The sequence below is a fragment of the Tachypleus tridentatus genome, chromosome 10 (genome assembly GCF_004210375.1).
Source record: "Tachypleus tridentatus isolate NWPU-2018 chromosome 10, ASM421037v1, whole genome shotgun sequence".
Classification (NCBI taxonomy): domain Eukaryota; kingdom Metazoa; phylum Arthropoda; class Merostomata; order Xiphosura; family Limulidae; genus Tachypleus; species Tachypleus tridentatus.
Window position 1 is genome coordinate 10629266 of NC_134834.1, and position 141266 is coordinate 10770531.

Sequence of the window (141266 nt, forward strand, 5' to 3'; positions counted from 1 at the left end):
ATTCTAACGCAACCGCAGTTAAAAGGGTGAGCATGTTTGTTGCGACGGGGATTCGAACCCGCGGTCATCAGATTACGGGCCAGATTTATTGGGTCTACGTGTTTTAGAACATCATGAATATAGTCATAACACTTTAGCCAATAATATTTCTTGTCATAATACTTTAGGCAACAGTATTTCTCTTTATAATACTTTAGTGAAAAATATTTTTTAATGAAGGTTTATATTCTTAAAATAATATTTTCAGTCACATAACTAAGAAATATAATAGCAGTTCTGATACTGAAATGGATACGTACCTAGATAACTGTCATGCAGCTCCGCGTGAGATAGTGTAAGGAAATATGTTAGTTATTTTTTATAAATCCATTACGAATAATTATTTTACCAGAATTTATCTCATTAAAATACTTTTACTTTTAATATCCTTGTCCATTAACAGACAAATGCGTTTATCTAAATTAAATATCCGACAAATATTTATTTTATTTTTTTTAAGAATATAAAATACTTTTCCAATTTAAGGGTCACCTAAAGCGAACTGTTACAGCGTCCTTCATTGGAGGTTCTTCTTTCTCACGTGTATGATAACAACCTGTCATATTTCGTTCAACGGTTGTTTTATCGGAATTTTCGAAGAGACTGCTGTTGCTTGTCAGCCGTCACGAGATGACAAGAAACATTATAGCTAATTAATTAAATGTAGCAGTTAAGGTTTAGTTGTAAGTTAAGGATTACTGAGATTTTGTAAGATAGATATTGTACTTTAAAAATAGTTTGGTTTCTTTAGAATTTCGCGCAAAGCTACTCGAGGGCTATCTGCGCTAGCCGTCCCTAATTTAGCAGTGTAAGATTAGAGGGAAGGCAGCTAGTCATCACAACCCACCGCCAACTCTTGGGTTACTCTTTTACCAACGAATAGTGAGATTCTGTCACATTATAACGCCCCCACGGCTGAAAGGGCGAGCATGTGTGGTGCGACCGGGATGCGAACCCGCAACCCTCATATTACGGGTCAAAAACCTTAACCTACCTGGCCATGCCAGGCCACTTTAGAAATAAAATCTATAATACGAGCGGTAAAATGAACACCGTACTTTACAATAAGAGAGGTAAAATGGACACCGTACTTTACAATACGAGTGGTAAGATGGACACCGTACTTTACAATACGAGCGGTAAAATGGACACCGTACTTTACAATAAGAGAGGTAAAATGGACACCGTACTTTACAATACGAGTGGTAAGATGGACACCGTACTTTACAATACGAGTGGTAAGATGGACACCGTACTTTACAATACGAGTGGTAAGATGGACACCGTACTTTACAATACGAGCGGTAAGATGGACACCGTACTTTACAATACGAGCGGTAAGATGGACACCGTACTTTACAATACTGCTTAAATATCTCATTCTACATTAGCTGAAAAATATAATAATATTTAGTAATAAAATAACAGCTGGTATTTTTGCTAAATATTTCTATAGTAACCGCATGACAACGTAGGCCAGGCATGGCTTGGTGACTAGTACTCTCGAATCGTAATCTTAGGGTCACAAGTTCGAATACCCGTCACACCAGACATACTCGCTCTATCAGCTATGGGGGGTTATAATGTGACAGTCAATCCAACTATTCGTTGGCAAAAGAGTAGTTGGCGGTGGGTGGTGATGACTAGCTGCCTTCCCTCTAGTCTTACACTGCTAAATTAGGTACGGCTAACACAGATATCCCTCATGTTCCTTGGCGCGAATATCAAAAAACGAACAAACAAACAAACTGTTCCGATAATTCATTCTCTATATATTTTAGTTTATTTTTTTAAAGCTTAATAGTTGCTATATTTTATAACGACTCTTCCAGAGGAAAGATGAAGCTCTGATTTAATGTACTCAAAGGAAGCTGATGTTACGGATACAACGTTTGATTTCTAAGTCTTAACCAAAGATCTGTTAACGGAACTCTAGTTAGTTGTATTAAGTAAGGCACAGATCAACAAAGAATTATACTTTTAGAACACTCCAAAATAAAACACTGCTTCAACCAGTACAAAACAAAAAGAACTTAATAAACTGTGAAAATAACAGAAATCCACAATTAAAGTCTAAAACACGTGCTATAGAAGATTATCTACAAGACCAACTAGGTTACTAAATCCACGTCTTACGAGGACTTTATCGAAACGTTACTAAACAATACAACGTATCTATCAAACAATACAGCAAAACTATCAAACAATACAACACAACTATCAAACAATACAGCAGAACTATCAAACAATACAGCAGAACTATCAAACAATACAGCAGAACTATCGAACAATACAGCAGAACTATCACACAATACAACATAACTATCAAACAATACAGCATAACTATCAAACAATACAGCATAACTATCAAACAATACAGCAGAACTATCAAACAATACAGCAGAACTATCGAACAATAAGCAGAACTATCGAACAATACAGCATAACTATCAAACAATACAGCAGAACTATCGAACAATACAGCATAACTATCAAACAATACAGCAGAACTATCACACAATACAGCATAACTATCCAACAATACAGCATAACTATCGAACAATACAGCATAACTATCCAACAATACAGCATAACTATCGAACAATACAGCATAACTATCGAACAATAAGCAGAACTATCGAACAATACAGCAGAACTATCACACAATACAACATAACTATCTCACAATACAGCACAACTATCAAACAATAAGCAGAACTATCAAACAATACAGCAGAGCTATCAAACAATACAGCAGAGCTATCAAACAATACAGCAGAGCTATCAAACAATACAGCAGAACTATCAAACAATACAGCATAACTATCAAACAATACAGCATAACTATCAAACAATACAGCATAACTATCAAACAATACAGCACAACTATCACACAATACAGCACAACTATCACACAATACAGCACAACTATCACACAATACAGCACAACTATCACAGAATACAGCATAACTATCAAACAATACAGCAGAGCTATCAAACAATACAGCATAACTATCAAACAATACAGCAGAGCTATCAAACAATACAACATAACTATCAAACAATACAGCATAACTATCAAACAATACAGCAGAGCTATCAAACAATACAGCAGAGCTATCAAACAATACAGCAGAGCTATCAAACAATACAACATAACTATCAAACAATACAACATAACTATCAAACAATACAGCATAACTATCAAACAATACAGCAGAGCTATCAAACAATACAACATAACTATCAAACAATACAGCATAACTATCAAACAATACAACACAACTATCACACAATACAGCATAACTATCAAACAATACAGCAGAGCTATCAAACAATACAACATAACTATCACACAATACAGCAGAACTATCACACAATACAACATAAATATCAAACAATACAGCATAACTATCAAACAATACAGCAGAGCTATCAAACAATACAGCACAACTATCAAACAATACAACATAACTATCAAACAATACAGCAGAACTATCAAACAATACAGCAGAACTATCGAACAATACAGCAGAACTATCAAACAATACAGCACAACTATCAAACAATACAACACAACTATCAAACAATACAACACAACTATCAAACAATACAACACAACTATCAAACAATACAACACAACTATCACACAATACAGCATAACTATCAAACAATACAGCAGAGCTATCAAACAATACAACATAACTATCACACAATACAGCAGAACTATCACACAATACAACATAACTATCAAACAATACAGCATAACTATCAAACAATACAGCAGAGCTATCAAACAATACAGCACAACTATCAAACAATACAGCACAACTATCAAACAATACAACATAACTATCAAACAATACAGCAGAACTATCAAACAATACAGCAGAACTATCGAACAATACAGCAGAACTATCAAACAATACAGCACAACTATCAAACAATACAGCACAACTATCAAACAATAAGCAGAACTATCAAACAATACAGCAGAACTATCAAACAATACAGCAGAGCTATCAAACAATACAGCAGAGCTATCAAACAATACAGCAGAACTATCAAACAATACAACATAACTATCAAACAATACAGCAGAACTATCAAACAATACAACATAACTATCAAACAATACAACATAACTATCAAACAATACAGCATAACTATCAAACAATACAGCATAACTATCAAACAATACAGCATAACTATCGAACAATAAGCAGAACTATCAAACAATACAACACAACTATCAAACAATACAGCAGAACTATCAAACAATACAGCAGAGCTATCAAACAATACAGCAGAGCTATCAAACAATACAGCAGAACTATCAAACAATACAACATAACTATCAAACAATACAGCATAACTATCAAACAATACAGCATAACTATCAAACAATACAGCATAACTATCGAACAATAAGCAGAACTATCAAACAATACAACACAACTATCAAACAATACAGCATAACTATCAAACAATACAGCATAACTATCAAAGTTATTAACTCCAGTAATTAAAAAAATTAGGGAGAAAACGTCATTCCAAAAAACCAATATTCCATAATTAAACCGTTATTGATATCAATAACAATATCGAAACACAATATTCCATAATTAAACCAATATTAATATCAATAACAATATCGAAACACAATATTCCATAATTAAACCAATATTAATATCAATAACAATATCGAAACACAATATTCCATAATTAAACCATTATTAATATCAATAACAATATCGAAACACAATATTCCATAATTAAACCAATATTAATATCAATAACAATATCGAAACACAATATTCCATAATTAAACCATTATTAATATCAATAACAATATCGAAACACAATATTCCATAATTAAACCACTATCAAACAATACAGCAGAACTATCAAACAATACAACATAACTATCAAACAATACAGCAGAACTATCACACAATACAGCACAACTATCACACAATACAACACAACTATCAAACAATACAGCAGAACTATCACACAATACAGCAGAACTATCACACAATACAGCACAACTATCACACAATACAGCAGAACTATCACACAATACAGCACAACTATCACACAATACAGCACAACTATCACACAATACAGCACAACTATCACAGAATACAGCATAACTATCAAACAATACAGCAGAGCTATCAAACAATACAGCATAACTATCAAACAATACAGCAGAGCTATCAAACAATACAGCATAACTATCAAACAATACAGCATAACTATCAAACAATACAGCAGAGCTATCAAACAATACAGCAGAGCTATCAAACAATACAGCAGAGCTATCAAACAATACAACATAACTATCAAACAATACAACATAACTATCAAACAATACAGCATAACTATCAAACAATACAGCAGAGCTATCAAACAATACAACATAACTATCAAACAATACAGCATAACTATCAAACAATACAACACAACTATCAAACAATACAACACAACTATCAAACAATACAACACAACTATCAAACAATACAACATAACTATCACACAATACAGCAGAACTATCACACAATACAACATAACTATCAAACAATACAACATAACTATCAAACAATACAGCATAACTATCAAACAATACAGCAGAGCTATCAAACAATACAGCAGAACTATCAAACAATACAGCAGAACTATCAAACAATACAGCAGAACTATCAAACAATACAGCAGAACTATCGAACAATACAGCAGAACTATCAAACAATACAGCACAACTATCAAACAATACAGCACAACTATCAAACAATAAGCAGAACTATCAAACAATACAGCAGAACTATCAAACAATACAGCAGAGCTATCAAACAATACAGCAGAGCTATCAAACAATACAGCAGAACTATCAAACAATACAACATAACTATCAAACAATACAGCAGAACTATCAAACAATACAACATAACTATCAAACAATACAACATAACTACCAAACAATACAGCATAACTATCAAACAATACAGCATAACTATCAAACAATACAGCATAACTATCGAACAATAAGCAGAACTATCAAACAATACAACACAACTATCAAACAATACAGCAGAACTATCAAACAATACAGCAGAGCTATCAAACAATACAGCAGAGCTATCAAACAATACAGCAGAACTATCAAACAATACAACATAACTATCAAACAATACAGCATAACTATCAAACAATACACCATAACTATCAAACAATACAGCATAACTATCGAACAATAAGCAGAACTATCAAACAATACAACACAACTATCAAACAATACAGCATAACTATCAAACAATACAGCATAACTATCAAACAATACAGCATAACTATCAAAGTTATTAACTCCAGTAATTAAAAAAATTAGGGAGAAAACGTCATTCCAAAAAACCAATATTCCATAATTAAACCGTTATTGATATCAATAACAATATCGAAACACAATATTCCATAATTAAACCAATATTAATATCAATAACAATATCGAAACACAATATTCCATAATTAAACCAATATTAATATCAATAACAATATCGAAACACAATATTCCATAATTAAACCATTATTAATATCAATAACAATATCGAAACACAATATTCCATAATTAAACCAATATTAATATCAATAACAATATCGAAACACAATATTCCATAATTAAACCATTATTAATATCAATAACAATATCGAAACACAATATTCCATAATTAAACCACTATCAAACAATACAGCAGAACTATCAAACAATACAACATAACTATCAAACAATACAGCAGAACTATCACACAATACAGCACAACTATCACACAATACAACACAACTATCAAACAATACAGCAGAACTATCACACAATACAGCAGAACTATCACACAATACAGCACAACTATCACACAATACAGCAGAACTATCACACAATACAGCACAACTATCACACAATACAGCACAACTATCACACAATACAGCACAACTATCACAGAATACAGCATAACTATCAAACAATACAGCAGAGCTATCAAACAATACAGCATAACTATCAAACAATACAGCAGAGCTATCAAACAATACAACATAACTATCAAACAATACAGCAGAGCTATCAAACAATACAGCAGAGCTATCAAACAATACAGCAGAGCTATCAAACAATACAACATAACTATCAAACAATACAACATAACTATCAAACAATACAGCATAACTATCAAACAATACAGCAGAGCTATCAAACAATACAACATAACTATCAAACAATACAGCATAACTATCAAACAATACAACACAACTATCAAACAATACAACACAACTATCAAACAATACAACACAACTATCAAACAATACAACATAACTATCACACAATACAGCAGAACTATCACACAATACAACATAACTATCAAACAATACAACATAACTATCAAACAATACAGCATAACTATCAAACAATACAGCAGAGCTATCAAACAATACAGCACAACTATCAAACAATACAACATAACTATCAAACAATACAGCAGAACTATCAAACAATACAGCAGAACTATCGAACAATACAGCAGAACTATCAAACAATACAGCACAACTATCAAACAATACAGCACAACTATCAAACAATAAGCAGAACTATCAAACAATACAGCAGAACTATCAAACAATACAGCAGAGCTATCAAACAATACAGCAGAGCTATCAAACAATACAGCAGAACTATCAAACAATACAACATAACTATCAAACAATACAGCATAACTATCAAACAATTTAGCATAACTATCAAACAATACAGCATAACTATCGAACAATAAGCAGAACTATCAAACAATACAACACAACTATCAAACAATACAGCATAACTATCAAACAATACAGCATAACTATCAAAGTTATTAACTCCAGTAATTAAAAAAATTAGGGAGAAAACGTCATTCCAAAAAACCAATATTCCATAATTAAACCGTTATTGATATCAATAACAATATCGAAACACAATATTCCATAACTAAACCGTTATTGATATCAATAACAATATCGAAACACAATATTCCATAACTAAACCGTTATTGATATCAATAAAAATATCGAAACACAATATTCCATAATTAAACCAATATTAATATCTATAACAATATCGAAACACAATATTCCATAATTAAACCATTATTAATATCAATAACAATATCGAAACACAATATTCCATAATTAAACCAATATTAATATCAATAACAATATCGAAACACAATATTCCATAATTAAACCATTATTAATATCAATAACAATATCCAAACACAATATTCCATAATTAAACCAATATTAATATCAATAACAATATCGAAACACAATATTCCATAATTAAACCAATATTAATATCAATAACAATATCGAAACACAATATTCCATAACTAAACCAATATTAATATGAATAACAATATCGAAACACAATATTCCATAATTAAACCAATATTAATATCAATAACAATATCGAAACACAATATTCCATAATTAAACCAATATTAATATCAATAACAATATCGAAACACAATATTCCATAACTAAACCATTATTAATATCAATAACAATATCGAAACACAATATTCCATAATTAAACCAATATTAATATCAATAACAATATCGAAACACAATATTCCATAATTAAACCAATAAATATCAATAACAATATCGAAACACAATATTCCATAATTAAACCAATATTAATATCAATAACAATATCGAAACACAATATTCCATAATTAAACCAATATTAATATCAATAACAATATCGAAACACAATATTCCATAATTAAACCAATATTAATATCAATAACAATATCGAAACACAATATTCCATAATTAAACCAATATTAATATCAATAACAATATCGAAACACAATATTCCATAATTAAACCATTATTAATATCAATAACAATATCCAAACACAATATTCCATAACTAAACCATTATTAATATCAATAACAATATCGAAACACAATATTCCATAATTAAACCAATATTAATATCAATAACAATATCGAAACACAATATTCCATAATTAAACCATTATTAATATCAACAACAATATCGAAACACAATATTCCATAATTAAACCATTATTAATATCAATAACAATATCGAAACACAATATTCCATAACTAAACCATTATTAATATCAATAACAATATCGAAACACAATATTCCATAACTAAACCGTTATTGATATCAATAACAATATCGAAACACAATATTCCATAATTAAACCATTATTAATATCAATAACAATATCCAAACACAATATTCCATAACTAAACCATTATTAATATCAACAACAATATCGAAACACAATATTCCATAATTAAACCATTATTAATATCAATAACAATATCCAAACACAATGTTCCATAATTAAACCATTATTAATATCAATAACAATATCGAAACACAATATTCCATAATTAAACCAATATTAATATCAATAACAATATCGAAACACAATATTCCATAACTAAACCGTTATTGATATCAATAACAATATCGAAACACAATATTCCATAATTAAACCATTATTAATATCAATAACAATATCCAAACACAGTATTCCATAACTAAACCATTATTAATATCAACAACAATATCGAAACGCAATATTCCATAATTAAACCAATATTAATATCAATAACAATATCGAAATACAATATTCCATAACTAAACCATTATTAATATCAATAACAATATTCAAACACAATATTCCATAATTAAACCAATATTAATATCAATGACAATATCGAAACACAATATTCCATAACTAAACCGTTATTGATATCAATAACAATATCGAAACACAATATTCCATAACTAAACCATCATTAATATCAATAACAATATCCAAACACAATATTCCATAACTAAACCATTATTAATATCAATAACAATATCCAAACACAATATTCCATAATTAAACCATTATTAATATCAATAATAACGCGCATGTAGACGCGTTTTTCGTTCACATTCACATGGTTATGACTTTAACTCTTGTTACACTAAAGAATTTGAAGGTATAATTAGAAGTATTCATATTACCTGTTGTTTATATTTCGATACAAATGTGGGTTACACGTGACAAGTAACAGACTATTGAAACAGACACAAGTTCGTCACTATAAGTGAGTTAATCTTGTCTTTTTTCGTTTTAGTCACAGAGCAAGTAAGACGTGCAGATAATTCCTCTAACATGCTTTTCAAGACGAAAGGACCAACTACGCCAGTTATATCATCGGTAATAGTCGACGGTCGCACTTAACGCCACTACAAGCACCACGTTCATCGCCCAAGCCAAGCCAGGAGCAACCATCGAACCTTCCAGGACCCGAATCCTACGCCGGGGCGGAATTCTCATCCAGCCCGCCACTACCTCAGACCAAGTTTATCTGTACCAGCCATGGAACACCAAATTTAATGTAAGTTATTCACCAACCAAAAGTCCTGTTAGGCTTTACTCAGTATTCCTCAGGGGCGTCGACCCATCCATACAAACAGAAGAAATGAAACAAGCCATAGAATCTCAAATTCAGGCCAAGATATATGCTGTACATCGAATTTTTTCCAGAAACACCAATCTATCTACGTACTTCATAATGATAGTGACAACACTGAAGAACAATGCTGACTGTATTTTACGTGACGGATGTTACTATCGCATATTTCACTATAGAGCCGAACGCCCGCATCGCCGACCCTTCAACTCGTGGTCAAACAAAGTGCCCAGACAGTATAGACAACCAACGGACTACTTCCAACGAGAAACTGTGGAAATACCGCCGAGTCCAGAACCAGCTTAAAAGAACACGAAAGCAGATACACACAACTGGACCCAGAAGACGACAACTCTCACTGGTATCAACACGCCAAGATTTAGCAGTACAAGGAAAAAAATTCACAGATCATGCCAGACTTCAGTTCCAGTTTCACAGAATTCAACAACCAGCCAGACTCAGACCATTAACAAGATAGCTGTCAACGCGTCAGTTCAAACAGAAAAACAGACAACCATCACTCAGAAAACACAACTCATAATTACAAGAAGAAACAAATCATCTCAGGCCAGTGAAGAAGAACAGTCAGTCGTTTCACCACCAAGACCACGTTTTGCTCTATCACCAATGGGCTTCAGGTGTCAACACAATTTCAACACGAAGTTCCTACCTGATCTACAAGACCGCAGCTAACAGTTTCCTCGTCACCTAACATCCAGCCACATGTATACCATAATCCATCAGTTTTCTTTTTATTCCTGTGTTTCTTCCCAGCTACTTCCGGGCACGTGAAGTGGGTTTTCTCAGGGTACTCCCGTTTCCCCTCACAGTTAAAACTCTGGCATTGGATCTGTAGATCCCAGCCAAGGCAACATTATGGCCTAGTCCTGAAAAGAGCCAAACCTCTGGCATTGGATCTGTAGATCCCAGCCAAGACAACACTATGGCCTAGTCCTGAAAAGAGCTGGAACTCTGGCATTGGATCTGTAGATCCCAGCCAAGACAACATTATGGCCTAGTCCTGAAAAGAGCCGGAACTCTGGCATTGGATCTGTAGATCCCAGCCAAGGCAACATTATGCCCTAGTCCTGACAAGAGCCAAAACTCTGGCATTGGATCTGTAGATCCCAGCCAAGGCAACATTATAGCCTATTCCTGAAAAAAGCCGGAACTCTGGCATTGGATCTGTAGATCCCAGCCAAGGCAACATTATGGCCTAGTCCTGAAAAGAGCCAAACCTCTGGCATTGGATCTATAGATCCCAGCCAAGGCAACATTATGGCCTAGTCCTGAAAAGAGCCGAAACTCTGGCATTTGATCTGTAGATCCCAGCCAAGGCAACATTATGGCCTAGTCCTGAAAAGAGCCAAAACTCTGGCATTGGATCTGTAGATCCCAGCCAAGGCAACATTATAGCCTATTCCTGAAAAAAGCCGGAACTCTGGCATTGGATCTGTAGATCCCAGCCAAGGCAACATTATGGCCTAGTCCTGAAAAGAGCCAAACCTCTGGCATTGGATCTGTAGATCCCAGCCAAGGCAACATTATGGCCTAGTCCTGAAAAGAGCCGAAACTCTGGCATTGGATCTGTAGATCCCAGCTAAGGCAACATTATGGCCTAGTCCTGAAAAGAGCCGAAACTCTGGCATTGGATCTGTAGATCCCAGCCAAGGCAACATTATGGCCTAGTCCTGAAAAGAGCCGAAACTCTGGCATTGGATCTGTAGATCCCAGCCAAGGCAACATTATAGCCTATTCCTGAAAAAAGCCGGAACTCTGGCATTGGATCTGTAGATCCCAGCCAAGGCAACATTATAGCCTATTCCTGAAAAAAGCCGGAACTCTGGCATTGGATCTGTAGATCCCAGCCAAGGCAACATTATAGCCTATTCCTGAAAAAAGCCGGAACTCTGGCATTGGATCTGTAAATCCCACCCAAGGCAACATTATGGCCTAGTCCTGAAAAGAGCCAAACCTCTGGCATTGGATCTGTAGATCCCAGCCAAGACAACATTATGGCCTAGACCTGAAAAGAGCCGGAACTCTGACATTGGATCAGTAGATCCCAGCCAAGGCAACATTATGGCCTATTCCTGAAAAGAGCCAAAACTCTGGCATTGGATCTGTAGATCCCAGCCAAGGCAACATTATGGCCTAGTCCTGAATAGAGACAAACCTCTGGCATTGGATCTGTAGATCCCAGCCAAGGCAACATTATGGCCCAGTCCTGAAAAGAGCCGAAACTCTGGCATTGGATCTGTAGATCCCAGCCAAGGCAACATTATGGCCTAGTCCTGAAAAGAGCCGAAACTCTGGCATTGGATCTGTAGATCCCAGCCAAGGCAACATTATGGCCTAGTCCTGAAAAGAGCCAAAACTCTGGCATTGGATCTGTAGATCCCAGCCAAGGCAACATTATGGCCTAGTCCTGAAAAGAGCCAAACCTCTGGCATTGGATCTGTAGATCCCAGCCAAGACAACACTATGGCCTAGTCCTGAAAAGAGCTGGAACTCTGGCATTGGATCTGTAGATCCCAGCCAAGACAACATTATGGCCTAGTCCTGAAAAGAGCCGGAACTCTGGCATTGGATCTGTAGATCCCAGCCAAGGCAACATTATGCCCTAGTCCTGACAAGAGCCAAAACTCTGGCATTGGATCTGTAGATCCCAGCCAAGGCAACATTATAGCCTATTCCTGAAAAAAGCCGGAACTCTGGCATTGGATCTGTAGATCCCAGCCAAGGCAACATTATGGCCTAGTCCTGAAAAGAGCCAAACCTCTGGCATTGGATCTATAGATCCCAGCCAAGGCAACATTATGGCCTAGTCCTGAAAAGAGCCGAAACTCTGGCATTTGATCTGTAGATCCCAGCCAAGGCAACATTATGGCCTAGTCCTGAAAAGAGCCAAAACTCTGGCATTGGATCTGTAGATCCCAGCCAAGGCAACATTATAGCCTATTCCTGAAAAAAGCCGGAACTCTGGCATTGGATCTGTAGATCCCAGCCAAGGCAACATTATGGCCTAGTCCTGAAAAGAGCCAAACCTCTGGCATTGGATCTGTAGATCCCAGCCAAGGCAACATTATGGCCTAGTCCTGAAAAGAGCCGAAACTCTGGCATTGGATCTGTAGATCCCAGCTAAGGCAACATTATGGCCTAGTCCTGAAAAGAGCCAAAACTCTGGCATTGGATCTGTAGATCCCAGCCAAGGCAACATTATGGCCTAGTCCTGAAAAGAGCCAAACCTCTGGCATTGGATCTGTAGATCCCAGCCAAGGCAACATTATGGCCTAGTCCTGAAAAGAGCCGAAACTCTGGCATTGGATCTGTAGATCCCAGCCAAAGCAACATTATGGCCTAGTCCTGAAAAGAGCCGAAACTCTGGCATTGGACCTGTAGATCCCAGCCAAGGCAACATTATGGCCTAGTCCTGAAAAGAGCCAAAACTCTGGCATTGGATCTGTAGATCCCAGCCAAGGCAACATTATAGCCTATTCCTGAAAAAAGCCGGAACTCTGGCATTGGATCTGTAGATCCCAGCCAAGGCAACATTATGGCCTAGTCCTGAAAAGAGCCAAACCTCTGGCATTGGATCTGTAGATCCCAGCCAAGACAACATTATGGCCTAGTCCTGAAAAGAGCCGGAACTCTGACATTGGATCTGTAGATCCCAGCCAAGGCAATATTATGGCCTATTCCTGAAAAGAGCCAAAACTCTGGCATTGGATCTGTAGATCCCAGCCAAGGCAACATTATGGCCTAGTCCTGAAAAGAGCCAAACCTCTGGCATTGGATCTGTAGATCCCAGCCAAGGCAACATTATGGCCTAGTCCTGAAAAGAGCCGAAACTCTGGCATTGGATCTGTAGATCCCAGCCAAAGCAACATTATGGCCTAGTCCTGAAAAGAGCCGGAACTCTGGCATTGCATCTATAAATCCCAGCCAAGACACCATTACGGCCTAGTACTGAAAAGAGCCGTTTTAGTCAGGTATGGTTAATTCTAAATCAACTCGCCAGCCGCCAAGTTATTCTGATCATAGGCCAAAATCTGGCTCATTCGTCCGGTTCTCCTTTGTTTCGTGATACTCTCACACCTCAGTTCTTCACCTTAATAAAGTCAAAATAAATTAAAGGCAAAAAGCCCCATGTAAATCTGAATAATTTTTCACGTGAGGGGACGAAGAGGAACCACAACGTTCCTGACCACCCCAGCTGGAGAAAGAATTCTTCAGATTTCTCTCTCTCTAAACGAAACCCCTGCCACGTTCGTTTGCGTTTCGTTTGACTTTTCCCGTCATCATATTATTGTCTTCAGTTTAAATCTAACGTCTCAGTTGATCCCAGAAAAACAAGAATCCTTCGCTGAGGATGTATATTACTGCAGCCTTCAACACTCCAGAACCACACTCATCTATGTAAACCATGCAATGCCAATATCAACGTTCAGTGCTCTCCCAACAAAAGTTCCAGTAGCTTATACTCGGTATTTATTAAGAACGTTCATTTGTCTATAATACAACATTCTCTGGAAACTCCATGCAGCCCACAGAATTCATCCCAAGACCACAAGATTACCAACTAACTTTGTGACATAAACAGATAGCTGGCTATATACTTAACCACGGATGTACCCTACAGTATTTTCATCTTAGTGCCGAACACCAATCAGAGTACCCCTCGTCCAGTAAGCACATGTATGTCCATTATCTCTCAACAGCATTTCTACACTATGCAGAAAGGCAAGGATACTCTGACGAAGGTTGGCGACACCCTTCAGCAGCGGCCCAAACCTAAAACACAGCTTCATACCAGACTCAAACCATGCACGTTAAGACTCAAGACATATCACCCGCTACAGACAACAACATCACGTTCAGCAAGAAGACCCAAACCAGATTCATAAGGAAACACCAATCGTCCCACACAGACAAGAAACAACTCCTCGATACAGAGAGAATTGATCAATCTGTTTTATATCCACGAACAGCCTATCTTTATCCTCCTGGTGCCTTAGGCCGGTCTTTTGACCCATCGTTGACTTAACTCGTGTTTTACCGTTGTGCATGTTCTTGTGTAATTTTTTAAAAAGCTTTACTTACCATGAGTTCCTTTCAAGCAACTTCCGGACACGGTCAGGGTAAATTTTTCGGGGCCCAGCATAGCCAGGTGGGCTAAGGCGTTCGACTCGTAATTTGAGGATCGCGGGTTCGAATCTCGGTCGCACCAAACATGCTCGCACTTTCAGCCGTGGGGGCGTTATAATGTGACGATAAATCCTACTATTCGTTGGTAAATGAGCAGCCCAAGAGTTGGCGGTGTGTGGTGATAACTAGCTGCCTTTCCTCTAGTTTTATACTACTAAATTAAGGACGGCTAGCACAGTTAGCCCTCGAGTGGCTTTGTGCAAAATTAAAAACAAACAAATATTTTTCAGCGCCATGATCGTGAAAGTGGGTTTCCTCGTGGTACTCCCTCTGACCCCCACAGCAAATTCTGGGGTCTTTGGATATACAGATCCCTATACTCTTGTGGGTTTTTTTTTATAAAATCAATGTTCGGCCTCTCGCAAACTACCAACGAACCTTTGCCACCAGATTGCAGCATAATCTCGTTAACTTCACATCTTGTCGGTTTAGCCATTAACCACTAATCACCAGCCCAGTTAAATATAACTTCACGAATAGGGCAAAGAAAAGGTCTCTTCTGAGCGCCCTCGATTGCTTTGCATCTCTTCTTGAGATGCTAAGTGTTAAATCGGGATATCTGCCACGATTTGTAGTTTTAGTTTCGTAACTATCCTTACCTATGAATCCGTTTCAAAGTCACGTTCTTTAATAATTTTATTGTTCACGGATAGTTTTTACTTTCTGAATAACGGATCTGTGTCCACTGCTGTGTCCCTCGCGTGATCGATCAGTTTCAAATTTTTTTATTAGTATCTGACCATCCAGAGTTTCATACATTTGGATACTTTATCCAGCCGAATATAGACGGCGCTGCTGGTCCACCAATTTCTTTTCTGAAAGTATAATGAAATGACAAACAAAAAAATAGTGTATCCTTAACAAGTCTAACAATACGGGTAAGATTTTCCTAAACTTGTCTAATTTTTAACAAGTCTAACAATACGGGTAAGATTTTCCAAAACTTGTCTAATTTTTAACAAGTCTAACAATACGGGTAAGATGTTCCTAAACTTGTCTAATTTTTAACAAGTCTAACAATACGGGTAAGATGTTCCTAAACTTGTCTAATTTTTAACAAGTCTAACAATACGGGTAAGATGTTCCTAAACTTGTCTAATTTTTAACAAGTCTAATAATACGGGTAAGATTTTCCCAAACTTGTCTAATTTTTAACAAGTCTAACAATACGTGTAAGATGTTCCTAAACTTGTCTAATTTTTAACAAGTCTAACAATACGGGTAAGATGTTCCTAAACTTGTCTAATTTTAACACGTCTAATAACACGGGTAAGATGTTCCTAAACTTGTCTAATTTTTAACAAGTCTAATAATACGGGTAAGATTTTCCCAAACTTGTCTAATTTTTAACAAGTCTAACAATACGTGTAAGATGTTCCTAAACTTGTCTAATTTTTAACAAGTCTAACAATACGGGTAAGATGTTCCTAAACTTATCTAATTTTTAACAAGTCTAACAATACGGGTAAGATGTTCCTAAACTTGTCTAATTTTTAACAAGTCTAACAATACGGGTAAGATGTTCCTAAACTTATCTAATTTTTAACAAGTCTAACAATACGTGTAAGATGTTCCTAAACTTGTCTAATTTTTAACAAGTCTAACAATACGGGTAAGATGTTCCTAAACTTATCTAATTTTTAACAAGTCTAACAATACGGGTAAGATTTTCCCAAACTTGTCTAATTTTTAACAAGTCTAATAATACGGGTAAGATGTTCCTAAACTTGTCTAATTTTTAACAAGTCTAACAATACGGGTAAGATGTTCCTAAACTTCTCTAATTTTTAACAAGTCTAACAATACGGGTAAGATTTTCCAAAACTTGTCTAATTTTTAACAAGTCTAACAATACGGGTAAGATGTTCCTAAACTTGTCTAATTTAATGACAATAAAAACAATTACCGTTCTATAATATTTTGTCATTTTACACCTCGGTACACAATGTTCGATTTCTTTAAATCCGGATTTCCTTGTTTGAATGTAACATTAAAAATGTCCACGTGTCACAAAACAGGCACGTGTCACTGTCCTACTTAACGACGTAATCATTACAATATTTATTTATTTAAGTTTTAATTAAAAATTATTATCTTAAAAGTTCAAGTTTTCTTACTGACTTACACCTTTCTTATTCATTTAGTTTTTTTTTGCAGCTCTGAACTTCATCCAACAACAAAACAAGCCTTCGGTAATTTGTGTTCGGGTGTGTGTAGGCGTCTTTGACAGTCCTAGTGTCCATGTTTACATCTTTAGCGTAAGTAATCTAATTTTTTGCTCTTTAGAGGCTTACGTTCGACGTTAATTTCTCCCAAGTTTGTTTTATTTTTTCGTCAAACATTTGTTTTTTTCAGGATATGTTACATGAACAGTAGGTTTTTATATTTAAATAGACTAGCTTTTAATAACGTCAATATATTCATTTAGTTCAAAACTAAATCTACTTATAAACAATCGCCGACAAAACTATTGCACAGTATAAGTGTTAATAACAGTGTTAACGTACTCGACTCGTAATCTGAGGGTCGCGGGTTCGCATCTCCGTCGCACCAAACATGCTCGCCTTTTCAACCCTGGGGGCGTTTGAATGGTGCGGTCAATCCCACTATTCGATGGTAAAAGAGTAGCCTAAGAGTTGGCGGTAGGTGGTGATGACTAGCTGCCTTCCCTCAAGTCTTACATTGCTAAATTAGGGACGGCTAGCACAGATAGCCCTCGTGTAGCTTTGCGCGAAATTAAAAAACAAACAAACTTCTGACGTGGTGGGTAGGGCACCATTTTGTGTTTCTTTTTTTAAATTAATATATTATTACGACGCAACATTAGGGTTAACTGGTTTAAAAACAATATAAATATATATTGGTTCGACCGTGTACAATGTTACGTATGTGAAGTAATATTACTCTAGGATGAGATACCTTTTTGTAAAACGAAAACCCTAGTGACAGATGGAGCTGGTGAAATCTAAAATTCTGATAACAAATTAAGTAGAATATTATTTCAGAAAAATTAATCGTCTATTTTAATAATAGTTTTAAAAAATTTCTCTCTTTTTATAACATAAGTATAAAGTTGTTCAGGTCTAGTTTATTATACCCACATAGGCTTAGACAATACCTGGTCGTTGGGGCACTCAACTCGCGATCTGAGGATGGAGAGTTCGAATCTCGTCACCCCACAAGTTCGCCCTTTCAGTCGGGGGGGATGTTATAATGTGACGATCAATTCCATATCCATTGGTAGAGAACAGCCAGAGATTTGGGGTTTGATGGTGTTGATCAAATGCCTTCCCTTTAGTCTATTACTTTAAAATTAGGAACGACTGACACAGATAACCCTGGAGCAGCCGCGCTCAATCTAACAAACCTACAAACTTACTGGTCTGTAAACCTAATACTGTTGCAGATAGAAACAAGGCACGATCCACTCACTACTCGTTAATGAGTTTTTTAATTCGTAAGTTTCACCATAATTTAGACCTTGTCTCTGGTTACCAAATTTATACTTCAAATATTTATTTTTGGTTACCGCGTAAAACTATACAATGAGAATTTGTGGACTGTTTTACTCTCGTTGATGGATCATTTTATGCACGTGCGTGCATGGAATTGATTAGGATGATAAACAGGAACTGGTCACGTGGTTAATAAATTATATTTCTAGTAATAAAAGAAAACATAGCTCAGTAAGCAAAAAAAACAATATTACAAGAGCATGTGTTTTCAATCTCCGATGTCTTCAATCACATCCTAACCAAACCTGGCCATTATGAGAACGTAAATTGAGATGTTCTAAATTAAATATTAGCTCTTCGAGATTCTAAGTTAAATATTAGCTCTTCGACTTTCTTAGTTAAATATTAGCTTTTCGAAGTTCCAAATTAAATATTAGCTCTTCGACGTTCTAAGTTAAATATTAGCTCTTCGACGTTCTAAATTAAATATTAGCTCTTCGACGTTCTAAGTTAAATATTAGCTCTTCGACGTTCTAAATTAAATATCAGCTCTTCGATGTTCTAAATTAAATATCAGCTCTTCGATGTTCTAAATTAAATATCAGCTCTTCGACGTTCTAAATTGAATATTAGCTCTTCGATGGATCCGGCTCTCACTGTTTGATTATATTTTTTTCATTAAAAAAAATTAAAAGAACAGGTTTTAATAGTCTTCGAAAAAAATATTTTAATTATATTCAACATGGACACCTGGTGTATTTGGAGAAATAATAGAATCAATGTATACGTTACAATGTAACCTGCAAGTAGACGTTACGGTTAGCGAGTGCTTGATGGAATATTTAGAAAATTATTTTAACATGTCTACAGAATTCGCAACTTACCTTTTAATGTCACTTACTTTTGTGGTATTGTTGAATAAAGATGAACACATAGACTATTGTAAATAGAAAATTTGGGGATTTAACATGATATATCGATACTTAGATTATCTCAGTAATAGCTGAAGATTTGGGGATTTAACATGAGATATCGATACTTAGATTATCTCAGAAATAGCTGAATATTTGGGGATTTAGCAAGAAATTTTGACATTTAGATTATCTCGGAAATAACTGAAGATTTGGAGATTTAACATGAGATATGGACACTTATATTATTTCTTAAATAACTGAAGATTTGAGGGTTTAATAAGCAGATGATGTCACGATCTCACTGTCTAATCAGACCAATCAGAGACCAGGTACAAATTAATTATTGGTCAGTATTTTCGAGTGAAATTTCTGCCTGAAGAACAAAGATGGACAACGTCTGATATGAATTATTTTACCAATGAGAACACACAGCCAGTCCAAAATGCATACCTACAGAAAAGTGTACCATTCCGATGGTACTGGTTCGAAGCAGTTTATATTAAGAATATAATAAATATTGAAATGGTATCAGGTCCTCATTCTCCATTAACCTGTAACTGTTGATGAGAAAGTCTTAACCCTAACTTAATCGACACAAAGCGAGTATTTCTAACACTAAAACCTAACTTCTACGTGTTACTGAGTTGTTGTTGTTTTAAATACAAGAACCTCATTTAAATTCAGGCAGCTCCCTTACCAACTGGAAGGTTGTTTGAAAGTCCTCTAATTGTCCTCGTCAGAGCAAAGTCTTCAGATTAGCAGGCATTACGAGACTGATTGAGTCCTGGATAGGGTTCGGTCATTACTAAACTGAATGTAATGGCGTCTGTTGTACGAAGATAAAGAAATGTGAGAATATAAGCCCAGGCAGCGTCGCGTGAAATACGTTCGAGAATGATTGATGGCCTCCTATTGCTTTTGAAGCAAAATGTACCTCAGGACCGAACGAGAGATGGCGGCTTAATTATGTACCGTACAACTAGGGTTAATTATTCATAAAAGTTTTAGCCTACTTTATCATCGTGTGTAATCTTACTGTTTACGAGCTCAACTTTGTAAGTGTAGAAATGTCTCTAATACCTGCATCGTAAATCACATTTTCCATGTTTTAAATTACTTTTTACAAACTTTAGTATTTTAAAGTTTATTAATCGAACTTCGTATTTAAACATAAAACAATTTAAAATGAATATTTTTAAGTATTCCGAGAGAAGATTCGTGTTTGTAACTCCATAAGTTTTAAGCCTTACCTCTTGTTGTTTTCAACATCTTGTTTGACAATTTTTTAACTAATGTTTTAACAAGTCAGTTGCATAACGTTTACGGTTTACTTTTAAGTACGTTTTAACGTTAAACTTCGAACGATAACAGATAAAACTTAACTCTAACAAACAAGAAGGTAAGAAATGAGTTAGGACTAAGTGATTTTCTGGCAGCAATACAATAAATGTGTGAATGCTAATGACAAGTCTAGATCCAGGTCTGAACCTAACTGTATTACGTGGCAAGTCCAGATCAAGGTCATAATCTAACTGTACTACGTGGCAAGTACAGATACACAATAGAACCTAAATGTTCCTCCTGACAAGTCCAGATCCAGGTCTGAACCTAACTGTACTACGTGGCAAGTCCAGATCAAGGTCAAAATCTAACTGTACTACGTGACAAGTCCAGATCCACAATAGAACCTAAATGTTCCTCCTAACAAGTCCAGATGCAGGTCTGAATCTAAGTGTACTACCTGACGTGTTTGAATTCAGGTCAAAACCTAATTATACTACGCATAGTCCAGATCCAATTCAGAACCTAACTATACTACCTGGCATGTCCAGATTCAAGTCTGAACCTAATTCTACAACGTGACAAGTCCAGATCCATGTATGATCCTAACTATACTATGTGACAAGTCCAGATCCATGTATGATCCTAACTATACTACGTGACAAGTCCAGATCCATGTATGATCCTAGCTATACTACGTGACAAGTCCAGATCCATGTATGATCCTAACTATACTACGTGACAAGTCCAGATCCATGTATGATCCTAACTATACTACGTGACAAGTCCAGATCCAGGTCTGATCCTAACTATACTGCGTGACAAGTCCAGATCCAGGTTTGGTCCTAACTATACTGCGTGACAAGTCCAGATCCAGGTCTGATCCTAACTGAATCCTGACTATTCTCAACATTAAAATCTCAACAGGAACTGCTTGGCAGATGAAGCGTTTTTTATTACCATAGATGTTTTATCACATTACCACAAAGTTCATACTATTACCATAGATGTCTTATCACAGTACCGAAAAGTCCAAGTTATTACCATAGATGTTTTATGTCATTACCACAAAGTTCATGTTATTACCATAGATATTTTATGACATTACCACAAAGTCCAAGTTATTACCATAGATGTTTTATGTCATTACCACAAAGTTCATGTTATTACCATAGATATTTTATCACATTACCACAAAATTCATGTTATTACCATTGATGTTGTATCACATTACCACAAAATTCATGTTATTACCATAGATATTTTATGACATTACCACAAAGTCCAAGTTATTACCATAGATGTTTTATCACATTACCACAAAGTTCATGTTATTACCATAGATGTTTTATGACATTACCACAAAATTCATGTTATTACCATAGATATTTTATGACATTACCACAAAGTCCAAGTTATTACCATAGATGTTTTATCACAGTACCACAAAGTTCATGTTATTACCATAGATGTTTTATCACATTACCACAAAATTCATGTTATTACCATTGATGTTGTATCACATTACCACAAAATTTACGTTATTACCATAGATGTTTTATCACAGTACCACAAAGTTCATGTTATTACCATAGATGTTTTATCACAGTACCACAAAGTTCATGTTATTACCATAGATGTTTTATCACAGTACCACAAAGTTCATGTTATTACCATATATGTTTTATCACATTACCACAAAATTCATGTTATTACCATTGATGTTGTATCACATTACCACAAAATTCATGTTATTACCATAGATGTTTTATCACAGTACCACAAAGTTCATGTTATTACCATAGATGTTTTATCACATTACCACAAAGTTCATGTTATTACCATAGATGTGTTATTACATTAACACAAAGTTCATGTTATTACCATAGATGTTGTATCACATTACCACAAAGTTCATGTTATTACCATAGATATTTTATCACAATACCACAAGGTTCATGTTGGTGTCTAGACGTGTTACCACGGGGTTCATGTTGGTGTCTAGACGTGTTACCACAGGGTTCATGTTGGTGTCTAGACGTGTTAACACATTTGATGTAATCTATGCTGAACAAAGTTTATGCTTAAAGTATTAAAATAAAGTATTGTTCATTTTAATAAAAGATGAGAAAGTCTGAACAGTTTTTATCTAATAAAAGTATTCACGATTTAGTTTCTTTTTATGATTTTTTTCTCTGCGTGTAAGGGAACGCCATGTTTACATTTCTTTCCACTTTCACTAATGAAAATCAATACGTTGGCTTTTCATTAGTGTCTGACACGGTCGGTGTTTAGAGAACGAATGAACTGTCGTGTTTTGTGTTATGTCGCATTGACGATTATATTAATCTAAATCTAAACCAAAACCGGCAATTCAGCAGGTGGGGGGAAAACAAGAGATTGTATTTCTTCACCGTGTTTAGTTACATTCAAGTTCCTTTGAGAGTTTGGTATTAATAGTGCGCATGCTCGTAAATCCGAATTGAAACTTACTTACGCTCAGACAGAAACGTATTATCAGTGGAAGACTTAAGATTACACTTTCCTGGAAAGACCTGGAACAAGGTTTTTATGTGTTTATAAACTACACACACACAGTGTTTGTTTGTAACCGTAAAGCGTCAAACAAAACATGGGATATTTCTACTTTGTTAACTACAAGCAACAAAATCCAATTTTTTAGTGACGGGCCCGGCATGGCCAGGTGGTTAAAGCACTCCACTCGTAATCTGGGGGTCGCGCGTTCGAATCCCCGTCACACCAAAAATGTTCGTTCTTTCAGCCGTGGGGGCATTATAACGTAAGGGTCAATCCTACTATCCATTGATAAAAGAGTAACCCAAGAGTTGTCGGTGGATGGTGATGAATATCTGCCTTCCCTCTAGTCTTACGCTGCTAACTTAGGGACGGCTAGCGAAGATAGTCCTCGTGTAGCTTTGCGCGAAATTCAAAAACAAACGAACAAACCAGTTTTTAGCGCCAGATTTTCTACTGAGCCACGGCAGAGACAGAATGATATAAATAAGTTATAATCAGATTATTAAGCACAGTGAAACAGAGTGGACTATCTAAGTGCTACTTAGCGCTCCGTATCGAAACCCGAATTTCAGCGTTGTAAGTTGCGAGACTTGCTATCGGTGAGGAGGATAATGGGAAACATTGCCAGATATCCCTGCACGAGAAAGATTGGTGAAGCAGAAAAGCTAATACAAGAAAAACGTTTTAACAGAAATACGGTTTTAATCAAATGTCCAAAACAAATAAACGGATGTTATTCGAATATGGTGACAAATTTTGAAGTAGATGTATTCTATTCGAAACTGTTTAATCGATTTCTTATCAAACCAATAACAAAAACGACTGTTGCTTTTCGAGTATCCACATCTGCAACCCGCCTCCTAACGAGATAAAGATAAGAGTAGAACATCTCGCACGCGCTATTTTTTTTTGTCTTTCTCTTGCCAAGGTGTGTACCCAATAGTTCTGTCATTGAAAGAACAAGGGACGGTTGAAATACCTCCTGCAACTTAAAGCCACGTGGATAGAAGAGTTAAACTGAAATAGACCACTGTTCTTCCTTGCCCATACTGTGAGATCTATATAACAAGAATTATGGTAAGTGAAACCGAGGGACAGTTTTAGTGGTTTATGTAGATTTTGCTGTATAGTTACAGCGACTATAGAATGCAATTTTTACGACCCTGAATTGTAAACTGACACTTCTGTTTAGTTGCAATCTACAAGAGTTTCTCAAACGAATAAAATGTGAATACTCCAAATTAGTTTGCTCTGAATGAGTCCACTAAAATTGCCTTAAGATGTTGATCCAAATAATTCGTAACGATCACACAGAATTTATGTGTGTGAGTGAATGAATGACAAAGAGCAGAGCCTACTTATGTAGTGCGTATCCTAAAACATTTATGTATTTGGTTTTACAGTATATGTGTTAACATACGTTGTTTGACAGTGTGTGTGAATGTTTCTACACAGCTCTTACAATCCGCTATTTGATAGTGTGTGTAAATATACTTTATCTGTAGGCCACTGACATCAACGAGAGGAAAAGAATTGTGCTTAGCGCGCCATCTATTGAAAGGTTATCATTCTTCTGTAGATGGATCATTGAAACAGAATTTTGTTTGTTGTCATGAGTTATGGGTTATCGCCCCCCACTCTGACAGCACAGCTTAGTGTTTAATTCCAAACAAACACACAAACTCACCTCTGTACCGCTGGGTGTTAGGGTGCGAGACAGAATGTTTCTGACAGACAAACAAAAGCGGAACAGCCATTAAGTGTCTAGTTCAAAGTAACAACTGTAGAGGGAGTCCTTCTGACTAATTTGCCTGAGTTACTTTCGTAAGTTAGTCCTCAAAGACTAATATTTTAACATATTTATCTGGTTTATTACCGAAGCTTGACAAACGATGGAGAGTACAAACACGTGCAAGATTCCATGAAACTGTATGATTATTTCTCAAATAAACCACTAGGGAGATATGTTTTAAGAAAGGACTAAACTGTATGGTAATAAACGTTCTCAACGGTACAATCATATATATGTATAAATTAAGGACAACAAGGGACCTGTTGGTCCGTGTAAGACGTCCCATCCGATAAACATTAAATGTTATATATTACACAAATATTTATCAAATAACGTCCATCATTTCAAAGGTCAATCACCCTGTTAGAAAATTCTGCTTAAAATGTGTTCTTTAGTCCTAAGGTCCGGCAGGGCCAGGTGGGTTAAGGCGTTCAACTCGTAATCGAAAAGTCATGGGTTCTAATCCCTGTCGTACCAAACATGCTCGTCCTTTCAGCCGTGGGGACGTTATAATGTAAGGGTTAATCCCACTATTAGTTGGTTAAAGAGCAGCCCAAGAGTTGGCGGTGGGTAGTAATGACTAGTTGCCTTCCCTCTAGTCTTACACTACTAAATTAGGAAAGGCTAGCGCAGGTAACCCTCTAGTAGCTTTGCGCAAAATTCAAAAACAGACAAACAAATCTTTAGTCCTAAGGTTTTTAGTATTAAGTATGAAAAACAAAAAAAATATAACGATACTATAAAAATGATTTTAAAAAAAATTATAACCCTAGCGCTTTCGAAAGATGGACCTTTGTTTGTTTGTTTGTTTTCGAAATTCGCACAAAGCTACTCGAGAGCTATCTGTGCTAGCCGTCCCTAATTTAGCAGTGTAAGACTAGAGGGAAGGCAGCTAGTCATCACCACCCACCACCAACTCTTGGGCTACTCTTTTACCAACGAATAGTGGGATTGACCCTCACATTATAACGTCCCCACGGCTGAAAAGGCGAGCATGTTTGGCGCGACGGGGATACGAACCCGCGACCCTGAGATTACGAGTCGCACGCCTTAACACGCTTGGCCATGCCGGGCCATCAGATGGATATTTTTTCTTCAAGGGCAAACTGAGAACCATCATTATAAGTTCTCTAACTATCTTAAACATCTCGGTCCCCTACAACACTTCTCAAGATTTCATTTGATGTTTTCCAGTTGTCCTTCTTCGAAATGTTATTTCAGTGGATCATTAAGCAGAGGAAACGCAGCAGGTCTGAGAACTCTCGCGAAACGCCTGATGAAAAAAAACGATACAACATTTCTTGTTCTGTACTGCCGTATCTTTTCTCTGAACCATCTTGAACAATGTAGTGCCCTTTGTAGGGTGAGAATTTTTGTTTGTTTTGGAATTTCGTGCAAAGCTACACGAGGGCTATCTACGTTAGCCGTCCATAATTTAGCAGTGTAAGACTAGAGGGAAAGGCAGCTAGTGATCACCACCAACCGCCAACTCTTGGGCTACTCTTTTACCAACGAATAGTAGGATTGACCGTTAAATTATAACGCTCCCACGGCTGAAAGTGTGAGCATGTTTGGTGTGACAGGGATTCGAACCCGCGCCCCTCGGATTATGAGTCGAGTGCCTTAACCATCTGGTCATGTCGGGCCCAAAGATGAAACGGTCAAACTCACTATGCTCACATGCTAACACTTATCCGTATGGCGAAACGTTGCTGAGGAAAATGAAACGACAGTGACCTAAGATGACAAACTTGACCTGTAGGTGTTATTAATTCTCAAGTGTTATAAAATTTGTGTTAAGAAATGTCTAACCACACTTCAGAAAAAAATATTTTATCCAAACCCGCATTTCTTGAGTGTTACAGCGCTACCTACAATTAAAAACTTATAACTGAAACGACAACAATCGACAACTGCATTTATTATCGAGTGTTGTAGTGTGTGTTTTTTACGATACGTAGTGATCTAGGTGGACATATGTATATTAATTATTTCTTGCTAATAATTCAAACACACCTTAATTTTAATAAACTGCTTGATTTGTTCTCAATCTGAATCATTTTATATGTACAATTGGAAAATATATTTACCATATGAAACTCATTCTGCACTTATTGGCAAATAAAAATTTATTGCTTTCATTATTGGTCACTAGATGGCAAGACTATATCTCATAGCAACAATTTTTGTTGACGTTTTCGTATCTTTCTTTTTCTAATCAGTATTCATGATACTATCATTTCACGTAAATTTATTGTAGCTATTTAATAACAATATTCTGTTATAGAAGTTTACCAAGTGACAGTTTTATTGTATTTTTTGCAGTTAATTTATTTTTAACTTTTTAAATGCGTTCGCTGCCACCAGTCGTATTAATAACTCCTACCATGGAGGCAACCATCTCTTTTCTTTTACTTAACCCAGGTGTCTATTATACATAGTGGTTACTATACTATATGTGATTAGCTAATTGAAACTAATTGTGGTATGTGAGTCATAGGTGTGTCACGTGGTTCATGACGTCCGTTGTGACCCACCGGTGGAAGACATGGCAGCCGACGTGTTAATGCACATTTGTGAACAGATAGGTGTTGACAACAGAGTTTTTACAATACAGTAAACGAAACCTATTATTCTATATGAATGACTTCAGACTACAATTTTAAGAAGAAATCAAAGAGTTTGCTTTCCATTACACGGACGTCATGTCTAAAGTTACTTAAGTGAAACAACAGTAATAAAACAAAAATACAACTCTAAAATCCAGAGTTCGATTCCGGGTTGTGAACACAACAGATAGCTTAATGTGGATTTTCTTTATAACAAATCCGTATTTTTCTACACTTCTTTCATTTTTTAATAAATTTATTTAATAAAATAACATCTTTCTAGCAATATACGAACAGAGGCTAGTTATTTAATAACATTTGATTTGTATCTCAGACTACGTCCTGGACAGTTTGTTCTGTGGTGTTGGTGGCAATTTCAAAGTACTTCTGTCTGTTCCAGACCCCAACTCCTATTCCCCAAAATATATATATATATAACACAACATTCTGTAAACATAAGTTGACTGTTTTTTATGTTTACAATAATTATATGAACTCTGTATATTGTTTCTGATTTTTTCCAAAAGTATTAACCTATTTTATTATTTGTTTTATACGGGAATACTTATATTTTATAGTATATTATAATAATATAAATTCTCCGACGTCAATAAAATAACTTCACTTCAAAGGTTTTCTGCCTTTTTTTTTTTTGGACTGTAATATCTGAAAATCGTCACAGAATGTTACAAAGTAATGTTACCCTCTTCCTAATTGGTTGGTGGAGGGAGTTGTATTTTTCAAATTACTGCTTTACAAGACTCGGCGTCGCCCAGAAGTTAAGATACTCGAATCGACATCTGAGCGTCGCGGGTTCGAATCCTCGTCACACCAAACATGCCCTTTCAGCCGTGGGGGCTTTATAATGTTACGGGCAATCCCACTATTCGTTGGTGAAAAGAGTATCCTAAAAGATGACGGGAGGTGGTGATGACTAGCTGCCTTTCCTCTAGTCTTACACTGATAAATTACGGACGGCTAGCGCAGATAGCCCTCAAGCAGGGCTTGTAATTTTGAGGTTAAGAAATGATATTTGATTGCTTCCTTCCTGTTCACATGTGAAGTTAATGTTGGGATGTATAGAGTTAATGTGATTGAAAAAATTAAGTATGTGTTCTGTAGATTTAAATCCCGCAACCGTGTCATCTACATATCTGTACCAGTATAGTAATGCTGTGTTAATTGCTTGTGTTTCAACTTGTGTCATAAAAATATTGGCTAGAACTGGTGATACTGGGTTGCCCATGCTTAGGCCATTTGTTTGTATATAGTTGTGGTTGTTGAACATGAAGTTTGTCTTTATCGTGGTGAATTCTATGAAGGTTGCTAACTGGTCGTTGGGAATGTCTATAGTATGGGCAACCCAGTATCACCAGTTTCAGCCAATATTTTTATGACACAAGTTGAAACACAAGCAATTAACACAGCATTACATCCACCACTATACTGGTACAGATATGTAGATGACACGGTTGCGGGATTCAAATCTACATAACACATACTTAATTTTTTTCAATCACATTAACTCTATACATCCCAACATTAACTTCACATGTGAACAGGAAGAAAGCAATCAAATATCATTTCTTAACCTCAAAATTACAAGAACCGACACACAATTCAAAACAGAAATCCACCGAAAAATCACCCATACTGGACTATACATTCCTTGGGACTCAGCACATGAAACAAAACAAAAACTCAACATACTAAGAAACCAAATAAACACAGCCATAAAACTATGCTCACCAGATAAAATTAACGATGAATTAGACAAAATAAAACAATACTTCACCAACATCAATAAGTTTCCTCCACAAACCGTAGAAAACATTATACGCACACACCTACACAGAAAGCAAAATCAACCAACTAAAGTAAATACAGCTCACGAATCAAAAAACCACGAAACCATATACTGCTGTATACCATATATTCCCAACATCAGCAAACAAATAACCAGCATTTGGCAAAAAATTAGTAACAAAATATGACATTCCAATTAATACCAAATTTATTCAAAAACCCGGCACAAAACTGAGGTCTATACTATGTAAAAACTACACTGACAAACACCACACCAACATTATTTATAAAATACAATGTGATAACTGCCACGACTTCTATATTGGAGAAACAAGTAGAAAAATAGAAACCAGATTCAAAGAACATAAAAAGTCACCTTCACACGTTTTCGAACACTGCAAGTCAAATAAACACAACATAACCATAGAAAACACTCAAATACTAAATAAAGAAACAAACATAAACAAACGCAAAATTAAAGAAGCCTTACTTATACAACAACTTAAACCCAAAATAAACCAATATAAAGGAACACCTTTATACCTGTATTAAAAATAATATGATAAATAATAATAATATAATAAATAATATAAAATTATATATTCAAACATCTAAGCACGCCCTCTACATTCCGAAACTCAGCTACACAACCCATTTCAAACATGTGGTCATCTTCCGGTCAGTTGGCTCTTCCTTTCTTTGTGAACGTGACGATGACCGAAGAAGGTCGAAACGTTGTTCGCTCCTCTACGTAAAAAACTTTCTCAACCCAAACGAGCCGTTTTTACATATATATATTTTTACATACATATTTGTACATATATATATTTCTCTACAAGTGGGTTTTCTCCACATTACTAATTATTAGTAGTCTGTTTCTCATCCAGCATGATGTGACACAACCTCTAGACTTACAGTATTGCATTAGCTCTAAGTATATATATCAGCGTGGCCAAATGATTGTAGTGCCGTACTATGAATCTAATATTCCGTGATTATCGTAAAAAACAGTCAATGTCCGTGGCTGGAGTTGAGAGTGCATTATAGGTGTGACAGTGAAATCTTACTATTCGGTCAGAGAAGAGTAGGCTAAATAGTTGGCAGTGTTGACAAGCTACCTTCCCTCTAATCTAATATGTTTTCTCCTTAGGATGAAGAATCTCCGTGTGTCTTTTAAAGTTGATATCACTACGTCAAGTCCTACTCTATCCAACAGCCGTGCATCTTGAGAATAATCCTGCAGTGTGATTTCCATTTCGTTTCAACAGCCCGAAAGCGCAAAACTTGTGTTATTCTGTGATGTTACATCAATAGTTTCTGCTTTTACCGTAAGTATTACAGCAAAATTAAAGCTTTGTTTTATTGTATCATTCTGGTTAAGAAGTTAGCGCACTGGTAAAGTTAGCGCACGAGATCACCCACAAAAGTTATGATGTTTTCAAACGAGACTAAAGGATACCGTGTTACAGCTAAACAAAAATGTTCTTATTTTATTACAGTACAATAAAGACTTTTGTTGCAGTGAAATGAAACAAGACGTTACAAATATTTTTACAGTGAATTACAGAATTCTGTGTTTTATACTACTCACCGGTTTTCTTGATTTCTATGTACACACACACACAAACATAGACAAACATACATAAGAGAAATAGAAACACTGCATACTGAACAGTTTATAATACAGGGTTTATTTTGAAGCCTCATAATAAACTGAAGGATAATGGAACCAGGTTTTATTTACTTACTGAACATGTAGGACAAACCATTCTTTTGGAAACTAAACAAACAACGCGGGAAAGTTGATAATAAAGAATATCTAACACTGAGTGAAGGCGAATTGTAGGCCAGAGGTTAAAATAGAGGAAAAAAGGAAGCGAAACCTCGTGTAGGTTAGATTCGTATATCGTGTTTTATAAAACAAATATTTTCTGGTGTTTGCGTGCGTGTGTGTGTTTTCTTATAGCAAAGCCACATCGGGCTGTCTGCTGAGTCCACCGAGGGGATTTTTCTAGTAAATCATACATAATATGCAAGTTTGTTATGACATTAAATATAAGACAGCAGCTAAACACAAGATGAAGAAGCGATAGTTATTGTTGAAGAAACAAAATTCGATATTTTTGTTGTCAAAAATACGAACTACAAAATTCTGTTCCTGGAAAATAAAAATCAGGAACTGTTGAAAGTTTTTGATGGATGAAAAGTTATTTTATTAAAGATAAAAAGATTAAAAACATCGTTATAAAAAACAGTAGCAGTGACTAACGGTAATGACTGTTACTGATATAACGCACCCTTCCGATAAACAGCCTATCTCACTGACACTTAGGCCACGCCCGGTTTAAATTTCAATTGTCTTTTCGTCATTTATTTCTATCATGTTTTCTTAGAACGCGTCCTAACAACAAGTTGAAAGGTCAAGAATCTGTACATGTTGATGACGAAACAGCCAATAACAGTAGGGCTGGTACGGAGTAGCCGTCTTAATAATAAATAACACTCGGGCTTTTCAACGTTATAGTAATGATGAGTCTTACAAGAATAACTAAACCTGATGAAGTGACGCGACATTTAATATGAAACGTGTGAACATAACGACAGTCACAAACGTTTCAACAAGCATCTCAAAATGGCGGTGACAAGTTGTTACATAAAAAACAAGCTTTAGGAAGCTATGAGAATAAGAAATGTTTCGTCGATAATTAAACGGTAAGAAATGTATCAGTAATAAATATTCATCAGACAGTCGTGCTGCTACAAGAAAGGTAAATGTTCTCTCACTTCTACGAGCAGTTTATGGGTTTTCTTTGGAATTTAATTCTGTCATCTTTCTAGAGCTCCTCTCCAATGGATTTTGAACCTCTTACATTTAGTATGTCAACTCGTCTTTGACATTTACTAAATTGAATTTTAACCTTTATTCATCGTTTCTATCGGCCAGTCTTTGATTCGCATGCTTTATTTTTATTGTGTTTATTATAATAATGTTTATTCAGTGTTTTCTACCACTTTCTTTATTGGATTGGTTTAGGTGTTTCCAAGGCTTGTCTTCACTAGATGTACTCGCCAGGCGTTTTTAATAAAGTCGAAATAATGAATTACTTATTAATTCGTCCATATTGAGAAATGTATTTACCCAGCCTTTCTGGCTCGTGGTGATTCTCATGTGTTTTAAAGATATAATGAATAACTAATGTCTTATTATAGTCCATCTATTGAGTCAGGTCCTTTGGTACACAATGACTTAGTTCAACCACTCAGTAAAAATATGCTATTTTAAATATTTTATCTTTGCTACCAACATATCGTTCTATCAGTAAACTTCCGTTCTGACTGTAATATATCGATTGTTTGTGTGTGTGTTCTTTTTTAGTCGTTGTGACATATCTGTTCGTTTATTTGTATATCAGCTTTGGAACACGTACAGTTTACTAAAACAGGTACGTTTGAACTTTGACCATTCCTTTTGATAAGACACTAATCGTCGCTCGAAGCTATTTTCTAAACAAATATTTTATACCTGTTAAAGAAACGTGAAACCAGCTTGTTTGAAACATGAGAAAGTTCACGGATATTTTATTTCTTCACATGTTTTGTCAAGTACTTCTTGCTGAGAGGTTACTGAGAAATGAAACTCGAATTAATGGTAAGTAGCATATTTCTCTTAGTTCGATTCTCTGTCGTTTCAACAACGAACACGTCACCTAAGTACTGAGAAATAGGCTTAAGTTAATTAAACAATAAAGTAAAAAACAACATATATTCTCTCTTTCACGTGTAATTCTGTTGTTTTCTCTCTAATTCCGAAATATCTTTGTGCGTGTGTTACATTCTTCGTAAACACGCGACCGTTTTTATCAGTTTTCCATTTATGTTTCACTCAATGTTAAGACTTAATTTTAAATAAGCGATCCTACGGTTAGTATACCACATGAGATAAAGACCAAGCAGGATGCAATGGTTAACACTGTTCAGACCTACAGTCACGACAGAAAGTGTTCGTACCTCTGCGTCGTGAGTGGTTTTTCCTCATAACTTAAAAAGTATCACGATTAGGATAATGAAAGTTGAGTATATTATAAATATTATTCTAACACATATCTGTATAAATGTTTATGTAAATTGAACGACAAATAAACTGTTTATAAACAAATAACCAAACATAGGCGGGGCAGAAAGTGTTCGTGTGTCTACTTTAATGGTCAGTTGTGTAGCCTTTCAGGTGAATTACTTGGCACAATCTCTCCTCATAGCTCTCCATGATCGTTTGATAACTCGACTGGTATTTTCTTCTATTCGTCTTTACAGAAGGCCTCCAACTCTTGAATGTTTTTCGGATGACTCTGATGAACCCTGGTCTTCAACTCATGCCAAACGTTTTCAATTGGGTTGAGATCGGATGACTGCGATGGCCACTCCAGAACGCTTATATGGTTCCTCTGCAACCAGGATTGCACATATTTCGATGTGTGCTTAGGGTCATTGTCGTGCTGGAAGATCCAACGACGCCCAAGCTGCAAGTTCTGAGCATCATTCTTGATATAAGTACCTAATATATCAACGTACTCTTCTTTTGTCATGATTCCGTTGACCCGGTGAAGGCTGCCTACACCAGAAGAGTTGAAGGAACCCCATAGCATGATCGAGCCACCTCCGTGTTTAACTGTAGGGACGGTGTTCTTTGGAAGAATTCGTTCCCCCTTCTCACTGAAAATATAGTGAACATCATTGTGGCCGAAAAGCTCGAGTTTGGCCCGGCATGGCCAAGCGCGTAAGGCGTGCGACTCGTAATCCGAGGGTCGCGGGTTCGCGCCCGCGTCGCGCTAAACATGCTCGCTCTCCCAGCCGTGGGGGCGTATAATGTGACGGTCAATCCCACTATTCGTTGGTAAAAGAGTAGCCCAAGAGTTGGCGGTGGGTGGTGATGACTAGCTGCCTTCCCTCTAGTCTTACACTGCTAAATTAGGGACGGCTAGCACAGATAGCCCTCGAGTATCTTTGTGCGAAATTCAAAAACAAACAAACAAAAAACAAAAGCTCGAGTTTAGTCTCGTCTGACCAAAGAATACTCTTCCAATAGGTAAAGGGTTTATCTACATGCTTTCTTGCATACCTCAATCGTGCTCCTAAATGAACAGGCTTTAAATATGGAGTTCTACGAGGATGGCATGCTTTGAACCCAGAAGAGCATAATATGTTCGTAACTGTAGAGGTGCTTACTTCAACCCCAGTTTCCCTTACCAGTTTCTGTATGTCGTTACGTGTTAAACGAGGGTTCCTACTAACTTCTCCGAGAACCTTCCTCTTGGTTTCCCCTGGAATTTTGGTGGGGCGTCCGGAATGAGGGAGGTTAGCAGTTGATCCTGTAAGCTTAAACTTGGCAATTATGCTTTGAACAATAGATTTCGGCACATTAAGCTGTGTAGCAATACCTGAAAGAGGCACACGAGACTTGTATTTTACAATAATTCTGTTTTTTAAATCACTGGACAATTGTTTCCTGTTCGCCATGATGACCAAGCAGATAATGAAGGAGACAGCACTAAATTGCCGGAAGTACATTTTTTTCTGGCTAAATTCCAATAATTGTGAACCCAGTGTCTAGTTTTGCAATGGTATAATGTAGTTTATTCACCAAACTAAACAAAATATTTACGGGAATATCAGTTTTTTCACACGTTCTGAACTGTACGAACACTTTCTGCTCCTCCTGTTTTTGGTTATTTGTTTATAAACAGTTTATTTGTCGTTTAATTTACATACAAATTTATGTAGATATGTGTTAGTATAATATTTATAATATACCACAAGTCTATTATCCTACTCGTGACACTTTTTAAGTTATGAGCAAAAACCCACTCGGGACGCAGGGGTACGAACACTTTCTGTCGTAACTGCAGATAAAATCAAATGAGCCTTAACACCCTGTCCGTGCTGTGCCTTCACACTCTGTCTGTGCTGCGCCTTCACACCCTGTCTGTGCTTGATTTGTAAGAATAAGGGTCAAATCCTATTACTTTCAACTACTTACACCAAGTTCAACTTTACAACTCCTCTTGTTTCAACCACTTACATTAGTTCAACTCTACAACTCCTCTTGTTTCAACCACTTACACCATGTTTAACTTTACAACTCCTCTTGTTTCAACTACTTACATCATGTTCAACTCTACAACTCCTCTTGTTTCATCTACCTTTTTCATGTTTAATATTACAAAATTTACAATCTTTAACTTTCTACAACCAGTAAGTTATGAGATACGCACGAGATATAATAAACAGTGACAGATGAACTAAACACCGAAGTGTTAAGGAACACATGTTTCTGCTTCAATTTCCCGGTTACGTAAGAATGTTGGGTCACGTGAAGTAGTCGGTTCAGATGTGATTGTATCATTTATTTGTGACGTAAAGCTATGAATAAATAATTTGTAGGAGATGCGTTATTAAAGCTATGAATAAATAATTTGTAGGAGATGTGTTATTAAAGCTATGAATAAATAATTTGTAGGAGATGTGTTATTAAAGCTATGAATAAATAATTTGTAGGAGATGTGTTATTAAAGCTATGAATAAATAATTTCTAGGAGATGTGTTATTAAAGCTATGAATAAATAATTTGTAGGAGATGTGTTATTAAAGCTATGAATAAATAAATTGTAGGAGATATGTTATTAAAGCTATGAATAACTAATTTGTAGGAGATGTGTTATTAAAGCTATGAATAAATAATTTGTAGGAGATGTGTTATTAAAGCTATGAATAACTAATTTGTAGGAGATGTGTTATTAAAGCTATGAATAAATAATTTGTAGGAGATGTGTTATTAAAGCTATGAATAAATAATTTCTAGGAGATGTGTTATTAAAGCTATGAATAAATAATTTCTAGGAGATGTGTTATTAAAGCTATGAATAAATAATTTGTAGGAGATGTGTTATTAAAGCTATGAATAAATAAATTGTAGGAGATATGTTATTAAAGCTATGAATAACTAATTTGTAGGAGATGTGTTATTAAAGCTATGAATAAATAATTTGTAGGAGATGTGTTATTAAAGCTATGAATAAATAATTTCTAGGAGATGTGTGTTTAAAGCTATGAATAAATAATTTCTAGGAGATGTGTGTTTAAAGCTTTCAATAGAACATTTCTTGTAGGTTTTTGTATATCATAACCCACTACGCTACTTTTTCTGGATATTTATATATTATAACCAATACTCTGATTCTTATGGGTTGTTCATTATGAACCAAACTTACACTTTAATATTTTTTTCGTTTCGATAAGACGATAATAAACAGTTACTAACTGAAATGTTCTGTTGAACAAACTACACGATGATAAAACACAACTCTATACAACAAAATGTAACTATCAGTAAAAAAAAACAAAACATTTAGTCTTGGTTTTTGTTTCTAAAGGACGATTTTAAAATAGTCCTAGAAATATCTGTAACAGAACTGTTTGAATAGTCCTAGAATTATCTGTTATAAAACTGTATAAACAGTCCTAGAATTATCTGTTATAAAACTGTATAAACAGTCCTAGAGATAACTGTGACAGAACAGTTTGAATAGTTTTAGAAATATCTGTAACAGAAGAGTTTGAATAGTCCTAGATATATTTGTAACAGAACAGTTTGAATAGTCCTAGATATATTTGTAACAGAACTGTTTGAATAGTCCTAGATATATTTGTAACAGAACAGTTTGAATAGTCCTAGATATATCTGTAACAGAACTGTTTGAATAGTTCTAGATATATCTGTAACAGAACTGTGTAAATAGTCCAAGATATATCTTTAACAAAACAATTTGAATAGTCCTAGAGATATCTGTAACAGAACTGTTTGAATAGTCCTAGAGATATCTGTAACAGAACTGTTTGAATAGTTTTAGAGATATCTGTAACAGAACTGTTTGAATAGTCCTAGATATATCTGTAACAAACTGTTTGAATAGTCCTAGATATATTTGTAACAGAATAGTTTGAATAGTCCTATATATATCTGTAACACAACTGTGTGAATAGTTCTAGAGATATTTGTAACACAACAGTTTGAATAGTCCTAGAGATATTTGTAACAGAACAGTTTGAATGGTCCTAGATATATCTGTAACAGAACTGTTTGAATAGTCCTAGAGATATTTGTAACACAACAGTTTGAATAGTCCTAGAGATATCTGTAACAGAACAGTTGAATAGTTCTAGAGATATCTGTAATAGAACTGTTTGAATGGTCCTAGATATATCTGTAACAGAACTGTTTGAATAGTCCTAGATATATTTGTAACAGAACAGTTTGAATAGTCCTAGATATATCTGTAACAGAAGAGTTTGAATAGTCCTAGATATATTTGTAACAGAACAGTTTGAATAGTCCTAGATATATCTGTAACAGAACTGTTTGAATAGTCCTAGATATATTTGTAACAGAACAGTTTGAATAGTCCTAGATATATCTGTAACAGAACTGTTTGAATAGTCCTAGAGATAACTGTGACAGAACTGTTTGAATAGTCCTAGATATATTTGTAACAGAACAGTTTGAATGGTCCTAGATATATCTGTAACAGAACTGTTTGAATAGTCCTAGAGATATTTGTAACACAACAGTTTGAGTTGTCCTAGATATATTTGTAACAGAACTGTTTGAATAGCCCTAGATCTGTAACAGAACTGTTTGAATAGTCCTAGATATATTTGTAACAGAACTGTTTGAATAGTCCTAGATATATCTGTAACAGAACTGTTTAAATAGTCCTAGATATATCTGTAACAGAACCGTTTTTGTCTTTATGTTCAGATCACATGTTTGTTCACCAATCAGGTTGTAGAATTTCTGAGGAAACGACTGCCACAGTGTTCGACCTGGAACAAGTAAGTTATTATATATATTAAAATGTGTTACTGATTTGTTTTTAAGTTTTTGTTTTATTTATTTACACTTAGCATTTCAAATTTCGGAGATTTATAAAACTACATCTGTTAGCATTATTTTTTCGAAGCTAAACATTCATTATAGCTTCATTATATCTTGTCACAAGATATGCATTACATGATATATACAGCTTATAATCTTGTTGAAATATAAATTCAAAATAAGTTTAACATTTTCGAAACTTCTAAATTAAAATTTAGGCGAGAAAACTGGATCGTTTTTAACAACTCTTTAGGAAGGATTTTTAATTGGTGATGTTCGAATAGTGTGAGGTATCTCACAGATATTTCCAGCTTATTGGTGATGTTGGGATAACGTGAGATATATATATCTTTTATATATCCATATATCTTTTATCTAACACATGTGTAGGAACTAAGTGCACCTAGCACTATCTTTTATCACAATTACACATACGATATTAGACCTGAAATATTAATTAACCAGTACACAATATCTTTAATAGATCGTAAGTTAACTAGACGACTCTGATTTATAGTAACGTGTTTCTAGTTTTAAACATAACCATTCCTTTAACTTCTTTCCTTATATTAATAATTCGAATGTTCTAGATTCTTTAGTCATGATTCTTGATATCTGTATTTTATCACTAGTTTTTAGGTGACTGGTATGAACTCTTCAAAACCAAATCAGGATTTACCCATTTGAATTCTGGGTTATGGCGACTAGAAATGAATGAAGCTAAGAAAGTAATTTTTACTTACGTCGCTGAAACAGAGTAAGTACTAATTATGTATTTAGTAAGTAGTAATTTTGTATTTAGTAAGTAGTAATTGTGTATAAAGATAATGTCTAATTAATGAGTGTTAATCATTTTAACCGTTCAAGTTCGCACTACCGTCTATAAGTTTGTGTTTCATTTCAATACAGGAATGTTCCCAGTAGTTATTGTAACAAAGTATCTGTTATTAGGACTGAAGAAAATTGTAGCAAAACAAAAGACGAGGGAAATTATCGACCTGACATTTTAACTTCAGCTTCACCCAAGCATTCTCTTCACATGTTAAAACAAAGCCTCAACACGTGTTTATATATTAATGTAAAAACTATAAACGCTTTAACCACAGTTATTGTTACAATGGTATGAACTGTTATCACAACAGTTATTACAATGGGCTTATCGCAACAGTTGTTGTTACAATGGGCTTATCACAACAGTTATTGATACAAAGGACTTATCGCAACAGTTGTTGTTACAATGGGCTTATCACAACAGTTATTGATACAAAGGACTTATCACAACAGTTGTTGTTACAAAGGGCTTATCACAACAGTTATTGTTACAGTGGGCTTCTCGCAACAGTTATTGTTACAATGTGTTTCTCACAACAGTTATTGTTACAATGGGCTTATCACAACAATTGTTACAATGGGCTTATCACAACAGTTATTGTTACAAAGGGCTTATCGCAACAGTTATTTTTACAATGGGCTTATCACAACTGTTATTGTTACAATGGACTTATCACAACAGTTATTGTTACAATGGGCTTATCAAAACAGTTATTGTTACAATGGGCTTATCACAACAGTTATTCTTACAATGGGTTTATCGCAACAGTTATTGTTACAATGAGTTTATCACAACAGTTATTGTTACAATGGGCTTATCACAACAGTTATTGTTACAATGGACGTATCACAACAGTTATTGTTACAATGGGCTTATCACAACAGTTATTGTTACAATGGACTTATCACAACAGTTATTGTTACAATGGACTTATCACAACAGTTATTGTTACAATGGGCTTATCACAAAAGTTATTGTTACAATGGACTTATCACAACAGTTATTGTTACAATGGGCTTATCACAACAGTTATTGTTACAATGGGCTTATCACAACAGTTATTGTTACAAAGGGCTTATCACAACAGTTATTGTTACAAGTGGCTTATCACAACAGTTATTGTTACAATGGGCTTATCACAACAGTTGTTGTTACAAAGGGCTTATCACAAAATTTATTGTTACAATGGACTTATCACAAAAGTTGTTGTTACAATGGGCTTATCACAACAGTTATTGTTACAATGGGCTTATCACAACAGTTATTGTTACAATGGGCTTATCACAACAGTTATTGTTACAGTGGGCTTCTCGCAACAGTTATTGTTACAAAGGGCTTATCACAACATTTATTGTCACAATGGACTTATCACAACAGTTATTGTTGCAATGGGCTTATCACAACAGTTATTGTTACAATGGGCTTATCACAACAGTTGTTGTTACAAAGGGCTTATCACAACAGCTATTGTTACAATGGACTTATCACAACAGTTATTGTTACAATGGACTTATCACAACAGTTATTGTTACAATGGACTTATCACAACAGTTATTGTTACAATGGACTTATCACAACAGTTATTGTTACAATGGACGTATCACAAAATTTATTGTTACAATGGACTTATCACAACAGTTATTGTTACAATGGGCTTATCACAAAAGTTATTGTTACAATGGACTTATCACAACCGTTATTGTTACAATGGACTTATCACAAGTTATTGTTACAATGGACTTATCAAAACAGTTATTGTTACAATGGCCTTATCACAACTGTTATTGTTACAATGGACTTATCACAAGTTATTGTTACAATGGACTTATCACAACAGTTATTGTTACAATGGACTTATCGCAACAGTTGTTGTTACAATGGGCTTCTCGCAACAGTTATTGTTACAAAGGGCTTATCACAACATTTATTGTCACAATGGACTTATCACAACAGTTATTGTTACAATGGGCTTATCGCAATAGTTGTTGTTACAATGGGCTTATCACAACAGTTATTGTTACAATGGGCTTATCACAACAGTTATTGTTACAAAGGGCTTATCACAACAGTTATTGTCACAAAGGGCTTATCACAACAGTTATTGTTACAATGGGCTTATCACAACAGTTATTGTTACAATGGGCTTATCACAACAGTTGTTGTTACAAAGGGCTTATCACAACAGTTATTGTTACAATGGACTTATCACAAAATTTATTGTTACAATGGACTTATCACAAAAGTTGTTGTTACAATGGGCTTATCACAACAGTTATTGTTACAATGGGCTTATCGCAACAGTTATTGTTACAATGGGCTTATCACAACAGTTATTGTTACAGTGGGCTTCTCGCAACAGTTATTGTTACAAAGGGCTTATCACAACAGTTATTGTCACAATGGGCTTATTACAACAGTTATTGTTACAATGGGATTATCACAACAGTTGTTGTTACAAAGGGCTTATCACAACAGTTATTGTTACAATGGGCTTATCACAACAGTTATTGTTACAATGGACGTATCACAAAATTTATTGTTACAATGGACTTATCACAACAGTTATTGTTACAATGGACTTATCACAACAGTTATTGTTACAATGGGCTTATCACAACAGTTATTGTTACAATGGACTTATCACAACAGTTATTGTTACAATGGACTTATCACAAAAGTTATTGTTACAATGGACTTATCACAACTGTTATTGTTACATTGGACTTATCACAACAGTTATTGTTACAATGGGCTTATCGCAACAGTTATTGTTACAATGGGCTTATCACAACAGTTATTGTTACAGTGGGCTTCTCGCAACAGTTATTGTTACAAAGGGCTTATCACAACAGTTATTGTCACAATGGGCTTATTACAACAGTTATTGTTACAATGGGATTATCACAACAGTTGTTGTTACAAAGGGCTTATCACAACAGTTATTGTTACAATGGGCTTATCACAACAGTTATTGTTACAATGGACGTATCACAAAATTTATTGTTACAATGGACTTATCACAACAGTTATTGTTACAATGGACTTATCACAACAGTTATTGTTACAATGGGCTTATCACAACAGTTATTGTTACAATGGACTTATCACAACAGTTATTGTTACAATGGACTTATCACAAAAGTTATTGTTACAATGGACTTATCACAACTGTTATTGTTACAATGGACTTATCACAACAGTTATTGTTACAATGGGCTTATCACAACAGTTATTGTTACAATGGGCTTATCACAACAGTTATTGTTACAAAGGGCTTATCACAACAGTTATTGTCACAATGGGCTTATCACAACAGTTATTGTTACAATTGGCTTATCACAACAGTTATTGTTACAATGGGCTTATCACAACAGTTGTTGTTACAAAGGGCTTATCACAAAATTTATTGTTACAATGGACTTATCACAAAAGTTGTTGTTACAATGGGCTTATCACAACAGTTATTGTTACAATGGACTTATCACAACAGTTATTGTTACAATGGACTTATCACAACTGTTATTGTTACAATGGACTTATCACAACAGTTATTGTTACAATGGACTTATCACAAAAGTTATTGTTACAATGGACTTATCACAACTGTTATTGTTACAATGGACTTATCACAACAGTTATTGTTACAATGGACTTATCACAACAGTTATTGTTACAATGGACTTATCACAACTGTTATTGTTACAATGGACTTATCACAACAGTTATTGTTACGATGGACTTATCACAACAGTTATTGTTACAATGGACTTATCACAAAAGTTATTGTTACAATGGACTTATCACAACTGTTATTGTTACAATGGACTTATCACAACAGTTATTGTTACAATGGGCTTATCACAACAGTTATTGTTACAATGGACTTATCACAACAGTTATTGTTACAATGGACTTATCACAACTGTTGTTGTTACAATGGACTTATCACAACAGTTATTGTTACAGTGGGCTTCTCGCAACAGTTATTGTTACAAAGGGCTTATCACAACAGTTATTGTCACAATGGGCTTATCACAACAGTTATTGTTACAATGGGCTTATCACAACAGTTGTTGTTACAAAGGGATTATCACAAAATTTATTGTTACAATGGACTTATCACAAAAGTTGTTGTTACAATGGGCTTATCACAACAGTTATTGTTACAATGGACTTATCACAACAGTTATTGTTACAATGGACTTATCACAACTGTTATTGTTACAATGGACTTATCACAACAGTTATTGTTACAATGGACTTATCACAACAGTTATTGTTACAATGGACTTATCACAACTGTTATTGTTACAATGGACTTATCACAACAGTTATTGTTACAATGGACTTATCACAACAGTTATTGTTACATTGGACTTATCACAACTGTTATTGTTACAATGGACTTATCACAACAGTTATTGTTACAATGGACCTATCACAAAAGTTATTGTTACAATGGACTTATCACAACTGTTATTGTTACAATGGACTTATCACAACAGTTATTGTTACAATGGACTTATCACAACTGTTATTGTTACAATGGACTTATCACAACAGTTATTGTTACAATGGACTTATCACAACAGTTATTGTTGCAATGGGCTTATCACAACAGTTGTTGTTATAATGGACTTATCACAAAAGTTCAAAGCAAACAAACTAAAAAACCAAATCCTTAATTTTTTTTCTACCACCAGAAGCAGTTTCGCAGCGCCCCCATACTTCAAATCTTGATTTAAAGTGGACACAGTTTCCTGCTAACAGGAAGTTGTCGATCACAGTGAGACCATAGGTGTTTTGTTTATCACTATAGAGCTATTTAATATTTGCTTTAGTGAAATATTAGATACACAACTGTTTCATTAGCTAACTTGCTGGCTGTCTGAACAGACTGTTTTTTAAAGTTAAATTCATATTAACAGAATGGTTTATTGTTTGTTTATATCACAATTCGGAAGGATTGTTTAATTGAAGTAAATATAAACAGTTACTTGTTGTCTGGTGACGCTCCAGTAAACAACTGATTTTGTTTAATTAAACTCCAAATTGAGTTAGATTCCAAGTTAGATGTTTCTTGTTAGATTAAACTCCAAGGTGAACTTTTTTTTTTTTAAATAACGTTCGGTTTACACACGACTTCTCTTTAAATTAAATTCCAAGTTAGATACTGACACTTGATGAATTAGATTACAAGTTAGATACTGACACTTGATGAATTAGATTACAAGTTAGACACTGACACTTGATGAATTATATTACAAGTTAGATACTGACACTTGATGAATTAAATTCCAAGTTAGATACTGACACTTGATGAATTAGATTACAAGTTTGATACTGACACTTGATGAATTATATTACAAGTTAGATAAACTATCACAAAGCGTATCTTAGGTCTTCGAACCTTGGACTTTCCAATATGTATTTTAGCACGTTAGCCACTAAACCATGGCCAAACTCAGTTTAAAAACTAGATTTTTTTCAGTGGTGAAGGTTGTTTTTCGTAATGAACTCATATTTATTGTTTACTCAATTATCTAATTCTTTATATCACAAATGTGTTAACCTCATCAGTCATCTGGCTGTCATTTTCACTGCTGTCTCGAAACTAAGGTTTAACTCACGAATATTTACATATACTAGCAGAGCCTCTGGTGGCAATATAATGAACTACGTGGTTAAGAAAACAACACTTTATTCTGATGCACGAGACGTGTCAAACACGTGAAGCAGCACATACGTCTGTTTCTTTATTTTGTCTCTAATCCTTTCTCAGTTTTCGTTTTTAGCACCTCAAGCGTTGATTGATAGTATAATATTCAAATCATTTCTTACGTTTCCGATTCCCGACTCACACACATTAATCACTTTAAACTTGCTATACCCGCAGAGATAAACACTGTATAAACCCAGTGAGAGGAGAGGTTCACCTAACCGGTAACAAACCCGGAGAGATTGTTCTGAAATATGTTCGATTCAACTCGAGAGTGGAAGGTGAGAAAAATGAATTTCTGATCTGTCTTACCAAAAGCTCTATAGAAAACAATAGAATGTAATAATATAGTTATTTAAGTTTCATAAAACATAACTTAAGAAAAAACATTTGCTAAGAAACTTACCGGTTTAACTTTCTAAACGTCAGTTAACAAAACATGACTAGAAAACCCAAAACACATCAATAAACAGTTTAGTGCTGTGAGATTCTGTGTGTTAATTAATTAACCACAAGAACAAGTCAAATTAATCAACAGTTGATTTCTTCTTCAATTTACAACAGAAAAGATTCAAGTGATCTATGTTGACGAACTTGTGGAAACGGCTGTTGTCTATGCTTGTTACCAATTTCTGTCGGAAAGAGGTCACTGTGACCACCAAGCTATGTATTCCGCTATTTGGTCACGCAAGAAATCATCGCAACTCCCCAGAGACTTGTCAGTGGTCACTACGAGGATGTGTATTGACCGTCGCCTGATGAACCCACAGCGCCCTCACAGTAAGAAATCGAGTTCCAGAAACATCACTGTGGAATTGAGTATCTTGGGTTTTCTTTCCTCTTTTATTCTAGTTTCTGTCCCCAATGAGAATGCGTCCAGGCTTCGGATTTACAATGTTAAAATTAGTGGTTCGATTCTCCTCGGTGGACACAGCAGATAGCTCGTTGCAGCTAAAAAAAAACACAAATACATGCTCCTGGTAGATAAATCTTTTTACGTACAACATACATAATTTATACAAATTTGTAACATTAAATAGTACAAGGTTTAATATGAAAAAAATTGCATATTTCTTAAATTAGATTTCATTTTCCGCGTACTGAACCTGTTGCAAAATAAGTTGTGGCTTCTTCACTCTTTGTATGGTGAACTGATTAAGAAGCGAATAGGCTTAGAATTTGTATTGTCAAAACCAGAGTTTTTAAACGAATCAGTTTCTCTCGTAATTTACAATCGTGCTTATATCATAAACTTAAAACTGTTAATTAAACTCTGTTTGATATTTATGAGTAGACAATTTGTTTGTTTGAAATTAAGCACAAAGCTACACAATAGGCTGTCTGTGCTCTGTTCGCCATGGCTATCGACAACCAGTTTCTGTTGTTATAAATCCGAAAACATGTCGCTGTTCCACCGGGAATGGGTGCTTACGTCAAAACCAACCAATACAAAGGAACACCTTTATACCTATATTAATAAATATAATAAAGCATCTAAGCACGCCCTCTACATTCCTACACTCAATTACACAACCACCCTCAAACATGTGGTCAGCTATCGGTCAGTTACTTTCTTTCTTTGTCAACCTGACGATGACCGAAGAAGGTCAAAATGTTATTCGCTCCTCTACATGAGCTTTCTCTACCCATATCAGTCGTTTTTACATATACAGTTAACTGTAGTTGTAAAACATAAAACATGAATGTTTTACACATTATTAGGGTTAGATGAGCAACTACGAGTGTATATTACTCACCAGATGTTATCTGTTTCAAGATAATTTATAAAAAGTATTAGTTATTTGTTGTTCATTCTACGACTATGTTCAAAACACTGAAGTCAGTAATCCCAAGTTTCACCCGGTTTCAGCTTACTGTGAATCTGGTGCTGGTATCCCAAACAACCTTGCCACTTGAGCCAAGAGAGCGTTGTAATGTGACAAACAACATCATTATTCGTTGGTAAAAGGTAACTTCATAGTTTGCGGTGGGTCATGTTAAATAACTACCTTTGGCCGTTCCTAAAAATTAGGAACGATTGTCCCAATTAGCTTTGCACAAAGTTCATCCAAACAGAAAAACTTTTATATATATAACAACGGCAGCTTTTGGTTAAGAAAATATTTTATGTAGAGGAGCGAACAACGTTTCGACCTTCTTCGGTCATCGTCAGGTTCACAAAAAAAAACAGCAGTTTTTACATATATATATTTCTCTACAAGTGGGTTTTCTATTTATATATTTCTCTACAAGTGGGTTTCCTATTTATATATTTATCTACAACTGGGTTTTCTATTTATATATTTCTCTACAAGTGGGTTTTCTCGTCATTACTGAGAAAGAACTTTTAGATCGGGCATATATAGCCGTGTAAATAAACGTGAGATGCAAACAAATGATTTTCAGGCTTAATTCACCAACTCAGCTACAGAAGAAAAGAACCATTCTACCATTCTGATCATGAAATATGAAAGATTTATTTAACTTTATTCCTACTGTCACTTACATGTGTTATTTAACTTCATTTCTATTGTCACTTACATGTGTTATTTAACTTCATTTCTATTGTCACTTACATGTGTTATTTAACTTCATTTCTATTGTCACTTACATGTGTTATTTAACTTCATTTCTATTGTCACTTATATGTGTTATTTAACTTCATTTCTACTGTCACTTATATGTGTTATTTAACTTCATTTCTACTGTTACTTAATGTGTTATTTAACTTTATTCTTTGTCACTTACATGTGTTATTTAACTATATTCCTACTGTCACTTACATGTGTTATTTAACTTCATTTCTACTGTCACTTACATGCGTTATTTAACTTCATTTCTACTGTCACTTATATGTGTTATTTAACTTCATTTCTACTGTCATTTATATGTGTTATTTAACTTCATTTCTACTGTCACTTACATGTGTTATTTAACTTTATTTTTTGTTTTGTGTCACTTAGATGCGTTATTTAACTTTATTCTTTGTGTCACTTACATGCGTTATTTAACTTTATTCTTTGTGTCACTTACATGTGTTATTTAACTTTATTCTTTGTGTCACTTACATGTGTTATTTAACTTTATTCTTTGTGTCACTTACATGTGTTATTTAACTTTATTCTTTCTGTCACTTACATGTGTTATTTAACTTCATTTCTACTGTCACTTACATGTGTTATTTAACTTCATTTCTACTGTCACTTACATGTGTTATTTAACTTCATTTCTATTGTCACTTACATGTGTTATTTAACTTCATTTCTACTGTTACTTACATGTGTTATTTAACTTCATTTCTACTGTTACTTACATGTGTTATTTAACTTTATTTCTACTGTCACTTACATGTGTTATTTAACTTCATTTCTATTGTCACTTACATGTGTTATTTAACTTCATTTCTACTGTTACTTACATGTGTTATTTAACTTCATTTCTACTGTTACTTACATGTGTTATTTAACTTTATTTCTACTGTCACTTACATGTGTTATTTAACTTTATTTCTACTGTCACTTACATGTGTTATTTAACTTTATTTCTACTGTCACTTACATGTGCTGTTTAAACTTATTCCAGTAAAAGTTAACAATTTGAAACTATAGAAGTTTACTGCTTGTTCAGAGTACATTAAAACGTGGAAGTTCTACACACCTTAAAATATAAGGTTGTATATCATTAAAACCACTCATGTTTTCTCTGTGTTTTCTTTCATCAGACTGTCAGCTATACAGATATGACCCAGATGACGAACTTGACAATGAACAAGATTGGAAACCAGGTAAGTGTTAAGTCACTTTACTACGTGTTTATTGGAAATCAGGTGTTAAGTCACTTTACTGTGTGTTTGTTGGAAATCAGGTGTTAAGTCACTTTACTGTGTGTTTATTGGAAATCAGGTGTTAAGTCACTTTACTACGTGTTTATTGGAAATCAGGTGTTAAGTCACTTTACTACGTGTTTATTGGAAATCAGGTTTTAAGTCACTTTACTCTGTGTTTATTGGAAATCAGGTGTTAAGTCACTTTACTCTGTTTATTGGAAATCAGGTGTTAAGTCACTTTACTACGTGTTTATTGGAAATCAGGTGTTAAGTCACTTTACTACGTGTTTATTGGAAATCAGGTGTTAAGTCACTTTACTACGTGTTTATTGGAAATCAGGTGTTAAGTCACTTTACTCTGTGTTTATTGGAAATCAGGTGTTAAGTTACTTTACTTTGTGTTTATTGGAAATCAGGTGTTAAGTCACTTTACTGTGTTTATTAGAAATCAGGTGTTAAGTCACTTTACTACGTGTTTATTGGAAATCAGGTGTTAAGTCACTTTACTACGTGTTTATTGGAAATCAGGTGTTAAGTCACTTTACTCTGTGTTTATTGGAAATCAGGTGTTAAGTTACTTTACTTTGTGTTTATTGGAAATCAGGTGTTAAGCCACTTTACTGTGTTTATTAGAAATCAGGTTTTAAGTCACTTTACTCTGTGTTTATTGGAAATCAGGTGTTAAGTCACTTTACTCTGTGTTTATTGGAAATCAGGTGTTAAGTCACTTTACTCTGTGTTTGTTGGAAATCAGGTGTTAAGTCACTTTACTGTGTGTTTATTGGAAATCAGGTGTTAAGTCACTTTACTCTGTGTTTGTTGGAAATCAGGTGTTAAGTCACTTTACTGTGTGTTTATTGGAAACCAGGTGTTAAGTCACTTTGATATGTGTTTATTGGAAATCAGGTGTTAAGTCACTTTACTCTGTGCTTGTTGGAAATCAGGTGTTAACTCACTTTACTCTATGTTTATTGGAAATCAGGTTTTAAGTCACTTTACTCTGTGTTTATTAGAAATCAGGTGTTAAGTTACTTTACTGTGTGTTTCTTGGAAATCAGGTTTTAAGTCACTTTACTGTGTGTTTGTTGGAAATCAGGTTTTTAATCACTTTACTCTGTGTTTGTTGGAAATCAGGTGTTAAGTCACTTTACTGTGTGTTTGTTGGAAATCAGGTGTTAACTCATTTTACTACGTGTTTATTGGAAATCAGGTTTTAAGTCACTTTACTCTGTGTTTGTTAGAAATCAGGTGTTAAGTCATTTTACTACGTGTTTATTGTAAATCAGGTTTTAAGTCACTTTACTGTGTGTTTGTTGGAATTCTGGTGTTAAGTCATTTTACTACGTGTTTATTGGAAATCAGGTTTTAAGTCACTTTACTGTGTTTATTGGAAATCAGATGTTAAGTCACTTTACTCTGTGTTTATTGGAAATCAGGTGTTAAGTCACTTTACTGTGTGTTTGTTGGAAATCAGGTGTTAAGTCACTTTACTGTGTGTTTATTGGAAATCAGGTGTTAAGTCACTTTACTCTGTGTTTATTGGAAATCAGGTTTTAAGTCACTTTACTGTGTGTTTATTGGAAATCAGGTTTTAAGTCACTTTACTGTGTGTTTGTTGGAAATCAGGTGTTAAGTCATTTACTCTGTGTTTATTGGAAATCAGGTGTTAAGTCACTTTACTGTGTGTTTATTGGAAATCAGGTGTTAAGTCACTTTAGTATGTATTTATTGGAAATCAGGTAAGTGTTAAGTCGCTTTGCTATGTGTTTCTTGTAAACCAGGTGATGGTTAAGTCACTTTAATATGTGTTTATTGAAAACATGGTCAGCGTTAAGCTGTTTTCCAGTTTACTCAGGTTGTTAAACAAGAAACTGGTATCGGAGCAGCATAATAACTGGAGGTTTTGGAGATGGACTTTGATAAGACGAAGGTGAAAGAATGAGTGGTTCCTAAGCCTAAACTCTTTATTACTCAGTAACAAGTATTTGTTATTAAGCGATATATCTAATTGACAACATTAATTAAAAACGTCATTTCAATTATTCAAACAGACTAGAATACCACTATGTCTGTCTTCGTTTCCTGCAGCTAACTCTTCTGCCCTGTTGAATTATGGGAGATGAAATACAACGTTTTATTGTATATGTTACGCAATATAACCTCCCACTTCAGACTCTCTTATCCATTGTTCTCTGACCTCAATCCATTAATTTGGTAAAATACAGGTCTTGTTAAGTATCTTCTTGCCTACAGCTATTTTATGGGTGTCAGTTATCTAGGAGGTGGAAGTTAAAAAGTCCAGGTCGATATTATATGCGGATTTGGCAAGGACCGTTCATCTGGACTTTTGTCGCGGTATGTAGATATTAAGTACCCTGATAAAAATATTTCTCTCTGTTTCACGAAGGTTTTAATAAAAAATATTCCTTTACACTAGTTTGTATGTGATTCGGTTTAGTCTGTGGATACGTCTTATATATTACGATCAGTGTATTTATAGTGAGAAGCTACTGATGTTATGTTTACCTGTAGCAACAACAGATGGCGCTTCACAAGTTGATAACGAATGATAGTTTCAGTAGCTTTCAGATGTGTGGTACTCTCAAGTTCACGCATGTACTGCTCTACGCTGCTATTCTACTCAGGATACAGACACTATCTACGTCACAGTTGGTCAGTCTTATAACAAGAAAGCTAGATGCGTGCTAAACACCTCAACTGGACTAGCATTAGTGAAAATCTCAACACGCCTTTACACCGTTTCCTTTTTAACACTACAGCTACATTTCCCACGAGAAAGCGTATGTGATATCAAAAAGGAATGATCAAGAACAACAAATAAGTAGAGCGAAAGAAACTTAGGCCTTTCATTCCCCAGTGTTTTACTTTAAAACGACATAGGCTCGTGCCCATAAAACCTTTGAAGAAAACAAAACAATAATTAGGTGAATTTCAAGAAATCACTCAATTAAATAAAGGTAAAACTTGTTAGTATTCATACACACTACAGTAAAATGTTTATATTCTTAGTTTCATGTTTCAAACCCTTGACGACACTTAGTTGTATGTAGCAAAATACTGGAGGCTCTTAGTAGAAAACTCAATGGTCTGTAGAAACATGGCAACTGTGTCCATAGTTTGTAGAAACATGTTAATGAATTTCATTGATTTGTAGAGATATGTTAATGGTTCTCAGTGGCTTGTAGAGAAATGTTAATGGTTCTCATAACTTGTATAGCATGTTAATAGTTTTCATAACTTATGGAAAAATGTTAATGAATCTCGTTGGTTTTTAGAAATATTTTGGTGGTTCTCATAACTTGTAGAGATATGTTAATGGTTCTCAGTAGCTTGTAGAAATATGTTGATGGTTCTCATAACTTGTAGAGAAATGTTAATGGTTCTCAGTGGCTTATAGAAATATGTTAATTGTTCTCATAACTTGTAGAGATATGTTAATGGTTCTCAGTGGCTTATAGAAATATGTTAATTGTTCTCATAACTTGTAGAGAAATGTTAATGGTTCTCAGTAGCTTATAGAAATATGTTAATTGTTCTCATAACTTGTAGAGAAATGTTAATGGTTCTCAGTGGCTTATAGAAATATGTTAATTGTTCTCATAACTTGTAGAGAAATGTTAATGGTTCTCAGTGGCTTATAGAAATATGTTAATTGTTCTCATAACTTGTAGAGAAATGTTAATGGTTCTCAGTGGCTTATAGAAATATGTTAATTGTTCTCATAACTTGTAGAGAAATGTTAATGGTTCTCAGTGGCTTATAGAAATATGTTACTTGTTCTCATAACTTGTAGAGAAATGTTAATGGTTCTCAGTGGCTTATAGAAATATGTTAATTGTTCTCATAACTTGTAGAGAAATGTTAATGGTTCTCAGTGGCTTATAGAAATATGTTAATTGTTCTCATAACTTGTAGAGAAATGTTAATGGTTCTCAGTGGCTTATAGAAATATGTTAATTGTTCTCATAACTTGTAGAGAAATGTTAATGGTTCTCAGTGACTTGTAGAAAGACGAAAACATCGTAGTAGACCTTTCTTGTGATTTCAAACTTAAAGTTCTGTCAGTGTGATAAAACATTCGAAACATCGACTAAGCGAACCTATTTTCTCAAATATTTTCAGACTTGTGTTTCCTACCCCTGAGAAGTGGGTTCTGCACAGATTCTCGGATGAACTATTACCACAACCCTACGTCTGGAGAATGTAAAACTTTTATATACAGTGGATGTGGTGGGAACGAAAATAACTTTTTCACTTTAAAAGAATGCCAAGAGACATGCGTCGGTAGGTGTCGCTGTAACGTAATACCGTAGAAGTGAGGTACAAAACAATAATATCCGTGTTTATATGATCTGTTCCACGTGTGAAATATTCATCCGGCAATTTCCTTCGGATTAAAATAAGTATTTTTTTATTTTTCAGACAAAACAGGAAAGTTTATGTGTTCTAATACAGCACCATGCGCATTAACATGCCCAGTGTGCTGCACGGAAAAGGAAGGGTGTGTCGAATGTGAATGTGAAGTCACAAAGCAAGGTAAGGCCCGATTCTCGGTTGTATAAAAAATCAGGTAAAAAAAAAGGTGAAAACTGTTTATATTTTTAGTATTGCAGTGACGAAGTGAAATTATTTCTGTAACATAACAAACCGTTGGACATTTCTCTTGTTTACAAGACATTATTTAAAATTCACGTCCGCGTCCAAAGTTTTGTGAGATGTCAGGAAATGTTTGCCGAGCTAGTAAAAGGTTTGGTTCAGTTTGAATTTCGCGCAAAGCTACTCGAGGACGAACTGCGCTAGCCGTCCCTAATTTAGCAGTCTAAGACGAGAGGAAGGCAGCTAGTCATCACCACCCACCGCCCACTCTTGGGCTACTCTTTTACCAACGAATAGTGGGATTGACCGTGACATTATAACGCCCCCACGGCTAAAAGGGCGAGCATGTTTGGTGTGACGGGGATTCGAAACCGCGACCCTCGGATTACGAGTCGAGTGCCTTAACCACCTGGTCATGCTAGTCCTCAAATAAAGCGAGACCTTTTAAATATAGAATGACAAATTATTCATCTTGTTAACACGACATTGATACGAAAAATTATTTCCTAAACGTGGTAAGAGAAGTATATCCTTTATTAAATAATCCAAACAGATCCTCATGCGACAAATTAGTATCATTGAAGTGATGTAAGTTTAGAGAGTACAATATTTAGGTTTTGAGATTATAGGAGATTACCTGCCCAGGACGGATTGTACTGGATTCTAAGCTTTTACAAATTTCATCTGCCCGAAATGAACAATGTTCCGATATCCTATCAATATTAAGTACAGCTATGTCTACAGACTATCCCATCAATATCAGGTACAGCTATGTCTACAGACTATACCAATAATATTAGGTACAGCTATGTCTACAGACTATCCCATCAATATTAGGTACAGCTATGTCTACAGACTATCCTATCAATATTAAGTACAGCTATGTCTACAGACTATCCTATCAATATTAAGTACAGCTATGTCTACAGACTATCCCATCAGTATTAGGTACAGCTATGTCAACAGACTATCCCATCAATATTAGGTACAGCTATGTCTACAGACTATCCCATCAATATTAGGTACAGCTATGTCTATAGACTATCCCATCAATATTAGGTACAGCTATGTCTACAGACTATCTCATCAATATTAGGTACAGCTATGTCTACAGACTATCCCATCAATATTAGGTACAGCTATGTCTACAGACTATCCCATCAATATTAGGTACAGCTATGTCTACAGACTATCCCATCAATATTAGGTACAGCTATGTCTACAGACTATCCCATCAATATTAGGTACAGCTATGTCTATAGACTATCCCAACAATATTAGGTACAGCTATGTCTACAGACTATCCCATCAATATTAGGTACAGCTATGTCTGCAAACTATCCCATCAATATTAGGTACAGCTATGTCTACAGACTATCCCATGAATATTAGGTACAGCTATGTCTACAGACTATCCCATTAATATTAGGTACAGCTATGTCTACAGACTATCCCATCAATATTAGGTACAGCTATGTCTATAGACTATCCCATGAAAATTAAGTAAAGCTATGCGTATATAACCCTCGTGTGGGTTTGCGTGAAATTTAAAAAGAAACGTTGCAGGCTGTACTGTCACTTCGGTACACGAAACGAACCGTACTGTTTTCCAAATTCTTCACCAGTAACAAAGTATGTAGGAAATGACGTATCCTTCAAAATCAAGTTCCCTCTTATCTCCCGACGCATTCCTCCAATGTTCAAAGTTCAATAGAGGTCTGAAGCTTTCGATACTTACATATTTGTCGACCTAATTCATTGGTTTTATTCCGGAAAGTTCTCTGTTAGATCCGGATATAAGGAAAGTTGAGTTCTTTGACTCTACACAGTGCAGTTTAGATAATACAGATCTAAAATATTTTTCTTGGGGACAATTTACTATCAAATTTATTTAATTTTGATTTTAAGGTCAATAAATAGACCGAATGGTGTCGAACTTTCTTTTATATTTTAAAGGTATGCGTGTACCGGAAAAAGTGGAAGGGAAGTTGTACCAGTTGAACTAGTTCCTCGCGCCCCAGAATGTAAAAGAGCTGATGAATGTAATTCTTCGTGTTCATTGGAGCATATACAGCAAGACTGTTTCATTTGCAAGTGCTCCGACAAAGGTTCGAACCCGGGACATAAACATGGTTAGTTAAAGGAAATTGAGATTTGAAATGACTTGGCTATGCTGTTTATTAATTTAACTTGTGTATAAAATACCTCGAGGTAGAAACAGCGTGTTTTTTTTCTTTACATATTTAGTAACTTACTTTAAGATTTACTTACAAACTTTCACTCATGACAGCCGATGTTAACGAGATTAAAAATAGAAAAGTAAACCTTATTTTACTTCAGGAGCTTTGAAAAAATTTCCAATCATATTCCATATTTTTATCATGATTAAAAAGGGTTTACTGACTGAACAACAATAAGTTTACGAACACACAACGTTAAAATACAGGGTTTGATTCTCTAAAAGAATACACAAACGCAACTTAAAAGATAAAATGTTTCATGAGTTTAGCCATTCAACTCGTTAAAAATACTTGACAGAGTAAAGCAATCTGGAAGTAGCAAAAAAAAAAATCATTCATATTGTATATAATTTTAAAATGGTATGCAGTATCGGTTCTCCATAGTAAAACTTTCTGGATACCGCGTACAGTTCTGTAAACAGGACAATACTTTCTTTTCCCACTCAGCACCAGAGACTGTCAACTTGCCGCATAAACCTGAGGACAAGATTCCTTATGACTCTGAATGTCAAACTTCACCATACGATTGTCCTCACAACTGTGCCGTATACGAGTTTAATGTTGGATGTTTTAAGTGTGACTGTAACGAATCCAGTGCAATCGAAGGAGGTAGGTTATATGGGACAGTTACATCTACTATTATATAGTGATTTTCACTTTATAGCGTATCTACATCAACTCGAACATGATTATACATTTCCGAAATCAAGCTCAAGTCCATCTCAAGCCCCGCACGTTTCAAAAGGAAGTTCACCTTTAGGTGTTTACTGGTTAGACCACGTATAATAACAATTATTATACGTCTACAGCGCCATCTGTGGTGAATTACATAGAGTGTAACCACGCAGAATAACTCGAACAATGCTTGGATCCAAAATGTAAAATTAAATAAATCAAAACTTGGATTGGCACTGTTTCGATAAACTGCCATTCGTATGGGAGATAATCCGTGCTGCCATCTCTTTCTTTAAGATGAAACTAAATTTACATGACTTATATATACATTTACGCATCTTATGAACGGTGGTAATGCAATTCTTATTTATTTCTTGAAAAACATTTCTAAACGAACTGTAAACTCGTGTGGCTTAAAAGTACATTTTAAAGAGGTTAATATCCATAAGAATAAATGATTAAACAAGAGGATACGTAATAAAATAAGCAAACCTGTATATATTTTAATTTTAGATTCAGAAAACAATTAAAATAAGATGGAAAAAAACTTACAGTTACAACATATGCAAATACACCTTCGTCATTTATTAGGCCTAAGAAACTAAAAGTGCAACAATATACTTATATGACTGAGCCCTAATAAATATGTCCCCAAATAAAATAAAATAAAAATTCAGGAAAATAACTATATTTGGATGGAAATCAAAATTACTACATATTCAAATGTGCCTTTATCATTTCTTAGGCCTAAGTAAAAGCGCAACATAAAAATACTTCTTTACGCCACCTTACGAAATATGTCGTTAAACAAAGTCTATCCTTTTATGAGCGCCGTCTGTAAAGTTCTAAATTCTGGAGTAAAAATAAAAATTTAACATTTAGGATAACTAAATGTGTTCAAACAAAAATCCTAAAACATGGCGAGTTAAATAAGCTTTACAAACTCATTTTTTCATTAAAGATTAAATAAATCTTTCATTGAGAACTTGTTAATTAACCGAAACATAATAATATTAATTTACTGTTCAACTGTACTCTATATTTATTACTTAATTTTTATATTTGATTTTTTTCCTTCCTTTACTCGCACAAATAAAGTTATGCAAGATGTACAAAAATAATTCGAATCTATAAACAAGTTAAGCGGCAGCGTCCGTCCAAAATGCCACAGAATAATAAAATTTCGCTCTAACATGTGTTTTATTACTTACTCAGGGGATATATTATTAACAATAATTTCGATTTAATATAATAACATTAGCGTATTAAGTTTGTAGTTCATATAATGATGTGTTTTATTTACAGCAACAGTACTTGAAGTTACTTCAGATTAATATACAGCAACAGTGTATTTCATTTGTAGTTAATAAAATAAAACAGTGTGTTGTAGTTATACAATAACAGCAATATACTTGGAGTGTAGATGGTGGATTAGGTATTCTTTACTAACATCATAAAGGGTATTTTCAAATCAATCTCTCCACAGTTTATACTTCTTAAAACATTACTTATTTTATATTGGTTAACTGATAACATTGCAATATAATTAAAATATATTGTCTTCCAATATTTTACAGAAATCTCTTGTCTTCTAATATTTTACAGACATCTGTCATCTTCCAAAAGTGGTTGGATTTTGTGGAGGAAAAGAGCCACGTTTCTTTTACAACACTGAGACTAAGCAGTGTGAATTATTTTACTACGGAGGTTGTAATGGTAATCGAAACAGATTCCTTACCTTGGAAGTGTGTGAAAACACGTGTTTTAATAAGGGTAAGATACCTTATTCTAGTTTTAGTATCAACAAATCATTAATAGAACTGGATTCATAGTGTCAAAAGACAAATACTATTGTCACAGTTGTTATAGATTGAAATACTTATATTCGATATTTATCGAATAAAATATTTCAAATGTTGTTGTTTTCTCTACAGCCAAAAGTAGAACGCCACAAAAATGTTCACCGGGTGAAGAATGTGACGGTCCAGGTGGCGCTACAGGTAAGTAATTTTTCAAGTATATATATATATATATATTATGAAGTCAATTATTTATATTTTCTCGCTTATATTTCCGAGATAGTGGATCAAATTAAACTGGCAATGGATTAGTATGATTAATGAGTTCCATATAAGGAAGTTTACTAGTCAATAAACATTAGTAATCAGTTTTCATTGTCACAAGATACACAGGTCAAGATACAACTCTGTGTTATTTTACCATATCGACAGATGTAAATTGAAATTTGTTAACTCTATAGTCCGGCAACTTCATTACTAATGAGTTTCGTGCAAATTTTTGAGACAGGTAATAGGTAAACTATTCATTATTTAGCTGTTTGCCCTAAATTTTTAGTCAGGCAATTGGTAAACCACTCCACAATTTAGTTGAACCTCTTAACATGTACGTTACAGACTGTTTTGTTCGCTTTAATAAAATATTTTATGGTCATCTTTGGGTTTATTGAAAGCTAAAAAATCAAACCAGAATTTGAATTATCAATCAAAATTAAATTGAAGTGTGGTTACTCTCTTTATGAGTCCATTCCAGTCTATGGTATTGTAACCTGGTATGTTTTCACATCGACGTGTCTTGTTTGTGGTTAGAAATGTAATCCTCTTGTTGCATTCTGTGAACTTAGAGTGCACACCGTTTCTTGTTATCCAGAAGTGTACAGTATTTCTTGTTCTACAGAAGAGCACAATGTTTTTGGTTCTACAGACGTGCACTATGTTTCTGGTTCTACAGAAGTGTACAACGTTTCTGGTTCTACAGAAGTGTACAACGTTTCTGGTGCTGAATAATAAAATTGTACTTTCGTAATTGAGTAATAGTGAACAAGCAAATTCAAAGAAATTATTGAAATAATTTCAAAATTTAAATGATCAGTATTTGGTTAAAAGGTATGATGAAGGTTATTTAATGGAGACAGTAACTCCATATTATTTTTATTTTTACATTTAAACAGTTCTTTAACTTTTAAGTTTTTGCCACATTTTATCCATTTTTGTTGTTGCTAGGTCTTTTGAATATCTATGTGTGAATGGTAAATCTGATTTTTAGATCTCAACACGCAGTGCAAAACAAGAAATATCATTGGACGTTCTTTAGTTGCGGAAACATTGGAACCACATCTTTAAGTTAAGATATTATTAACAACACTTCCATGGGATAGAAATTTCATGAGTTAGCAGGACTTTGGTATCACTTCCCTGAGATAGAAAAATTTCCTGAATTAGGAAATCATTGACATCTCTTCTGTCAGTTAGAAAAATATTGGTATTATTTCCCTAAGATAAGAACACATTTTCACCATATTCGAGGGCAATAGCTTAACTTTCCTGCGTTAGGTAAACATTTGACCTACTTGCGTGGTACAAAGCAGATATTGTACTCGTATCTCAACACTTCTTACATTTTACGTAGTTAATTTAAAAATAGTTACCGATAAATAAATTTAAATACAGTATTACCTATTAACATGAATGCTTACAAAATAAATCATTTCTTTCCTACACAAATTAAAATAAACACATACTTTCTAGAAACATCATCAAAGGAACCGAAAGTATCTGAAATAATGAACTTTTTATAATTTTATGTTTAAATGTTCCCTTATAAGACAAATCCAACTGCTGTTGAACTCTGTTTTTAGGGCCCGGCCTGGCCAGGTGGTTAAGGCACTCGACTCGTAATCCGAGGATCGCGGGTTCGAATCCCTGTCACACCAAACATGCTTCCTCTTTCAACCGTGGGGGCGTTATATCCTTCTACTCATTGGTAAAAGAGTGGGTGGCGATGACTAGCTGCCTTCCCTCTAGTCTTACACTGCTAAATTAGGGAAATGCGCGAAATTCAAAACAAACAACTTTGTTTTTGTTTTTTTCAGGAAACTTTAGTGAATTTCGAGTCATCCTTTCTTTGCTGTTGGCTCTTTACGTTTTGGGTGATCTGTTACACTGAGCTACTTTTTCTGTTGCGTCAATCCTGCTTCAAGATTAACCGAAGATGGTGCTTCACAGATTTCAACACCACTGTAAAACTGAATATTACAGATCTCCGATCTGAGGTCAGACTGTCGTCTCTTGATGCCATTCGACGACTTTTTCGGAGTAGTCGAAAAATGAATGTTTGTTTTGTTAGTAGCGGTATTTATATTGTAATTTCGTTCTGTTATTTCGTAATAACCAAATTAAAAAGGCTTGATTCATAATCACAACAATTGTTACGAATTTCTGAAAAAAATTTGGTAAACATAAAATAACAGTTACTGAGTTCTCTTTGAACTTGTCTTTCGTGTTCTTTGAAATATGTATATATTTATTGTGTTTTTATAATAACTATATCATATGAGAATAAATGCAAAGGTTTATGATAAATGGCACTATAATATGATGTTGTTGTTTTATTGTGTTTATAATCGAATTGGCTTCATTGTCGACCTCAGCCTATGAATGCGTAAGCTGTTTCATATAAAGAAACTTTGTCGATGACTCTTGCTAATGTCTCCCGATGGGACAGCGTGAGCCTTCAGATTTACAACGCTAACATTAGGGATTCAATACACCTCGGTGGACACAGCAGGTAGTCCGATGTGGCTTTCAAATAAGAAAACACACACACACACACACGGGCAAGTAGTTAGAGCACACTCGACTCCCCTTCACACCAAACATGCTCGCCCTTTCAGCCGTAGGGGCGTTATAATGTTACGGTCAATCTCACTATTCGTTGGTAAAATAGTAGCCCAAGAGTTGGAGGTGGGTGGTGATGACTAACTGCCTTCCCTCTAAGTTAGGGACAGCTAGTGCAGATAGCTCTCGTGCAGCTTTGGGCGAAATTCAAAAGAAACCAAAACCATAGGCACGTGATCTTGTTAACATCTGAAACCAAGATAAATTGATGACTACGTCACACTTATCTATGACGTCTTACAATATACTTCATTTATTGGACGTTTCTAAACGTGTGTTTTTGTTGTTGTTTTACTGGTGTCGCGAATTTTCTCGAGTAACACCGACGTAACCTTACTCGTAACAAGTAACTTGACAAACTACGATTGAAACCTTCCATACCTGAAGATGGTAATTATTTGTTTTGTGTTAAACAACAAACATAATGTTCAAACATCAATAAAATATTTAGACTTGTAACATCGTGGTAATTAACTGTAAGCGAGTGGTTATATTTATGATATAATTTCACATGGATTAAGTTAACTAAAATTTTTTTTTTAATGTTGACTTGGATAACAATTACTTAACTTCGATTAATTTAAAATAAAAAGGTTTAAAAGAAAACGAATATTATAACGTCACTCTTTATCTAATACATTTAACTTATCATGCCTAATCTCCAACAAATTTTAAATCATTAACCACTCAAGTATCAGTAATAATTACGCATCGTTCCAAAATTATGGTTATTATTTCTTAATAATCGATAAGCTCACTGAGATCAGGATAAATTATTGATAAATAAAACATATATTTATACACACGTCTGTTTATCTATAATAATGTTAACAATCCTATAAACAAAGACAATTTAAAAATCAGCCCTGAATAAGTTGTTGCTAACAGCAGGGCTGAAAATATTTTAGGTTGTATCGATAGAAATATTGAATACAAGTTGAAAGATTTTATGTTTCATTCTATAGGTTACTTGTGAGGCCGCGATTGGAATATTGTGTTTAGTCCTTGATTTTTGGTTTGTCTTTTAATTTCGCGCAAAGCTACACGAGGGCTATCTGCGCTAGCCGTCCCTAATTTAGCAGTGTGAGACTAGAGGAAAGGCAGCTAGTCATCACCATCCACAGCCAACTCTTGGGTTACTCTTTTGCCAATGAATAGTGAGATTGGCCGTCACATTATAACGCCCCTACGGCTGAAAGGGCATGTTTGGTGTGACGGGGATTCGAACCCGCAACCTTCAGATTAGGAGTCGAACGCCTTAACCACGTGGCCATGCCGGACCGTTTAGTCTTTGACTCCTTACCTAAGGAAACGCATTGAATGGTTATAAAGAGTTCATAAGAGGACTTCTACGTGGGATGGAAGGGTTGCCATATAAGGATAAGTTAAGATCTTTCTGTTTTAAAAAGAAGAGTTAGAAGGGATCCGATTGAGGTGTTTAGTAAGAATTTAAAGGGAATGTATAGTGTTGGTACACCATTATTTATTCATATTTAATATTGAGAATGATAGAATTAGGGGGAACAAACATAATGTGTGCCAAGGTAGGAATCTTTATTTCAGCTAAGACTATTTTATTTTTATAAGAGAATGTTTGGTCTTTGTGACGAATTGTTTTCGAATGTTTTAGATGCAGTTAAGAGTATTTAAGATAAATCTAGATGAATATTTGAATGATTGAGGCTAAATTGGAATGCTTTATTTTAAGATGACTGGGTTGGACAGTCGAAATATACAAACAGATCCGTTGTTGTCTTTATCTATCTTATATTTGTTTTAAAAGAAAAAAAATTAGAGATTCGTTTCTACTGAAATCGTAAGCATGTAATCTATTCCTTCGGTTTATTGTAAACTATAACCTATTTGAAAGTTCTGTAATTAGTGTCCATACAGTATTACAACTACGTTTACCTGTCAGATTAGATCGTATAACGCAATCAGAACATACCAGTTATTATTGACAGTATCGTAAAACACTGGAAGGATATAAGAACACAGTCGTAACGATTACATTTTTACAGAGCGACACCTACTGAATCTTTACCGAAGTAATACTTATGAAAATCTAATTATAGTGTCTTGAAATGTGATTAACTTGTTAAAATTAATATTGATGATACTAACAAGTAAAAGTGAAATTTGGATCCGAAAAATGACAATATAAATTAGAGATAGATATCACCATTAAATACAAGTATTGTATTATAACACTGCATTTCATAAAAGTACATGTCTTTCTGGTGGTATCGTTTGGAAGTTAATAATATCAAACTATGACTCATCTATACAAGTTCATGTCAACCTTCGTTAACCTTTGCAGTCCTGAAGTACTTCACGGAATGCGTCATGTTGTGCAATAAATGTTTCCATTACCGTATTTCATACGGTGTAACTATGGTCAGACAACATCACTGACAATATTTAAACTGACCCATCTGGTTTCAAAAACAAATATCATCAGTTATCAATATTTACTTTATTAGACGAAAGTTCCATATACGTACTACAAATGTCTTTACACGTTGGTTTTGTTTGTTTCACACACAAAGATACACAATCCGTGATGAATCAGCCTCGTACTGCTGCGTCACAAGGAATTTTTATTAGGAGATTCGGTCACAGTCTCCATCTTCTAACACACCCACCCAGACACCAAGTCTGAAACATCTAACACACACACACACACACCCAGGCACCAAGTCTGAAACATCTAACACACACACCCACCCAGACACCATGTCTGAAACATCTAACACACACACACACCCAGACACCAAGTCTGAAACATCTAACACACACACCCACCCAGACACCAAGTCTGAAACATCTAACACACACACCCACCCAGACACCAAGTCTGAAACATCTAACACACACACACCCAGGCACCAAGTCTGAAACATCTAACACACACACACACACCCAGGCACCAAGTCTGAAACATCTAACATACACACACACACCCAGACACCAAGTCTGAAACATCTAACACACACACCCACCCAGACACCATGTCTGAAACATCTAACACACACACACACACACCCAGGCACCAAGGTCTGGAACATCTAACACACACACACACCCAGGCACCAAGTCTGGAAACATCTAACACACACACACACACACCGGACACCATGTCTGAAACATCTAACACACACACACACACACCCGGACACCAAGGTCTGGAAACATCTAACACACACACCCACCCAGACACCATGTCTGAAACATCTAACACACAACACACACACACACACACACCCAGGAACCAAGTCTGAAACATCTAACACACACACACACACACACACACACCCAGGAACCAAGTCTGAAACATCTAACACACACACACACCCAGACACCAAGTCTGAAACATCTAACACACACACACACCCCAGACACCAAGTCTGAAACATCTACACACACACACACACAGGCACAAAGTCTGGAAACATCTAACACACACACACACCCGGACACAAAGTCTGAAACATCTAACACACACACACACCCGGACACCATGTCTGGAAACATCTAACACACACACACACACACCCAGACACCATGTCTGAAACATCTAACACACACACACACACCAGGGACCAGGTCTGAAACATCTAACACACACACACACACAGGCACAAAGTCTGGAAACATCTACACACACACACACACCCAGGGACCAGGTCTGAAACATCTAAACACACACACACCCAGGGACCAGGTCTGGAAACATCTAACACACACACACACCCGGACACCATGTCTGAAACATCTAACACACACACACACCCGGACACCATGTCTGGAAACATCTAACACACACACACACCCGGACACCAGGTCTGGAAACATCTAACACACACACCACCCGGACACCAGGTCTGGAAACATCTAACACACACACACCCCGGACACCAAGTCTGAAACATCTAACACACACACACACACACACAGGCACAAAGTCTGAAACATCTAACACACACACACACCCAGACACCAAGTCTGAAACATCTAACACACACACACACCCAGACACCATGTCTGAAACATCTAACACACACACACACACACCCAGACACCATGTCTGAAACATCTAACACACACACACACCCAGGAACCAAGTCTGAAACATCTAACACACACACACACACACAGGCACAAAGTCTGAAACATCTAACACACACACACACCCAGGAACCAAGTCTGAAACATCTAACACACACACACACCCAGGAACCAAGTCTGAAACATCTAACACACACACCCACCCAGACACCATGTCTGAAACATCTAACACACACACACACCCAGACACCATGTCTGAAACATCTAACACACACACACCCAGACACCAGGTCTGAAACATCTAACACACACACCCACCCAGACACCAAGTCTGAAACATCTAACACACACACACCCAGACACCAAGTCTGAAACATCTAACACACACACACACACACACACCCAGGAACCAAGTCTGAAACATCTAACACACACACACACACCCAGGAACCAAGTCTGAAACATCTAACACACACACACCCAGGAACCAAGTCTGAAACATCTAACACACACACACACCCAGACACCAAGTCTGAAACATCTAACACACACACACACTCAGACACCAAGTCTGAAACATCTAACACACACACACACACCCAGACACCAAGTCTGAAACATCTAACACACACACACACCCAGACACCAAGTCTGAAACATCTAACACACACACACCCAGACACCAAGTCTGAAACATCTAACACACACACACACACATCTAACACACACACACACAGGCACCAAGTCTGAAACATCTAACACACACACACACCCAGGAACCAAATCTGAAACATCTAACACACACCCAGGAACCAAGTCTGAAACATTTAACACACACCCAGGAACCAAGTCTGAAACATCTAACACACACATACACACCCAGGCACCAAGTCTGAAACATCTAACACACACCCAGGCACCAAGTCTGAAACATCTAACACACACACCCAGGCACCAAGTCTGAAACATCTAACACACACATCCAGGCACCAAGTCTGAAACATCTAACACACACACACACCCAGGAACCAAGTCTGAAACATCTAACACACACACACACCCAGGCACAATGCCTGAAACATCTTACACACACACCCACCCAGACACCAAGTCTGAAACATCTAACACACACACACACACAGGCACCATGCCTGAAACATCTAACACACAGACACACACACACACACACCCAGGAACCAAGTCTGAAACATCTAACACACACCCAGGAACCAAGTCTGAAACATTTAACACACACACACACACCCAGGAACCAAGTCTGAAACATCTAACACACACACACACACACCCAGGCACCAAGTCTGAAACATCTAACACACACACACCCAGGCACCAAGTCTGAAACATCTAACACACACACACCCAGGCACCAAGTCTCTATCTACTAACAAACACTTGGACACCAAGTGTGAATCTTTCAATAGACACCCAGACATCAAGTTTTAATCTTCCCATAGACACCCGCCAAGTCACAAAAATTCTTACAAGGCATTCAGTTTCAACTCTTTTACTAAAAAAGTTTATATTATTTTTCAAAACAAGTACAGTGAGAATGTTCATTGTTTAAACATAAATGAAATCAGAGAAATTTGTTTAACCTATAATCTTAAAACAAATCACACTTTATTTACTTGTAAAAACATACACACACCCAAGTGCAAAAAAACCGGAAAATGTCTCAACAAACTTCACACACCCTTCAAAGCAATATCGGTGTCATTGGTACTTGTAATCTCTTCAGTGACAGCTATGTCTAAATTCGTCATTTCAATGGACCGCACAAGAAAACTGTAGTCAAATCTCTAAAGTTACAAATATTTATAGTTTCAAAATAACATATACAATGTTCGAATAACTGATTAGAAGTGACTTTATTGATCACGTTTTACTTAATTTAAACAACGTGACACACATATGGTAATAATAGTTATACACTTTAATATGTATACTGAGTTTGGGGATGGGTGAACCTTTCCTTCCCATACTGACAGAGAAAGTTTTAAATGTTTCAAAAAATATAAAACTATGCTTATAACCAATTACACAGAAACTTACTTAACTGAACAAAACTTTAGTTCACTGACCAACTCACTACCTTTTGCCGTTTCACTCTCGTTAGCAAAACTAATTCGTCACATAACCTTCCCTTTTCCGCCAGCCTTGAATTACAAACACATTTCACCTGTAACATATTAACACTACATCAAACTAATAAAAATTAAGTGCAAATATTACAATGTTCATTAACACATGTAAAACACTGGATCATAACACACATCCAAGTTTGAAACACTAGAAATAATAATTTACTGGTACCGGTACCCATCTCCAAGTAGTGTTCAATTACATCACGTAAATATACCGACACGACACTGAAGGATGTTCCTCTTCCTGAGAAACTAAAACGGATGCTCACATACTTTACGGTTAAAGCAAGAAAAATATATTAAAATTCCAAACGAGAAAGATAAGGAACCATTGTGTCGTGAATAGTTATGATAGACGTTTCTAGACCAAGTGGTGGTTTCATCTCTATTTAATGAACTTGTTTTTAGTTCACTGAAGATTCCAAAGAGGTTCCTAAATAAATACAGGCAAATGGCTTAACCTTACTGCAGTTAAATACCAATGCATTCTTAACTTGAATATTGAAGGAAAAAAATATAACACTGAAAATCCTAACTGTTCTACCACATACGTTGTACCCTCACGAATGTTACTGACATTAATTCTATCGACTAAATTACACACAAATGATCCTTGAATAAACACTTAAAAAGTCCAGTTTCAGTTGAAATATGTCATTCCAGGTTAATTTCCACAGACTATTACATTAAGAAACACTTAATATAATTAATAATATATATATCAATGTCTCATTCCATTTTGCTTAAGTAATAGATGACTACTCCCTTATACTTCCAAACTGTCAATGTTACAGTTTCTCATCACTTCTTTCAAGCACAGATTTAAACTAAATTTTTTAGAATCACAACATTAAACTTAAACACTATTTTACTACCTAACTCTTCTATCAACTGCTTCCTATCTCAAGCTTGAAAATATTTATACATAGAGAAGTGCCTTTTAAAAACTCCTGTCAAATAACCCATGAATATAAACTTTCATAATGGCTAAAGCTAAAACCTTCAGTTTATCTGCTAGCAAAGATGTTATTCATAAAATTGTTTAAATCATTATTCATATTTATACTGCATTCTACCCAAACCCAAATGTGCAAATTAAAAAGGCAAAATTGTATAAAAAATGTGTCTAGTTGATTTCACAAGCACAATGAATCTACACAAATACCACTCTTTTCCCAGAAATTCTGGGTTTCCAAAACTTGCATTAATTTCATAACTAATCTAAATGGTGTTTTCCTTTAACATTTATGGAAATAACCAGATATACAATACACAGAGAAAGTGTAACTTCTTACATACAGACCTGACTACTTCAGCATAAAGTACAATATACATGTTGAATTAATTATTATTTGTAAGCACTAATTTTCAAAACTTGGTGAGGTAGCAACAAGTTGATACCTCCTAGGCTGACAGGTAACTGAACACATTAGATTATCTTACTGAAAGTTCTTTGTTGTAGTTAAGGTATCCTTGAATCTGATGGATAAGGTCAAACTTCTTAACTTCCAGCTTGTTCATCAAATTCTGATGAAAAGTTCAGTTTATTTCAATCTTGATAAAACTTCCGTTGATTACTTAAGATGAGACTTGTTTCTGGTGGACTAAACTCACTGGACCATTCTCTACTAATACTAGTTTCACTTTGACATTGGTCTCGTGCTTGGTGAAGAAAATCTTTAGATCGCTTCCAAGTTTTTCATATTTTTAAACAGTGGTTTTCATCAAAAATGAATCTGGAAATAATTGTCAAGCATTTCAATTAAGCTGTACATTGTGCTTGTCAGTTAATCTGCCATCACAAGGTGTCGTTTTAGGTCACCCTCTGGCATTCTTCCTTTGGAAAACTCTAATCTTCTGATTAAATAGTGGATTACTAGATGGTTTAACTCTTGAAGTTCTTCATAGACTCCACCTTAATCTAGCCTCTATGTCCGAAGTTGATATAGTGCTTATAAATTCCATACAACTTAGTGATGTAGTGCCTTCTATACGTCATCAGTAACTTCACATCATGTTATGACAGCTCTCAGAATTGTTGCTTATCTAAACAGAGACAATTCTACATCTCACAAATTTCAAATTTTTCCAAAAACTCTCTAGAAGTTCCTCAACTCTTCACTGCCCTGTTCCTTCTCGCCACTGCTTTTGTTGTTCCAAAAGTCTCTCAAGAGGAGAAGGTCCTGGACCCGACCAGAGACTCTGGATCTGTGGTTGTACCATCAAACTTTCCATGTTTGCACTGTTTGATCCTGTGTAATTTCCGTCTTTACCTGACTGGGACATATGAATCCCGGAAGGCCAAGGAGAGCTAAAGAGAGAGTAAGTGTTTCCACCTGGATCGGCAAGGGAACCAACTTGGTTTCCTCTTGTACCTGGAGGATTGAATCTGTGTCCAGTCTGATGTGAAATATTTGGTGGTGGACCTCTCTGAATGTTACCAGACTGAGCACAATTCATACCTTGCAGAGGATGGCCTGGGTTCAATCTTGCTGAATGTTCGTGGTTTGTTTGTTGATTCCAGTTGAGTGGCCAGTCTGTGGTAGGCATTCCAAGTGAAGATGGAGGCATTACAACTGCCTGGGGAAGTTGAGAAGCTTGGTTTCGGGTAATGTTGGAGCTTACAGAATTTCCTGAAGTCTCTACTCTACTTAGTCCACCACATGTTCCTCCCACTGACGTAAAATAAGGAAAGTGCAAGTTTTCTTGGTGATGCTGCTGCACTTGACCTGGTGGATTCATGACAACAAGATTGGCCTGCTGTTGCCCAGCATTTGGAAGCACTACGTGAGGTGCATTGGAAGACGGCAAAACAGGAGGCTGCTGGATTCCATTAGACTGAAGATAGTAATTCCACATGACTCCTGGGTTAGGCATGTAGGTCTGGACTGGTACAGTCGGATTTCTCTCAGTGGATTGTTGGTGAAGATACTGCTGAGGATTAGAAAGCTGGTTTTTCTGAGTTTGAGGATGACCCTGTTGTGCACCAAGACTCATGTGACCAGGAGGAATAAGATGATGTAATGGAGCTTGTAATGCTGCCCCTACTGGTGGACCACCTAAAGCATGCTCTCCAGGAAGAATATTATGAGAATGTTGAGGGACAGGTGTATTTTCATTTTGTCCTCCATGCTTAAAAAGCAGCTCTTGAGCAGAACCAGTTTTATTCTCAACATCTGCCATCACTCTCGTGTGCTGGTCAGTAAAAGAAAAAGGTTGCGACATAATCTGCCCATTATTTCCTGCTATTTGTTGTCTTGCCACTAACTCTCCAAACTTAGCTGTAGGAGATATCATGACAGTTGGCATACTTTCCTCAGGATTCCTTTCAACAGAAGACTGTAATGCTTGAGTGTCCAAATTTTGAAAAGCTCTTTGCTGAAGTATTGTCTGCATGGCAACATTCTGCCTACCCCCTCTTCTTTCCTTTTGTATCCCTTGTCCACCTTTAACAACCCCCAATTTTTTCTCTGTTTTCTCCATTGTGGGTTTAGCATGATGACCATCAACTGGTTTTGATTCTTGTTCATCGAGTTTAAACCGTACTTCTTGTGTTGAGGCTTCTGGCTGATGTTTTGTCATGATTTTAGCCTTTGAATCTTTGACAGCTTCATTAGGGAAATCTCTTGAAGCATCCAAGTTAGTTGGGCTAGATCTTGTAGATGTGCCTGGAATATTAGATATATTCATCTCTTGCAACTCTTGAATTACTTCTTGTGATACCGTTTCAGTCTGATGAAGAGCTGAAAATGTACAAGTTTTATCTTCTTCATTTTGGACAACAGTTATCTTTCCTTTGTCATCTTCACACAAAACCATGCCAATATCCTGTAGTTTTGTTATACGTAAAAACCTTTCCTCACTAGCTGTAAGAGTCCCACTATTCTTACTAAATTTCAAATTCTGATGTGTTTTTAACATTGGTCCAAAGCCTTGTAGGTCCCAATCCTCAGGTAAGGCTACATTCTGTAACCTGTTTTCCACTGAACCATTGAGTATTACCACCTCAAGGCCATTCAGAAGTTTACAAAAGCTGTGCCAAATTTGTGGTTTCCTCATAAAGGATTCATGCTTTAAAACACTAGGTTCCTGTAAAATCCACTGAAGCAGGACCTTGACAGCTGGCAGACTGCAGTAGTCCTGCATTTCTTCAGCTTTAACAACAGCATGAACAGGAAGCAAAAAAGCATGTAACATGCTTGACATCATTTCTAAAACCAAAGCAGAAAACTTTTGTTCATTTTCAGGCAGCTCTTGGATGATGTCAAGTCTGTTTTTATCTTTATCTAACAGATTTGAGTCCTTTTCTAAGAAACCCCAAGTGTTTTCAACAGCAAACATGTTAACAGCCATCATCTCAATTAACTGCCAAGTTTCTAGTTTCTCAGCAATTATCAAGGGAGGTAATGCAGCTGTTAATACATGAAGAAGTTTTTCTGCTCTACTGAAATCCATTCCCAGGTGAACAAAAGCTTGAAACTGAAGGAAAGCAGTAATAAATTCATACACTGACATTCTTGTCTTTCCTTCGTGCGTTTCTCCATCTCCTGCCATTTTGGAAAACAGTTTTTGTAAGTTTGTTGCAGCAGCAGGGAAAGGATGGCTAACAGCCAGACTCCTTATATAGAAGAATACAGTTGACAGTTTATCTCCACTAGCAGCTTCCAGGATAGCCAGCTGGTTGTAAGGTTGTCCACTATTAGGTCCTACTTCGACAGCATGTTTATAATAAGTTTCTGCTTGTAGTGACTGACATCTGTATCTTGAAATGTCACCTAAGTGTACAAGACAGTGCTGACAAATATATAAAACTGATGACTTTGAGGGAATCGAACTGCTTTCAAACTTGCACTTTAACTTCTTGTTTGATTCGAATGTCAAATCTTTGGAAAAACACAACAAATCAACATCAAATGCACAGCATATCTTTTGTAACAGCTGGAAGTAAAATCCACTAGCACTTTCCAGTAACAAGGTCAACTGGGCAACGGTCTCGGAGCTGTTGATTTTCTTCTGAGTTTTAGCTTTGCTCTGAAGTGCCGATATTGGATTTCGGAACACATAATTCCAAAGCTCTTGTTCCACTTTCTTATCAAGAGCGTACTCGAGATCATAAAGCAGCAGTTCCTCAAACAACTGTCCGAGTTTTTGTTGCTTTAGCCGAGACTCTCTACTAAGTGGCGGAGCTTCCGTCAGTGATGCTTTCAAGGCTTCAGCGTCCTGCAGCAGCTGAGCAGATGGGACTTTCATTGTGAGTCTTTGGAGTTTCTAAGGGCTTTGGTCCACAACCCAACTGGACATAATTGCCTAAGCCTGCAATAATAAAATGCACCTGAAATGCTAAATAATTCGTAACTATGCATACACCTTTTTACTAAACATAAGAATATCACTAAAGTTGACCGTGCCTGCACTAAGTTCTACGGACACCATGCACAATGACTATTTTACAAACACTTAAAAAGGAAGAGGACATTCTGATGGAAGTTTTACTCACAGAAAGCTTAACATTAGAATTAAATTAACAAAAACATTTTTTGCAATACATAATTTATTTTTATATAAACTCTTGCTAACCTTAATAAAACATAAAAGTTCCAACACTACACATATGGATGAAAATCAAAGAATGATTAACCACATATACTCATTAAAAGTTCACCTATTACCTTTATCCACACTACCAAAATTTTTATCTGACGTAACCCAACTGTGAAAACCACATGCTCTCTTTCGAATTTAAAGATTTTTCTTTTATAACAGCATTACAAAACTGTGTTTAAAACAAAATCTTTACAAATCACAATGTTTCTGATAAAATGTATATACATAAATGCTTTGGGAAAATTATGCCATGTAATTAAAGTTATTTTTAAGACAAAAAAAATGATAATAGTTAATCCTTTCATGATGGGTCACAGGTCAAAGGTGATGTCATCACATTTGTTGACTAACATACAAAGTATTATTTACTACTATTTTATGAATTCATATCAATAGGTTTAAAATCAAATTGTAGATTATAATTCAAACTTTATTATATGAGATAATTTCTTACTTAAAAGTAAATATTAAAAGAACATATCTAAATATAGATTTTTGTGAGTCACATCATGTGCTGAATGTAGCACTGTTTAAAATTAGATGTTTGTGATGTCAAAATCCTAAGTCTATAGTTTAGTATAAATTATGAAATGAAATTACTAAAATTAATAAGCTAGAATATAAAATTAGAAACTCAATGCTGAGATACGACTTATGTAGTGAATCAAACACAGTGGGGTCATTCCATGTCAAATCATCCAGATTTTGGACAATTTTCCAGGTGACCTCATCAGGATGCCTTGAAATAATTCACATGTGCTCATCTTCCCATATAATGAAAAATTACCAAAGATTAGATCAATATCTCTAATAGTTTCATTTACAGCCCTGTAAACTTTAGTTTATTATTTTTTATTTTTGGTCAACTTTGGCTGCTTAAAGCTAAAAGAGTAGTGGTGGTAGAAGACTGACATTTGCTACACTGACTGAATTAATCTCACAGAATTCAAAAATGGTCTCAAACCAAGTTTATCACTCTCAGGATTTGCATAGTGAAGCTGTAAAATCACCTGAAAACCCAAAATCATAACATCAGGTGATAAATCAGCAATTGTTGTAATTAAAAGTCTGTTAGATCTCCTGTAAAAAAAATGTAGTTGCAACTTATGATGTAGCTAAAAATAGCCCTACTTCTGGCCACAGTTTGACCATGTCACCAGTTATTCAGCCTTTTCAGATTTTTACCATATATTCTTACATCTCTGAATATGATCTGCAAGAAACATCAGGATGATGTTCAACCTGGTTTTTAAGTTATGATTTTTTAAAGTATCCTCTGACCATATGTTTTTTATTTAAAACAAATTCAGTTCAGATGTGTTACTGTGTACACATATATCTAAAAAAATTTGAAATAATTGATGAATCCCATTGAAATATTCTAATCAGTCTTTACCATATATTCTTACATCTCTGAACATGATCTTCAAATAAATCAAGGTTGTGAAACATAATAAATTATCATATTTTAAGTGTCTCTTATATGTACCATTGGGTAAAGGACCACATTCAGGGCACTCAGTTCTTTCTTGACAATCAGGAATCAGTCCTGCAGAATTGTGTAAAGTTTGATCTACTTGAGCACTATGAAAAACACAAAACTGTGGCAGGTATTAAGTCACATCATAGCTTTATTCTACCAACACATTCTATATGAGAAGGTGATGATGTGTACACAGTTGTAACTGTTGGTGGTAGCAGTGAAAGTGATGCTACAGCAGCTCAAATAGGGTCTAATGATAGCAATGACAATTATCAGCCAGGGAAATATGTGGCATGCTTATACGATCATGAATGGTATGTGGGAAACATAAAAGATAGATCCAATGAACATTCCGATGTGTTGGTGTCATTTATGTAAAAATCAAGAAACTGTTCTCATGGCCTGCAACGTCACGTAAAGATGAAAGCCGGATTCCTTTCTAACATATTCTTTGTCTGATAAGTGCACCTACCGTGCAAGGCAGTAGTGCTCGCCACTATGTTCTAAGTCAAAGTGATCTCAACATAATCAAACTCGAATTTCAGACATCTATTCAAGTTGTCTGAACAAAGCAATGTTTATTTGATGTTGTTAAGGCTGATTTATCACCAAAGTAGTTTTTGAAACATTTCATTGTCACGAGTATTTCAGTTTGGTGTGACTATAATCTTTCTCAGTTGTCCCCTGTTGTAGCACTGTGTCTGATTTACCATTGTATTTATTATATTATGAATCTTAAACTAAGCCATATCTGCATAACTGTAATGCATACACAATATATTTGCATTGCCATGTGATCTAACTAGTTATGCCAATAAACTTGTTCAGAAATAAATTAATTCTTTCTTACAACTTCATTATTTAACATTGTTAAAGGCTGGTTAGAATATTTCAGTGGGATTCATAAAGTTCTGACAGATATTTTTCAAAATTGTACAGATATATTTGTACACAGTAACACACCTGAACTGAATTTGTTTTTAAATAAAAAAAATATGGTCAGAAGATACTTCAAAAATTATAACTCAAAAAGTAGGTCTAATAGACTTTTAATTACAACAATTGCTGATTTATCAACTGATATGTTATAGAAAATTTGAAAACAAAATTCAGCTTTGTATCATATAAAGTCTCAGAAATATGGCTTATTAAATAAACCGATGTTTTACATTGTGATTTTACAGCCTCACTATGAAAATCCTAATAGAGATAAACTTGGTTTGAGACCATTTTTGAATTCTGTGAGATTAATTCAGTCGGTGTAGCAAATGTCAGTCTTCTACCACCATTACTCTTGTAGCTTTAAGCTGCCAAAGTTGCCCGAAAATGAATTTGCTAAAAATAAAAAATAATGAACTAAAGTTTACAGGGCTGTAAATCAGAAACTATTAGAGATATTGATCTAATCTTTGGTGATTTTTCATTATATGGATAGGTGAGCACGTGTGAATTTTTTCAAGGCATTCTGTGGGGGTCACCTGAAGCCCTCTGGATGAGTTGACATGGAATGACCCAGTGGCCCTGTTCACTTCTTTCCATTCTTGAAAACAGTCCCTCATATATAGTTACTTTAATACATGACTTGTGAATAACCAACTGACAGCTTAGAATGTCCACATAAATGAGTTTTTCCAGCCATTTTAATCTCTGAAAAGGCTACCACGTTCTTTAATCCAAGATTTCAAGATAGGTTGTGTCTTTAGTTTCCTTGTGGTTTCTTAAAATCTAAATAAATCTTAGTTATGAGCTTAATAAATTGTAGTGGAATTATATAACATCAGTACAGATATTTATTTTTTGGTTATTCAACTGTATATATATAAAACTTTGCTTGCTGTCCTCCATATGTGAAATGTTAAAAGATTTAGTAACCTGTGTCCAGCAGCAACTGAGTTCAGAAGTCATAGCAAGAAGAGATAATTGTTTGTTCTACTTCTTGATTTGTTATTATATATTTTAAGAAAAATAAGCATAATAATATATTTTTAAATAGTAATAATCAATATACATATATAGTAAATAATAACTGAAATGTTACTATATATTACAAAAACTCGTCCATTGAAATATAGCCAGGGACAGATTAACGGTCAGTTTTATGATATAATATTTGATATGGTAACATGATTGCATGTGCACCACATCAAAACAAGTTACATAATGTTAACAGGCATGACTGGAAGATCAAAGTGATAAAAAATAATATATATACATATAGTGTTACGAGACTCAAGCTATGTAGAATAAACATTTGTATTTTCGTTTCATAATATGCAGTCATTCTAACATGAAAACAATTTATATTTCCTAATTTTTTTATGATGGTTACAAGATCGGTCAAATGACAGACCCCCACATAGTATGAGTATAGAGAACAACATTAAACAAAGTCTTACTGAAAACATACATTTGAAATGTATTTAGGAAGTATTAGAGATAACAAAAATATTATTTGAGATTTTTGGGACTACAAAGTTTTTTAACATGAAATTACTTTGTACTCAGACTAGAAATGAAACAGACAATATTTTCAAAAACAAATATTGAGAAATGTATTTCATTAGAAAACCTGATTTTTTTTGTGTACAATAAATATGTAATCTCTACTAAAAGTCCACATATGTGAAGATACACATGCTGTATTAAAAGTTAAAGTGAAAATACTTAATGTGTGCATATGTGTAGATGAACTCACATATTTTATACCCAAGTCCATCGTGAAATGATTAATCAGCCACTTAATTAGCAGCTTCAAGTAAAGTGTAAACAACATAATACAACTGGTTACAAGATGGAGTGTAATATTACACACACATCAACCAGGACAAAAACTCTGTTGTTCCACAGTACAAAGAAGTGATTTACTTACTCAAACATTACATTCTTTAAACTGAAGTAATGGAAGTAACTCAGAGTGGAAATACCTGGCACAATTAGAGTTATCTTTATATATGTAAAAATGGCTCATTTGGGTTGAGAAAATATTTTACGTAGAGGAGCAAACAACGTTTTAACCTTCTTCGGTCATCGTCAGGGTCACGAAGAAAGAAAGAGGTAACTGACCTGAAGAAAATATTTTACGTAGAGGAGCAAACAACGTTTCAACCTTCTTCGGTCATCGTCAGGATCACGAAGAAAGAAAGAAGTAACTGACCTGAAGCTGACCACATGTTTGAAATGGGTTGTGTAACTGAGTATTGGAACATAGAGGGCGTGCTTAGATGTTTGAATATATAATTTTATATTATTTATTTTATTATTATTATTTATTATATTATTTGTTGTTGTATAAGAGTTATCTTTATAGTCTAAAATTGTAAACCATCATAAATACATAATATCTAAGTGGTACAACTATAAATAATGTTATAGTTTTGATAAATACTGGTTCTGTATTAAACTTCAAACATTTTATAAATCCACAAGCAAAAGCGAAGTAGAATATATCTATACCTGCCATATCTGTGGCTCAGAAGGAATACCGGGATACAATGATCATAGTAATGAACCTGGCATGGGATACAATGGGCCTAGCAATGAACTAGGCATGGGATACAATGGGCATAGTAATGAACTAGGTGCTGTTATTTGCAAAACCAAATTAGACAAACTGATAACATTAACAGTCAAATGAAATTAAATGTTTTAACCTTTGGGTATGTCTTCGGTATATTTTTACAAAATAAGACAAACTAATAATATTAACAGTCAAATAAAATTAAACATTTTAACTTTCAGGTTTGTCTATGATATATTTTTACAAAACAAGACAAACTAATAATATTAACAGTCAAATAAAATTAAACATTTCAACCTTTGTTTGTCTATGATATATTTTTAAAAAATAAGACAAACTAATAATATTAACAGTCAAATGAAATTAAACATTTCAACCTTTGTTTGTCTATGATATATTTTTACAAAATAAGACAAACTAATAATATTAACAGTCAAATGAAATTAAACATTTCAACCTTTGTTTGTCTATGATATATTTTTAAAAAATAAGATAAACTAATAATATTAACAGTCAAATGAAATTAAACATTTCAACCTTTGTTTGTCTATGATATATTTTTAAAAAATAAGACAAACTAATAACATTAACAGTCAAATGAATTAAACATTTTAACCTTTAAGTCTGTCTACAATATATTTTTACAGTTTCCAACAAACTAGATACAACATTAGATGAATTTCTTAATATGTTATTTTGTTGAGATGTAATGAACTGAAAGTTGTCACAATGAACTACATAACAAAAAGAATTGTAATAAGAGTAAAGCATAACTGTGAAAGCCTTTTTTGATGGGGACATTATATAAAAACAAAACTCTCCATTTTATTTTTTTAAAAAAATCACATTAATTGTTTTCAGAAAGTATTTTCTCCTCTGAATATTACAATAGAGAAAGTTTAACAGTGAAGTTTAGACCAAATATGTAATTTCAGGTTTAGTCAGTATCCAATAACAGAATCCTTAGGTTAAGTCAGAAATCATATAAATAAATATTTTATAACACTAGTTACAATAACGTGTACACATAAAAAACTTCACATTCATACTTCCCGATCACCAGGTAAGACTATTATATCTCCTAATTTCTTTGCTCTAATATTTAGGAATTTTGTTCATGAACATGAACACAGAAATACATATAAAGTTTTTAATAAAACAATAAACTGAACCTTCAGTTACTGTTAAATACATAGAAGTCTTGTACTGATATCAAGTAGTCATGTGGTTATAGTTTACTATGTCATATTAGACAAGTGTTCACAATTATCTTGAGTGAAAATAGTCTTCTAGTATTGTGTAATTTGACTCTACAAATCAACTCAACCTGGAATAAAGATGAGACAATGACCCAAATCACCACAGTTTCAGATCCAAACCTTTTGCCAAACATTACAACACTGACAGCATATAAACCTTTATGACATATCAGTATGGACTGCTGATGACTGCTACAAGAGAATGCTTAATGTCCAATATGGCAGACACTAAATGAAGACTTCTGTGATTTCATGTGAGACACTTGTGTGTGATACAGTATCTTTAAAACATTAAATTGGCCTTTTATATTCATACAAGTTAATACTAAATGTGACATCTCGCATTCTAACATAACTCACTTGTGGTTCCCAAAAGACTAAACTTACATCCATAAGAATTCTAATAACTCTGAAATAACATCATGAAGTCCAATTTCCTCACCTCTTATACAGACTTCACAATCAACATCTATCAACCATTTGCAAAAACACACATAACTATGACACTGTTATGACTGTTTTTATTTATCAAAAACATGCCCTTCTAAAAACATGATGTATTATTAACTGCAACTAGCTGAGAGAAGTAATAACTCTCCTAATCTAAACAAAACCTAGATGACATAGAAAAATACAGTACACCAATATCCACTAATCATGGTTCCTTGCACAAACAGGCATTGGATGACAATAATATTTCTACACCAAAATGCTACATTTCATCTACCATGAGAAAAAACAGCAGACTGCTAAAAATAGCTTTAGAAAAAAACATTTAATCTCCAGATAATAATAAACCTGTTTCAGGCAACATTCCACCATCGCAGTTTCATTAGAATGAGTAATATAAGGAACACTTGTATGAGATGACAGTATGAACTGTTGTACCACTAGCCTTGATGAAGCCATAATAGTAAAATGCTGGCTAAAAAATAAAGTTTACTTATCTGAAAAGGCACTTGTTTGTTGTTTTTTTTCAAAATTGTCAAAATTTCTGAATCCCTCTAGTATGCTCAACATAAGCAGTTATTATGGGCTAACTTCAAACCTTGACTCTAGTATCATGAAAACATGCTTTTGTATATGACAACACAAGACCTGCTATATTTAGTGTAAAATGAGAACCTTGTTATGCTGCAGGTAATGTGTTTGTGTGATGTACAGACTAAGTGCACAACTATCAAGTAGGTTGTAACTATCATAAGATGTTATTATGCTTACAGTTACAATATTGTTTATTACATGGTACTAAACTAATAATTCACCACATTCTGATCATCATAGGTTTTAGTTTTATAGAATATTATTCATCTTTACATAAATCATTTTGCTAATTTATGTTAGGCCTTTTTTTCAGCAATAACATATTACACATTTAGCTTAATATTAATTAGTACTTAAGAAAGTTAACACTACAGGCTAACCAATGTCATATTAGTTTGACACTTAGAGCAGTGTATCTTGTAAAGCTATGCTATACATTATATTTTCGTTCACTAAAATTTTAATTTGGAAGCTCAGCTTGCTATAATTTATATTTGTCAAAGTTCTTTGGTTCTTGTTATATACTATAGTTTATATAATGTAATTAAACAGCACCATACATCAAAATATCAAAACATAATAGTGTTGGTCAGGTTATAGTGTAACCGTATATGATAATTAACTTTTGCAAGAAGTCGCACACTACACTAGAAAAGTTATATACCAACCAAATATAGGTACGAAGATAATTGATAAACTGTACGTTAAAGTGATGCAAGAAGGCTAAGCTGTCAAACTAAACTTTCAGTGAATGAAAATTTAATGTATTAATATTTGGTGTTCTTACAAGAAATAGTGTACTTTAATTCTGATACACAATCAGTGATAACAAGTTAGTGTCAGACTGTAATACAGTATCAGTCAACTCTTAGCATGACCCTAATAATACGCAAAGTTTCACTACTGACATCTATCATCAAGCAAACAAAAATAGATCTCAAGTTTACTAAAATGTACATAAAACATAAATAAGCGCACTTAACAGGTTAATGTAATTGTTATAATCCAGGTTAAATATCCTTTATCTTTAGACTTTACTGAATCAGGCCCAACGTAAGTAATAATAACTAACAGCATTTATAATGGCAGTTAAGCCAAAAAGAACATTTACCTCACTTCATTCATATCTATTACTTCTACAAGTTACTGTAAATGCGATCTTACCCTATAAATACCTTGGCTGAACGAATGAAAACAAGATATAACTCACCAGGACAAAACATTGAAATTCAAAATACAAAAGTTAGGCTTAAACTGTTATAATAGACTAGTCCTAACCTAAAGTTTTAATATAACGTATACATTCTAAACACAAATTTAACAACAATAGTTAAATAACTCACATCCTAAGAAATGTTGTATTACCTTATTTTTATGTCTTTTCACTTCAAACATTACGTCAGTTTATTAATTTATTTGTATTTTAAAAACATATCCAATACCACAACTGTTAACCGAGATACTTAAAATGTCGAATGTTTACTGTGTTTCGTAAAAGAGGGCACGATGACATTTCTGAGATATCTATTCTTAGATTACGTAATTTATAGGAAATAACTGAAAATCATTACTATTTATATTTATTTTTTTGTTGGGTTTTATTTTTTGCTTTAAACGGATTTTATATAATATTATATGCTACTTTTGCTAGAATGTTTATGTTTTATTCCGTATGAATAGCCACTTATATGTTTTAGATCCCACTAATATGTAACAATGAAATTGTTCCTATTTTAACTTAGAGTAACAACTATCTCTGACTGAAATTTGATTAAAAACACCTTAGATGTGCGGCCCTAAAAGGATTGAACGTACGACTTAAGAGAATGAAACCAAAATTAGCGGCCAAAGTAGCAGCTACCTTTATAGCATTGATAAAAAATTGTATATTAAGTATTCATTCAATAGTTAGCTAGGCCACGCATTTTGCTTTGTCCACCATCATATCCAAAAAAGGCCCGGCATGGCAAAGCGTGTTAAGGCTTGCGATCGTAATCTGAGGTTCGCGGGTTCGCATCCTAGTCGCGCCAAACATGCTCGCCCTTTCAGCCGTGGGAGCGTTATAACGTGACGGTCAATCCCACTATTCGTTGGTAAAATAGTAGCCCAAGAGTTGGCGGTGGGTGGTGATGACTAGCTGCCTTCCCTCTAGTCTTACACTGCTAAATTAGGGACGGCTAGCACAGATAGCCCTCGAGTAGCTTTGTGAGAAATTCAAAAAAACAAACAAACATATCCAAAAAAATATTGTCTAGTTAACTAATGAATGAACATTAGCTACCAGTTTGACCATCAATTTTGATTTCATTTCTTTAAGTCGCACTTTCAATCCTTCTTAGACGCAATTTTTAAACGTAAGGTATTTTTTATTAAGTATCATGATTTTTTTATCAATATACACCGATAAAGCACAGCAAATAAGAAAGTAATACTCAATAGTATTCCAAATCAGTTTCTGGATCGCAGCTCTATATTTCGGAACAGATCTTTATAGAACCAATCAGACACCTTAAAATATATGATAGTAATTCCTCCTCTCTAAAACAGTGCTAATAGCTTCAGTCATGTTAACGCTGTGGAATTTAGATAAACAGTTTCTTGTCGTCACTCCATGCGATCGGTACAGCTGTATCAAGCATCATTATTTATGATAATTGCATATATTAATAATACGTGACGCTAAACTTTCTTTAGTTAGGATAATTTCATAAATTGTAGTAAATATGGGCTGAAAAGTTGACACAGAATAATAAAAATCATAGAAGTCAGGTACATCAAATGAAATTTTCGTACTTTTGGTGCAAAAAAAGAAAAAGTAACTCAATCAAAACTGAGGAGTTAAATCTCAGGTATTAAAATTTGGTATGTCCAGTACAACATAGTGTATTACCACAGACTGAGCTATAAAAGGTGGAAAAATTGCTAAATCATTACTTGTCTTAATAATACACAGGGCCCGGCATGGCCAGGTGGGTTAAGGTACTCGACTCGTAATCTGAGGGTCGCGGGTTCGAATCCCCATTACACCAAACATGCTCGCCTTTCAGCTGTAAAAGCGTTATATTGTAACGATCAATCCCACTATTCGTTGGTAAAAGCGTAGCCACAGAGTTGGCGGTGGGTGGTGATGACTAGCTGCCTTCTCTCTAGTCTTATACTGCTAAATTAGGAACGGCTAGCGCAGATAACTCTCGTGTAGCTTTGCGTGAAATTCAAAACTAACAAGCAAACTCTTGTTCATGCTTTTAATATTACAAAGGCTGTAAAGATGAGAACTTGGACGGACATCTGGACACACGGTAGTGCCGTGTGACCAAAACAACGTGATGCAAGACACATTGTGCATTACTTGTTTGTTTGATTTTGGGACAGCGATAATTCTACAAATTTACAACGCTAATATCAGGGTTTCAATCCCCCTCGGTAGACACAGAAGATAGCCCGATATGGCTTTGATATAAGAATACACACAAACATACACATATATCGCTATAGCACCGTAGAGTAGAGTCTACTTCATGAAGTATCCTACAATGCTACAAACCTGGTTTCCATACCTGTTGTGTATATAGCACAGATAGCCCTTTGTATTGAATCTTCCTTCGTATTTCCAAAACATAGGAGCATATTTTTAGTCACGTAACTTGAAACAGTATATATTAACATAATATTGTTTGTTTGTTGAACTTCGCGAAAGGCTGGCTGTCGCTAATTTTGAAGGGATATACTAGAGAAAGGGCAGCTAGTCAGTATCTTGGACACCTTCTGTTAGACCAAAGAGTGGGATTTGACTGTCTACTCTTATAACGCACCACAGCTCCAGGTGTTGTGAAATCCAACTTTTCTTTGTGTGTTTGTTGCTGTTTTTGATTTTAGCGGTAAAGTGATACAAAGTGTGGTGTCACAGTCTAGTGTATCAAACCACTGACCTGAAATTAGCCCTTACTCAAAGCAACTTCAATACGTTCACCTTCAGATCTATTAGTATCAGAGGAAATGTAGGGGTCCCGGCATGGCCAAGCGTGTTAAGGCGTGTGACTCGTAATCTGAGGGTCGCGAGTCCGCATCCCGGTCGCGCCAAGCATGTTCGCCCTTTCAGCCGTGGGAGCGTTATAATGTGACGGTCAATCCCACTATTTGTTGGTAAAAGAGTAGCCCAACCCAAGAGTTGGCGGTAGGTGGTGATGACTAGCTGCCTTCCCTCTAGTTTACACTGCTAAATTAGGGACGGCTAGCGCAGATAGCCCTCTAAAAGCTTTGCGCGAAATTCAAACAGTAAATGTAGGAACTATTTTTCCTTTTTTGAGAGAAAAGACACAGTTGTGCTAAGTCTACGAATACTAATTTCTTATCTTTTAAAAATCCCTTAATAGATTATTTCTACAGTGGCACAGCAGATTGTCTGCGGACTTACAACGTTATAAATCGGGTTCGATACTCATGGTGGGCAGAGCACAGATAACCCATTGTGTAGCTCTATGCTTAACTTCAAATAAACAATTAATTTAATTAATAGATAGACAGATAGAACGAATAAAGTTGTTGTTGTTGTTTTGAATTAAGCACAAAGCTACACAATGGGCTATATGTGCTCTGCCCACCAAGGGTATCGAAACACGGTTTTTGGTGTTGTAAGTCCGCAGACATGCCGCTGTGTCACTGAGAGTGGAGGGAGGTTAGTATGAATAAAGGCTCACTAAATAGCTTCAACAGTGTTACGTTAAAGAAGTGTCGTATCTAAGATAAATTATTAAAATTCCGGGTCTAGTTATCGAATCAAGTATCATTACAGCTTCATCAAAAGTGCAGCTGAAAAACACTGTTTATGAAGCAACTAGATGAAAACCCAAATTATACAACAAATATCTATATACATGTGATACTCCTGATGAGAAGAAAACAAAATCCTCTTTTCAGAGGAATCCTCCCGACCTTCCGTTTAAAATTGTTTTAAAAAATTCCCTTTTAAAATAACAATACGTACCAGTAAGATTGGTATCTCTACCACCTCTTTACATAACCCTTATTTTACTCTAGATTTCCTCACGAATTTTTCCATCATACGTAATGCTGACAATCAATCACTAACAAACGTCATCGCTATTGGCGATTCCATTGGTGCAAAATGTGTCTGTGTCATCAATGATTAGCACATCTCACCAATATCACACCAATATCAGTATCAATATCACCAATATCACACCAATATCAGTATCAATATCACCGATTTACTTACCAACAAGCAGCGTCTCTTCGACACTCAATGTTATCTATAAGACGAAAGTTAAAAACAGAAGTTAGTTATTAGTAAACATATTGATTTACATAGGTAAGTTAGAAAGTGACGTAATGAATTACGACTTTAAATTCTCGACCTGATGTCTTTTATCACTGTCTTCTGTCGTTATTTAACTTTCCATATTCTTTATCTTAATAATTTTGTAAATGTTTTATCACATTTGTTATTTGCATTTTTGTCCCTCGCTGCGACAGCAGTGGGTCTTCCGATCTACAACGCTAAAATCAGCGGTTCGATTCCCCTCAGTGGACACAGCAGATTTTTTGGTTTGGTTTTAAATTTCACGCGAAACTACACGAGGGGTATCTGCTCTAGCCGTTCCTAATTTAGCAGTGTAAGACTAGAGGGAAGGAAGTTAGTCATCACTATCCACCGCCAACTCTTGGGCAACTCTCTTACAAACGAATAGTGGGATTAACTGTAACATTATAACGCCCCTAGGGCAAGCACATTTGGTGTGATGGGGATTCGAACCTGCGACCCTCAGACGACGAGTCGAGTGCCTTAATCACTTTATGGTCGTCATTATAATTGCTTTTGCTCCTTAAGTTTACTCAGTTAGTATAAATTTTATATGAATTCAAAATAGTTTTTTTCTTCTTTCATCAGCGGAAAAACTAGAAATTACAAAATGTTATAATTTTACGCCCCCTTCCGAGCATTCCAACAAACTAATACAAACTCCTAACAGCACGCACCATTACAAAACCGTTCGCAGCAGCGTCTACATGTGCGACCTGGTGGTTTGTGTTTATTTAACAACAGTTAGTCATTGGTACTGCTTAGTCCTCAAAGAATCTTCAATATGTCATCTTCTTCAAAATAGTTATCCGCAAAACAAACCAACTACTTCACCAAATTCAATAAAGCACGGATAACGGTATTCCGGTGGTTTGGTTTTGCTTTTTTGTGTTTGTCTGGTCAAAAGCTCGTTTGTGCTTTAAATACTGACTTCAAATAAAACTTATGTTATCTCAGGTGGTGCGCATCAAGTGAGAAAGAGACAGACTGTGGCCATTACAGTTCTTGTAAACAGGACCTCAAGATCTGTTATGGTAGTAGAAATGACCTCTCAAGATACATCTAGATTCTATCCTACCACCATAACAGATCTTGAGGTCTAGTTTACAGGAACTGTAATGGCCACAGTCTGTCTCTTTCTCACTTGACGTACACATGCAAGTCAAATAAACACAACATAACCATAGAAAACACTCAAATACTAAATAAAGAAACAAACATAAACAAACGCAAAATTAAAGAAGCCTTACTTATACAACAACTAAAACCAAAACTAAACCAATATAAAGGAACACCTTTATACCTATACTAATTAATAACCTAGCATATACTGCAAAGCCCCTACAATCCCGTACCTGTTAACACTATCCTGTCTTAGATATGCGCCTGGTAACCTTCAGCTGGAAACTCCCTTTGTTAACCTGAAGATAACCTATAAAGGGTTTTAATACCCATACCTGCTGTCTTGAAATACGTTTTCACTCCAAGTGGGTTTCTCATCATTACGGACACCAATGTTATTGTACTTCTGTAATGGCTCATATTATATTTTGTTAAATAAATAAACAGCAAGACAAACAGAAAGTACTCAAGTTTACCATTTTCTGGAGTAACTTTGTCTCTTGTCTCAGGATTCAGGTGTAAGAAGGCCTCTAGTACTGGGTCCTTGAATGGAAACTTTTTTATCACAGTGTTCACTGCTGTGCCGTAAAACTGCTTCACAGAACTGAAACAGAATACAGCATGTTTATAATTTTTATATCAATTATAAAGACACATCTTTAACATGATTCAATGTGATTTGTATATTAAACTTTGTAAAATCATGAAAATTAATAATTATGTATACTGTATGATAAAATAATTTCTACTTATTTAAAGTATATTGAACAGTCAATACTGTTATACTTTAAACTTTCAAATTTTGAAAACTGCTTTTGTCATTTAACTAAAATATATATCTGAATAATTTTCTGAAGCCACACCTCTTCACCGAGTGAGAACTTGGTACAGTACATCACACAGCTAGGTGGCTCTAGGTGGAGCAGTCTCAGCACATCACACGGCTAGGTGGCTCTAGGTGGAGCAGTCTCAGCACATCACACGGCTAGGTGGCTCTAGGTGCAGCAGTCTCAGCACATCACACGGCTAGGTGGCTCTAGGTGGAGCAGTCTCAGCACATCACACGACTAGGTGGCTCTAGGTGGAGCAGTCTCAGCACATCACACGGCTAGGTGGCTCTAGGTGGAGCAGTCTCAGCACATCACACGGCTAGGTGGCTCTAGGTGGAGCAGTCTCAGCACATCACACGGCTAGGTGGCTCTAGGTGCAGCAGTCTCAGCACATCACACGGTTAGGTGGCTCTAGGTGCAGCAGTCTCAGCACATCACACGGCTAGGTGGCTCTAGGTGCAGCAGTCTCAGCACATCACACGGCTAGGTGGCTCTAGGTGCAGCAGTCTCAGCACATCACACGACTAGGTGGCTCTAGGTGGAGCAGTCTCAGCACATCACACGGCTAGGTGGCTCTAGGTGGAGCAGTCTCAGCACATCACACGGCTAGGTGGCTCTAGGTGCAGCAGTCTCAGCACATCACACGGCTAGGTGGCTCCAGGTGGAGCAGTCTCAGCACATCACACGGCTAGGTGGCTCTAGGTGGAGCAGTCTCAGCACATCACACGGCTAGGTGGAGCAGTTCTTCACACATCTCTCCGAGGACAGTCACATGGTTTCATTGGCTCTGTATCGGCAAACTTCTGCATACTTGCTGTTTTCTTCTTCGCGCTTGTAACAGAAGAAAAAATACACTTATTATTAAGACAAAAATTTACACTTACTTTGGTAAAAAGTGAGCAATTTAAAACCTTTTAATTTTCTCTCTTTTGTTTTTATTGGAAATTCCTAGAATATTTAATGTACCAATGATAAAAATGGAAGACGTCAACTAGGAGGTCGTTGACTGGAAGTGGAAGTGTCTTCTGGGTGCAGATGTTGGCAAGATGTCACACACAGCCGTCATCAAACACACTGAGGTTCATTTTTTCGAATTCTTGTTAGAACGCTGTTACTTTTAACTTCCATGACGTTACGGCTGTCCGATGAGAAGCCTACACACAGTTGGTCCATGGGATATCTCTGCCACTGAAATCAAGATAAGACACAAAAGGATCTGATATTAAGACTACTTAATATCTACATCGTAATTGTAACTTTATAATGAAATAAGGAAAACTGTTACAAATTAGCTTGGTAAACTGATTTAACCAAAAGAACAGAGATTTAATTTCTAATGAAATTACTGAAAAACTAACCTGGTATACTGACATGAATACTTTATTCAGATATGCGAAAATATACTCGCTAGTGCACGTGAGTATCCCGACGAAGTGGGCGCAGGTCTTCTGCAGCGTCTGGTTGCACACAAGCACAACCATATTTAGCTTCTTGTTGTCATCTTCGTTGTTGCTCTTATGAATTATGTTGGCAACCTCCTTGTCCTGTGTAATGATGTGGGTCGTCTTGTAGACAAGCTTCTGTACTACAGAGGAGTCAGAAAACATCACTGAAGAGAAGGTTGCGCTCAACAATGAAGTTGGCATGTAGAGTATTGGTCAGGGTTAATTTGTCCACACCACCGTTGTTGCTGCCAGACATCGAGGCCACTGAGGGAGTTGATAACACAACTTCGTGCTTCTGTTTGTGAGATGGGATCTGGGTGAGGTCATTTCTACTACCATAACAGATCTTGAGGTCCAGTTTACAGGAACTGTAATGGACACAGTCTGTCTCTTTCTCACTTGACGTACACACGTTTTTGAACACTGCAAGTCAAATAAACACAACATAACCATAGAAAACACTCAAATACTAAGTAGGGAAACAAAAATAAAGAAACGTAAAAGCAAAGAAGCCCTACTTGTACAACAACTAAAACCAAAATTAAAACTTTTATTAAAATAAAGTACATAACAACTTTTCGACCTTTTTAGGTCATCTTCAGGTTAACAAAGGGAGTTTGCAGCTGACCGTTACCAGGCGCATATCTAAGACAGGATAGTGTTAACAGGTACGGGAAACTGTTATGTTGTGTTTATTTGACTTGCAGTGTTCAAAAACATTTGAAGGTGTTTTTGTGTTCTTTGAATCTGGTTTTCATTTTCCCATTTGTCTCTCCAGTATTGAGGTCGTGGCAGTTGTTGCATTGCATTTTATAAATTATGTTGGTGTTGTGTGTTGTGTTTGTCAGTGTAGTTTTTACACAGTTTTGTACCTGGTTTTTGAATAAATTTAGTGTTTACTGGAATGTTATGTTTTGTTATAAGTTTTTTCCAAACGTTGGTTATTTTTTCTCTGATATCAGGAACATATGGTATACAACAGTGTAAGGTTTTGTAGTTTGTTGTATCTGGGTATTTATTATTGTTTGTTTGTTGTTGGTCTAGATGTGTGTGTATAATTTTTTCCACGGTTTTTTTAGGACATTTGTTGATGTTGATGAAGTGTTGTTTTATTTTGTTGATTTCATTGTTAATTTTATCAGGTGAACATGAATTTTTGTGGTTGTGTTTATTTGGTTTGTTAATATGTTGAGTTTTTGTTTTGTTTCATGTGCTGAGCCCCAGGAAATCTAGTGTGGGTGATTTTTCTGTGGATTTCTGTTTTGAATTGTGTATCAGTTCTAGTTATCTTGAGGTTAAGAAATGCTGTTTGGTTAGCTTTTCCTGTTCACAGGTGAACTTAATGTTGAGGTGTGTGTTCTGTAGATGTGAATCCAGCAATTGTTTCATCAACATACCTGTATCAGTATAGTGGTGGAGGTAACACTGAACAGATTGCTTGAGATTCAATCAGTGTCATAAAATTGTTGGCTAGAACTGGTGACACGGGATTCCCCATACTTAGACCATTTATTTGTAGGTAGTTTTGGTTATTAAACATAAAGCTAGTTTTGGTGATAGTGAATTCTATAAGGGTTATTGTGAATATGTATCAATGGGTTGGGATCTTGGATATAAAGTTCTAAAGCTGTCTTTCAGGCTTCAGTTGTTGGGACTTCTGTGAAGAGGAAGATTACATCAAACTGACCATTAATGCTTTATGATTTAGTTGATTAAGAATAGATTTAAAGTTAAAAGACTATTTGATAAAGGACTCGGCTGATGTTACATATTTAGAAAATGCCCACACTATGTATTTACCAAGGTTGCAGTTGAATGATTCATTGGTCGACATTGTGGATCGTAGTGGGCAATCGGGTGTTACTGCGAAGTTGAGTCCTTTGTTAAGTAGATTAGTGTTTTTCATGTAACATGTATTTCATGTATATCAGTCTCACCAGAACAAAAGAGCCAGTTGAAAGATCAAGCAAGAGACTGCATCCTTACTCTTAAAACTGACCTCCCTAAATCTGATGACCAGTTCACTACCTTAACCGAGTTCTGTATCTCCACGGGAAAGCTAAAGCTAGCAGAAGGAAAGATGCAGTCCGACCTTCTTGACCAGTTGAACAAGGTGATGATAACACTGAGAGGACGTTTTCTGTCCTGAGAAAGATGCAAACAAGTTTCAGAGATGAAAATGCCATTCATAGTTTCCTCAGTGTTAAGACTAATGAACATTATGATTGTTTTGAGTGCAATCCAGAAACTGACATTGTGAGGGCTGCCAAGAGTGCATGTACCACCTACAAAGACCAATGTGCAAATACGCCTTGATAGATTAGTGCTATACTTGGAGTTAATTATCAGTGCTTGTGAGATAGGTGATACTAAGATATGCATATTTAAAATAAGAGGGAATAAACATTATTTCAGCAAGATATCGCTAGAATTTGGTAAAATAACAGCAAAGTATACACGAACACCTCTAAATTATCGCATTTTGTGATGAAAATACGATGATTAACAAAACCCTCCTGACCCCTGAAATTCACTCTCCTGATTAAAATGTTGAAACATTCTGATTTTGAGCGTTAGCTCTGTCACAATTGTATTTAAATTATTGGTTTTTGTTACGAAAATATAACAGTACTCAATGTAGTACAAAGAAACCAATATATTAAACATACTATGCGATGTAAGAAAGGAAAATGCACACCATATACAAAAATAATTAAAATCTTAGAAAACTTTAAATTGACGCAAGGTTCCTGGTAGATCATTCTTCATGTGACATGTCTGTTTGTTTTCTCATCGGGCTATCTACTGTGTCAACGGAGGGAAATCGAACCCCTTATCTGAGTGTTGTAAATCCGTAGTGGAGTTACCCCTCTGCTAGCAGGGGGCATATGATACGTCTCTAACGCAACTACCCCCACTTTAATTAACCCTAAATACTCAGACGGAAAGAGCAACAGGAAATACCAAATAAAGTTAAATATTTTGTAAAAACGAAATAAACCTCGAAACATTTTAAAAATCGTTGTAACAAAACTTAGAAAGGAAAGTTACAATAATCACAAATGTAGCAAAGGAATTCATTAGCAGAACAGCTAATAATGCACGTCATATTATAATTGGAACTGTTTTATAGCTATTACTAATAATTATACATAATAATAGCTTATACTATCTGGAAGTAGAACTAATTGTAGACAATACACAAAAGCGATTCTTTGTTTTCGAATAATGATAGGTGTTTCGTGTGTTTAAAACCAACAATCATTTTGCTTGTTACAATAAAGTGTTAAAGCTTTCTCTCTCTATATATATATATATGTATATGTATGGTATGTATGTGCATTTTTATTTATTTGAATTGTAATTAAGAACCTATACTGTAAAACGGGTCGTTATAAACAAATATTATAAAGTTTTATTTTTTATTTTTATAACCCCTCACGGTCAGTGTTACGTTAACCTTGTTTTATCCACAAATGCTTTACATTTTAAATCATTCTAATTTAGTAGTTGAGTTATATAATAACTCAATGTATTGTATTTATTAAGAGGTATGTCGTTCACAAGAGATTACCAACTTAAATGTCTCCTGTCTAAGGAACTACAACACTAAATGCTGGCGTTCGATTCCCCTAATTAGACTACAACAAGAAGCGCATTGTAGCTTTGCAATAAAGTAAACATCGCTTATCAACATAATAAGTACAAAAAATAGAAAAACATACAGTTCTTACATTTAGATTTTTGTTTCACATTTATTTAATATAGTCATTTTTAATTATTATTACTTGCATTTAATAATATGTATATTTTAGTAGAACTAACGAACAGGGGTATTACAAATATTTTAAAATCAGTGAACTTCTAAATAAATAACGAGATAAATAAATCTCAATAGAGGTAGATGTCACACTTTCACACTAATGTTGTTGTGCTGTCCTCTAGTTGTCAAAGTTATAAATTATTACCAACAGTCGTTCAAAACAACTGTTGAAGATGAGGGAATTAGGTGTGCAGTTCCAAAATGTTTATCAAAACAAGCAAGGATTGCATCTATTTTTACGATTTCCCAAAATCCAGAAATGTAGGTAGATCTACAAGTTAAACTATAAAACGATACTGTTTGTAAAATTGTGTATTGTTGCTCTCAATTTTATGGAAAATAACTAGGCCTAATCTTGTCCTAATGCTACAACTAAACAGTTTATTAAGCCTAATTATTATTTTAGAATAACAAAATGGGTCACTTTTTGAAACTTGAAAATGTCCGGAGGTAAAAGTTGAGGAAATTTCCAATAACTACAGAATTTATGAAGCGCATTCTAAAGAAGAAAACCAGTTAAAAATGAAATTTAAATTTCCAACACAACGCTGACGTATTTTCATAGCAAACATTCTACCGTTGACTTAAATTATCTTCAGAGTTTCCTTTCACTTACTTTGCAACAACACGGAAAAGATTTGTTTGGATTAAATTAATTTTTTCATAAAGTCTAAGCATTGTTAATTAAAAGTGCCCAAAATTTTGTATTAATTTTAATACACACTAATGCAAATATATGCTGAAATTGTTTTCAAACATCAGAAAAAGGAACATGGTAGAAACGCATGTGAACTCGGAATAAAAAACTTGAAAAATTAGTTTTATTCAAATATGATTAGGTTCTTACGTACTGTAATCTCACTTTCAGTTCTTAAAATAAATTTTACGAAATGCATTAACGTGTAGATTTTTAAAAGATATTGATACTTAAACGTACAAAGTCAAGTGCTCAGTAAGTTAAATGAGGCCCAACATTGCCAGGTGGTTAAGGCACTCGACTCGTAAGCCGCGGGTTTGAATACTCGTCACATCAAACACGCTCGCGCCTTCAACCGTGGAGGCATTATGTGACGATCAATCCCATTATTCGTTGGTAAAAGAGTAGCCCAAGAGTTGGCGGTGGGTGGTGATGACTAGCTGTCTTCCATCTAGTCTTACACTGCTAAACTGGTGACGGCTAGTGTAAATAGCCCTCGAATAGCTTTGCCCGAAATTCAAAAACCAAACCAGTTAAGTGATATAAAAATGTACTCTTACAGTAATACCCCTCCTGTATTATGGCTAATTGATACATTAAAAAAAATCACTAAATTCTAAAACATGAGTCTAAATTTAGCTCAAACGTTAATTCAAGAAATCCTAAAAAGGATATTATTCTGACAACTTTTAATTTTGCAGTAATATGTGAAATATTGTAGCTAGTAATATACAAAAGGTCGGGGAGATACAAACGTGTTTAGATGAATGTAACATACATGCGGCATCTAATAAATTATAAATCACAAATTATTCTAGAATGTGCTGTTATCTAGCGACAAAACGTAAAACTAATAAAATTACATCCGTATTAAAATGTGATATTCATACATAACAATTTATTTCTAAGTTTCATGAGTTTTTTTAAATATAGAAGCGTACTTTTTGTGTTATTTATTTAACAGTGAAGAATTTGAGTACTGTGATATTGTGGTGTTTACTGTTAAGTGTTTTCAGAGTCACCGCTGACAAAGCGCTTATTCTTACAGTTTTATATATTGTAATGTGTATCTAGTGCTGCCTAAAGAACTGTAAATACGCACGTGCAAAGACTTGTGCGTGTGTTTTCTTACAGCAAAGCCACATCGAGCTATATTCTGATCCCACAGGGGGGAATCGAATCCCTGATTTTAGCGTTATAAATCCGTAGACTTACCACTGTAGCAGCGGGTGGCACGTGCAAAGATAATCTTTATACAATACCAACTGGTTGTTACTTTCAGCTTGTGATAGAAAATTACTTCCATTATGTTTCTGGGGAGTAAGATATTTGGTCGAAGTTCCGTAGTAACCAGAACTTTTGTTCGCTGATTAATTTATTTGTTAAAATATATTTAACTGAGTTTCGGTTTCTTTTCTTGCATGAAAGATTGTTAAATAAAAATAAAAGTTCACCATTTTCCCCACCGCCTGTTACATTCCAATTTCGGGCAAAGCCACGCGAGGGCTGTCTGCGCTAGCCGTCCCTAATTTAGCAGTGGAAGACTAGAAGGAAGGCAACTAGTCGTTACCGCCCACCGCCAGCTCTTGGGCTACTCTTTTACCAGTGAACACTGGACTGACTATCAAATAGCTAATAAAATATTGTCATACGAAGCTATTTGAATTAATAACATAATTTCATAATTAACAACTGCAGTGCATGCATATAGTTAAGGCGTGCGCTTCGTAATCTGAGGGTCGCGGGTTCGCGCCCGAGTCGCGCCAAACATGCTCTCCCTCCCAGCCGTGGGGGCGTTATAATGTTACGGTCAATCCCACTTTTCGTTGGTAAAAGAGTAGCCCAAGAGTTGGCGGTGGGTGGTGATATTAGCTGCCTTTCCTCTAGTCTTACACTGCTAAATTAGGGACGGCTAGCACAGATAAACCTCGAGCAGCTTTGTGCGAAATTCAAAACCAAAAGATCATGCGGTGTTACAACAGAATGATGACTTGTTGGCTTTTCATTGGATGGTCGTGAATTTTATGTAAACAGGAATGCAGTTTTTAAATCTATAGTTCATGTACAACTGATTTCAGATTTCGTCTTCTAGCACCTATTCTTTATATGGTAATATTAGTATGTTGATTGTGTTAGCTTTTGATCTCACAAACTACAGTCCTCTTTTTCAAACATTCTACGTGCGGGTCTATTCTCGAAACAATGTACTCCGGCCAGACACATTGCACGGGTTTTATAGTAAAGTGATGAAAAACGTAGGAATTCTCTCGGGATTTATACAGGCACTGTTTTTGTAGATGAGTTTGAAGACTTATAACACTAAAATTCAGGCTCCAGTACCTAACGGTGGACAAAAACAGTCTTGTGTAGGATGGAACATAGCATTAAGAGGACGAATATATCAATTGTATTTAAGAAGAACGCCACACTACAGATAAACGTTTTATCCCCGTCACTCCAAACATGCTCGCCCTTTCAGCCGTGTGGGCGTTATGATGTTACGACCAATCCCACTATTCGTTGATAAAAGAGTAACGCAAGAGTTGGCGGTGGGTGGTGATGACTAGCTGCCTTCCCTCTAGTCTCACACTGCTAAATTAGGGATGGCTAGCACAGATAGCCCTAGTGTAGCTTTGTGCGAAATTCAAAACAAACCAAGATATACGTTTTACTCCTTCAACTGTTTGTCGTCTGGAATAAGCTCTCTGAACGTCTCGTGCTGTTATTAGACGTAATATAATGATTTATTTGGAGTCTGAGAAGTCATTGGTATACCCAACTCGTTAAAAACGTTTGACACAAGAAGTGATAGTTGTTTGGTTTAACAGGTAGAAATGCACAGTTTCTATGACATATTTCTTCTTACGCTGTTTGCCTCGTCATTTAAATGTACAAATAACTGTTTTACATCAACAAATAACATCATTACAAGAATATCTTGCTGAGTGAATTATTCAACTTAAAAGTTTCAAATAATAAAGCAATGTCATAAAATAAGATATCTCTACCAAAGATACCGGGATTGTATTTCTATGGGTATGTGAAACAACAATTTACGATTATTTAACCCTAACCCTTTGTTTTGTTTTTTTAGGAGTAGTGGGTGATGTAATTACTACGTTTACAACCTAACATCCCTAAAAACTGGTGTTACAGTCTCACAAAAATTAAACGTCTTTCGAGATGTGCCAAGTTGACCTCGTGACGGTGGTGGAAAGGTTAGGTTAGGTTAACTAAACGCGTTTTTACTTTCTGACGGCTATTCTTTAGCGCATCACTATAATAAACAGAGCGACTTTTACACATAATTCTTAGTGTTATTTCTTTTATATATCGTCAGGTTCACGATGACCGAAGAAGGTCGAAACGTTGTTCGCTCTTCTATGTAAAATATTTTCTCAACCCAAACGAGCCGTTTTTGCATATAAATTTCTCAACAAGTGGGTTTCTCGACATCACTGATTAGTGTTATTTCGCTAATTTGTATGACGTTTAGACCATAAACACAGTGTGTATAGTGCTTTATGTTTCATGATTTCATGCAAATAGTTCATAAGTATTAGGATAACATTGAAGCAACTAGCAGGCAAAGCCTGCAACGGAGTGATTATTATACTTACATAAGGCACTGTGAGTTTATCTTGAAAGTGGAGTTTCTCCCAGGGGATATTCCGTGTTAACCTTGAATGTGGAGTTTCTCCCAGGATATATTGTTGTTAACTTTAATAAAAGTAGAGTTTCTCCCAGGATATATTGTTGTTAACTTTAATAAAAGTAGAGTTTCTCCCAGGGGATATTCCGTGTTAACCTTGAATGTGGAGTTTCTCCCAGGATATATTGTTGTTAACTTTAATAAAAGTAGAGTTTCTCCCAGGGGATATTCCGTGTTAACCTTGAATGTGGAGTTTCTGCCAGGATATATTGTTACTAACTTTAATAAAAGTAGAGTTTCTGCCAGGGGATATTCCGTGTTAGCCTTGAATGTGAAGTTTCTGCCAGGATATATTGTTACTAACTTTAATAAAAGTAGAGTTTCTCCCAGGGGATATTCCGTGTTAGCCTTGAATGTGGAGTTTCTCCCAGGATATATTGTTATTAACTTTAATAAAAGTAGAGTTTCTTCCAGGGGATATTCCGTGTTAGCCTTGAATGTGGAGTTTCTCCCAGGATATATTGTTACTAACTTTAATAAAAGTAGAGTTTCTGCCAGGGTTATTGTTGTCAACTTTAATAAAGGTAGAGTTTCTGCCAGGATATATTGTTGTTAACTTTAATAAAAGTAGAGTTTCTCCCAGGATATATTATTGTTAACTTTAATAAAAGTAGAGTTTCTCCCAGGGGATATTCCGTGTTAGCCTTGAATGTGGAGTTTCTGCCAGGATATATTGTTACTAACTTTAATAAAAGTAGAGTTTCTGCCAGGGGATATTGTTGTCGACTTTAATAAAGGTAGAGTTTCTGCCAGGATATATTGTTGTCAACTTTAATAAAGGTAGAATTTCTGCCAGGATATATTGTTGTTAACTTTAATAAATGTAGAGTTTCTGCCAGGGGATATTCCGTGTTAGCCTTGAATGTGGAGTTTCTGCCAGGATATATTGTTACTAACTTTAATAAAAGTAGAGTTTCTCCCAGGATATATTGTTGTTAACTTTAATAAAAGTAGAGTTTCTCCCAGGGGATATTCCGTGTTAGCCTTGAATGTGGAGTTTCTGCCAGGATATATTGTTACTAACTTTAATAAAAGTAGAGTTTCTGCCAGGGGATATTGTTGTCAACTTTAATAAAGGTAGAGTTTCTGCCAGGATATATTGTTGTCAACTTTAATAAAAGTAGAGTTTCTGCCAGGATATATTGTTGTTAACTTTAATAAAAGTAGAGTTTCTCCCAGGGGATATTCCGTGTTAGCCTTGAATGTGGAGTTTCTGCCAGGATATATTGTTACTAACTTTAATAAAAGTAGAGTTTCTGCCAGGGGATATTGTTGTCAACTTTAATAAAGGTAGAGTTTCTGCCAGGATATATTGTTGTTAACTTTAATAAAAGTAGAGTTTCTCCCAGGATATATTGTTGTTAACTTTAATAAAAGTAGAGTTTCTCCCAGGGGATATTCCGTGTTAGCCTTGAATGTGGAGTTTCTGCCAGGATATATTGTTACTAACTTTAATAAAAGTAGAGTTTCTGCCAGGGGATATTGTTGTCAACTTTAATAAAGGTAGAGTTTCTGCCAGGATATATTGTTGTCAACTTTAATAAAAGTAGAGTTTCTGCCAGGATATATTGTTGTTAACTTTAATAAAAGTAGAGTTTCTGCCAGGATATATTGTTGTTAACTTTAATAAAAGTAGAGTTTCTCCCAGGATATATTGTTGTTAACTTTAATAAAAGTAGAGTTTCTCCCAGGATATATTGTTGTTAACTTTAATAAAAGTAGAGTTTCTCCCAGGAGATATTCCGTGTTAGCCTTGAATGTGGAGTTTCTGCCAGGATATATTGTTACTAACTTTAATAAATGTAGAGTTTCTGCCAGGATATATTGTTGTCAACTTTAATAAAAGTAGAGTTTCTGCCAGGATATATTGTTGTTAACTTTAATAAAAGTAGAGTTTCTGCCAGGATATATTGTTACTAACTTTAATAAAAGTAGAGTTTCTGCCAGGGGATATTGTTGTCAACTTTAATAAAGGTAGAGTTTCTGCCAGGATATATTGTTGTCAACTTTAATAAAGGTAGAATTTCTGCCAGGATATATTGTTGTTAACTTTAATAAATGTAGAGTTTCTGCCAGGGGATATTCCGTGTTAGCCTTGAATGTGGAGTTTCTGCCAGGATATATTGTTACTAACTTTAATAAAAGTAGAGTTTCTCCCAGGATATATTGTTGTTAACTTTAATAAAAGTAGAGTTTCTCCCAGGATATATTGTTGTTAACTTTAATAAAAGTAGAGTTTCTCCCAGGGGATATTCCGTGTTAGCCTTGAATGTGGAGTTTCTGCCATGATATATTGTTACTAACTTTAATAAAAGTAGAGTTTCTCCCAGGATATATTGTTGTTAACTTTAATAAAAGTAGAGTTTCTGCCAGGGGATATTGTTGTCAACTTTAATAAAGGTAGAGTTTCTGCCAGGATATATTGTTGTTAACTTTAATAAAAGTAGAGTTTCTGCCAGGGGATATTGTTGTTAACTTTAATAAAAGTAGAGTTTCTGCCAGGGGATATTGTTGTCAACTTTAATAAAGGTAGAGTTTCTGCCAGGATATATTGTTGTTAACTTTAATAAAAGTAGAGTTTCTGCCAGGATATATTGTTGTTAACTTTAATAAAAGTAGAGTTTCTGCCAGGATATATTGTTGTCAACTTTAATAAAGGTAGAGTTTCTGCCAGGATATATTGTTGTTAACTTTAATAAATGTAGAGTTTCTGCCAGGGGATATTGTTGTCAACTTTAATAAATGTAGAGTTTCTGCCAGGGGATATCGTTGTTAACTTTAATAAAAGTAGAGTTTCTGCCAGGATATATTGTTGTCAACTTTAATAAAGGTAGAGTTTCTGCCAGGATATATTGTTGTTAACTTTAATAAATGTAGAGTTTCTGCCAGGGGATATTGTTGTCAACTTTAATAAAAGTAGAGTTTCTGCCAGGATATATTGTTGTCAACTTTAATAAAGGTAGAGTTTCTGCCAGGATATATTGTTGTTAACTTTAATAAATGTAGAGTTTCTGCCAGGGGATATTGTTGTCAACTTTAATAAATGTAGAGTTTCTGCCAGGGGATATCGTTGTTAACTTTAATAAATGTAGAGTTTCTGCCAGGATATATTGTTGTCAACTTTAATAAATGTAGAGTTTCTGCCAGGATATATCGTTGTTAACTTTAATAAAAGTAGAGTTTCCACCATTTAGTCAACTTCGTCATATTTAGACTGCCTGATTGAATTTGTTTACTTGAGTTTTGTTTTTCATCTTATGATTTTAGTATATTTAAATAATATTCATGATCCACTTACTTCGAAATTTAAGCACAAAGTTGTTTCTGTACCAATAATTTACTGCATCATACTGTACTTCCACAGTGTAACTTAGTTCTGTAAACTACAGAAGTATGTCAGTGCCAACAGTTCACAGAAATAATACTTCATTAATTTCTAACACAGGATGAATTGATTCTACGAAGTACAAAGGATAATCAGTAGTGTAAGTTCTAAATCTGGCTTGGCATGGTTAGGTGGTTAAGGCATTCTACACATAATCCGAGGGTCCTGGGTTCGAATCCCCGTCACAAGAAACATGCTCGCAGTTTCAGCTGTGTGGGCATTATAATGTGACGGTCAATCCCACCATTCGTTGGTAAAAGAGTAGCCCAACCGAAGAGTGGGCGGTGGGTGGTGATGACTAGCTGCCCTCTAGTCTTACACTGCTAAATTAGGGACGGCTAGCGCAGATAGCCCTCGTGTAGCTTTGTGTGAAATTCAAAACATGCTCTCTCCTTTTATCTTTTCTTTACATCACAGTGTAATAAGAATTTATCAAATTCCATGACACAATGACAAAACAGTCATTTTATAAAAACCAGGTGACATTATCTTCTCTTTGTTGTTGTTTTGGTACAATCCAAACATATTAAGAAGAAGCGAGGTGGGAAAGGGTCCTCATTGGAATGAATATGATTACGACTGTTTTTAGTGAATCACTTTAAGTCTTACCAAACTGAACTACCGGGTATCGGAGGAACGCAGCTCTCAATCTCAGCTCATTCGATTAAATGTAATGTGACTGTTGAATTACTTCTTCCTCGAAATTTCTTCAAAGCTACACGAGCGCCATCTATACTAATCGTTCATGATTTAGAAGTGATAGACTAGAGGAAAGGGAACTAGATAGTTCTACACACCAGTAATTGTTGTACCATCGAATAATTTCACCGATCGTAACATTGCAACGGCTGAAAAGGTTGAGTCTTTTCGGTGAAGGGATTCAAACCTGGGTACTCAGGTCGCGAATTGAGCACCCTAATTTTACCAGATGTAACAAACTACCCTTTTACTTTCGTAAGCAACACTAATAAACAAAATCGGTCTTAATAAAGAGTATTCTGTAGATTTATAAACAATAATGATAAAGCTTAGAAGTTTTGAAAGGGAATTATTTTGTCGTTGAGATTGAAAATGATGGAAAATAGAAATAAGTAAGCCAACCATAAACTGAACGACGTGTTTTTTTACTATAAAAACAAACAAACACCAGCATATCTTTAAACATGATTTTGAAAGACGCGTTAAATTATCTCTTAATATTTGTTTAAAGAATTGCACCTTAGCAACTTTGGTGTTCTATCCTTAACGTTCTCCAATGGGGCATCGGTAAGCCTACGAATTTACAACGCTAAAATTCAAATTTCGATTCCCCGAAACCAACAATCTTTCAGTTCAGGTGTCAGTGTGATCGCCTTGCTTGCGAGAAGTAGCAAAATATGAAAAGGTACCAATTGTCCACATAATGGTCATCTGAAGACCTCAAAGTCAGACCCGTGGACATGCTTTGTTCTAAGAAGAAAGAAATGTGGTATTCACGTAGCTTGAATAATTCTAAGGCAATTTTGTGTTAACTTTTACCACAGATGATTCAATCCCGGGACCAACAAATTTGAGGAAACTAGACATATACTGCAGTGGTTACGAGAAAAATACGTAATTATGAGTCATCACAACGTTTCGTGAAGAACCATTTTAACACAGTAAGAATAATTATTCTATTTCATCTTGCGTGCGTAAAGAGACACAGCAGATCAGTACCTTTCGGTATTATTAATAAAACACACATTTTATCTGTAACTCAGGAAAGTAAAACAACTTTTTATAAATTTCTGTCAAGTCACAAAATTCTAATGTGTACTTTGATTCTTGTCTCCGCTAGATCAACGGTAACTCTAGGGATTTACAACGTTAAAAGCAGGGGGTCGATTCCCCTCGGTGAACAAAGCCGATAGCCCGATGTAGCCTTGCTATAATAAAACACACATACCAAAATTCTTTACACATGAATAAATAAAACAAAAATCAAATGTGAAAGTGCCAACATATTGTAAATAGTTGTCGCGTTACTTCTCACTAGATGGCAGGAGAGTCTCATCAACTGTAACATCACTTCCAGCATTCTTGTGTTATAATAGCATTTTATGTTTGTATGAATATAGTTGACACACCTTTCGTGTACGACAAACACAGAACAACCGTCCAATCCAACAAGTCAATGAAAATAAATTATCAGTTATTCTAGGCGAGACGTGGCCTATGGTTGGCGTGGTGACTGCGGACTTCAAATCTTATGAACTTGATACTTGAAGTCCTTGTTGTGGACAAAACAAACAAATCAGAGCTTCGCACTTGAAGACCGTTATAAGAGTGACAGTCAAATTCCATTATCTAGTTAGACATGAGCTCACAGTGATTGCTTTAACTAGCTGTTTTCCTCTATATTTTTATTTTAAATTAGGTCTGGATAGTTAGCACAGATAATGTGAATTCTACAAAAAACAAAACAAAACTTATTGAATGTTATAACAGCATGCTATTCTTCGTTGTGAGTGTTAACCATGTAAGTATCTATTACAAACAGTGTGTGTCTGTGTGGTTTTCTTACAGCAAGGCCACAGGAGGCTATCTGCTGAGCCCACCGAGGGGAATCGAACCCCTAACTTTAGCGTTGTAAATATGTAGCGGGGGGGGTGTTACAAATAGTCCTCTGTCCGGCAGTACAATATTTAAAATAAAAATAAAACACATTCTGTGATTAACGATCGATTAAAAATGTGTTAGACACTTGACAGGACCGACTTGTTCCTCAGTTCTTATAGTTTTACAGCGTGACGGGGCTATAAATTAATAATTACAATTTTTGTCGAAACTGATAGAGAAAAAAATAAAAAAAAGTTTGCATCCTGCTTTTCAAAAGAAATCTCAAGTCGTCGGTTGATGGAAACATATAATAGTATAGCAGCATTATGTATGTCCCTTTTATAATTTTTCTTCGTTTTTATCCTTTTCTTATGTTAAAGAGCGCACTGAAGTCCGTGTCTAAGCGCGAGGCCCTGTCTGTGTAGACGTTGAGATGCCGGACGTACGTTAGTCGAAACGTCAAATGGATTTTGTTGTCCCTCGTTTACTCCACGTGCGCAACAATAACTCTCGTTGTTGATTTGTTTGACAGCTGTCGGGGTCTTAAACTTTATCTCAAAGGGATCCTTCACTCGTGTATCCATGTTTTTAGGAACATGATTCTATAATAAATAACGTATACGATCCATTCAGACTTTTAATGCCTACCCATCCGGGCGCGTGCTGAATCGAAGCCGTTAAGACGTTTCTTTTAACAGGTATAATCACCGCTACACTTTATGTTTACGAAACGTTTCATTACGGCCGCTATTTTGTTTAAGTCTAGTCAATGATATAAGTACGTTACTGTACTCTTATCAGTTAAACCCAAAAATCCTTCGACTTGGGGACTAAGCCTGAAGATTTATTTGGTTTTGTTTCAATACAAATAAGAAATAATATTATGACCTGATGTTTTGTAATTAGCATGATTCGAAATTCTCCTTTTCATGACAAATGATTCGCACGTGACTAATATGCAAAAATATATGGATTAACTTTACAGAGATTACCTGTTTTCGTCCCTGCCCAACTTGTTGCTATGGCTACATCAACTTTCATCGATAGAGAAAGCTTTAACTGAAAAGTGAGTGAATTAATTTGATATATACTTACTTAACTATGTACATTCAATAACATATAATCTCTATAAACTTCTTTTAGTTGGTATAAAACACGAAGTTTGTGAGACAAACGTCTTTTCATGATTCCTCTCAGATTTGAAGTGTTTCGTGAACGCGTTTCTTGTCAATAATGCTTTTTGTTGTGTCCATCGTAGGAACCGAACCATGAATTTTAGCGTTATCAGTAACTTGTGCTCAAAGCAAGTAAACCGTATGAATCGAAACTATAGTAAAAATAAAAATAACTTAACAAATACGATAATTAATATAATTTATCGGTCTAACTAGGAGTGTGGCATGCCAAGAGAAAACAGTGTAATAATAGTCATTGTTTCACAAGTTAGATAGCTTTATTCTTATCCGTATTTTCGGCCACAATTCTAGTTATATCTCATGAAGTTTGGCATACTTAAGAAATTTTAAATTGTCATTAATTTTATACGTATGCTAAGCTAATAAAGTATAGAAAATGTCTTAAGTTATTATTATCGACTTTAGTGTTGTTTGTTCATCATTTCATTATACGTATGTCTCCACAGCTGATATGAAAATAAGTTGTCTTAACTTTTAGATGTTGGATATAGACGTACTGTAAACTTTATTATGAAAGAAAAAGATAGCTTTAGGCTTACTGATAATTCATGGTTAAACGTTTTTCGTGTATTTAAATATGCGTAACGATTGACACCAATACAATTTCATTGTTGTAGCATTGTTTAATTACATAAAGTGTAAAACGTTGATTCTCATGAGGAACTTTAATCGATGTATCTAATAGAATAAAAATAACTACTAGAGATATATTTTTAAAAAATCTTAAATTACCTTTCAAGATTGCTTATATAACAGCTTAAAAACTGACTTTCGTTCTCACCGCATAGAAACAGAGACATCACTTATAAATAGCATGAAACATTTAAAGTCGAATTCATCTTTCAGCTTCGCAAAGTGAAACAGACAATAATGGTTGCCACGTGGGTTGGATATTGTCTTTTTCTCTTTGTTTGCGTTATATTACGTCTTTCATATCGTTGTGGATAGTTTACAGTTTCGCTTTTATATAAATCTTCATAATATCGAAATTGTTCAAAATTTTATGTTTCCAAGTAAACAAAAGTCGAGCCAGTTACTTCGACATTTTACAAACTCTTACACGAAAATGTAATTTATTTCAAATTATTTTCTTCATTATTAATTTGCCGTGAATTAATTCCGTTATAGATGGCGCTACTATCAAACATTGTAAATACTTTTCTGAAATTTATCGACCAAAAGATATCTTGGTTCCATTGTTGTTAAGCGCAAAATTTCAAAATGGGCTATCTGTGTTTTACTTATCACGAGTACCGAAACCCAAATTTTAGCGCTGTAAGCCTGCATGTTTACCGCTGAACCACAGGTAAGTGAGTACGAAAACATGTTTCTAAAATATTGTACTGCCAGGATACGCTTAGCATGTGAAAGATAAACCAAAAACACTTTAATTTTCCAAGCTTTAATCAACCCAAAGTAAACACCTTTACGTGGATACACGTTTTAAAGTGGTTGATTAATCGCGTTGAATTTCAAAACAGTCTTGGTTTGTATTAAATATTACAGGTTTTAAGGTACATTTGAAAGAAGTATTTCAAAGTTAGGCCTAGGCCTATTAGTTTTCCTTATAACATAAGGATGGGGTTCATCCCCAGGGCCCATAGATACTTTTATTCTATGTAAAATTACATGGGACGTAGGGTCCACAAACATTATTAGCTACTGGACCCCCACAACCTTAAATCCGCCACTGGTAACAGCACAAACCTAACAAAGCTATACAAATACAACAGACGTATGATATACCAGCACAAACCTAACAAAGCTATACAAATACAACAGACGTATGATATACGTCTTGGAATCCGTACACGTAATTATTCACTTTTGAAAGAGTTGGAAATAAAATATGCTTAAAACTAGCGAAAATAAGTTAAGTTCCATGAGTTTGTTTGTTTCAAAATCTTATACAAGGGCTATCTGCGCGTAGCCATCTTTAATTATGAATTGTTAAACAAGGGGAGAGACAGGTAGTCAACAGTAGCCACCGATAATTCTTGTCTGGAATATTATCGTTGCTATTATAGTATATCCACGGCCTCAGACTGGGGGGGGGGGGGAGATATTTTAGAAGCAACGTGTTTCGAACCCTAAACCTTCGGCGTCATACTTCGAGTTTGCTAATGATTTGGTCACACCACAATGTTTTCAATAAGGAAGTGTTTCCAAAGACAGAACGTATTCTTCTGTATATTAAAATGTTCAAACAGTATTAATTAATTTCGCATAAATCATGAAGAAATGAAATATCTTTCTTATTTCAGCTAGTGTATAAAAAATAATTATTTTTTTAGCAAAAACGCGATTACATTACAAACAGCTTTAGCTAGATAGCAGAGTAAGACCCCTAGAATCTACAGATTCATTTAATGTACATGTAGTTTGCCTCTCGACAGAGTATTATAGTAAAGACACTGCTTGTTGTATGTAAATCAGTAAAACCCTGTTTATTTGCTTTCATTTGATTTTGTTTTCATGCGGGATAGCAAAAGGGTAATTTACCCTTTCCTATCGATCATCAAGGGGCTTCCAAATTCTAGTAACAATTACACACACACACACATAAATTACAAAGTTTTCCAATTTTAAAACAGTAGGAAGTGTGACTGTATATTGCTGAGTTAATTCACTAATAGTCAAGTGGCTTGCGAAGTTTATGAATCACATCTGTCCTCCCCCCCAAAAAAACAAACAAAACAACAACAACAAAAAAAACAGACGAATATGAAGAGTGAGAATCTTAAGCCTATCAAGCGTACCTAGATAATAAGTTAGAGTTATTTTGCACAGTGCACAGATAAATAAAACCTTCGTATGAGAATACCTATTTAAAATTTTGCGTTAGGCTTACTGAAGAAAACAAAAATACAAGATTCGCGTGTCATGTTTCTTAAAAATTATCTATTTCCGAAACAAATAGATTACAGCAAAACTGTGTGTTTGAAATCGGACCTTAATTAACTAAAGGTCATGCGCAGTCAATGTGTCGGACATCAACGAAAGTAACCGTCACTAATCACGTTGTATGCTTTACGTATCGACCAATCAATAAAGCGAGAACGTTAATGTTACATGTCTATGAATATAGTCTGATTTTGAATTTGAAAAAAAATGTACATATTTAATCTACCAGGTGGCGCGTGTGTACATAATGTTTTGAGAATATTAACTTTATCTTATTTCAACACAGCAAACTGAAACTTCTCGTGTCAAATTAAGTCACTGGTTTTATTACTTTATACGAAGTTGTTACAATGTCTACATGTCTGTGCAACGTCCAATAACGAGATGGCAGACAACTACACAATATACATAACAACATAATGTTTATCAGTATGTATGTACAATAAAAACATAGGTTTATCTGTGTACATAAATATTTCATGATGTGATAAAAACATAGGTTTATCTCTGTAGCAATATTTCATAAGTGATACAAACATAGGTTTGTCATCTCTGTACATCAGAATTTCATGAGTGATACAAACATAGGTTTATCATCTCTGTACATCAGAATTTCATGAGTGATACAAACATAGGTTTATCATCTCTGTACATCAGAATTTCATGAGTGATACAAACATAGGTTTATCATCTCTGTACATCAGAATTTCATGAGTGATACAAACATAGGTTTATCATCTCTGTACATCAGACTTTCATTAGTGATACAAACATAGGTTTATCATCTCTGTACATCAGAATTTCATGAGTGATACAAACATAGGTTTATCTCTGTACAACAATATTTCGTGAGGGTTGCTAATTGGTTACTGGGAATGTCTATAGTTGAGTTAGGGTCTCGGATATAGAGTTCTAAGGCTATCTTGCAGGCTTCATAGAATTCACCACGATAAAGAAAAACTTCATGTTCAACAACCACAACTATATACAAACAAATGGCCTAAGCATGGGCAACCCAGTATCACCAGTTCTAGCCAATATTTTTATGACACAAGTTGAAACACAAGCAATTAACACAGCATTACATCCACCACTATACTGGTACAGATATGTAGATGACACGGTTGCGGGATTCAAATCTACAGAACACATACTTAATTTTTCAATCACATTAACTCTATACATCCCAACATTAACTTCACATCTGAACACGAAGAAAGCAATCAAATATCATTTCTTAACCTCAAAATTACAAGAACCGACACACAATTCAAAACAGAAATCCACCGAAAAATCACCCATACTGGACTATACATTCCTTGGGACTCAGCACATGAAACAAAACAAAAACTAAACATTCTAAGAAACCAAATAAACACAGCCATAAAACTATGCTCACCAGATAAAATTAACGATGAATTAGACAAAATAAAACAATACTTCATCAACATCAGTAAGTTTCCTTCACAAACCGTAGAAAACATTATACGCACACACCTAGACAAAAAGCAAAATCAACCAACTAAAGTAAATACAGCTCACGAATCAAAAAACCACGAAACCGTATATTGCAGCATACCATATATTCCTGACATCAGCAAACAAATAACCAACATTTGGCAAAAATTAGTAACAAAATATGACATTCCAGTTAATACCAAATTTATTCAAAAACCCGGCACAAAACTGAGGTCTATACTATGTAAAAACTACACTGACAAACACCACACCAACATTATTTATAAAATACAATGTGATAACTGCCACGACTTCTATATTGGAGAAACAAGTAGAAAAATAGAAACCAGATACAAAGAACATAAAAGTCACCTTCACACGTTTTCGAACACTGCAAGTCAAATAAACACAACATAATCATAGAAAACACTCAAATACTAAATAAAGAAACAAACATAAACAAACGCAAAATTAAAGAAGCCTTACTTATACAACAACTTAAACCCAAAATAAACCAATATAAAGGAACACCTTTATACCTATATTAAATATAATAAAATAAAATTATATATTCAAACATCTAACACCGCCCTCTACATTCCGACACTCAGTAACACAACCCCTTCCAAACATGTGGTCAGCTTCCGGTCAGTTACCTCTCTCTTTCTTTGTGAACCTGACGATGACCGAAGAAGTTCGAAACGTTGTTCACTCTTCTACGTAAAATATTTTCTCAACCCAAACGAGCCGTTTTTGCATATACGTTTATCTTTGTACAACAATATTTCATAAGTGATACAAACATAGGTTTATCATCTCTGTACATCAGAATTTCATAAGTGATACAAACATACGTTTATCTCTGTACAACAGTATTTCATGAGTGATACAAACATGGGCTTATCTCTGTACAACAGTATTTCATAAGTGATACAAACATAGGTTTATCTCTGTACAACAATATTTCGTAAGTGATACAAACATATGTTTATCTCTGTACAACAATATTTCATGATGTGATACAAACATACGTTTATCTCTGTACAACAATATTTCATAAGTGATACAAACATAGGTTTATCTCTGTACAACAATATTTCATGAGTGATACAAACATACGTTTATCTTTGTACAACAGTATTTCATGAGTGATACAAACATAGGTTTATCTCTGTACAACAATATTTCATAAGTGATACAAACATAGGTTTATCTCTGTACAACAATATTTCATGAGTGATACAAACATAGGCTTATCTCTGCACAACAGTATTTCATGAGTGATACAAACATACGTTTATCTCTGTACAACAGTATTTCATGAGTGATACAAACATAGGTTTATCTCTGTACAACAATATTTCATAAGTGATACAAACATAGGTTTATCTCTGTACAACAATATTTCATGAGTGATACAAACATATGTTTATCTCTGTACAACAATATTTCATGATGTGATACAAACATAGGTTTATCTCTGTACAACAGTATTTCATGAGTGATACAAACATAGGTTTATCTCTGTACAACAATATTTCGTAAGTGATACAAACATGGGCTTATCTCTGTACAACAGCATTTCATGAGTGATACAAACATAGGCTTATCTCTGTACAACAATATTTCATGAGTGATACAAACATAGGTTTATCTCTGTATAACAGTATTTCATAAGTGATACAAACATACGTTTATCTCTGTATAACAGTATTTCATAAGTGATACAAACATACGTTTATCTCTGTACAACAATATTTCGTAAGTGATACAAACATGGGCTTATCTCTGTACAACAGTATTTCATGAGTGATACAAACATAGGCTTATCTCTGTATAACAGTATTTCATGATGTGATACAAACATAGGTTTATCTCTGTATAACAGTATTTCATAAGTGATACAAACATAGGCTTATCTCTGTATAACAGTATTTCATGATGTGATACAAACATAGGTTTACCTCTGTATAACAGTATTTCATAAGTGATACAAACATACGTTTATCTCTGTACAACAATATTTCGTAAGTGATACAAACATGGGCTTATCTCTGTACAACAGTATTTCATGAGTGATACAAACATAGGTTTATCTCTGTACAACAATATTTCATGAGTGATACAAACATAGGTTCATCTCTGTACAACAATATTTCGTAAGTGATACAAACATGGGCTTATCTCTGTACAACAGTATTTCATGAGTGATACAAACATAGGCTTATCTCTGTATAACAGTATTTCATGATGTGATACAAACATAGGTTTATCTCTGTATAACAGTATTTCATAAGTGATACAAACATACGTTTATCTCTGTACAACAATATTTCGTAAGTGATACAAACATGGGCTTATCTCTGTACAACAGTATTTCATGAGTGATACAAACATAAGTTTATCTCTGTACAACAATATTTCATGAGTGATACAAACATAAGTTTATCTCTGTACAACAATATTTCATGAGTGATACAAACATAGGTTTATCTCTGTTCAACAATATTTCATAAATGATACAAACATAAGTTTATCTCTGTACAACAATATTTCATGAGTGATACAAACATACGTTTACCTCTGTACAACAGTATTTCATGATGTGATACAAACATAGGTTTATCTCTGTTCAACAATATTTCATAAATGATACAAACATACGTTTATCTCTGTACAACAATATTTCATGAGTGATACAAACATACGTTTATCTCTGTACAACAGTATTTCATAAGTGATACAAACATAGGTTTATCTCTGTACAACAATATTTCGTAAGTGATACAAACATGGGCTTATCTCTGTACAACAGTATTTCATGAGTGATACAAACATAGGCTTATCTCTGTATAACAGTATTTCATGATGTGATACAAACATAGGTTTATCTCTGTATAACAGTATTTCATGATGTGATACAAACATACGTTTATCTCTGTACAACAATATTTCATAAGTGATACAAACATAGGTTTATCTCTGTACAACAATATTTCGTAAGTGATACAAACATGGGCTTATCTCTGTACAACAGTATTTCATGAGTGATACAAACATAGGTTTATCTCTGTACAACAATATTTCATGATGTGATACAAACATAGGCTTATCTCTGTACAACAGTATTTCATAAGTGATACAAACATAGGCTTATCTCTGTACAACAGTATTTCATAAGTGATACAAACATGGGCTTATCTCTGTACAACAGTATTTCATGAGTGATACAAACATAGGTTTATCTCTGTACAACAATATTTCATGAGTGATACAAACATAGGCTTATCTCTGTACAACAGTATTTCATGATGTGATACAAACATAGGCTTATCTCTGTACAACAGTATTTCATAAGTGATACAAACATGGGCTTATCTCTGCACAACAGTATTTCATAAGTGATACAAACATAGGTTTATCTCTGTACAACAATATTTCGTGAGTGATACAAACATAGGCTTATCTCTGTACAACAATATTTCATGAGTGATACAAACATAGGTTTATCTCTGTATAACAGTATTTCATGATGTGATACAAACATACGTTTATCTCTGTACAACAATATTTCATAAGTGATACAAACATGGGCTTATCTCTGTACAACAGTATTTCATGAGTGATACAAACATAGGTTTATCTCTGTACAACAATATTTCATGATGTTATACAAACATAGGCTTATCTCTGTACAACAATATTTCATGATGTGATACAAACATCAGTTTATTTCTATTCCTTGTTTGAGATATAGTGTTGTCACATTCTTTTGTTACAAGTTATTACTCTTCGATATTAAAGTAAGATATTTCAACTCAAGTATGCTGTTCTTCTTATTATATTTCATATACTTTAAAAGAATGGTTTATGTTTTGTTTTATTCGAGCTTACTCCTGAGCCACCAGGGCACAACGATGAGGGAAGTTAAAAAACAACTAAAGTCCTGTTAGACATGTTGAATAATTAACCGAGGTTTTATGGACGAATGAGGACATATAAATAGGATAACAATAATGTATGACATTTCCAACGATATAACGCAGTCGAATAAAACTGAGAAAAACAAACCCCTCTACACCAGTTAAAATCACATCAGACTCATTGTTACCACAGAGTGAGAACGCAACAGGAGTTTTGGTTGAAATCTGACCTCCAGCCCAAGCTCAGGATCAGATATAACCGGGGGCGCTCATAAATATTGTTTCTCTTTGCTCCGCCGCGGTGGTAATTGTTTGGGCAACCTGTATATTTAGAGCCCTTGGGAAAGTTAAAATTTGTATTTAAGAAAAATACCAATAAATAATTAAAATTAAAAACCTACGTACGACATTCTTGATACCAGATTCAGTTAAATCAAACTGATGTTCGTCGTTAAAAAAAAAGGAAAAGATAAGGAACTCTTCTACTGTGTAGGAATTAACTCTGGTGACCCCAAAACTTTGTCCCAGAGTCCTGTCAGTATATTGAAATAAGAATGTATTCACGTGGAGACGATAGTGTGATCCACCCAATTATAGATCAGTTAATTTATTGTCTCATATTTTTTTGGTCCAAACTGTAAAACCACCAAGACGGACCTCACAGTTTCAGTCCATAACACTATGTAACACAAATTTTGTTCCTGGACAGTACGTGTTATTTCTTAATTATTTATGTTGTAAAAGTACAGAAAATGGCCATTATTCCCTTCAAACTTTGGTTTTGTGACCTGGATAATGAAATTTAGAAATTAACCTGTTTTCTATGTAAAAACGGACAAATTTGCACATTTTCATTTACATAAGGTCTGAATAAAACAACATATGAATCAAGATTTACATGTATTTATACTAAAGTTATACAAACATGTTTAGAAGTGAGTAGTTTTTCGAGATTTGTGACTGTAATGTAAATCACTTTCACGTATCAGCCACCAAATATCGTCTCCCATCATGTTTTTCTTATACGATCCCATGTCACAAAAACAAAGTTTGAAGAGAAACATAGGTCTTTTCTATTTACTTTAGGCATAAATAAATGGGAAATAACACTTTCTGTCTAGGAACAAGACACAGTAAACATTTTGTTACACAATGTATAATTATTCCAGCAAACCTTTAAATATAAGGCCGGTCAAACAGAATCATTCAGAACTGATCCATATTTAATTATAAATGTTCCTACTTCGGACGACAGAGGGAGTGATAAATTTCACAAATAAAACGTTTTGCCATTGATTTAAAACCACACTAATTGTAGTATGGTTGATAGGATGTATAGACTCTGTTCTCAATAGGATGTATAGACTCTGTTCTCAACAGGATGTATAGACTCTGTTCTCAGTAGGATGTATAGACTCTGTTCTCAGTAGGATGTATAGACTCTGTTCTCAATAGGATGTATAGACTACGTTCTCAGTAGGATGTAGAGACTCTGTTCTCAGTAGGATGTATAGATTCTGTTCTCAATAGGATGTATAGACTATGTTCTCAGTAGGATGTATAGATTCTGTTCTCAATAGGATGTATAGACTCTTCTCAGTAGGATGTATAGACTGTTCTCAGTAGGATGTATAGACTGTTCTCAATAGGATGTATAGACTGTTCTCAATAGGATGTATAGACTGTTCTCAGTAGGATGTATAGACTGTTCTGAATAGGATGTATAGACTGTTCTCAGTAGGATGTATAGACTATGTTCTCAGTAGGATGTAGAGACTGTTCTCAGTTGGATGTATAGACTTCTCAGTAGGATGTATAGACTCTGTTCTCAGTAAGATGTATAGACTCTGTTCTCCATAGGATGTATAGACTGTTCTCAGTAGGATGTATAGACTATGTTCTCAATAGGATGTATAGACTGTTCTCAGTAGGATGTATAGACTATGTTCTCAATAGGATGTATAGACTATGTTCTCAGTAGGATGTATAGACTGTTCTCAATAGGATGTATAGACTTCTCAATAGGATGTATAGACTGTTCTGAATAGGATGTATAGACTACGTTCTCAGTAGGATGTAGAGACTCTGTTCTCAGTAAGATGTATAGACTCTGTTCTCAATAGGATGTATAGACTGTTCTCAGTAGGATGTATAGACTATGTTCTCAATAGGATGTATAGATTCTGTTCTCAGTAGGATGTATAGACTGTTCTCAATAGGATGTATAGACTTCTCAATAGGATGTATAGACTGTTCTGAATAGGATGTATAGACTGTTCTCAGTAGGATGTATAGACTACGTTCTCAGTAGGATGTAGAGACTCTGTTCTCAGTTGGATGTATAGACTCTTCTCAGTAGGATGTATAGACTCTGTTCTCAGTAGGATGTATAGACTCTGTTCTCAGTAGGATGTATAGACTCTGTTCTCAATAGGATGTATAGACTGTTCTCAGTAGGATGTATAGACTCTGTTCTCAATAGGATGTATAGACTGTTCTCAGTAGGATGTATAGACTATGTTCTCAATAGGATGTATAGATTCTGTTCTCAGTAGGATGTATAGACTGTTCTCAATAGGATGTATAGACTTCTCAATAGGATGTATAGACTGTTCTGAATAGGATGTATAGACTGTTCTCAGTAGGATGTATAGACTACGTTCTCAGTAGGATGTAGAGACTCTGTTCTCAGTAGGATGTATAGACTCTTCTTAGTAGGATGTATAGACTCTGTTCTCAGTAAGATGTATAGACTCTGTTCTCAATAGGATGTATAGACTGTTCTCAATAGGATGTATAGACTGTTCTCAATAGGATGTATAGACTCTGTTCTCAGTAGGATGTATAGACTCTGTTCTCAATAGGATGTACAGACTCTGTTCTCAATAGGATGTATGGACTCTATTCTCAATAGGATATATAGACTGTTCTCAATAGGATGTATAGACTCTGTTCTCAATAGGATATATAGACTGTTCTCAGTAGGATGTATAGACTCTGTTCTCAATAGGATGTATAGACTGTTCTCAATAGGATGTATAGACTGTTCTCAATAGGATGTATAGACTGTTCTCAGTAGGATGTATAGACTCTGTTCTCAGTAGGATGTATAGACCGTTCTCAGTAGGATGTATAGACTCTGTTCTCAGTAGGATGTATAGACTGTTCTCAGTAGGATGTATAGACTGTTCTCAGTAGGATGTATAGACTCTGTTCTCAATAGGATATATAGACTGTTCTCAGTAGGATGTATAGACTGTTCTCAATAGGATGTGTAGACTCTGTTCTCAATAGGATGTAAAGACTCTGTTCTCAATAGGATGTATAGACTCTGTTCTCAGTAGGATGTATAGACTCTGTGTTCAACAGGATGTATAGACTGTTCTCAATAGGATCTATAGACTCTGTTCTCAATAGGATGTATATACTCTGTTCTCAATAGGATGTATAGACTGTTCTCAATAGGATCTTTAGACTCTGTTCTCAATAGGATGTATAGACTGTTCTCAGTAGGATGTATAGACTCTGTTCTCAATAGGATGTATAGACTGTTCTCAGTAGGATGTATAGACTCTGTTCTCAATAGGATGTGTAGACTCTGTTCTCAGTAGGATGTATAGACACTGTTCTCAATAAGATGTGTAGACTCTGTTCTCAGTAGGATGTATAGACTCTGTTCTCAATAAGACGTGTAGACTGTTCTCAGTAGGATGTATAGACTCTGTTCTCAGTAGGATGTATAGACTCTGTTCTCAATAGGATGTGTAGACTCTGTTCTCAGTAGGATGTATAGACTGTTCTCAATAGGATGTGTAGACTGTTCTGAATAAGATGTATAGACTCTGTTCTCAACAGGATGTATAGACTCTGTTCTCAATAGGATCTTTAGACTCTGTTCTCAGTAGGATGTATATACTCTGTTCTCAGTAGGATGTATAGACTCTGTTCTCAGTAGGATGTATAGACTCTGTTCTCAGTAGGATGTATAGACTGTTCTCAATTGGATGAATAGACTGTTCTCAGTAGGATGTATAGACTGTTCTCAATAGGATGTATAGACTGTTCTCAATAGGATCTATAGACTCTGTTCTCAACAGGATGTATAGACTCTGTTCTCAATAGGATTTTTAGACTCTGTTCTCAACAGGATGTATAGACTCTGTTCTCAACAGGATGTATAGACTCTGTTCTCAACAGGATGTATAGACTCTGTTCTCAGTAGGATGTATAGACTCTGTTCTCAATTGGATGTATAGACAGTTCTGAATAGGATGTATAGACTGTTCTCAATAGGATGTATAGACTCTGTTCTCAATAGGATGTATAGACTGTTCTCAGTAGGATGTATAGACTCTGTTCTCAATAGGATGTACAGACTCTGTTCTCAGTAGGATGTATAGACTTTTCAATAGGATGTGTAGACTGTTCTCAGTAGGATGTATAGACTGTTCTCAATAGGATGTATAGACTGTTCTCAATAGGATGTACAGACTCTGTTCTCAGTAGGATGTACAGACTCTGTTCTCAGTAGGATGTATAGACTCTGTTCTCAATAGGATGTATAGACTTTGTTCTCAGTAGGATGTATAGACTCTGTTCTCAATAGGATGTGTAGACTATGCTCTTAGTAGGATGTACAGACTGTTCTCAATAGGATGTGTAGACTTTTCAATAGGATGTGCAGACTCTGTTCTCAGTAGGATGTATAGACTGTTCTCAATAGGATGTATAGACTCTGTTCTCAATAGGATGTGTAGACTATGCTCTCAATAGGATGTATAGACTTCTCATTAGGATGTATAGACTGTTCTCAGTAGGATGTATATACTATGTTCTCATTAGGATGTATAGACTCTGTTCTCAATAGGAAGTATAGACTGTTCTCAATAGGATGTAAGACTCTGTTCTCAGTAGGAAGTATAGACTGTTCTCAATAGGATGTATAGACTGTTCTCAATAGGATGTATAGACTGTTCTCAATAGGATGTATAGACTCTGTTCTCAATAGGATGTGTAGACTATGCTCTCAATAGGATGTATAGACTTCTCATTAGGATGTATAGACTGTTCTCAATAGGATGTGTAGACTGTTCTCAATAGGATGTATAGACTGTTCTCAGAAGGATGTATAGACTCTGTTCTCAATAGGATGTATGGACTCTGCTCTCAATAGGATGTATAGACTTCTCATTAGGATGTATAGACTGTTCTCAATAGGATGTGTAGACTGTTCTCAGTAGGATGTATAGACTGTTCTCAATAGGATGTGTAAACTCTGTTTTCAGTATGACGTATAGACTATGTTCTCAATAGGATGTATAGACTGTTCTCAATAGGATGTATAGACTGTTCTCAATAGGATGTGTAAACTCTGTTTTCAGTAGGACGTATAGACTATGTTCTCAATAGGATGTATAGACTGTTCTCAATAGGATGTATAGACTGTTCTCAGTAGGATGTATAGACTGTTCTCAATAGGATGTATAGACTGTTCTCAGTAGTATGTATAGACTCTGTTTTCAGTAGGACGTATAGACTATGTTCTCAATAGGATGTATAGACTGTTCTCAATAGGATGTATAGACTGTTCTCAGTAGGATGTATAGACTGTTCTCAATAGGATGTGTAGACTATGCGCTCAATAGGATGTATAGACTTCTCATTAGGATGTATAGACTGTTCTCAATAGGATGTATAGACTGTTCTCAATAGGATGTGTAGACTGTTCTCAATAGGATGTGTAAACTCTGTTTTCAGTAGGACGTATAGACTGTGTTCTCAACAGGATGTATAGACTGTTCTCAATAGGATGTATAGACTGTTCTCAATAGGATGTATAGACTGTTCTCAATAGGATGTATAGACTGTTCTCAGTAGGATGTATAGACTCTGTTCTCAGTAGGATGTATAGACCGTTCTCAGTAGGATGTGTAGACTCTGTTCTCAGTAGGATGTATAGACTCTGTTCTCAATAAGATGTGTAGACTCTTTTCTCAGTAGGATGTATAGACTCTGTTCTCAATAGGATGTGTAGACTCTGTTCTCAGTAGGATGTATAGACTCTGTTCTCAGTAGGATGTATAGACTCTGTTCTCAATAGGATGTGTAGACTCTGTTCTCAGTAGGATGTGTAGACTGTTCTGAATAAGATGTATAGATTCTGTTCTCAACAGGATGTATAGACTCTGTTCTCAATAGGATCTTTAGACTCTGTTCTCAACAGGATGTATATACTCTGTTCTCAGTAGGATGTATAGACTGTTCTCAATTGGATGAATAGACTGTTCTCAGTAGGATGTATAGACTGTTCTCAATAGGATGTATAGACTGTTCTCAATAGGATCTATAGACTCTGTTCTCAACAGGATGTATAGAGTCTGTTCTCAATAGGATCTTTAGACTCTGTTCTCAACAGGATGTATAGACTCTGTTCTCAACAGGATGTATAGACTCTGTTCTCAACAGGATGTATAGACTCTGTTCTCAGTAGGATGTATAGACTGTTCTCAATTGGATGTATAGACTGTTCTCAGTAGGATGTATAGACTGTTCTCAGTAGGATGTATAGACTGTTCTCAATAGGATGTATAGACTCTGTTCTCACTAGGATGTATAGAGTGTGATGTTCTCAGCCAAGATGTATAGATTGTTCTCAATAGGTTGTATAGACTATATTCTCAACCGGATGTATATACTCTGTTCTCAATGGGATCTATAGACTGTTTTCAGTAGGATGTATAGACTCTGTTCTCAATAGGATGTATAGACTGTTCTGAATAGGATGTATAGACTGTTCTCTGTGGGATGTATAGACTGTTCTCTGTAGGATGTATAGACTGTTCTGAATAGGATGTATAGACTCTGTTCTCAGTAGGATGTATAGACTCTGTTCTCAATAGGATGTATAAACTCTGTTCTCAGTAGGATGTATAGACTGTTCTCAGTAGGATGTATAGACTCTGTTCTCAGTAGGATGTATAGACTGTTCTCAGTAGGATGTATAGACTATATTCTCAATAGGATGTATAGACTCTGTTCTCAGTAGGATGTATAGACTATATTCTCAATAGGATGTATAGACTATATTCTCAACAGGATGTATAGACTGTTCTCAGTAGGATGTATAGACTCTGTTCTCAGTAGGATGTATAGACTCTGTTCTCAGTAGGATGTATAGACTCTGTTCTCAATAGGATGTATAGACTGTTCTCAATAGGATGTATAGACTGTTCTCAGTAGGATGTATAGACTCTGTTCTCAATAGGATGTGTAGACTCTCTTCTCAGTAGGATGTATAGACTGTTCTCAATAGGATGTATAGACTCTGTTCTCAATAGGATCTTTAGACTCTGTTCTCAACAGGATGTATAGACTGTTCTCAGTAGGATGTAGAGAATATGTTCTCAGTAGGATGTATACACCCTGTTCTCAGTAGGATGTATAGACTATATTCTCAAGAGGATGTATAGACTCTGTTCTCAGTAGGATGTATAGACTGTTCTCAATTGGATGTATAGACTGTTCTCAGTAGGATGTATAGACTGTTCTCAATAGGATGTATAGACAGTTCTGAATAGGATGTATAGACTGTTTTCAATAGGATGTATAGACTTTGTTCTCACTAGGATGTATAGATTATGTTCTTAATAAGATGTATAGACTGTTCTCAATAGGATGTATAGACTATATTCTCAACAGGATGTATATACTCTGTTCTCAATGGGATCTATAGACTGTTCTCAGTAGGATGTATAGACTGTTTTCAGTAGGATGTATATACTCTGTTCTCAATAGGATGTATAGACTGTTCTCAGTAGGATGTATATACTGTTCTGAATAGGATGTATAGACTGTTCTCAATAGGATGTATAGACTCTGTTCTCACTGGGATGTATAGATTATGTTCTCAATAAGATGTATAGACTGTTCTCAATAGGATATATAGACTCTGTTCTCAGTAGGATGTATAGACTCTGTTCTCAATAGGATGTATAGACTCTGTTCTCAGTAGGATGTATAGACTTTTCTCAGTAGGATGTATAGATTGTTCTGAATAGGCTGTATAGACTGTTCTCAGTAGGATGTATAGACTGTTCTCAGTAGGATGTATAGACTGTTTTCAGTAGGATGTATATACTCTGTTCTCAATAGGATGTATAGACTGTTCTCAGTAGGATGTATAGACTGTTCTCAATAGGATGTATAGACTGTTCTCAATAGGATGTATAGACTGTTCTCAGTAGGATGTATAGACTGTTCTCAGTAGGATGTATAGACTGTTCTCAGTAGGATGTATAGACTCTGTTCTCAGTAGGATGTATAGACTATATTCTCAATAGGACGTATAGACTGTTCTCAATAGGACGTATAGACTCTGTTCTAGTAGGATGTATAGACTGTTCTCAGTAGGATGTATAGACTTTGTTCTCAGTAGGATGTATAGAATCTGTTCTCAGTTGGATGTATAGACTGTTCTCAGTAGGATGTAGAGACTATGTTCTCAGTAGGATGTATAGACTATATTCTCAATAGGATGTATAGACTCTGTTCTCAACAGGATGTATAGACTGTTCTCAGTAGGATGTATAGACTGTTCTCAGTATGGTGTACAGACTGTTCTCAACAGGATGTACAGACTGTTCTCAGTAGGATGTATAGACTCTGTTCTCAGTAGGATGTATAGACTCTTTTCTCAGTAGGATGTATAGACTGTTCTCAGTAGGATGTATAGACTCTGTTCTCAGTAGGATGTATAGACTCTGTTCTCAGTAGGATGTATAGACTGTTCTCTGTAGGATGTAGAGACTCTGTTCTCAGTTGGATATATAGACTGTTCTCAGTAGGATGTAGAGACTCTGTTCTCAGTTGGATGTATAGACTGTTCTCAACAGGATGTATAGACTGTTCTCAGTAGGATGTATAGACTGTTCTCAGTAGGATGTATAGACTGTTTTCAGTAGGATGTATATACTCTGTTCTCAATAGGATGTATAGACTGTTCTCAGTAGGATGTATAGACTGTTCTCAATAGGATGTATAGACTGTTCTCAATAGGATGTATAGACTGTTCTCAGTAGGATGTATAGACTGTTCTCAGTAGGATGTATAGACTGTTCTCAGTAGGATGTATAGACTCTGTTCTCAGTAGGATGTATAGACTATATTCTCAATAGGACGTATAGACTGTTCTCAATAGGACGTATAGACTCTGTTCTAGTAGGATGTATAGACTGTTCTCAGTAGGATGTATAGACTGTTCTCAGTAGGATGTATAGACTTTGTTCTCAGTAGGATGTATAGACTCTGTTCTCAGTTGGATGTATAGACTGTTCTCAGTAGGATGTAGAGACTATGTTCTCAGTAGGATATATAGACCCTGTTTTCAGTAGGATGTATAGACTCTGTTCTCAACAGGATGTATAGACTGTTCTCAGTAGGATGTATAGACTGTTCTCAATAGGATGTATAGACTGTTCTCAATGGGATGTATAGACTCTGTTCTCAGTATGGTGTACAGACTGTTCTCAACAGGATGTACAGACTGTTCTCAGTAGGATGTATAGACTCTGTTCTCAGTAGGATGTATAGACTCTTTTCTCAGTAGGATGTATAGACTCTTTTCTCAGTAGGATGTATAGACTGTTCTCAGTAGGATGTATAGACTCTGTTCTCAGTAGGATGTATAGACTCTGTTCTCAGTAGGATGTATAGACTGTTCTCTGTAGGATGTAGAGACTCTGTTCTCAGTTGGATATATAGACTGTTCTCAGTAGGATGTAGAGACTCTGTTCTCAGTTGGATGTATAGACTGTTCTCAACAGGATGTATAGACTCTGTTCTCAGTAGGATGTATAGACTGTTCTCTGTAGGATGTAGAGACTCTGTTCTCAGTTGGATATATAGACTGTTCTCAGTAGGATGTAGAGACTCTGTTCTCAGTTGGATGTATAGACTGTTCTCAACAGGATGTATAGACTCTGTTCTCAGTAGGATGTATTTAAAAATTAAAAGTGAAACAATTCCATTTAACATTAATACAAATCTGGCCTCACTGTTTTAAACTTTCTATTGATCCTGGATGTAAACGTTATTGTGAGTTTGGTGTCTGTGTGTAAACAGTTGTTGAATCTGATGTATATGTGTAAACATTTATTGATTTTGGTATCGATAACGAAATGGATTTCCAAGCACCGTCGTTCGGAGTTTAAACCCCCCCGCTTGTACAGCGGTAAGTCTTCGGGAGTTACAACTCTAAAATCAGGGATTCGATTCCCCTCAGTAGACTCAACATATAGCCCGATGTGGCTTTGCTATAAGAAAAACACAAACACTCGAAGTTTAAGCTCTGTTGGTTTCTACACGACAGTTTTATTTGTTAATATGTACAATAAACAGTTCTCTGAGTACACCGTATAATTACGGACATAAATTCCAACCAACCACTAAATAAATCCATTAATCTGAAGTTATATACCCATAATAAAATACAAAGTAGTTTAGCTTTCATATCCTATCCCCCCCCTTCCACTCCACCATTTCTTTCTGACACGTAGATGTATTACGTGCACTGTTTTGTGGGTAATGAACATGGTCTATGTATGTTGGATTGTATAAAAGAACAGTTGTTAATCTATTATCTTATTTCCCTCTATAAATATGCATGACTCCTTGAATATATCACTCATGCTCACAGCAGGTGTGCAGCGCGTACGACAGCTTGTGATATACGATTTAGAAGGGGCTTCCTGCGAATCTTAAAGGGGTAGAAGGTCCTTTTTTGGCACGTCGCGTTGTGGGCGTAGTTTTTGATGGGGGTGTGGCCTAAGGAGGAGCTGAACCTATATAATAATTTCTAAGATCGTAACGCCCAATTAAAGCCTTCTTTTGTCTTACAGTTAAATAAAGAGACAATCCAATAGAGAGTGACCGGAACGTCCACGTCTCGTGCTCAGTTGGCGTACATGTTGCACGCTACATTCATACATACATAAATATTTGCACACCTAAAGTTTCGAAATCTTCGTTTAACCCCGCATATATTTTTTTTAAATTAACGCTGGTTTTTTTTTCAGTTCCGAACGTAATGAATACCTATTTTACAGAAACAATATTTTTACTTCATCTGGAAAACACAAATATAATCACGAAAGGTATTATTATCTTAGTGGTAGGTTTAAAGATTTAAGAATGAAACCCGAGGTTAGATCACTCACGATAGCCCACTCTGAAGTTCTGTACCAATTAATTAGCGACGCAGGTACAACTGAAATATTATGATTAATTCGAAAGAAATACTGATCTGTTGAGATGCTACGTAAAGTTAGTTTTCTATCAACTGGTTTTGGTTTTGTTCATCAGATTGGTTTTTCATCATAAGTATGACGAGAGAAATAATGTGCAGTGGAACCCCTCTAATCAGGCCAGTTTGTCTCAGTCCCCTCTGCTTTGGAGGGGTTTCACTGTATGTTTTTACATTTGTATTAGGCCTAACGCACTTTTGAGTACTGCGCCTAAGTGATCTGAGCTATGTGGACCACGGGTTTCTAAACCCGGTTGTTGCGGTATAATCCTTCAGGCTTGCCGCTGAGCAACTGGCGTAGGTGAGGAAGACACAACGTTGTCGTAAACTTGCTTTTTAATTCATTTCTGATTCACTCACCAGATGGCATATGTATAAGTTATAGGGTTTTTATAATTTTGTACAAGGACATGAGACCGCAATATTACTTTCATGCTATATGTGGTGTGAGAATATGCTTACGGAGACGGAAGAAGCAGTTCTAGATAATTCTATGTGGGTTCCATAACATAGTGAACGTTGAAGAGAGGTTCCGCCATGGCTGGGTGATTAGGACGCTCAAGTCGTAATCTGAGGGTCTCGGGTTCGAATCCCCATCACACCAAACATGCTCGCCCTTTTCAGCTGTGGGGGCGTTATAATGTTACGATCAATCCCACTATTCGTTGATAAAAGAGTAGCCCAACAGTTGGCGGTGGGTGGTGATGACTAGCTGCCTTTCCTCTATCCTTACACTGCTAAATTAGGGACGGCTAGCGCAGATAACCCTCATGTAGCGTTGCGCAAAACTTAAACTATTCAAGTGCATTTAAAATCTATGTGCAGGCCTTTTACGATTGATGACACAATATATAATTACGTGTAAGTGTTGACTAAACACATGTTTTATTAGCAATTGTTCCAAGAAATCTTCTATTTACGTTAACCAACAAACGTTTTTTATCTGTAAATCACAAATGTTACTGCAAAATGGTTTCGGTTTTATTACCTTAAATGGTAAATAAAAACTCCATACAGTTCTACCACTACTTTCCAGGGAGAGGGCGTGGCTGTTGTTTCATCTTATCAGTGTCAGTAGGTAAAATGTTTCAACTTTGAAAGATTAAGTAGACATTGGTGAGTTTCTCGTCCGTTACTGAAGAAAGGTGTAATATATTGTTCATCCGTATAACTCTAGGGGGTCTCTTCTTGGAAGAGTCCAACAAGGCTATAAAGGGAACACAGGTGGCGCAGACAGCATCAAGGCCAGAAAAGCAAATCTACCTTGTATATACTCTCGAACCTCAGCGAATCATATTTCTTCTTTCAAAACTCCTGAATATGTTTTGTTCATCTCATTGTTCTTAAACACAGGGCTACAGAACGGGCTCTATTCTTTGCCCCCATGCAACAGCTACTGAAACGTTTTTTTTGTAATGGTTACAATCCTATTGGCCAACCGCTGAACCACTCGTAGCGTTTACTGATCAACACAGAATACATAGAAGTTAAAATCTGAAACATTACGTTCTCCACATGTATGTTATTTTGATTAAGAAACGTTACTATAGAAACAAGAAATTGCATCCAGTGTGGCCTAATCATATACAGACGAGTGGGTTTTAAACCTTTTAAGAAGATCCTGCCCGTTGCGGGTATCGATACCAGGTTTTTAGTGTTATAAGCTTCCTGACTATACAAAAATAGTAAAGATATGGCGAGACAGTACAAGTATCATAACGTAAAGCCGTGATACGAGTGTATCGATACATCATCCTATACGATTTACGTATCTCCACAATATTTGGTAAGCTTTTGTCAAGTATTATAAGTATTTTATGTATAAAACATCATAAATACTGATGAAACATCCATGATTCATTAAAGGAAAGTACAGCGGCAAGTCTACGGATTTACAACGGTAAAATCAGGGGTTCAGTTCCCCTCGGTGGACTCAGCAGACAGCCCGATGTGTCTTTGCCATAAGAAAAACATATACATACAGTCAGTAAGGAAAACGAACATTCAGTACTATATGTTGTCTTAATGTATTTTATCCCAAAACATTACATGCAAAGTTACATAAATTAACCGTAACAAAATAGATTGTGTTTTACTTCTCAAGTGCAACAGATATATGTTTTACCACATTTTATGATAGCATATTCGTATCAAAATACATGTTACGACGTGTGTTTCTTCTTAAAGTACTCGAATGTTTTCACCCTAACAAAAATCAAACTACCTTCTTCACTGCGTATTTACCAGTGACTGATGTCATTGTTTTGAATTAAGCACAAAGCTACACAAAGGGCTATCTGTGCTCTTCCTACCACGGGACTCGAAACCCGGTTTTTAGAGTTGTAAGTTTGCAGACATACCGCTGAGCCACTGGGGAGGGGCCAGTGACTGCACACCTTAAACTAACGCATTCTTTCTCTGTCAGACATGAGGTCTCTAGGTCGTCCGTTCACCAGTACTCTAGCACCATCTTCTATGTTTCTAATCCAAATTTTCTGTCACCTAAGATAGAACCCAGTTTGAAGGATGTGGCCTCCATCAGGGCCACTACACTCTTTTTACTTCCAACAAGGAATATTGAATTATATCTCTTCAAATTTTAAACGCAAGACAATTTGAAACAGAACTAAAATAAACGAAATATTGCAATCGAACATCACCATGTCCTGGTGAACAAGAGGCCATTTCTCGCGTGGATTTAGGATAGTTAGGCTTAACAAGACTGGGTAACCAAATTTAAGTTTGGGAAAAACAAAACTTTGGTTACGACAATCAATTGAAGGATATGTAAAATTCAAGACTGCATTGTATTTGCGACAGCCATCAGTAACTTCTGTAAAGTGTTTCATTTCTCACGTGTATTTTGATTGACTTTAGTACAAACCTTGAAAGCATAAGGGTTGTCGTAACCTCTAGCTCGGGTTTGTCTTCTTCGTTTGTTATGTTGTATAAAATTCAAGACTGCATTGTATTTGCGACAGCCATCAGTAACTTCTGTAAAGTGTTTTATTTCTCACGTGTATTTTGATTGATTTTAGTACAAACCTTGAAAACATAAGGGTTGTCGTAACCTCTAGCTTGGGTTTGTCTTCTTCGTTTGTTATGTTGTATAAAATTCAAGACTGCATTGTATTTGCGACAGCCATCAGTAACTTCTGTAAAGTGTTTCATTTCTCACGTGTATTTTGATTGACTTTAGTACAAACCTTAAAAGCATAAGGGTTGTCGTAACCTCTAGCTCGGGTTTGTCTTCTTCGTTTGTTATGTTGTATATTTGATACAATACAACGAGAAAAATTAACTTATGTCTAGATACGTCGAATTTCGAAGCGGCGCTAACTTCCGGTGAGTTCCATATATTTGATAACAAGAATTTTACGCGTCGATTAATTCGATGCATATTGAATATGTTCTAAGGTTTTGGTAGGAATTTATTAGGAAGGCCAATTTTATGCAGAAAATTATTCAAAGTGAAATATGTTGCACTTTAGTCTTGTAGAAGGATGAGATGAGAACACACCGATCCACAGAACGTTAAATGTAGCACGCATTTCTGACCCCTGGGTCAAGTCACCAAGAAATTTCAAGTGCGTTCTGTAGTGTAAAACATGTTCAGTTATAGCAAGATGGAAAATGGAAGAAGTGTTAGAAAAGGAACCCTCGATAAATATACGACCTCTCTTTATCCGCCAAGCTTGTTTGTTAGAGTGTACGAGGTGGCGTTTCTCATGTTAAAATGTTACCGCTTGTGAATCGTTATCATGACGGATTATACTTCGGGTAGTAGATTTATCTTTCAAAGAAGGGCATTTTCTGCGGCTGGAAGTGTTTGTCACAACCAACGACGTGCTTATCAGGTCCTCATCACCGCCGGCATCGTGTCTGTCACCCTCCTTGCCCGCCTGCCAGATTAGAAGTGTAAGTTCCATTTGCACGCCGCTCAGCCACGTGACCCTATTCACGAGCCCTTTAGAAATAGGGGCCGCTACGCAATATCTGACGAGGCTTCTTCAACTGACAAAATATTACATTCTCAGTTTAAATATTCGGTCCAGTGTAGTGTTCTGCCGCAACCAACTGTCAGAGTCGGGCTCTCTGTTGCTCTGAGATTGGCAGAAAGGACTATTTGTCACCGCGGTGGTGACGGTTATCTGGCGGCAGTACGTCAGAAGTTTGCGATAAAAAAAGTCTCCCATCGCCTAAGAATGTACGACTATGTTATGGACATAAACTAGTATCTGAACCTCGTTCCCAGATTCAGTGGATCGTGCAGTGGAAATAGATGAGGTGCAGGGTGTTTTACTCGGTTCAGTATTATAGAGGGAAAATTCTACGAGGCATTATTATCAGCTGTATCTCACTCTTATCTCTGTACATATATCTATACACACATTCACACGTTAATACGAAATACATATATCTACATATGATTATGTTTAGGATCGTGAGTTCGAATCCCCGTCGCACCAAGCATGTTCGCCCTTTCAGCCGTGGAAGCTTTATTATGTGATGGTCACTCCTACTATTCGTTGGTAAGAGTAGCCCAAGCGTTGGCGGTAGGTGGTGATGACTAGCTGCCTTCCCTCTAGTCGTACACTGCTAAATTATGGACGGCTAGCGCAGTATAGCTTCTTTGCGCGAAATTCAAAACAAACAAAAATGATTGTGTTTACGTGTACTCAGTAGACGTGGGACGGTTAACTATCTCTCCACTTGAGGTTTGCGTCCTGATGTAAATAATCCCTATGTAGTTTTGCTCAAAATTTCTGAAACACATAAACCAGTAACAGATAACTTGGCAGAACCATTTTCTTATTTGTTTCGAATTTCGCGCACAGCTACTCAAGAGCTATCTGCGCTAGCCGTCCCTAATTTAGCAGTGTAAGACTACAGGGAAGGCATCTAGTCATCACCACCCACCCCCAACTGTTGGGCTACTCTTTCACCAACGAATAGTGGGATTGACCGTCACATTATAACGCCTACACGACTGAAAGGGCGAGCATGTTTGGTGCGACCGGGATTCGAACCCGCGACCCTCAGATTACGAGTCGAAAGTTTTAACCCAACTGGCCGTGCCGGGCCCATTTTCTTAGCGTAGTTCGTGAGGACAAGAACTACACGGTAGCGAAGAAAACAACAATTCTAAAGTTTAAACGGCCACAACATATAATACATTCAGTTTCTTTTAATGTAAATAACTGCTTAATTGTTATATATTGGTAAATCAGTCGTCGGTCCATTGTCTTAAAATGTCAAACGGCTGGGTTCGATTCCCCGCGGTGGACAAAACGCAGGTAGATCGATGTATAGCTTAGCCATAATAAAACCTTAACAACGGGGTCTCTGTCAGTCTGGAAAGGTGCCTAATAAGACCTTTAGAAGTATGAAAAACTGATGCAAGTTACCGTAGGTTGAGTGTAAACAAACGCGTTTCCTAACATATCATTTCAATTCAATTTTAAAGGGGGGTTTCCTGTCGAGATAAATACGTTACAAGTCGCTGGACACACCAATGTTTTAATATTCATGGTCGCACAGAGACGGGAGCTGCTTCAAACTTACTTGTTCTTTTAGGAAATCATTTATCATCGAACGTTAGCTGTCTCTGGGCTACGAGAAAAGACCGCAAGTAATTACAGTGAGAGGGAACGGTGAACACAATATATTATTATGACCAAGTACCACTTCTTGTCTGCAGGTCCTTGGTGAAGACTGCTTAGGGAAATGAATGAACTCTTATCACGTGTTTTATTCTGCACAAACAATATCCAAGAGTGCTCTGTAATACATATTCAATGAGCATGCGTAAAACAGCATTAAATGAATGATGAGGTTGTCGCGTGGCCGCCAGATGCCTCTCTATCACGAGTAATGTATCTTGGTCAGGGGGGGGATTTTAAAATGCAAATCAAAAATATATAACCTCTTGGTCAGGTTTGAAACAGGCGTTTTTATAAATCTATCGCTCCTAACATTTCTCCTTTTGTAAATCAACATCACCAATTGATACAACAGACGTTTGAGTGGGCGGATTGCTGTCCGTATGTTTTGTTTTCTGTCCATTTAAAACTCATGTGCATTTTATTAGTTATCATAGGAACAGTTAAATCTTTTGTATTCTCAAGACAGCAGGTATGGGTATTAAAATAAAGTACAGAACAACATTTCGACCTTCTTAGGTCATCTTTAGGTCAACTGAAAGAGAGTTGCCCATAGAACATATGCCCTGCAACGGTCTGTTGCGAACTATTTTTCCTAACCTGAAGATGACCTAAGAAGCAAATAAAACCCCGTATATAGGTCCGGCATGACCAGGTAGTTAAGGCACTCGACTCGTAATATGAGGGTCGCGGGTTCGAATCCCCGTCACAACAAACATGCTCGCCCTTTCAGCCGTAGGGGCGTTATAATGTGACATTCAATCCCACTATTCGTTGGTAAAAGAGTAGCTCAAGAGTTGGCGGTGGGTGGTGATAACTAGCTGCCTTCCTTCTAGTCTTAGACTGTTAAATTAGGGACAGCTAGCGCAGATAGCCCTCGAGTAGCTTTGCGCGAAATTCAAAAAACAAACAGAATGAATTTAAAACTTTCGAAAACTTCTAAGACGTTAAAAATTCGTTAAACAGATATACATGTGTAATAAGCTAATGGGAACCTCAGTCACTTAAGACTCAAATCAAAGGAACAGTAATTATATCAAAAATATAGTTTTTCTTTGTTTGGTCTTATACAATGAATAACAATTATTTAAACAACTTTTATATACATTGTGGAATTTAATTCCAATATTAAACATTATTATTTGCCACCAGCTTCCAATAAATTTCGTTGACTCACAGCATACGATGACGAAATATACAAGTTAAAAATATAGGATGTGTAGCTATCTGTTTATATTGTAACATGCTATATTTTATATGCATGTTACAATATAAACAGATAGCTACACATGCTATATTTTAATGTTATGTTTTGTGTTTTGCCTGAAAACATCTGCGTATCAAAATTATAACATTGAAGTCAGGTAGGCTAAAGCACATGTATATAACATTCAAGTCAGGTAGGCCTAAAGCACATGTATATAACATTGAAGTCAGGTAGGCCTAACGCATGTATATAACATTGAGGTAGGCCTAACGCACTTGGAAAATTCTAGTAGACTTGACGTCAGATTTTGTTGCACATTCGAGGGTAGGTTTACAAACAGAGGTCTATCGAGAGGTAACAGTTTAGAAGAGAGAAGTTGTCTTCAGTCAGTACCCATGAACCTGTGAGGGTATTTTAGTTTCAGCCGCGAAGTGGTACAATTAACTTTGTTTGTTTTTCTCACTTTTATTTTGCGTGAGACATCTTTGTAAATTAAATTGATTTATCTTATCCTGAAACAAAGACCTTGGCTGTTTGACTACTCATCTGGCAAGTTAACAATGTGTGGATTGTACTATCACCTTGTCCCAAGCAGAGTTTCCTGACGTTTAATTGGTTGATCCCTCAGGGGAATAATAAAAACAGAGAAAGAAACAAAAACACACGAAGGCTTTACTTTAGCACGTGCAATATTCAAAATAACTACGAAAACCCACTTAACTTTATAAAATTAGTTGTCCAAATGAAATATTTTTACACTATATTATCTATTTTGTGCGTTTGATTTTTGTATTTTACCTATTACTTAATCGAACCCTATATAATTTAGTTCAATTTTTATTTACTGACGCGTATTTTAAGGCTAAAATTAGGCCCAGCATGGCCAAGTGTGTTAAAGCGTTCGATTCGTAATACGAGGGTCGCGGGTTCGAATCCAGTTCGCACCAAACATGCTCGCCCTCCCAGCCGTGGGGGCGTTATAATGTGACGGTCAATCCCACTATTCGTTGGTGAAAAGAGTAGCCCAAGAGTTGGCGGTGGGTGGTGATGACTAGTTGCCTTCACTCTAGTCTTACACTGTTAAATTAGGGACGGCTAACGTAGATAGCTCTCGTGTAGCTTTGTGCGAAATTCAAATTCAAAAACAACAAGGTTAAAATTACTTAATGTAATGTAAATTTAAATATTTTATTTGGTTTAGCGAACGGACGTACACTCGGCTATCTGCGTTGTGTTTATCAGGGGAATTGAACCTCGAATTCCACTTACATTTTACTATAAATAGACTCATTTCAACGCTATCATTTGAAATATGCAATATCACATATAGATAACTAGATATACAAACAGGTACAATTTACTTACTAAAAGCCAACTATGGTATATTTATGTATAGTTTAATACGCTTTGATTGTTACTTCTATCTAATAATTAGTTTCCTACCACTCGTGCGATTCATTGCATAACTGGAATGAACCGAGGGATTTATTGTTCCATACTCACGTAAATAGAGGAAACTGTAACTTATCCACATAAAGTTTTAGCGCAAAATAAAGAAAATAGAGCAAAAAACGCAAAGTAATAATAACAATTTATAAAAATTCATGAAAATGGTATTTTATATTTTACTAAAGACTTCTACTGAAGTTATGAATGTTTCTTGTTTTTATTAACTTTATAATCATTATTTTTATTTTGGTAAACTTTAACTACTAGATGTTGATTAAGTGTTGTTGTTAATACTTTGTGTAAACTTTAACTAGTAGATGTTGATTAAGTGTTGTTGTTAATACTTTGTGTAAACTTTAACTAGTAGATGTTGATTAAGTGTTGTTGTTAATACTTTGTGTAAACTTTAACTACTAGATGTTGATTAAGTGTTGTTGTTAATACTTTTGTAAACTTTAACTACTAGATGCTGATTAAGTGTTGTTGTTAATACTTTGTGTAAACCTTAACTACTAGATGTTGATTAAGTGTTGTTGTTAATACTTTGTGTGTAAACTTTAACTAGTAGATGTTGATTAAGTGTTGTTGTTAATACTTTGTGTAAACCTTAACTACTAGATGTTGATTAAGTGTTGTTGTTAATACTTTGTGTAAACTTTAACTACTAGATGTTGATTAAGTGTTGTTGTTAATACTTTGTGTAAACTTTAACTACTAGATGTTGATTAAGTGTTGTTGTTAATACTTTGTGTAACTTTAACTACTAGATGCTGATTAAGTGTTGTTGTTAATACTTTGTGTAAACCTTAACTACTAGATGTTGATTAAGTGTTGTTGTTAATACTTTGTGTAAACTTTAACTAGTAGATGTTGATTAAGTGTTGTTGTTAATACTTTGTGTAAACCTTAACTACTAGATGTTGATTAAGTGTTGTTGTTAATACTTTGTGTAAACTTTAACTACTAGATGTTGATTAAGTGTTGTTGTTAATACTTTGTGTAAACTTTAACTACTAGATGTTGATTAAGTGTTGTTGTTAATACTTTGTGTAAACTTTAACTAGTAGATGTTGATTAAGTGTTGTTGTTAATACTTTGTGTAAACTTTAACTAGTAGATGTTGATTAAGTGTTGTTGTTAATACTTTGTGTAAACTTTAACTAGTAGATGTTGATTAAGTGTTGTTGTTAATACTTTGTGTAAACCTTAACTACTAGATGTTGATTAAGTGTTGTTGTTAATACTTTGTGTAAACTTTAACTACTAGATGCTGATTAAGTGCTGATGTTAACATGTTGGGTAAACTTCAACACAATGACATTTATTACAGAATGAACTTTGGCTAACTGGTCTGTATTCTGAACAGCATATGTTGTTGTTTATATCACTAGACGATACTTGTTTTGTTTTTCAACAAATATATATTTCCGTCTCTTAATAAAGTGGTTTTTGTTTTGATTTTAAGAGTCATTATTAAGACACCTTCACGTTAAAAATTTGGGTTAATTGTAATTAGAACAATGCTTCGTTTTGGTGAATAAACAAAGTTTCCAAGTCAGTGATGTCGAGAAACCCACTTGTAGATAAATATATGTGGAAAACGGCTCGTTTGGGTTGAGAATATAGTGACCTGACGATGACCGAAGAAGGTCGAAACGTTGTTTGTTCTTCTACGTAAAATGTTTTCTCAACCCACAGGAACCGTTTTTGCATATAAAGTTTCCAAGTGACCAGGTTGCTTCTCGCTGTTACAATGACATCTCTGAGTGTTCCACCCTACCAAGACCCTTTGTGTGCTCCCTCTCAGGTAGGAGCTTGATGAGATATATTTTTGTTTGTTTGTTTTTTATAACTGAAAAACACAAATGAACAAGTCTGTGACTTTTCGTCTCATTCAGTTACAAACTCAATAATTTTGATTTCTTACCTATCTCTCTAATTTTGCTGTATGGGTGTAGTGGTATACATTTTATGTTACGAGTGAACTTTAGTGGTCGAGTCAGGCTGGACAGGGAACACTAGAAATATCGTTATCCTGGACGCTCCACCATTTCATTTTTCTTGTAGATTTGAGATGTAATAAATGCTTTTAAAATGAGTTAGTAACCACTCAGCGTCTGTTTGTAACGTTGTCACTGGATCTCATTTGTTTTTGTTATTCTTTCCAGTTAGTTACCATGGTAACTAAACTAAGATAGTGAAATCAATATTTATGTATGCAATTACATTTGAATAATTGAGTACGGTTGTTTTATTGGAATGAGGTCTTGTTCTGTATAATTTGTAATCTTCAACAGTATTTTGTTAAAACAGTACAAACTTTTTAACTATGTTTAGTTCAAACAGCACAATCGTTAAACAATGTTTATTTCTCACATCATAATATTTAAAGTGTTTAATTTAAACAGCACTAATAGAAAAAAATATATTATTTTTAGATTTTCGAAAAACAAAACAATAATCTGCTCTACTGACAAAACATATAACAGTCAACTCAGCCATCATTTTGTTCATAAGTCTTTGTACATCTATGTTGATGTCGTATTTCCTACTAAAAAAAAAACATGTAACAGTCAACTCAGCCATCATTTTGTTCATGAGTCTTTTGTACATCTATATTGATGTCGTATTTCCTACTTCAACAAAAACATATAACAGTCAACTCAGCCATCATTTTGTTCATGAGTCTTTTGTACATCTATATTGATGTCGTATTTCCTACTAACAAAAACATATAATAGTCAACTCAGCCATCATTTTGTTCATGAGTCTTTTGTACATCTATATTGATGTCGTATTTCCCTACTAACAAAACATATAATAGTCAACTCAGCCATCATTTTGTTCAGTGAGTCTTTGTACATCTATATTGATGTCGTATTTCCCTACTAACAAAACATATAACAGTCAACTCAGCCATCATTTTGTTCATGAGTCTTTTGTACATCTATATTGATGTCGTATTTCCCTACTAACAAAACATATAACAATCAACTCAGCTAATCATTTTGTTCATGAGTCTTTTGTACATCTATATTGATGTCGTATTTCCCTCTACTAACAAAACATATAACAGTCAACTCAGCCATCATTTTGTTCATGAGTCTTTTGTACATCTATGTTGATGTCGAATTTCCCTACTAACAAAAAACATATAATAGTCAACTCAGCCATCATTTTGTTCATGAGTCTTTTGTACATCTATATTTATGTCGTATTTCTTACTAACAAAAACATATAACAGTCAACTCAGCCATCAGTTTGTTCATGAGTCTTTTGTACATCTATATTGATGTCGTATTTCCCTACTAACAAAACATATAACAGTCAACTCAGCCATCATTTTGTTCATGAGTCTTTTGTACATCTATATTGATGTCGTATTTCCCTACTAACAAAACATATAACAGTCAACTCAGCCATCATTTTGTTCATGAGTCTTTTGTACATCTATATTGATGTCGTATTTCCCCTACTAACAAAACATATAACAGTCAACTCAGCCATCATTTTGTTCATGAGTCTTTTTGTACATCTATATTGATGTCGTATTTCCCTACTAACAAAACATATAACAGTCAACTCAGCCATCATTTTGTTCATGAGTCTTTTGTACATCTATATTGATGTCGTATTTCTCTAACAAAACATATAACAGTCAACTCAGCCATTATTTTGTTCATGAGTCTTTTGTACATCTATGTTGATGTCGTATTTCCCTACTAACAAAACATATAACAGTCCACTCAGCCATCATTTTGTTCATGAGTCTTTTGTACATCTATATTGATGTCGTATTTCCCTACTAACAAAACATATAACAGTCAACTCAGCCATCATTTTGTTCATGAGTCTTTTGTACATCTATATTGATGTCGTATTTCCCTACTAACAAAACATATAACAGTCAACTCAGCCATCATTTTGTTCATGAGTCTTTTGTACATCTATATTGATGTCGTATTTCTCTACTAACAAAACATATAACAGTCAACTCAGCCATTATTTTGTTCATGAGTCTTTTGTACATCTATGTTGATGTCGTATTTCACTACTAACAAAACATATAACAGTCAACTCAGCCATCATTTTGTTCATGAGTCTTTTGTACATCTATATTGATGTCGTATTTCCCTACTAACAAAACATATAACAGTCAACTCAGCCATCATTTTGTTTATGAGTCTTTTGTACATCTAAATTGATGTTGTATTTTCCATTATATTTTCATACAATCCCTAAATGGCAAAAAAGGACTTGAACTCACGCCCTCTCTTCAGTTGATTTGTTCATCACTGTTTAGTGTTTGTTTTCATATCACTGTTTAAGTTTCTATCGTATCACTATTTACTTAGGGTTATACAATATGAAGTCTATACACGTTGTCTTCGGTAAAGGGTCGCTTACATCACAGATTGATACATTTCCACTTTCACCTACATACAAGTTAGCTAATTACTGTTCTGGTTGTATGAGGTTAATGGTAATCTAAGGTTGTTTGTTTTTTAATTTCAGATAATAACTAAACTCTTGTAACAGGTCATCCCTTAAGTAATGTCCGATTTTAGGTAAAGATAAAGAGAAAGGATTTCAAACACTTTTAATGTTATTTAATCAATAATGTTATATTATTATTAATTACTTCCTGTCAGCGGTTCACAAGCTTCTGACTCTCACTTCTGTAACATTCTTAAAGTTTGGAGAAAAAAGAACGTAGAGAGGGTAGTTTTGACATCTTCATGTGTTACAAGCTGTTTACCATCAAGATAGTTCTGTAAACATCAGAATAGATGATAATCAGATGGGACAAAGTCTGCAGAATAATGAAGATGTGGAAGTTTTCCCAGTCTAGTTCTTCAGTCTTTACAGATGTGATCCTTGCTGTATGGGACCGTGCATCATCCTGGTGTAACACAACACCTTTATGATTGATCAAAGCAGGCCTCTTTTCTTTCAGTGTAACATTCAAGCGCTCTAACTGTTGACAATAGAAGTCTGATGTAAAAGTTATATTGAGTGGCAGCAACTCAAAGTGAATCACACCAACAGTATCCCACCAAGTGTTTAACAAGACTTTCCCAGGGTGGAGGTCCATTTCGGGTTGTGCTTTAGCCAGTTTACCTGCACTGAGCCGTTGTCCGAAGCACTTAACATTTTTATAAAATATCCATTTTTCATCTCTAGTCACTAACCTGCCCGGAAAAGGTGAGTTACGTTCACAAGAGTACAGAGAAGTGTAAATGTCCACTCTTGCTCTGAGGTTGGCTTCTGTCAAATCATGGGGACCTATTTTCCAAGTTTTGACACCTTTCCAAGCTGTTGTAGATAACGGTGAACTGTTGAATGGGTTGAATTAATCTTCTGTACTAGTTCTTCAACTGTTACAGTACAATCTTCATCAAGTGTAGCCAACAACAAGTCGTTATTAAACTCAACAGGACGACCTGAATGTGGTTCATCACTTAAGTTGTATTCACCTGATCTAAACTTGTGATACCACCTTCAACATTTTCTTTCATTGAGAGACTCCGAACCATAAACACCTTGAATGTTTCGTGCAGTTTCTGATGCACTGTTGTCTTTTTAAAGCTCATAATGTGCTCCTCAGACACATCCATCTTCATAATGGTTTATCTGAAAAAGTGGAGTTGGGTAAGTTTCTTTTATTTGTCTGAACATTTTTATACACGTCCTACTACACATTTTAGTTACTAAAGACTTCTACAAAGACAGGAATGATGATTCACTTTCTGTATTAAATTATCGGACATTACTTATAGGATGACATTACGTGAAAATCGACTTTACATTTTAACGTGATAATATGTCAAGTGCTATATCTTCATCCATATAAAAATGAAACCAGTGATGTGTTTTTCTATAGCTGAAGATAGGAAGTTGATGAACAAAATACATCAGCATTTAAATAACTCTCGGCTTGTTTACAATAAGTTCGGGACAAACATACAACCAGTTCGAAAAGCAACAGTTTGTGTGTGTTGGGTTGACTGTTTCCATGTTGTACCCCTGAATGATCGCATCACTGTGGAACAGTTGTAGGTTAACCTCTGAAATCAAAAGGAACTTCTTATATGCCAAACGAACAGCTTAAGATATATCAGATTTCGAGGGTTACAGGTTATGGAATAACGAATGTGTGTGTATACAATAACTAATTTTATATTTAAAGTTGCTTGGAATGTTAGCTATATTGCACTGCATTAAAGGCCGATACTAATCTCAAGGATGGACAATAAAACCCTTTTGTTGATTGTAATATGTGCTGTGGTTCTGAGCATTCAGTTAACAGTATGCAACTGACAAAAAAATGCTTCACCGCAACTAATCAGAGAACAAGAATAATGGTAACCAATAATAACACTGATACTATATAATGCTAACCAATAATAACACTGATACTATATAGTGTTCTCCTTCGTACAGGTAATAACAACAGTGTCACCAATAACGACACTGATACCATATGATGTTTTCAGTTCAATCTCTCTGCTTAATGGTCATTGTGTTCATGTACTCAGTAATAATAATTGCATCTCAGCGCATAGTTTGTATGTTTGTTTTGAATTTCGCATAAAGCTACTCGAGAGCTATCTGCGCTCGCCGTTCTAATTTAGCAGTGTAAGACTAGAGGGAAGGAAGCTAGACATCTTTTACCAACGAATAGTGGGATTGGCCGTCATTATAACGCCCTCACGGCTGAAAGTTCGAGCGTGTTTGGTGCGACCGGGATTCGAACCCGCTACCCTCGGATTACCAGTCGAACGCCTTAACGCGCGTGCCCATGCCGGGCCTCTCAGCGCATAGAAACCGTTGTGTTTGCTGTGCACGTGACGCGTAATTACTTAATTTTAAGTATTCACTGATCTCCCTTGAAACTAAACTCTTGCAATTAATAAAAAATAAACAGTATATGAACACAGTTCTATACAAATAAATATTTGAATTGTCAATCTGTCGCTACCTTTCGGCATAAACCAGAAGTAAAATAGTGACCAGAAACCATTTTATAATAATAATAATAATGAACAATTTTGTCAGTCATATCCTGAAATCGTTTCGTGGGAAACAGTAAGCTATCTAATCATTTTAGTTTAATGGATTTCTTTGTTTCTCTGTAATAACCTGTTTCTGTAATATTACTATTTATTGAAGAAGGGCTAATTACACAAATCTCATATAATTGTCTTCTGTTCATTCACAAATACTTTAAAATACTTGTCTCGTAACGTTGTTGTTCGAACGCTGATTTCTCTTGTATAACCTAGAACCTTAAGCCTATATATCTAATACATGTAAGATTATCTCACTAAGCCTCGTTTCGAATTTATTTAAAATTCGATGTAAGGAAGCATGTCTTATATACTTTTAAGAAAGCTTTTGAATATTTATAAACTTTCTGGTTTGTTTTGTTTTGAAATCCTTGAAGGGTTTGTGTATTCTGAGCGAAACGCCAGCTGTGTTTCATAAGATAATTAAATGTTTGTCTTTACTCTGTGTGACGGGACTTAATTTAATGGTAGAATGCTTTCCTCCGTGTTTGAAATGGCAAACTAGAAACTGAACTTTATTTAGAAAATGATTTGATTTGGTAGATACCACTTAACTATATTTTTTATAAAAGTATATAGTGTTGTGTTTTCTTTCCCGTCTTGTATTTCTGTCTGGAATGAATTTTACAGACGAAGTTTCTACGTTTCTCATTAAAAAAACAAAAAAAAACACAATAAAACACTGTTATTTTTTTAGTTTTGAATTTTTGTTTAATGTTCTGATTTTCCCCTACAATCCTGAACTGTTAGACCTCAAAACACCTTCATTGTGACTAATCTATCAAATGAACTGGTGACAAAATTAAAACAGTGTGAGACAGACAATTGGACTCACTAAAGTCAAAATTTATCGGCCGTAGCTATTCATGTGAATTAGTTTTACATAGATCATTAAAAGAAATAATAGTATAAAAAACGTGATATTAACTCATAATAGATTGCGTTAAACTCATGAATTGTGATCCCTCACTATTAGCGGGAGTTTCGGCCATAAACCAAACTAAATAAGTTACTTCAGAATTTCTTGTTTTAATTTATTCAAGTTTTAAAATAAACTTGGCTATAGCTTTACAGTCTTACAGTTATGTGTAACTAATTATAATCTTATGTTTATGTTCTGTTAGCCTTAAAAAACAACAACTACCGTTCCAAAGATGCATAGATTAATTAGATTATAATTTTATTAATTAGGCACACCAGCATTACAGTAATAAGTCTTATTGGTTCGAATCCTCACTCATCAAACATGTTTGCCCTTTCAGCCGTGGGTATGATCAATCCTACTATTCGTAGGTAAAAGAGTAGCCCAAGAGTTGGCAGGGGATGGTGA

The 141266-nt window shown here is 35.2% G+C and overlaps 2 protein-coding genes across 11 annotated transcripts; one reads left to right on the top strand and one right to left on the bottom strand.

Annotated features, from left to right (window-relative positions):
* The first annotated feature begins 24915 nt into the window (after positions 1-24915).
* Positions 24916-61403, top strand: LOC143228741 (uncharacterized). Of its 4 annotated transcripts, XM_076460038.1 has the most exons (11): positions 24916-25051; positions 31332-31509; positions 38994-39067; positions 39743-39867; positions 45839-45942; positions 46226-46441; positions 49383-49445; positions 53631-53792; positions 53931-54044; positions 56061-56236; positions 56792-56928. In XM_076460038.1, exons 3-10 carry the CDS (start codon positions 38999-39001, stop codon positions 56108-56110), a joined length of 903 nt encoding a protein of 300 aa, XP_076316153.1. In that variant the 5' UTR covers positions 24916-25051; positions 31332-31509; positions 38994-38998; the 3' UTR covers positions 56111-56236; positions 56792-56928. The 4 variants fall into 4 exon arrangements, with proteins under 4 accessions (XP_076316153.1, XP_076316154.1, XP_076316152.1 ...); XM_076460039.1 differs by lacking the exons at positions 24916-25051; positions 31332-31509 and adding an exon at positions 32740-32893; XM_076460037.1 differs by lacking the exons at positions 24916-25051; positions 31332-31509 and adding an exon at positions 33629-33830.
* LOC143228739 (uncharacterized) lies at positions 46482-82356 on the bottom strand. 7 transcript variants are annotated; one of them, XR_013015442.1, is made up of 4 exons: positions 82219-82356; positions 69390-73259; positions 67855-67981; positions 67388-67601 (listed from the first exon to the last, which is right to left on the bottom strand). XR_013015442.1 is itself a non-coding variant. In XM_076460036.1 (3 exons), the coding sequence occupies exon 3, from the start codon at positions 73194-73196 to the stop codon at positions 70065-70067; it is 3132 nt and encodes a 1043-aa protein (XP_076316151.1). In that variant the 5' UTR covers positions 73197-73259; positions 78097-78223; positions 82219-82342; the 3' UTR covers positions 67388-70064. The 7 variants fall into 7 exon arrangements, 3 of the variants coding, with proteins under 3 accessions (XP_076316151.1, XP_076316149.1, XP_076316150.1); XR_013015441.1 differs by lacking the exon at positions 67388-67601 and adding an exon at positions 46482-46612 and having other exon boundaries at positions 67855-73259; XR_013015440.1 differs by having other exon boundaries at positions 67388-67981.
* Between the last annotated feature and the right edge of the window lie 58910 nt (positions 82357-141266).

Bases quoted from the DNA above. Each gene is read 5' to 3' on its own strand.
- LOC143228741 (XM_076460037.1), top strand. From the start codon at position 33,740: ATGAGAAAGTTCACGGATATTTTATTTCTTCACATGTTTTGTCAAGTA. The intron at 45,943-46,225 runs GTGAGAAAAATG...AATTTACAACAG, and splicing joins ATTCAACTCGAGAGTGGAAG to AAAAGATTCAAGTGATCTAT. The intron at 46,442-49,382 runs GTAAGAAATCGA...TTCTTTCATCAG, and splicing joins GAACCCACAGCGCCCTCACA to ACTGTCAGCTATACAGATAT.
- LOC143228739 (XM_076460034.1), bottom strand. From the start codon at position 73,196: ATGAAAGTCCCATCTGCTCAGCTGCTGCAGGACGCTGAAGCCTTGAAA.